This window comes from Xenia sp. Carnegie-2017, unplaced genomic scaffold (genome assembly GCF_021976095.1).
Source record: "Xenia sp. Carnegie-2017 unplaced genomic scaffold, XeniaSp_v1 HiC_scaffold_24, whole genome shotgun sequence".
NCBI lineage: Eukaryota > Metazoa > Cnidaria > Anthozoa > Malacalcyonacea > Xeniidae > Xenia > Xenia sp. Carnegie-2017.
Window position 1 is genome coordinate 13,260,398 of NW_025813487.1, and position 144,179 is coordinate 13,404,576.

At 33.6% G+C, this 144,179-nt stretch overlaps 7 protein-coding genes, 4 long non-coding RNA genes and 2 other non-coding genes across 19 annotated transcripts; 11 read left to right on the forward strand and 2 right to left on the reverse strand.

Annotated features, from left to right (window-relative positions):
• The first annotated feature begins 858 nt into the window (after window positions 1–858).
• Window positions 859–102,865, forward strand: LOC124451774 (receptor-type tyrosine-protein phosphatase delta-like). Of its 7 annotated transcripts, XM_047002368.1 has the most exons (31): window positions 859–1,127; window positions 3,613–4,089; window positions 5,721–6,023; window positions 6,180–6,464; window positions 8,146–8,435; window positions 9,280–9,418; window positions 9,781–9,870; window positions 9,994–10,095; window positions 10,331–10,624; window positions 10,692–10,767; window positions 11,023–11,320; window positions 11,400–11,463; window positions 12,714–12,804; window positions 13,432–13,643; window positions 14,150–14,253; window positions 14,553–14,640; window positions 14,865–14,932; window positions 15,823–15,856; window positions 16,787–16,884; window positions 17,250–17,366; window positions 17,867–18,015; window positions 19,103–19,244; window positions 20,200–20,346; window positions 20,897–20,996; window positions 21,251–21,327; window positions 21,502–21,636; window positions 21,768–21,896; window positions 22,302–22,459; window positions 22,614–22,749; window positions 23,432–23,510; window positions 23,648–24,069. In XM_047002368.1, exons 2-31 carry the CDS (start codon window positions 3,858–3,860, stop codon window positions 23,713–23,715), a joined length of 4,305 nt encoding a protein of 1,434 aa, XP_046858324.1. In that variant the 5' UTR covers window positions 859–1,127; window positions 3,613–3,857; the 3' UTR covers window positions 23,716–24,069. The 7 variants fall into 7 exon arrangements, with proteins under 7 accessions (XP_046858324.1, XP_046858320.1, XP_046858321.1 ...); XM_047002364.1 differs by having other exon boundaries at window positions 9,781–10,095; XM_047002365.1 differs by having other exon boundaries at window positions 9,781–10,095; window positions 17,265–17,366.
• On the reverse strand, window positions 24,594–47,983 carry LOC124451801. Its single transcript, XR_006950677.1, has 3 exons — window positions 47,899–47,983; window positions 31,367–31,371; window positions 24,594–24,603 (listed from the first exon to the last, which is right to left on the reverse strand). It is a non-coding gene; the product is annotated as an uncharacterized LOC124451801 (long non-coding RNA).
• On the forward strand, window positions 27,787–42,620 carry LOC124451777. The gene is made up of 14 exons (XM_047002381.1): window positions 27,787–28,327; window positions 31,062–31,326; window positions 31,812–32,063; window positions 33,468–33,830; window positions 34,036–34,341; window positions 37,890–38,186; window positions 38,930–39,219; window positions 39,689–39,827; window positions 40,124–40,438; window positions 40,680–40,970; window positions 41,039–41,114; window positions 41,383–41,662; window positions 41,742–41,805; window positions 42,167–42,620. Exons 2-14 carry the CDS (start codon window positions 31,092–31,094, stop codon window positions 42,283–42,285), a joined length of 3,027 nt encoding a protein of 1,008 aa, XP_046858337.1. The 5' UTR covers window positions 27,787–28,327; window positions 31,062–31,091; the 3' UTR covers window positions 42,286–42,620.
• LOC124451780 (receptor-type tyrosine-protein phosphatase delta-like) lies at window positions 60,158–79,974 on the forward strand. Its single transcript, XM_047002388.1, has 7 exons — window positions 60,158–60,348; window positions 60,427–60,490; window positions 78,050–78,340; window positions 78,409–78,484; window positions 78,754–79,033; window positions 79,113–79,176; window positions 79,550–79,974. Exons 1-7 carry the CDS (start codon window positions 60,181–60,183, stop codon window positions 79,666–79,668), a joined length of 1,062 nt encoding a protein of 353 aa, XP_046858344.1. The 5' UTR covers window positions 60,158–60,180; the 3' UTR covers window positions 79,669–79,974.
• LOC124451781 lies at window positions 60,750–75,189 on the forward strand. Its single transcript, XM_047002389.1, has 6 exons — window positions 60,750–60,760; window positions 71,583–71,719; window positions 72,233–72,497; window positions 72,982–73,275; window positions 74,542–74,896; window positions 75,098–75,189. The coding sequence occupies exons 3-6, from the start codon at window positions 72,263–72,265 to the stop codon at window positions 75,144–75,146; spliced, it is 933 nt and encodes a 310-aa protein (XP_046858345.1). The 5' UTR covers window positions 60,750–60,760; window positions 71,583–71,719; window positions 72,233–72,262; the 3' UTR covers window positions 75,147–75,189.
• LOC124451805 lies at window positions 83,718–91,079 on the forward strand. The gene is made up of 2 exons (XR_006950681.1): window positions 83,718–83,790; window positions 90,554–91,079. It is a non-coding gene; the product is annotated as an uncharacterized LOC124451805 (long non-coding RNA).
• LOC124451803 lies at window positions 86,657–89,787 on the forward strand. Its single transcript, XR_006950679.1, has 2 exons — window positions 86,657–88,013; window positions 89,474–89,787. It is a non-coding gene; the product is annotated as an uncharacterized LOC124451803 (long non-coding RNA).
• Window positions 91,586–96,846, forward strand: LOC124451782. Its single transcript, XM_047002390.1, has 4 exons — window positions 91,586–91,870; window positions 93,382–93,646; window positions 94,131–94,418; window positions 96,414–96,846. Exons 2-4 carry the CDS (start codon window positions 93,412–93,414, stop codon window positions 96,767–96,769), a joined length of 879 nt encoding a protein of 292 aa, XP_046858346.1. The 5' UTR covers window positions 91,586–91,870; window positions 93,382–93,411; the 3' UTR covers window positions 96,770–96,846.
• Window positions 99,475–100,958, forward strand: LOC124451791. The gene is made up of 4 exons (XR_006950666.1): window positions 99,475–99,519; window positions 99,975–100,113; window positions 100,388–100,572; window positions 100,943–100,958. It is a non-coding gene; the product is annotated as an uncharacterized LOC124451791 (long non-coding RNA).
• A 20,382-nt stretch (window positions 102,866–123,247) lies between the features above and the next one.
• Trnat-agu lies at window positions 123,248–123,319 on the reverse strand. The gene has a single exon. It is a non-coding gene; the product is annotated as a tRNA-Thr (tRNA).
• A 64-nt stretch (window positions 123,320–123,383) lies between these two features.
• Trnat-agu lies at window positions 123,384–123,455 on the forward strand. Its single transcript has one exon. It is a non-coding gene; the product is annotated as a tRNA-Thr (tRNA).
• A 709-nt stretch (window positions 123,456–124,164) lies between these two features.
• Window positions 124,165–127,708, forward strand: LOC124452190 (discoidin-1 subunit B/C-like). Its single transcript, XM_047002774.1, has 5 exons — window positions 124,165–124,330; window positions 124,932–125,236; window positions 125,343–125,481; window positions 126,720–127,034; window positions 127,683–127,708. Exons 1-5 carry the CDS (start codon window positions 124,165–124,167, stop codon window positions 127,706–127,708), a joined length of 951 nt encoding a protein of 316 aa, XP_046858730.1.
• Window positions 127,709–131,607: 3,899 nt separating this feature from the next.
• Window positions 131,608–139,611, forward strand: LOC124452191 (receptor-type tyrosine-protein phosphatase kappa-like). Its single transcript, XM_047002776.1, has 15 exons — window positions 131,608–131,705; window positions 132,185–132,272; window positions 132,803–132,870; window positions 133,196–133,229; window positions 133,388–133,485; window positions 134,449–134,597; window positions 134,954–135,095; window positions 135,283–135,429; window positions 135,732–135,831; window positions 135,982–136,055; window positions 136,267–136,365; window positions 136,770–136,898; window positions 137,981–138,138; window positions 138,491–138,626; window positions 139,171–139,611. Exons 1-15 carry the CDS (start codon window positions 131,679–131,681, stop codon window positions 139,258–139,260), a joined length of 1,539 nt encoding a protein of 512 aa, XP_046858732.1. The 5' UTR covers window positions 131,608–131,678; the 3' UTR covers window positions 139,261–139,611.
• The last annotated feature ends 4,568 nt before the right edge of the window (window positions 139,612–144,179 follow it).

A 144,179-nucleotide genomic window follows, 5' to 3' on the forward strand; every position in this document is an offset into this window, starting at 1 on the left:
AGGTGGTGTGTGAATTGTGATCTCATTAATTAATCATCTAGATGAGTACCTCATAATAATAATAATGAATGTCTGTATAATTTCGCACACCCATCATCTTTCCTTTGTTTTTGGAAGTCTTCTCTATGTATTCAGGTTCTTGTAAAACTGGTTGAGCTCATCAATGTTCAGTTGCCGTTCAAAACACGTATCGCTATTTCACAACAATTATCCAACACTTTTCCCAACACTTTTACACACATTTTGAGACAATTGTGTTTATTTAGCTGCGCCTTCGATATGTTTAAAAACTTTGTTGACATGATCAAGAGCCTCTCAAACAGGCTTTCACAGCTGTAAAATATCTTGTAAGAACATGTTCAAACAATTTGTCAAGCAGACTGAAGCAGTAAACATAAATGGTGGCAGCCTGAAGAACTCAGGCTTCTTAAACTTGCCCACACTTTCGACACCCTTGTGTTAATATCAAATACGTTGATCAAAAGGATATTCAATTCACACAGACTGATGTTTACTAATTTGAACTTGCAACTGCAAGATGGAATAAGTTTCAAAATGAACACAATCGTCACAAAATGACTACACCCACGTGATTTTCCCTACACTATGCTTGACACTGCTAGAACATAGCACTTGTAGAACACTTCTAAACTGAGTGGATACTCTCTATGAATTATGGTAAAAGTAGAAGACGATTTTAAATCTACTTTGTAAAGAGCAATGATATTTACTAATATTCATCTGTACCAATAATATTTAGATGTTTGTGTTCGCGATACCAACAGTGCGGCCATGGTTATCGTCTCCAATAGCTGCTAATATGGTAATTTATTCTTTTATAGACGTCACACTGATCATTGACCGTTTGACTTCACTTTAAAACATCCGCTTTTACAAGATATATGCATGGCCAGGAAGCTTGTATTTTCATTTTTTTCATGATGACTTCGACATTCTTTACTTCCGCGTATGAGTCAGCGTTCTTGTAAATGCAGAACATCGTCTGACGGCCTATTTTGGTTGATACATGTCCTGAAAGCTGAAATACTACACGGCCATGAAATTCAAAGGATTCTGGTTCTCGATGCTGGTATATAAGTAATATAACTTCGCTTTTCTCTTACAAGGTAAGAGCTTGCCATTGTTTGCTTTTGAAATCAAGGTATGCCCTTCGGGTTTTTAAATTTCATTGAAAATGAGATGGTTGTTTTTCTTGTATGTCAATAAATTTTCGAAAGACATTTCTCGCTGACCATGTTTTAATCTATAATTATCGAAATTTAATACGATGATGATAAAGAATGATAACATCGCTATGTGTTGATTTAATCTTTTATCGCTTTGTTTGGGTTTTTTGTTTACACTTTCATTACAATTGTGTTTACACAATGTGTGCATGTTTTGTAAGGAAGTCATACCTCCTGCCTTTTTCGTAAAACAAATCAGACACGCGCAGTCTGTGTAGGTATTGTATATTTTATAACTGGGTTTTGTGGGTTGCCATCTGTCGTAGTTTATGTATTCTTCTCAATTATACGACAATTACAATTTTACTGTGAAGTTTTGTATTAGAAAATTCGAAAAATTATTATAAATCTGTATATAAGTTTAAAGATTGGTAATCCAGGCATTACATTGTTTAAAATAAAAGTTTCTCGGATTTTATAAATAATTTTATTGAGCTTTGGACTTGGTGCTTCTAGCCTTCATCAGGTCAGCACCGAAGCACCTAGTCGAAAGCTCAATAAAAATTATAAAAAATCTGGAGAAACTTTTATTTTAAACAAATCTGTATATGTATAATTTCACGAACCTTTAGAAATTTAAATTAAGTATTGATAGCTTCATGTATACAAGTTTCACTATGGTTTTTGGCAAAGTTAGAACTTGGTAACAAGATGTGCGATACTAGTATGATACCATACTTCTTGTGTGAGTCTATGCATTATAGAAGAAAAATTTGCTCCAGATTATGTCACATCCTTTTGAACTGCTGCATAAATTATACTGCTTCATACAAAATCAGGGGCATCGGAAGGAACATAAAATGGGTGGGGGGGGGGGTTGACATTTCAGAAATTATGAGTACCAATGTCTGCAACATGTTGTCAAGTAGTCGCCATTTTTAATTTTAGCAATGCCTATTGTCTAATCACTAACATAATAAACTAATGAAAAAAAATTGCAAAAGACTCCTACATGATTCTTTAGTGTCCACTCACTGCTCTGTAGATATGTATGTTTTATAGTCAAAATAGACTATTACTAAACATTCTCTTTCATATTAATTTTGCTATTTCAATACAAAGGGGGGGGGGGCACTGTCTCCCTTCTGAGAAAAGTGCAGGGGCTTTACCCCCCTGGTGCCCCTATACAAAATTTAATTCACTTTTTGATTCAATTCACAAATATCTCATTCGAAATGCTATTGCAAAATGAGTTGTATAACTACAGCTTAGTCGCCTCAGTAGTGTATCTTTTGCATATTTTGCTTGTATTTTGGTGAAGTTCCTTCTAGCAAAAAGATTATGAATTTTATAAAAGGTAATTTTAGAACAGAGTTCTTGTCAGGTCAAATAATCAATATTGTCTTCACAGACGCATATTGCATAGACAAGTATTATGGTTTATATGACATAGGCCGTATAGTACCCATTACATCAAAGAATTGCAGAATGAAGGACTTGACAAGTAAACATCTTATCTTGAAAGAAGTCAACCATTGTGTATAAATATATATAATATATTAATCCTAACACAGTTTTAATAATCGTAAGACGGTTGTGTATAAATATGATTCAAATGTATCTGTACAGATTCCCTGACTTGTAGTGAGTATAATGGGCTGTAGAAAGTGTGGTAAAGAGGCTTCAACCCCACCCCCTCCAATAATTAGGATGGAGTGGCTTAGCCCCCTACTCCAATGTTCATTGCTACGAAGAGCTTTTCATTATTTTCCTTGAAATGAGTCACTGTTGAATTAAATTTTTCTAAAAGGTCAGAAGGCCACGCCCTGGTTCAACCTTTCAACTTACGTGCTCAACCACCCACCCCCTGAATACAAAGCACATACTTATTTTAGATTTTTTGAATTTATAGTTTTACATGTGCTTTGTTGTTGGCAAAATTTATTTGTTTATCTCTTGTTCATCTATGGCTTATTAAAGCACCTTACAGACGAACAAACTTTCTATGACAAATAGTTGCTATCCCGTGTCTACGGGCAACGAACTTTTACGTCAAATTTTAGGTGGCGAATTTTCTTTGATCGTCTGTACGTATCAACATATCAGATTTGGTTGATTTGTCATATTATCTTTGTAGACCTTACAGAGGAAGAAAATCAGTTATGTGGCAATTTTTACGACAAATGCATTTATTCAAAGCTGACACGCTAGCGTTTGAACAAATGCATTTGTCAAAGAAAACTTTGCTACAAAGTCCCATACAGACGGGAAAAAGACGTTTGCCACATATAAATTTGTCAAAAAAAGTTTTCTCGTCCGTAAGCGGCCGTTATTGATATTTGTAAACTATAACTTCTTGAAATAGTAGAATTTTTGAAAAAGTTTTGTCCAGTCATGTTCTATGTGGGGACTTCTTTTTTCTCAGGTATTGCTGGATTTTTCTTGAAACATGTTGAAACAGGAAAGTGTATTTATGATACAAAGATAGTACAGTCAAGATATCCACTACCAACTGGGGGAGAAAGGACACTTCACTTCTTGGAGCTTTCCGACAACTGTCTTCATCCAGCATCTCAGTTCAAATTTCTAAATAATGATGCCGTATTGAAGTTGAACGTAGCAGGTTGTCTTCAGGGAGTTTATAAGGCAGGAAATGGTTACTATCTTGATATGCTATATATCCACACTGATACACACAACATTAATGACGTTGCTTGTGTCAACAACAATGCTGTAACCCAAACCTCTTGGGGAGGTCTAGCAACGCGGTACGACCGCGCTGGATATCAATTTCGATGTTTAAGACCTCGTACTTCTAAAGAACTAAAAGACATTCAAGGAGTTGATCCTTATTTGAAAATGGCTAGTTGTAAATTTACACCTAAAAAGCAATTTCATTTCGGTAAGGGTTATTTGGTTCTTAATTCATATTTCGGTCCACCAAAATTTAAAACACATGAAAATATTTTAAATATTCACAAGTTATTAAAAAACATGGTAAATCAGCTACGGAAAACATGAGAAATCAGCTCAGCACACAAGAAACGGTCATATTGGTATTCAAAAAAAAGAAACTTCATTAAAAAAAATTTTTATTGGTACACCAACATGTCGGCCATGATGTCAGGTGACAATGTTCTATAGACTTGTTTTCTTGTGATTTAATTAATACAATAGAAGATTACGATCTTCTATAGTCTTTCTAATGCAGTTTCGATTGACTGGCGAAAACCAGTTTACTACGGGTGCTTTAGCATTACGGTACGAAAGGGCTGGAAGTAAATTGCGCTGTTTAAAACCTGCTAAACATAATTCACCGAGAATCCAACAAAGAATTGATCCATACCTTAAGAATGGCGTCTTGTCAAGATGAAAAAAACAAGAAAGTTCATTTTGGTAGGAAATATGTCAAAAATATTTCACTGTTTCTATTTTAAAATTTGAAGTGTTTGTGTACTGTTTATGGATTTAGGTTACTTTAACAGTTTGGACGATTTTAAACACTTTTGCAATATATTTTATAGTTAAAAAAATTCAGCTTTGCGGGTTTTCGGCACTCTTAGTTGGTGATTTTCAGTATTTTTAACGTTTGACCACAGTATGAGAAAACTGACATCAAATCGGGAACTCCATTGTAAAGGTTGCACTATATTTTATATAGGATCGTGTAGAAAACGGCCTATATAAGCAGATTTTTTTTGTAATATATTGTTTTATAATGTATAAGCAAATGAAAACAAAATACGATGTGAAATGACACAAGAAAGCTGTTATAGTGTTTTCTAAACGCGTGTTCCCGATTTGATGGCAGATCGGGACTCTCGTCATAATTTTTGTAGTCACAGCTAAGCAAAAAATTATCAACTTTCAGCAAGAAAAAATCCAGGCACATGAAATTTTTGACATATAAATTATGTTGCAAAAATGTTCAAAATCATCTGAACTATCTAAAAAGCCCGACTTGAAAAACAGGACATTGGCACTTTAAGCTAAGTATGATGCAGCGCTTATTAAACTTACTGTGATAAAGTGCACAGCTAGTTACCTTCTGACCACTCTTCTGAGAATTTTCGTGTGCCTGCCACTGTCCAATGGCACTGTCTAATTCAATTTGTACCATTATGCCACTGAGTGTAGCTATAAGTCCGCCTGTAATAGAGCCCACTTGCATGCAAGCCCATACACAAGCCCGAAGACCAGGGTCCTAACTAAGACTATTTTATTGTCGACATCAAGACTAGCACTGGGGGTGTGCACCCCAGTGCATGCTAAAGCGTTTTATATGGAGTGATGGGTTTTTATTATCACAACATTTATGACATGAAAACTACTGTGTAGATAACAACAGTATAATATAGTCCATACATCGTCCCCTCACGTGTTTAAGCGCTCAAGTGTATAAGCTCGTGAAAAAGGGCTTACTAACTTATTTAAGCCCTGTTTTTTGACCATTTATGACTTGTTAATGTAGTGTTGTAGACATGCCACTATTAAGTTAATTAACATTTTGTACATTTTTTGTGTTTTCAATAGGTTCCGTGACTTGCGCTCGACAAAAAATAATGTACGCCAGCTGTCGTAAAAGACAATATATGGTAGTAAAGACTGCAGAATATCGTGGATTGAACCAAGGAAATGTTTGTGGTTCAAGTTACTATTACAACTGTAGTGTTGATGTTACGTGTCGTCTAAAAAGACTTTGTGATGGCAAACGAGAATGTAATGTAACTGTCGATGATAATCTTTTCCCTTCAAAAAGTTGTCTTGGTTTGGACAAATATCTTTACTTTGAATATCAATGTACCTCTACCATGACGTCATTCAATGAAACTTGCAGTAAGTGATGTGGACATGTAAACGTGCTTTTGATTGATTTGATGAACTAAATATGTAGTTATACTTCAATGTCTGCCAGACTAAGATCACTAAGGAGAATATTCATGTTAATCAACTTGTTATCATCAACTAATGATCTTTTACGATTTTTTATAGTTGAAGATATTCAGTTATCACAGTCGACATTACCCAGCGAAGGTTTTATGAAACTTTTTACTAAAGATGACAGGGATTTCGCTGTCTGTAAAAGTTCCTTGGAAAATGTCAAAGATAATGTTTGTCGTTTTCTTGGCTACCCTAAAGCCGATCAAATAATGGGGAAGACTTCCCGTAGTTCAATGTCTAAAGCTGGAGAAGTAAACTGCAGAGCTACTGTGGCACCTTCATTTCTATGTACGGTTACACCAAGTAGTGGCTGTTCCGAGTATTCAATTTTAAAATGTAAGTTTCGGGAAAAAAATAAAGCTTGATATTTCAATATTTTTTTAGGATAAAATATACTCATTTAATAAAAACGACAAGATTTTTTAAAATAAACATGTTTCAACATCTCATGATGCCATCTTCAGTATAATAAGGAGTATTATGTATGTGATAAATGTATATGAGTAATATGATACTGTGATACAATTTATACACTTATGAATAGATTATTATATTACAATGAAATAGTGGTTAGAATTAATGATGAAAGTATTTACAGGCTGAATATAGTGTTAAAACGAAAACTTGAACGTTTAGATTATGGTTTGTGTTGTTAATGTGAAGTGCTTCTTTGATTTTGAGTGCGAATGCAGTATGTGCAGTGTCGATGATTTTAAAGCAAGAGGGTGAATAGTTAGTTTTGCATGAAGGTGATTTTAAAAGGTGTCGAAAGATATGTGAGTTTTTGTCAGTTGTGGTGTGATCCCTGATTCTGGAGGATAAATGACGGGAAGTTTCGCCAATATATCGGGAATTACATCCCACACAATCGAATTGGTATACCACCATAAATTTAATAGAATCAGGGATATGATCTTGGAATGAGAAGTAGTTTTTGATTTTGAAAGAAGTGAAAATTAGTCGGATTTTAATGTCAGTGCAGAAGCATTTGATGATGTTTGTAAGTCTGTGTTGTGTGAGTCGTGAATGATGTCCGATGTACGGTAGTTTAAAGTAAAGAGTTTTTATGGACTGTTCGATGTTGTTGGTCGTGATTGTTATGTCGGATGTTTTGGTGTTTGCTTTGCAGTTAGTATTAGTTTTTTCATGGAGATATCGTTTGATAGTTTTGTTGATGAAGTGTAGTGGCAAAGAGTTGCGTAATAAAATAGATGTGATGTTCTTAAGGTCTTGTAGAAAGTCATTGTCGGTGTTGTTAATTTTGTATGCTCTGTCTACAAGTGTGCGTATTAATCCAGTCTTGTATGAAAGTTGTGTGAAACTGAAGTAGTTCGTCAATAGTCACGTGTAGGTTGGTTTATGATACGTCGACGTTGTATAGGTGTCATGTGATTTTGTTAATGAAATGTCTAGAAAATGTAGTAGGTTTTGTTATTCAGTTTCGAAAGAAAATTTAATGTTCGTTTGTTGTTTGTTGATATAACTAGTTACAGTAGTTACTAGTTACACCAGAATCAAGGAACACACCACAACTGACAAAAAACTCACATATCTTTCGACACTTTTTTAAAATCACCTTCATGCAAAACTAACTATTCACCCTCTTGCTTTAAAATCATCGACACTGCAGATACTACATTCGCACTCAAAATCAAAGAAGCACTTCACATTAACAAAACTAACCCTAATCTCAACATTCAAGTTTTTCGTTTTAACACTGTATTCAGCCTGTAAATACTTTCATCATTAATTCTAACCACTATTTCATTGTAATATAATAATCTATTCATAAGTGTATAAATTGTGTCTCAGTATGGCATCACGAGATGTTGAAACATGTTTATTTTGATGAAGAGTCATTTTGACTCTGAAGATGACTACCGCTAAGGTTGTCGAAACGCCACTCAACAACAACAACTTTCTCAGGACTATACCAACCTGGACGATCTACATTACAAACATGTAACGATACTCCCGGGTTCAAACCATCTACTCAATAATTATTTTGTCACCTCAGGTCATGTTTGTGATGATCCGCTCTTACAAAACACACAGAAGTTCCCGGACTCTTTGTTTGCTGCCTCGACCCAGGACCATAGCGCAAAAGCTGCAAGAATATCCAGTGGCAGTTCGTGGTGTGCTCCTGCTGCTGATGGCAATCATTATCTTCAACTGAATTTCCCAAGTCTTTATACAGTTAACGCTATCGCAATCTTTGGAGACAGTTCAAGTTCAAGCTTTATAACTGAATATCATTTGCTTACAAACATTGACGGTGTTAATTGGAACTCTGAAAAATACCAAAAGGTAACAAAAAACTTTTCTAATTATATTTTGTTGAACCATACCAGTATTCTATAGCAAATGCTTTAATTTTACTGGCTAGTCTAGTCAAAAATAGTAAATATAGTAAAGCGATAGATAGCAAGTTGCGAAAAACATGGCTGCCTACATTGCCATCTCGCGTTTTACTTAGGTTTCTGACAATAAAGTTGATTGTTTATTTCAGAAAGCAATTCTAGAGAGGACTAAAGTTTCCACTCGATACAACATCAAGATTTTGTAGCGTAAAATTAACAAATTTAATTGAAATAAATAAACGTGCATTCAGGAAGAGTCGTTTACCTTTCAATGCGGACATTGAAAACTACAGCAAACGCAATAAAACTTTAAAAAATTAAGGAAAACTATTACAACCTTTTTCTTTATGAATACTAGTATGAAGTAAGTGGTTTTAACTCGGGAGTATTTCGATGTAGATCGTCCAGGTTAATAGAGTCCAGAGAAGGACTGTTGGTTTTATGTTGACTGACGTTATAACAACCTTAGCGGTAGTTATCTTCGATTTACTTTTATTCTTTTTTATAAGAATTCTGCTGTCTCCAAATTTCGTTTTGGTAACTTTACTAATTAATCGTCGGCTGAAACAAGATTGTAACTTTAACAATCAGTTTGTGGCAATATGAACCAACAGATTCTTTCCTCGCGTTTAACTCTTCAAGTTTAATTTGCAGTTTGTGGCTTTGAAAAGATATTCAGAAGATCCATTAGCCACTATCCCGTTTAGAGCGTCAAACAAACCCGACTTTTCTCTAACTTTCTCAACCTTTCCCTACCCAAATACGTAAGTCATTATTTTCTCTTGTTTCAGATTATACAACAAAATTGGAATGGTTACAATGATGTAGCTATAGAGAAATTTTCTCGTGGCATTAAAGCTAAAAGCTTGCGAATAGTTCCGGCGAAGTCTATTGGTAAACCGTGTTTACGAATTGAAGTTTGTGGGGGAGGTAAGGAGTGAAAATATGTCTGGTTTGCTTTGCTCTGTAAAGGAGGTATTAATATACTATATATAAACTTGCTCTTAAAATTAACTAAACACGTGAAATTTTCTTATTTGGGGCATTCTATGCATGTCCCATGGAAACAACGAATAAAGAAGGCAAATCTTAACATTGCGATCTCAGACTTCAGTGTTGCACTACATGTTTCGTTTTTCCACAATTTCCGAAGTTTTTACTTAGCATAATGACGTTCCACTTCTTTGAAATCAATGAAATTCAGACGAATTATTCTATTTTATCACATGATTTTATCCATCTCAAAATGCAATGATACCAAGTTTACCTTTTTTTTTTCTTTTATCATTCAGACATGCTACCACACAAACCAACACATCTTACTGTGAATGAAGTTGCATCAAGATACCTCAAGATAACCTGGAAAGATCCCGAAATCACTGGTATGAAACTTGGCACAAATATCTTGAATCCTCTGACCAAAGTTCGATTAATAGTGCTGAAGGATACTGTCGTTATTTTTAAAAAAACTTGGGAAGCAACTCTAATTAAACCTTACAAATTAGAGAATCTCATTCCTTACACAACGTATGTGATAAATGTAACCGCTGGCAACTCTGAAGGTTTTGGTGGATCAATTAAAGCTAGTTTTACCACTGCTGAAGATGGTGAGCTCATATTATTTGTGCATTCATTTTGGTTTTGTTTGCATTGATGGTTTTATTGTCGTGGACGAATTTTGAGAGCTAAAATCGTTTGCTGGTGGACTCTTGTGTCAATCATGATTTTCTTTTGTGTTTTATATAAGTTAGTAATGACAGTACACTGGTTGGGATTTCTTTTTAAAGTGTTTTTACTGTTTTAGATGAATCTTTAAAAGATGTGTTTTTCATTTTTGTTCAGTTCCCGAAGGTCTACCTTTAAATGTTAACATTTTCGCCATCAACAGTTCATCGTTATCAGTCACGTGGAAGCCACCTGATGTAATCAAAAGAAACGGAAAGATAGTCAGTTACACTGTTTGTATTACGCAATTGGAGAATGAAACGTGTTCAACGAACTATACCACCAAGGAACAGCATTTTCAAATAATTAATAATGTGAAGCCAGAGACAAAATATTATGTTCGCGTTTTAGCGTCTACGATAGTGGGATCTGGAATTTACAGCAATAGTACATGGGCATTTTCAAATGGAGGTAAGTTGTTTATCGTTGAAGTAAAGTTTTGATTAGGGTGATAAATTTATTCTACTTTCAATTTTAGTGGCACCTGTACTGCCCACGACGCAGATTGGAAATACATTGACTTATTTTTTGCAAAATCCAACTTTGGAATATCGGTTTGTAGCTACCTCAGGGTCAATTTTTACATGCTGTAAGGAACAAAGAACTATTTTTTGACTTTTTTTGAGTTTTTTTGGAAACTCTTTGCTCAAGTACATATAGGACAATAGTTTTAATGAGAGGATTGGGGAGGTCTAAACAGCTGCTCAGTTTTTTAGGGCAGTGCCTAGATGTACAACTTGTATTTGGACAATTGACGAAAGCAGAGGGTATGCGTGTATTTTTAAAAATGTTTTGCCTTCAATTTGCAGATATTTCGTCGTAGTAGTGATGGAATATGGCGAAGAAGAGAATCGTTTCACTTCTAACTTCAAAAACACAGACTTAATGACTTATTCTGAGGCCATTGCCGCCACGCAACCAACGCCGTATATTGCCGCCGTAATGTCTCGCGGAAATTTTAAGTCTGAGTTCACACTTGGGGATAGCGGAAACACAAGTCTTGCAGGGACAAGAAGACGGCGTTCTAATGGTAAAATTTATTATAATGGGCCGCTGAAGCCCGGCACTAACTACAGAATATTTCAACGCGTTTTCTTAAACGATCAGGTGCGATCTTTTCAATACCTTTTTCCCTGCATTAATAACAACATTTTTTATTCAGATATGAATGTTCACTTTGCTTCAGGGGGATTATTATTCTACGGACTGGAGTCCAGTGGTAGCAACTGCCCAAAAGCGGAAGTCATCAGGTTGGTGTTTGCTATCAATAGCTTATGTGAAATTTATGGATGTCTGAAGTGTAATGTTTCAAGATCGTTGCAAAGTTCGTTTTACCAAGTGTCTGAAAATTCTTGATAATGGATAGTGATTTTGTTTGATGATGCAGCAGAGGTTCAACAAGTAACTGAGGCAAGGATTTTGTACATCTGTATTCTAATTGCATTGCGTTCAAAAATAAACTACCGTACATAAGATATGGATGTTTAAGCCAGTTACTGCTTCAATTCATACTTTTTTGAAAGTTTCCAGGTCATTTGTATGAAATTTCATCCTTTTGGGAGAAGGAAAAGGAATTTATGACAGACATATGTAATGTGTTAGAAATTGCATGTTCTGTTTATAATCAATAACATGTACACGCAATGTGCAAAAAGCCGCAGGGGGTGCAAAAAGTGCCCACTCTCACCCCCACCCCCACCCATTGAAAAGGATTGTTTAAGAATTTTAACTTGTCAAATTTGAGACATGTGTAGAAATGAAAAAGATTGAAATTAAAAATTAACAAACTAAGATGTCAAGGATATATAACAATAACTTTGACAAAGCAATTAAAAAAAATAATGTTGCGCGCATATTTTTGGTATAGAACATCATGTCATGTTTTTGACTGGCTTCGTTGGTCATTCATTTAATCCATTTTGCAGCATTTAAAAAGCTCGACATCATTTGTTGTTTTCACTTAATTTTTATCGAACGATTTACTTCTGCTTGTAAGTTCTCCATAATGTTTAAAAGTGGCAAATGGTTTAGACTTTGTCCGTTGCATCACATGTACCTAGTTAGTTGTAAGATATTTTAATACAGCTCCACTTGCGCGTTTGTGATCATTGTGATGTTGGAACACACGCAAACGAATATAATGTACTGCAATATCAAGTTATCTATTCATACCTTTAGGTTGCCATGTTTTCTTTATAGTTGGTACCAGAGCCCTGTATTTGTAAGAGTTGTATTGCTCTCTGCATTTTGTATTATGATAAAGGTGATTGGGTAGAATGGGTCACATGGGCATCTTGCCGCCATTTTCGTTCCAAAAGCGCAAATTATAACCATTTTTTACTTAGGAGATAAATTATGAAAAAATGTTTACAACGATTTTATGATGCGTTACAATAGTGCCAATCAAAGCGATGTAGAATAGAAACATTTTTGTTCACCCCTTGTACACTTAATGTTTTTATTTGCGTTTTATTTTTTATCATTCATTTTCATCTTATAGACGGCGGAAATCCTGGAGCTATTGCAGGTGCAGTTGTGGCTGCTGTTTTGGTCATTGTTCTTATCGTATTGGTCATTCTGTTTGTGAGAAGGTATGATTATTACTTTGGGATTTTTTAACGTGCCAGTTTTCCAACATTAAATAATTACGTACCAGTTTTCCATCATTAAATAATTATGTACCAGTTTTCCAACATTAAATAATTACGTACCAGTTTTCAACATTAAATAATTACGTACCAGTTTTCCAACATTAAATAATTACGTACCAGTTTTCCAACATTAAATAACTACGTACCAGTTTTCCAACATTAAATAACTACGTACCAGTTTTCCAACATTAAATAATTACGTACCAGTTTTCCATCATTAAATAATTACGTACCAGTTTTCCATCATTAAATAATTACGTACCAGTTTTCCATCATTAAATAATTACGTACCAGTTTTCCATCATTAAATAACTACGTACCAGTTTTCCATCATTAAATAATTACGTACCAGTTTTCTATCATTAAATAATTACGTACCAGTTTTCCATCATTAAATAATTACGTACCAGTTTTCCAACATTAAATAACTACGTACCAGTTTTCCATCATTAAATAATTACGTACCAGTTTTCCAACATTAAATATCTACGTACCAGTTTTCCATCTTCCAGAATTAAAATTCAGCTTCCGTTTGGTGTCAACACCTTTTAAATTTCCCCCTCTTAGACGGCGTAATGGAAGGAAACGTTCTGGGTCCGTTAAAAAATCAAATGTAGAAAAGGTCAGAAATCACGGACCATCTGTAATGAATCAAGTATTTGTTGGAAGCCATAACATTGGAAATATCAACACTCCTGATAACATCAATAGCCCGATGAACAGACAGGATGAATCAGTTCTTCTCCTGAATGAAGAGAAAGTTTACGAGAACAATGCTGGTAATATTTATAAAATCGATTGGCAACATCAGTTTGTGTGTTGTCTATTTTAACACGTTTTTGTGGCTTTTTGTGATGACAAGTTTTTTGTCTGCAATAGCTTAGAGCTTTACTTCGTGTTACTTAGTTTCGTTTGTGTTGGTTAATTTCATGTGTCAATTTTCACACGTGTTACTTGATTTTGTGTGTATTACTTAGTTTCACGGTGTGTTAATATTTTCATGTATTTTACTTATAGTTTTATGTGCGTTGCTTAGTTTCATGTGTGTTTTTAGTTCCATGTGTGTGACTTAGATATTTTCATGTGTGTTACTTTGTTTCCTTTGTGTTAACTTAGTTTCACATTCTTTACGTCTTATACAAGCAAAATTATTTACATTTGTTACTGAAATAGAGTAAACCCTCTTCATTGCGCTTGTAAACTTTTTAAATGACGTTCTTTGTTTAAAGATAATAACATACTTATTTTCTCTCCTGTTGATGTTTTCCTTTGTGTACTCTTTAAGCTATTACCGCCAAGGATCGTCAACCAATTCCCATAGCAATGTTCGAGAGACACGTGAGGAAACTGAAGCATAACAACATGAAGGAACTAAAGTTAGAGTTCGAGGTAATGTTGCACCAGCTATCATTGAGTTAAGCGCATGCGCATTTAATTGAAAGGTTTTACTTAGGTTTTCGTTGTAAGAGACGAGAGCTTATCATTGAAAGCTCGTAGTAATTGTACAAACGATCTACTTACGTATATAAAAAGTACGTAAAACTGCAAGTTCTTATCTCATAATATAAGAAATTTTTCCGTTGTCACAGTTAATCGTCTGTCCAATCAAACTACCCAAACTTTCACACGTTTTTTTTGACACTGTCACACATTTGGTGTAACACTTAAATGATTTTGATTTTTTACAGGATTTACCAAATGGTCAAATGTCCAATTGGGATGTCGCGAAGAAACCTCACAATACTTCAAAAAACCGATATGGAAACGCTGTCACATGTAAGATTATTAGCCAAGAAACTTTCAATATTCCGAAACTTGTGTGAAAGCACAGTCATGTGTGAGATTATGGACGAAAAAACTATACCATAATGACGAAAACTGATTGAAACGCAGTCAGATGTAAGATTATTGACTAATAAATCTTACTACTAATATAAACGGAGCAATATTGATTATTAGTCTCAGAACCATGCATTACTAATGAAGGCCGTTTCATTTAGACGACCATTCTCGTGTGATACTCTCCGGAGATGAAAAAACTGACTATATTAATGCTTCATTTGTCGACGTAAGTGTTCTACAAAGCTTTTGTTCATTAATTTAACCATATACAGGGTGTCCCCCGAAAAACGGAACCCACACAAACTAATTTTATATGTGCCGAAGTTACTATGCACAATACTATCACAATAGCATTCACATGCTGTTGGATGAACTTGACAGTTCTGCACCTCTGGGATTTCATAGAGTTTGTACACAGTATTACTGAAGCAAGGTAAAGTACGTACTATCATACACGTACTTTCATCTCAATTTATAACGCAAAATCTTTGTAAAATCAAAGCGACATTAACAATGTTAAAACGGCCACAAAAACGTAATCGTACTTTCCGTGATTTACATTGAACATTGACAGACTAGCGTGTAAACAAATCAACCAGGCGGAACAAACAGCTGTTGCAGACTAAATTATTTTGTGCAGATTTCATTTTAATACATACATAATTATTTGTGTGGGCTCCGTTCTTTTGGCACATCCTGTATGTTGATTGTCGTTCGAATAATGTAAGTGAACGGTTGCTTACTGATATATGGGCTGATTACATAAGCCCGGGTTTATACGGGTTCAGTCAAGCGTTAAATGATTTTGGCAAATGGAAAAGATTCAATACTCTTCATCAGATAAATCTTCTCTGGCAATTTCACAATATTCTGGTTTAATAACTACACAAAACATTTAAAATTACAACAACCAATTTGGTTTAATTTGAGAACTACAACAGGAATGACTTGTGGTGCTTAAACAAACAGTTGTAATTTTTACGCTTGAAGTTTCGACTCCTTTCAATACCTCAAAATCATTTCACGCCTCGCTGAAACACGGCTTGCCGGGATCATGTAAACAGCCCTATAGACTCCATGCAATTGTTGTTTAACCTTTCTACGTTTAAATTTCAGAGCAAAACTGACAATTATTACATCGCGACCCAAGGTATGTAAAAAGGTACTATCGCACGTGCCTTTTCTAGTTCTAAAGGAGGTTTTGAATGCGAAATGATTGTTTATTCAATAATTTCAAGGTGTACCACATTAGTGTCAAAAGATATGCAGTTACTTATCATTGCGTTGTTAGAGATTATTTATAAGTAAAACCATGTTAGTGAGCTTACTTAGTCATCAAATGTACACAAAAGCCAAGGGAGGTTGAGTAAAACTTGCATTGTAATACTATGATTGCCAAAATGCTTTAGCCAGTGTTTCACATAATGTCAAGTATTGTGTAAATTAAATGTTTTTGTGTTTTTGGAATACTATGTGGTGATTTTTATTATTTCAAACCAACATTCGGGATTGTCTGTAATACCACAGAATGTGGAATCTACAGAAGGGTCACTCGTATCGGAGCCTTTGATATTTTTGTCCTCGCGCATGTTGTGCCGCGCATATAAAGCCATTATTCCAGCAAGATATTTAGGGCTTTTCACTTGTTCCCAACCACTAAAATGACCGAACGTCAATTCTTCTATTGAATTATTTTCAATTTCATTGTGAAGAAATGACGTCTTGTAATTGCAGCGGTTGGAAAAAAGTGAAAAACCGTAAGTATCTTGCTGGAATGATGGCGGCCGTAAGGATGCGGTGCACACCTGAGTGGCTCTTCTGTATAATTTTTATTCTGAGCTAATATTACCAGTACATGCGACTTGTAAAGACGTATTAATTGTAATACAACCTTTAAATTTGAATATTAAATTCTAATTAGGTAAATACGTACATTATTAATTCGTTAAACGAGAACGAAAGAACTTGAGGCGACCATGCATCATTATACTTTTTTCGATTTTTATCAAACTAAATTGACTTACATTTTATCGTTCATATGCTATAACGAAATTCCTTCTCTTTGTTCTCCTTCTTTCAGGACCCAAACCCAAAACAGTCAACGACTTTTGGAGGATGATATTCGAACACAAGTGTCCAACTATTGTGATGTTGACGACATTAAAAGAAATGGGAAAGGTTTGAACAGTGTGGCCATACATATGCTTTTTTTCAGTAGGTTTGGTCTGACGAGTTTAGACTCTTCCACCTGCTTTATTTAGCTTAAAAGTTTAGAACAGGGGGGGGGTGTTGTTTAAACTCATCCGTCCGAATCTGGTTAAAAACTTGCATACGTGGTTACACTTGGTGGGACCATTGTGTCGACATAAATTATTTAATTTACATTCCATAAAAGCGCCAACAGTTAGAGAATCAAACTGGCAAATAATAACTACCGTTTTAGAGAACTTTCATTTTATAGAATAAATATTTTCGTGTCATTTTGAATCGTGATAACGAATTAAATGATTCAAATTGTACATACATCGTGCTTTTCCTCTCAGGTGAAATGTGAAAAGTATTGGCCAGATGAATCCAAGATATACGGTACGATCCAGGTGACCATCACCAAGACTAAAGCTTTTGCTGATTACGTCTTGAGGTCTGCAGTAGTGAGTAAGGTAAGTCAGTCTTAGAGCAAACCTCCATGAGGCTGCATGTGTAAGAGGGAATTGTGGTCGGTCGTTTTTCTATATTATTGATTTACCTGTGTATGCACTAATTAATCAGAAATTTACAAAGACGTCTTTCTTGATACTACTGAAAGACTGCGAGATAAATCGTTATGAAAGAATTTTCCTCTATTTTTAACGGTTACCTTCATTTTGCCGTTGTCCACGTTATCTTTTACCTTGTTCTGCAACAGAAGTATGGTGTGTCCACCTCATTGCTGACAGACCCTTATGTCATAAGCTTGGAGTGAACCCTTAGGAATGTATCAATCACAATCTATGCCGTACTTTGTGAAATAATCTATTCTTTGTTTTCACTTTGAAATTATTGTTAAAGGAATAATGTCGTCGGTCGTTCCACGCGACGAAGGGACAAATCGGACGCTGATGTTTTTTTTTATCTTTTACCTTTAAGTGTTAGTACCTAGTGTTTGTTGTTATTGTTATAGGATGGTGAGCATCACAAAGTTCAGCAGTTTCATTACATTTCATGGCCGGACTATGGCGTGCCTCGTCATCCAACACAACTATTGACATTTAGGAAGCATTTCAAATCTTATCACAAGACAAAAGCCGGTTTTGCCGTCATCCATTGTAGGTTAGTGATAACATGTGCCAAAACTAGACGTTAATTGAGAGGGGGGGGGGTGAATATTCATATATTCGGTTCTGTCCTGCTGATTTCTTTTGAAAATAAAATCGCTAACCAAAAAAACCAGTTGGGCAGTGCTAAATATGAATATTCACCCCCCCACCCCAATTAGCGTTCTAGTTTCGGTCCTGCATGTGTAGTAAATCTTAAAATAATCCTTCACTGTAGGTTAGTGATGACATGTGTAGTAAATCTTAACATAATCATCCATTGTACATTAGTGATAACATGTGTAGTTATTCTTAATATAATCATGCATTGTTGGTTAGTGATAAGATGTGTAGTTTAAAGTACTAGCCTTTCTCCTCGCTGCAATAGTTTTGACTATGTTGCCAACAAGAATGAATGCAAGACGATTTTGTACCTGGGGATGCTCATGTTTGAATTGAATGTTGTTGCTGTTTACGGTTGTCTATTTGTCTTTGCCTTTTTTTGTCAGGAATTTTATATGCTTGGCAACCAGTGTAGGATTTAGTTGAGGGAGGACGGTTTGAAATGGTTCAAACCTCTTCTCTCTCTGGACTATTTATAGTATATTGAAATGCATGCATTAAAAGCTTGCACTAATAACATGCATGAACATAGTTTTATTGTTTACGTATTTGCTGACGTGTGAAGTCATAGTAAGCTACTATTGATAGTACACGAGATCTATTTGTCTGGGAAGTTAAGTGTCTTAGCAGTTCGGTGGTAGTTCAGTGTCGTAGCAGTTCAGTGGAAGTTTAGTGTCGTAGCAGAAGTGGAAGTTCAGTGTCGTAACAGAAGTGGAAGCTCAGTGTCGTAGCAGTTCAGTGTAATTTCAGTGTCGTAGCAGTTCAGTGGAAGTTCAGTGAAAGTTCAGTGTTGTAGCAGAAGTTGAAATTGCCAAAATTTCCCACTTGGTGTGCTTCTCCCAGTTTTATAAACACTTGATTTTGTGTTGGGACATGAGCTCGTTTTAGTGGATGGATAATACTTATTTTAGGTCATTGATACGTTACAGGTTGTATGTCTTTAATACTAGTAAATTTTTCCGTTTGCTTTCTTCCTATAGCGCTGGTGTTGGTCGTACTGGAGTATTTATTGCCATAGATAAAATTCTCGATGATCTTGATGATGAATATGAAACAAATATTGATGTATTTGGCTTTGTGAAAGAGATGAGATCGCGGCGAATAAACATGGTGCAAACAGCGGTATGTCAATGAATGTATAATAGGGACATCTCTACACATACAGTACTTCAGTGGGTATCATTGAGTGTGTGTGGAGAGTGCTTATGTATAAAGGTGCTGCAGACAGCATGTCCTAATTGTCCATAACAGTGACATCTCTACTTTGGATGTATTCAAGGGGGTGTTTTTCCATAGGAGAGCAGTAGCAAAACCAGAGGAGAGCATGTTTATTCATCCTATTTTGCCAAATTAAGTTCCCCTAAAATTTATTATGTTTAGACATAATAATTTGCATGAATGAATATTATCTTCCCCTCACACTCACAATTATCGAGGTGACGCAATGATTTTGAACGTGATCCTAGCTCTTTATGTCTATCTGCTGAGTCAAGGTGAGGCAAGGACGCCATCTTAAAAGGTGGCAAAAAGCAAAACTCAAAATGAAAGATAAGTTCAATGAAGGTTTAAAAAGCCAATCCTATCAAAAAATTTAAAAATTGAATCCAGACCAGCAACTTTCCAACTGTATATCAACTCTCGAAATGCAGATTTTAATCGTGAATAGCGTAAGTTTTCCAACTTTCAAGATGGCGGCTTGCCTTTCTCGTAAATATAGAATTTTTGCGGAGTCACATATCTAGTAGATTTGGTTCTATGTCATTGAGCTGTAGACGCCATTAGAGAAAGGGTGCTTTATTGTGATTGAAGAGTTAAAAGATATGCGCTTTAGTTTCCATGTCAATCTTGTAGGTATGATTTATTTCACATAGAATTAACTACCTCAAATTTACTGGTGGTGTGATCACTGTCCTTATTTGCAAATCTTTTTGACACAAAGATAATGAAGTTCTCAAGATGGCATCTGTATTTTGAGAAACATCAATTTTTCGCAAGTTACTTTGTTTGTTTTTAACTATTGCTAGTACCTCATAGTTTATCATTTTGAGTAGAAAGCCATATGTTCTAACCAATCTAGGATCAGTACATGTTTATTTATGACGCTATTATGGAGCATATCCAATGTGGAGTGAATGAAATTGAGGCTATGCAAATCAAGGCCGAGATCGTACATCTATCAAAACAGCTTGGGAATGGAAGAACTGGATTTGAAGAAATATTTAAAGTAAATAAAATGGCGATACATAGTTTAAGATTGTACAATAGATTGTTACCTTGCATTATTTTACACTGCTGTATTTTGTTCGGACTTCTTGTTTCAAAATCACATTCCCTCTAATAAGGACGTTGGAGTGGAGTATATAAGTTTCTCAAGAAGTCAAGTTCAACTTAAATCACTCATGATGAAGACCCTTGACTTAAGTATGAATTAAGGACTTAAATTTTAGCATTAGATCACTCCTTATGAAGACACTACACCGGAGTATATAAAGACTCGAGTTTCAACATCAGATCACTCGTAATGAAGACACTAGACTGTAGTATGTAATATAAGAACTCAAGTTTGATCTTCAGATCACTCCTGATGAAGACTGTAGACTGGAGTACATAAAAACTCACGCTTCAACATCAGATCATTCCTAATGAAAACACCAGACTGGAGTATATAAGTACTCTGCTTTTGGCGCTGGGTTATTTTTTTGAGGAAGACGCTAGACTTTTGTATTTTGAGGAGTTATGCTTCATCATTTCAAAGTTGATGATTTTCTTAACAGCGTTTACAATCAGTTACAACAGAACTACCTGAAGAAGTTTGTGAAGCTGCACTTTTGAATGACAACAAGAAAAAAAATCGCAATCCTAAAATATATCCAAGTATGTTAATATTTACATAAAACGTCTGACGGAGACAAAGTTAAACTTTCACTTGTACTCCGTATTGTATCTTCGTTGTTTTGTATCTTGTCGCTTAAAATGTATACGTCCACTTAAGGAACAGCGGTGGATTCATAAAATTGATGAAGAGGTGGCTTCTTTTAATAATATCCTTCCCCCCTTTTCCCCTAATTATCGATCTTTGATTGTCACTGTACCGTCAGCCAGTCCGTGAGAGTTTGTTTTCTTTTTAGGTGAATCTAATCGTCCACACCTTAGCCACCTGGATCAAATCGAGAATTCCGACTACATTAACGCGTGTTTTGTTGACGTAAGTAGCTTTACGGAACATCTGAGTGAATATTTTTACAGCATTTATTATTGTTCCTGGGATATTTTAAAGCCAGTAAGGGAAACTGCACGACCACACTGCAGAAAACTATATTCGTATGGTGTTTAACCTATAAAACTGATATCTTTATGAACATGTCGTGCGTTGATTTAGGGTTACCTTGGCAAGAATTATTTTATTGCCACCCAGACACCTTTAAAAGAAACCATTAACGACTTTTGGAGGATGGTTTGTCAATATAAGTCTTGCACCATCGTTATGCTGAATCAACTCAACGAAAACAACCAGGTCTGTGATGAATCGAAAGAAAAGGAATTTTGCATTGATTATATTGTGATTCATTAGGGTTGTAGCTTTCTCGATATACTGTCTCTAAATTTAATTTTTTGGATGACTTGATTTGCTTTGGTATTTATCAGCAATATCCAATGTTTTGGCCTACGCAACGAGCCAGAGCTCAATCGTTTGGTAAAAGTACCGTCTTGTTGGATTCAGTTGTAACAAAAGATGACATTACCGTGAGAAAGTTTATTGTTTCGCCTACGATGGTGAGTTTTTGAGTCAGCATTAAGTTGACAAGAATTTATTTTGGGTTGATTCTTTTAGTTAAAATGGTGTTACATGTATGCATAAGACATAAGTAGCTACATGATGATTGACTGTTTAAGCTTGTATTTCTGATAGAAAACAATATGGACTAGAGTATCTAAAGACCACACTAGTTTAAAAATAACATCACTCGTCGAGAAGACACCAGACTGGATTATTTAATGACACAGGTTTCAACATAAAATCACTACTAACAAAGGCACTAGAATGGAGTATATAAGAACTGAAGTTTTAACATCAGATCATTCTTGATTAAGACACTTGACTGGAGTGTAATAACTTTTAACATTTCCGATATTTTAAGACTAAATTATTTACTACATTTCCTATTTTTTGTTTCTTAGGACATTAAAAATGGTCGTATGGTCCGCATGATTCACTACGTATCGTGGCCGGATCATGACGTTCCTAAAGATGTTCACAGTATGGTGGAAATTTTATCTGAAGTTGAAGATTCACAAAGAGCTGCTGATGTAAAGGGACCTGTCATTGTTGTGTGCAGGTAAACACGTGTCACTGGAATATTAGCAGTTGATTAGCCCGGTTTCTTTGCTCTGTTTCGTTAAAATTCAGCGGTTTAAGTTGTGTGTGTAGATCTCTACAAGATATTTGCTACAAACCTATAAGTACCTATAATTTTATTTTTTCGCATCTAGTGATGGAGCAGGTCGATCTGGAACCTATATTGCTATCTCAAATCTTGTCGACCGAGTCAAAATTGTCCAAGCGATGGATGCCTTCCAATGTATCAAGCTGATCCGGAATAGACGCCCGCAGTTCGTCGAAACGGCGGTAAGCTTGTCTTTCTAATTCTCATGAAGCCCCAATTGCACCAACACCGAGTGCTATTCTCATTTATGAACTATGCAGCCTCTACTAAATAGATCATAAAAAATTTGTTGTTTTGACTTTAAATATATCAATACTTTGACACATTTACAATCATCATATGTTGTATGGATATTGTCGGATTTCAACTTTAGAGTTCGTGCTTGTATGCGAACTTTGCTCTCAGTATCGCAGCCTAACTGCATGTTTGGTCCTGCTATATAGGTCGTGCTTTGTAAATCATCAGCATTATTTCTTTCTTTAGAAATCTGTTGTGTAATAGTTAGTCAACATTATTTAGATATCAATACAAATTTGCCTGATGGCTACGCTAATGGCTGCTCGGCTGTTTTCGCTTCTGATTTTAGTTTGACTTTTGAGAGTGGAAGCTTTTAGTTTGATAATAAATTTATGCCTGGATGGATAGGTGCTGACCCCCCCTGATATTTATTTTACTGAAGGTCTTTATATATGAGTTTTAATAGTTTTATCACTGCCGGCGTCACTGTCTGATAACCGTTAACGTGGACAATAATTTCTAAACAGAATGTTTCTGGAAACTTACACATTGAATTTTGTTTAGCTCGACCAACCTTGGTGATGTACTTAGTTTTTTGATTATTTCTATAACATTTTTATTATTTAGGATCAATTCAAACTCTGCTACCATGCAGTGAACTGCGTATTGGAGTTGTTCGACGACTACTCAAATTTCTCGAAAATAGGTGGAAGTTGAATTTTTATACTGTACAAATTTCTGGAAAATTTTTTAGATGGTTGCTGAAATGTTACATGTTCTGCAATTTTGTCTTCCATGAAAAAATAGAAATCAACACAAAAAACATTTAAATATTTACTTTAGTTTTAACGAAGAGAGTCCAAGTCAAGAATTGTTATATGTTTGTAGATGTAGATCGTCCAGGTTGGTAAAATCCTGAAAAAGACTGTTGGTGTTGATGTTGACTGACGTTTCGACAAAGTTGACTCTAAAGATGACTGCCGCTAAGGTTATCGAAACCTAAGTTAAAATCAACAACCGTCCTTCTCACGACTCTACTAACCTGGACAATCTACATGTGTAAAGATGTAGAGTCCAGGTTGTTAGGAAACCTGATGAGAGTGAATAATTCTGATTAGGATTTAAAAACAATTTGAAACATAACATAAAATTATTAAGTTTAGCAGTGACGTAGCATGTTTGGTCGTGTTATATCAATTTTTTTGTGTTCACTTACTGTAAAAACAATAGATTTCTAAAGAAATGAATAATGTTAATGGTCTAAAATATACATAGCACGACCAAATTTGAGGGCTGACTACGAATTTTGTCAATATTTTAAATAGTACAGTATCAGATATATTTTTCAATTGAATATATTAAATTGAGTACTAAGAACAAAAGTAATAAACAAAAAGCAAATCGAAATTAATGGCGAGTTCGAAACAGAAAATCAATGGCGGCCGTTGCCTCAAATTTCCGCCTCTGAACGATAGTGTAAAAATTAAAACACTTCAAAGGACATTTCACAACAAAAATCCAAATTTTGAAATAAAAGAGAGATTTGATTACTACATGTCAGTATTTTCCATCTAAAGATGATATGGGATGACTTAAGATGGAAATACATGCTGTAACATATTCACACAGATTTCCTTTTATCTCACAAGGAACTTTTCTCTTTTCCAAGACTTCAATATACAAGTACTCCAGTTTACATCACAGTTTGGGTAATCCAGAATTATGGCAACCATATTTAAGGGAATCATGGTCGGGTAAAGCGGACCTTCAAACACTCGAAGATGTAAACAAGCAGTGTTCTAGCTTTGCTTCTTTTTCTTGATTTGAATATTTGTTCTAAAATGTCGTATAAAATGTTTGACTACGAAAATTACCCGTCAAAAACCAATCCATCCATGCTGACTGTATTCTTCTACCCGTTGCTCTGTTTTATAGTTAACCATTTATTTTTGGAAGTCGTAAAGAAAACACAAATTTCTTTAAAAAACGATATTTCATTTCTCCCTTAATGGTTAGTTTTTAGATTTTATTTATTGGGATTCACATTGCTCCAGATATAGACACTTCGAATTTTCGAGAAATACTTGCTGTAATAAGTTTTCTGTTTATCTTTCGGAAATATCCAATATTTGACCAATGCAAACAACCAAATGCAACAGATTTGGTAAACAGTGTTATTGGATTCAGTCGTGACAAAAAATGACATCGTTATCATGAATCCATTGTTTTGCTGTCTATTTTATGTAGATTTAAAATGTTGATGTAGAAAGCATTAAGTGGACAGGCAGACATGTATAGTAGATTTTTGTTCGTATTACTTCGTATTTTGTTTGTATTCTATCGAGTATTCACTCTATATGGATTATTTAAGGACTCAAGACTCTATATCAGACAGATTATAAAAACCTGATAATAAAATGTACAACGAGTGAAATAGTAATAGATGTTAATAATTAATAATACATATATGTTTATAATTTTTAAAGGACATCAATTAAAGTTGGATGATACGCGTAATCAACTACGCGTCACAGAAAATTATGGCCCCACCCGAAAAATAATCACGGTTTAGCAGAAATTTTACCTGAAGTGGAAGGTTCAAAAAGAACTGCTGAAGTCAAAGGAGCTGTCATTGTTGTGTGCAGGTCATGTATGTATAGGGAGTGCGCGTTCACTTAACATCTCATATAATCGCGCGGATATTGAAGCTCTCCTTTCTTCATATACGTGGGAGGGGAGGGTGAGAACTATGCAACAAACTTTAATCCTTATATTTTGAAAATCAATTTTAATTGAAACTGGCGTATTCTTAATTCGATCTATGTTATTATGATGGAAATTATGTTTTATTTCAGTGGTGGTTCTATTTGATATCTCTAATCTTGCAGATTTCGTTAATCTGTCCAATTGGTTGATGTATTCTAATGCATCTAATTGCTGCGTTGCTCTCTGGATCAGCGGTAAGTAATCTCGTTTATAGCAAAAGTATAAGCGACAATTTTTCTGCATGCAAGCGAGAATATGACTCTTTTCAATCACACGATTTTCCAAAATGTTGTACATAAAGATTGAAATTGTTAATCTACGTATGTAAACTACATACAATCTTTCATCAATGAGATCTCCAATTCAGCAACCCGTTTTCCAAACTTTGTCAATTCTTTCAGATGCAACAAATCACATTGAAATATCTCAAGCGTAACTTCCGGTGAAACAGCGCACTTTGATTGGTTCAGAAACATTTTTCCCTGTTCTTTACTTTTTCATAATGAGCCAGTAGTCCATTACATGCATATTTTCAAATAAATGTAAACAAACTTCGTGAAGCAAACAGCAAAACGCAAAAAAAAAGAAACAAAAGCCATATACGAATTGTTAGTGGAAGAAAGAGCACTTGTAAAGTGAGTTTTATTATCTTGACGACACACATTCAAACGATTTATTTTTTAAGATAGCGAGAGGCGTGTGCAGAGTAAATCGAATTTGGGTGATAAAAATTAATGCCCAACATAAGGATTTAAATTGAGGCAAAAGTATAGCAGATTCAAGAATGGAATTTATTGTAACGTTTTGTCTTTACTTAAGACATCTTTAGACATTATTGAATATTATTGCATTCTTATTAGGATATGCTAATTATACGTAAATAATCTTATTTACATAAGGTAATAGAATACAAAAGGAGACAGCGTAGAATACATTACATAAATTACGAAGTTAGGAAGCACAATAAATGGCAATTAAAAGGGATAGCGTGGAATAGAACTCTCTAGGACGTTAGGTGAAAGCTTGTGATTAGGATGCTCTCATGAATAGAGAGTTTGTATGGATCGTGAGAAGAGAAAATTATTTTAAAGTCGTCAATATGGTGGTGTTTCCACATGTGTTTTTGTGAGCAAAATTGCTCGATTACGTAGGGCGGGATATTGGTTAGCTGTGATGAGAGATATTCCCAAATGCTTCAAAAGTCTTGTGTCTAAATGACGTTTGCTTTGACACATACAATGCGTTTCAGCTGCCACACTTGAAAAAATACACAAATGTAAAACTCACCCCTTCCGTTAGCCGCAAACCTATACCTTCATTGACCTCTTCACTAACTTCCACAGCTTCATTACACTTAGTTACAAACGTTCACTATCTTCATGTGTACTTCATCAAATCTCTCTGGAAAATTTTTCCACATAGAACTCTAAAATACAGAAAAAAGTTACTCGCCAAAAGCGGTTTTCCTTCCCGCATATATGACCAAATGACACGTCGCTTTCTCATCAACGCCTTTGACCCAAAACCTCCAGTCATAACTGTGCACCTGTTCACTTCAGAATGGAGACATAAAGTCAACTTTTTAAAAATAATTAGCATATTTTAAAAAGTGTATAAAAGTTTGTCTTACACCAAAGTAAAGTGATGTCGAAATAAATGACAACAAAAGGTGATACAGTTTTAACTTTGATAGCAGACAATACTATATAGAACACTTTTAACTTTAAGATCAGTAACTTTCAAAACCATTTTATTTTTAATTCTTTAAAATACAATGCTGGACTCAATTGTGTATTGTTTCAATTACCAAAACGGCTAAGGCGAAGCATTATTTTTCTCGTCATTTCTCGTTATATTTGTGACGTGCGGCTGTCTTTGTGTCCATGGTGCAAACAAACACTTGAAGACAATAAGCAAACAGCTTGTAATATGTCGTAAATTTTTGTTCTTTTGCCTAAAATTTGAATATTTGTGACAGAAAATTTTGCTCGTGACTGCATGCCAGTATTATTTCATTCTAAGGATTGGTGTTATTTTAATTTTTTTTCATGTACAATTAGTCATTTTATCACTGCAAGTTTTTTATCTACTTCCATAATTTATTACACAAGTCAAGAAGCCTTTAAGTGCACAATTTTATCACATTATGATGCCTTAATAATACTAATGGACAGTATTGTTCATTGTAAGAGGAATGAATGTAGTATTGGTAAAATTCATAGTTAAAAACTTAAGATATATGCATGAACGATATAATTTTTCGTTTTTGAGCACATCAATCTGTTTTAGCGTGTTTACCCCTTAATATTTTTATGCATTAGTATTATTTACTTCGTATAAACATAATTCTCTAAATTGTTGAAAATTTTATTTTCTAACAAGGTTTGTTAATCAAATCACATCATCCTAATTTACTATCATACGTATAAAGCTAGGATGTTACTCTACATTCGTAAAGGATACGATTTGACGCGTAAAAACTCGTTGAACATCTGGGGAAGACGGCATGAGTGTTAATAAATACTCGATACAACTCTGCACACTGGAGGAAACAGCTTTGGTTAACAGCTACGAAAAAAACTTTGCGAAGGCCACGACTCTTGTTCGTCTTACTTGTATGTATCTTAATTTTTCTCTGTTGGTTTAAGTTGTATTTCTGCAGTCTTCTTGTCTTAACTGCAATATCTTAACTTTTTGTAATTGCCGTATTGTATACACGATATAATAAAAGACGTGAAGATCACAAAACAACGAAAGGTAAGACGTAAATTTCATTCTATATAGTTGATGATAAAACGGATGATTGTTTAACATCGATGCCTTTTCAACTTTTAATACAGCAAAGTTTTTCTTCCACTGAGTTTCGTTTCGTTTCGTTATTTTGTACTTTATTAAGTGTTAATAATAATAATATTACTCAAACCCTTTTTAATTTTATTTCTAAATCGCTATCTTTTGAAATTTTTAATTTTTTAAAATTTTTCAACTGTAACTTTTTGAATTTGTCAACTGAGCAATTTAGCTGTCTTATAGCTGCTTATAATTGTTTGATTAAATGAATTCAAAATTTGAATGAAAATTTTAAAACTGGTAGCTAAATTTGGCTGCAATACATGAAATTCTAACGTTTTGCTACAGCGTAAATCAAATTTAGGTGATAAAATTAATGCCAACATAAGGCTTTAAGTTAAGCCTAAAAGGTAGCCGTTTCAAATATGAAATTTATTGTAACGTTTTGTCTTTACTTAAGACATCTTCAGACAGTAATGAATATTGTTGCATTCTTAATAGGATATGTTACTTATATGTAAATAATCATATTTACATAAGGTGTTAGAATACAAAAGGAGACAGCGTCGAATACATTACATAAATTACGAAGTTAGGAAGCACAATAAGTTGCAATTAAAAGGGATAGCGTGGAATAGAACTCTCTAGGACGTTAGGTGAAGGCTTGTGATTAGGATGCTCTCATGAATGGAGAGTTTGTATGGATCGTGAGATAAGAAAATTATTTTAAAGTCACATTGAATTTACTGTTGGTGAAGTTGATAGTCAAAAACTTAAAATGCGTTTTATATTGCAACAATATAATTTTTCGTCATTAAGCACTTAAAGGTCATTAACCTGTTTTGCCGTGTTTGCCCACATTAGATGCATTATTTGTGCTTCGTTGCTTCGTAGCTATAAACAGAGGTAATTCTCTAAAATATCAAAAACTCTATCTTCTATAATATTGCTTTGTCAACCAACAACAGCATCCAAACTTATAAACATTTAAAGTATAATAGTAAATTCGTAAAGGATAGGATTTGACGCATAACAAATTCTATAAAATGTTGAATAACTAGGGCAGATGGCATGAGTGTTTGTATATACTCAATATGGCACTGTACATTTGAGGAAGCCGACAGCCTTGGCCAGCAGTTGCAAGTAAAACCTTGCGAAAGCCACAACTCTTTTGTTCGTCTGACTTGAACGTATCTTAATTTTTCTCTGCTTGTGTAAGGTGTATTTCTGCAGTCGCCTTATTGTGTCCGTTTTTCAATTAATAAAAGAATAAAGGTAAGATAGTAAAACGGAACTTTCTTTATCGTCGATGCCATAATAACATTTATTACTGCAAATTTTTTCTTCCACTGAGTTTCATTTACCACTATACCTCTATGCTTGATGTAGGATTCGTGACAGCTTATTACATTCATATTTTGAGTCATATATATTATTATATTTTTTCTAAAATCTCTCAACTAAATCAAAAACAAACCCTATTCTACTGTTCTGTAAATAATTTTGTTCTTCAGCGGCACTTGCAAAAAATATAAGTGAAATCCGCTTAAAATTTTCAATTATTATGAAGTATTCATTGTCAGTTAGTACTTCACGAATAACTGCAAACAAAGGAGTAACAACAACATTAAAAAAATGCAGAAAGTTGCAAAATATTTCTGTAAGTTTTTATAAAAGAATTTGAGCAATCGGAAGATAACGCTGAAACCCAAAACTACTTAGCTGCCCTTAATATCGACGTTCATTTATATCGCGAGCAATTCCTCCCCAATAGAAATAAAGCTCCTCTGTGCATATAATGTACATATCTAAAACTAGTTTCAACAATATTTTTTGTCATTATTTTATGAAATTTTTAATTTCTTTAGTTAATTTTTCAACTGTAACTTTATGAATTTTTCAACTGAGTAATTTAGCTGTTTTATAGCTCCTAATGTATTTAATTCAATAAACTATAACATTCGAATGAAAATGCAATACGGGTTTTGTTATAGAGACAATACGGGTTTTGTTATAAAGACAATACGGGTATAGCTATACAGCTATAGAGGCTGTGTTACAAGAAATTGTAAAGTACTTTATGATTTCATAGGTTTTTTACATGTATCATGACGTAACGGGAAATTGAAATGAAATTACTAATGGGAAGCTCTGCATATGGACAATTGTTATTTTCATATTCAGAGAAAGAATTTTAACATCGTCCGGTGTTCTTAATTTATTGTATCTAAAATAAATGATTTGCTTTGATTTTAATTTGATCTCGCTTTCTTCGTTCCTTAGCGCTATCCACTAAAAAGCATTTTTTTATCGTTCAATAAATCTCTTGAAAAAAAAAAAGGTGAAATTTAGATTCAACCGAGCAAAAAGAATAAAGCACAAATTGACAGATAAGCAAGTTTTACTATTTTAAAAAAATTATAACCACGTACATATATAATAGCTACCATGGCTACCATTGAGAGAGCCATCATGCAGCCATATGAGACTAACTCGATCTATTTCTGAACAGTTTCTCGCGCTGCACAGTTCTGCTAAAAAGAATTTTTTAGATAATGCTCATATATTGCTCAAAAATACGTTTTGATCGTTATCTGCTTGCATCACAGATGTAATTGTGACGTAGTCATTGTCGGTCTAAATATAAATTTAAAGTCTTCTTTGATAACGTACATGTATCCATTAATCAATTATAATTTAGAACTTTACTCTACATCCTTGGATCTATGCAATGATGAGTTTAGTGATATGGTGGTTATTGTGGCTGTTATTTGGTCATGGATTCACAATGAAAATGGGTTGGAATGAAGAGCTTGAGTTTTGTGAGGAAGAATGGAAGAAATTTGTCGAGGATATAATTGAAATCGATTCGAAATGCAACAATACTCCTACACGTTGTTGTGTTGAGGAGAAGAAATATCTTTTGGAGCGATTTAAAATGTTTAGTGAAATATGTCCACTTGAAGGTAAAGTAAACAACAGTTCAGTTTACAATAAGTACAGAACATCAACTGGCCATGTACTTGGCAAACAATCACAACACTCATTTTACTGAGGTACTGTTTAATTTAAATAACGCTAATTGAAACCGTGTTCTTAGAAAGTGCATTAAAGTAAGGTACATAAAGTAAATGGTTTAAACCCGTAAGGTACATGTTAAAATACTCAACTGATTTGGATACACTAGCTTCAGAGCATTGACGCAGCATAATATCTCGTTCATTGTTCCTCTGTCTAGTTACAAAAGCAAAGTAAAGTATGACAGTAGAGTCAAAAATAGTAAATTACTCAGTTATATTATATGGTCTGTATAGTTATTGTCTATTTGGGTTTAACAAAGACTTTCGATTTAATAAGGATAGTTTGTAACATTTTGTGGCCAAATTAGTGTCACTTTCTACTTGTTCTTTTTCTCTGGACAACCAGTTAAAGATAACTTAATTTTTTTTAGGGACATGTGGATGCAGCCCGATGATTTTGAACTTTACTACTAGGTCATACTACTATAGTGCACTCTCAGGATGGAAAGAACCTGAAAACTTCACGTGTTCACATAAGTACATAATTGAAACAATAGAAAAACCACCATGGTGGACAAAACCACTTGGAATCGGACAACACAAAATCCCTTACAAGTATGTTTTATACGGTGGAAAAAGTCACAACTGTTATGTTTTCATCAACGTGAATCTAAAACGACAAGGTACATACAAGGGCAATTCATTTTAAATTCTCCCGTCTCCGTTTAATTTATAGTGCACCATTGTGATTATAGTGCTTCATATTCAACTTTGGTCAAATCCATACGACAATTTGACCTATATTTATTTCATAATGTACATAAACTCTTATGTGAAATTTCTTCGCAATTGCAAAGCTAATAGAATACACGCCCGGAAAAGCCGAACATGTTTAACATCATGCTCAACTTCATCCAAAAATTGTTAAATAATTTTCACCGGAGAATGTTTACATTTCACTTCAGTAGAAACAAATTTCGTTGTTTATTAACCCTCTGTACAATATCTCTGTACATATTTGTATGCATCTCTTCTCTGCATGTATAAACCTGTATAAACCTGTAAAAAAAAGCCTCACAATTTTGTATAAGCCTTGGGCATGATATTTATTTAAAGTGTTTGTAATTTTAAATTGTGCAACTCTGGTATTTTTATAATCAAGAGCACTATTTCACAGCACAACCTAAATCAACTCCACCAAAAAAGAGTGTACAGCTTACAGAGTTCATAACTCAGTTTTACATTGAATTATATATTCCTTGTCTTCATGTTTGTATAATACTGACCTAAATCATCATTTTTTTTCTCGGCACAAATTTGTATTTAGTGTTCAGATAAACTTCCTTGTCATCAAAAACGAAAGACATGGTAGTTTATACAGTTTAAACTTCACGGATTAGTTGGCAAAGTTTAAAAACCAGCTTTCAGCCGACAATCTTAAAAAAATTCAAGAGAAACAGATTCCATAGGTGGCCCGATAAATCACTAAAAATGCGTAAACAAACCATAACTCTCCTATTTCCATCGTAACAGACCGTGCGCCGTAAAATTTGTATTAATTAATTTTTTACACTTTTCAACTTGTTTGTAAAAGTTTTCTGTCTCCATGCCATTGAACTAAAATACGTGGAACGCTACATCAGGCCAATAATTGAAGCCATATCTTACGCCACACACGCGAGATTTTACCCAAGACGCGCGCGTTTAGTGTTTCAAACTCTTTCGCGAAGTAATAAGTGATTGACTACACACTCATGTCTGGGAAAAGTCTCTGGTGTCTAGAGTAAAATAACGGCTTTAAGAATTGTTAGGGTTTTGTATTACAGGTAGCGCTCCATGTATTTTAGTTCAATGCTCCATGCTAAAAGCCTTAAATTATTTTATACGCCATAATTTTTAAAATGACCCTCAACAGCAATTTGTTTATTGAATTCTTTAGAAAGGTTGAATTACAAGATGGCTTTTTTTGGAGGGTTTTTTCCTCTATTGTTAGAATTCAGTATGCTAAGTTATTTTTGATAAAGTCATATTATTTTTATTTATATATTTTGTATGAAATTTTATCATGTATCATTGTCCTTTTTCAGATATGAATGGATTTTTCATCAAACATGTTCAGTCAGGAAAGTGTGTTCAAGATTTTTATGCAATTTTCTTGGAGCTTTCATGGAATTGTTTTGACATGAGAGCTAATTTTAAATTTTTACAATCTGGCTCAATCATGAAACTGAATACAAAAGATTGTCTTTCGAGTGGAGGCAACCGAATTTCTTTGTTGCGCTCTTATGTAAATTTAAATGAAGAATGCGGAGCCATCAATAGTATAACCCAAACATTTTGGGGTGGTCTATTCCTTTCACGCTTTAATAAATGTATAATAGCTTCAGAAGGATCTGACTTCTTGGAACATGTCAGTTGTAAAAATGAAGAAGATCAGCGATTCAATTTTGGTAAGTGAGAATATTCACCCAGTTAGCGTATATTTACTTAAACTCTGATTAAAAGCCACTGCAAGGCCACAGATATAGGAATGGCGCCAGTAAAGTCACTGCCATCACACACTTCATTTTTATCAAATCAACATTTATTTCACAAGAATTTAAAGATAAGCTTGTATAGATTGGAAATTACTTGTTTTTTGTGTTTCTTGAATAGGCTCAGTAACATGTGCTGGAAAAATTATATCGGACGTCAGTTGTTCTAATAATCAATATATGGTGATAAAAGTTGCAGAATATCGTGGATTGAGAAACAGGAGCATTTGTGGCTTAAGTTTTGATTATAATTGTAGTGTTGATGTAACCTGTGACCTTAAAAATTACTGTGATGGTGAAAGGGAATGTAATGTAACTGTTGATGATAATCACTTTCCTTCAAATATTTGTCCTGGTTTGGAGAAATATCTTTACTTTGAGTATCAATGTAACTACACAAGTATGCCATACAGAAAAATTTGCAATCGTAAGTATTATATAGGCAGATTATATTTTGCTTATGATATAAGTGCTTCGAGACAAGTTTTGACTATAATGCGCAATGGTATGGTGTTTATTTTTATACTATGTACGTTATCAATTTAGAAAAATTGAAACAAATTTGAATTTTCGTCGGGTGTCTTCACCAGGCTTGGTTTGTTTTTGAAGTTTTATCTCGTATGGTTTAATTTAGTGTCTTTATATAATATGACATTTAAACTTGTGTCCTCAATATTTTGCTTCAGTTTAAACGTTTGGTCAATTTTGTGTTTTTAGTTTGTTAATTAATGCAAACTTTGTTCACGGAAACATTTCATTTTCCAGTAACTTTGATTTATCAAATATCTTTCTTTTTTAAAATCTTTTGGCGATTCTATGTAGGCCAAAAACATTTACAATTGGATTTGTATTCATATTTTCATGAATTCATACCACAGAATTTTCATATACACTGCATTTATATACAAATATATATATATTACAATTCATATGAGTTGATATTTTTATCATATTTTTGAAATTTTTCAATATTTTTTAAAATTGACGTTTGAATGGAATTGTTTTGATGTGACAACTTATTTTAAAATTTTACTATCTGGCTCAATCATGAAGCTCATTACAAATAATTGTATTGTAAGACTGTTCAACGGAATTCGTTTGGGGTTATTTTATCGAAATTTTAATGGAGAATGCGGAGCCATCAATGCCATAACCCAAACATTTTGGGGTGGTCTATTCTTTTCACGCTATAATAATTGTATAGAAGGAAATCCTTGTTAGTTATAAAAATGAAGAAGATCAGCGATTCAATTTTGGCAAATGAGAATATTCATCCAGTTAACGTATATATACTTAGACTCTGATTAAAAGCCACTGCAAATCTACGATGATGCAATCTCGATTGCGATTAGCTAAGAGCCTTCAGATACTTGTCAATATATTATCACCTTTAAAACATTAAAAATTATCTGTAGGTGACGCAATTTTCTTTATGAGACAACTGTAAATAGAAAAAATATTTTGGGGGAATCTTCTTCGAGATTTTCAAGTGATTTACTCTGCTCAAATTATCGAGAATAAAGACGAAAAAACACCAAAAGAGTTAAACTGTCAGTCCAGAGAGTTTTCATTGCGTATTTACATGAAAAAGAAAAAAGCGTGCACCATAAAAATTGTATTAATTCATTTTTTACACTTTTCAAATTGTTTGTAAAATTTTTCTGTCTCCATGCCATTGAACGAAAATACATGGAACGCTACATCAAGCAAATAATTGAAGCCATATCGTACGCCACACACGCAAGATTTTACCCAAGACACGCGCGTTTAGTGTTTCGAGATTCTTTCGAGGAGTAATAAGTGATTCACTACACACTCGTGTCTGGGGAAAAGTCTCGCGTGTCTGGGGTAAAATCACCGCTTTAAAAAATTATTAGAGTTTTGTATTACAGGTAGCGTTTTATGTATTTTAGTTCAATGCTCCATGCTGAATGCCTTAAATTGTTTTATACGCCATTATTTTTTAAATGACCCTCAACAGCAATTGGTTTATTTAATTCTTTAGAAAGGTTGAATTTCAAGATGGCTTTTTTTTTGGAGGGTTTTTTCCTCTATTGTTAGAATTCAGTATGCTAAGTTATTTTTGATAAAGTCATATTTTATTTATATATTTTGTAGAGCGTGATATTTTCAATAAATTTTATCATGTATCATTGTCCTTTTTCAGATATGAATGGATTTTTCATCAAACATGTTCAGTCAGGAAAGTGTGTTTATAATTTTTTTGCAATTTTCTTGGAGCTTTCATGGAATTGTTTTGACATGAGAGCTAATTTTAAATTTTTACAATCTGGCTCAATCATGAAACTGAATACAACAAATTGTCTTGTGAGACAAGGCAACGGATTTGGTTTAAAGTTGCCTTATGGAAATTTTACTGGAGGATGCGTAGCCATCAATGCCATAACCCAAACATTTTGGGGTGGTCTATTCTATTCACGCTATAATAAATGTATGGCAGGAACTGGCGTTTTGAAACTTGTCAGTTGTAAAAATGAAGAAGATCAGCGATTCAATTTTGGTAAGTGAGAATATTCACCCAGTTAGCGTATATTTACTTAAACTCTGATTAAAAGCCACTGCAAGGCCACAGATATAGGAATGGCGCCAGTAAAGTCACTGCCATCACACACTTCATTTTTATCAAATAAACTTTTATTTTACAGGAATTCACAAATAAGTTTGTATAAATTGGAATGTACTTATTTTTGTGTGTCTTCTATAGGATCAGTGACAAGTGCTGGACAAAATATAACAAACGTTGGATGTCCTAATGATCAATATATGGTGATAAAAGTTGCAGAATATCGTGGACTGAGAAGAGGAAGCATTTGTGGCTACAGTTATAACCAAAGTTGGAGTGTCGATGTAACATGTGACCTTAAAAATTACTGTGATGGTGTAAGAAAATGTAATATAACTGTTGATGATAATCATTTTCCTTCAAATATTTGTCCTGGTTTTGAGAAATACCTTTACTTTGAATATCAATGTAACTACACAAGTATGCCATACAGAAAAATTTGCAATCGTAAGTATTATACAAGCAGATTATATTTTGCTTATGATATAAGTGCTTCGGGACAAGTTTTGACCTTAATGCGCAAAGGTATGGTGTTCATTTTTATAATATGTACGTTATCAATTTAGAAAAAGTGAAACAAATTTGAATTTTCGTCGGGTGTCTTCACCAGGCGTGGTTTGTTTATGCTGTTTTATCTCGTATGGTTTAATTTAGTGTCTTTATATAATGTGACATTTAAACTTGTGTCCTCAATATTTTGCTTCAGTTTAAAGGTTTGGTCAATTTTGTGTTTTTAGTTTGTTAATGCGAACTTTGTTCATGGAAACATCACTTATTCCAGTCATTTTGATTTACCAAATCGATTTCTTTTTTAAGATATTTTGGTCATTCTATGTAGGCCAAAAGTGACATTTACAATTGGATTTGTATTCGTATTTTCATGAATTCCCACTACAGAATTTTCATATATATTGCATATATATACAAAGACATATTCATTACAATTCATATGAATTGGGAAGCTAAACGCAGCACTCACCTGTAAAAAAACAGTATTTGTTCTGCTTTCATTAATGATTCACATACTCACTTGGACATACTTTATTGTAATTCGTGTTTAAATCACAAAAGTAAAGTTCTCTGTTATTTGTCTGCAGTTCATTTTCGACTTAAAAATTAAAATCAAAACAGTGCATACCAACTTTAACTGTAAATCTATAAGATACTGTGTCCATCAGAATGTGTGAAACATTTCTGGTTAAGTGCTTTCTGTTTATAAAGTTATTTTCACCTTCTGTGTTTTTCTGATATTCTAACTCCGTGTATATATTTTATTCATTGACGGGATTTGACATATTTGTGTTCATAAAACCATTTCTATAAACACAGATTTCATTTTAAGATATGCGCCATGATCATTTTAAAGGAAAAAATATTTTTGATTTGTGTAGTTATGGATGTACGCCTGTCTCACTCGAATCTTCCCAGTGAAGGTGTCGTGAATGTTATTACCAAGTTTCGAAACTTCACCATATGCAACAACAGTCTTTTGCATAAAATGAAGACCATTATCTGTAAACATCTTGGTTATCCTACCGCAGCATCTTGGAAAGGCTCAATGTCACTATCATCTTTGTTGCATCAATCGTTTATACCTGGAAATGTCAAATGTGATGGTCGAGTGAATGATTTATCTCAATGTGCTATCATTCAAAATGATGATTGCTCTCAATATTCGTACATTACATGTAAGCATTCTTGTTCAATTTTTTGAATGTGTTAACGTACTGTTGGACACATTTGCATGACGGTAGAAAAAGGTTTGAGCAAAGAGTTTAAGGAATAAATGTGTTACTTTTGTGTTCTCAACTTACATCTGTCTTTTGTTAAGCATCATGACTTACCTTTATCATCAATACTTACATCTGTCATCGTGGTGTCACTGTATTTTACGCTAACTTGGAGAATTTCACAATTCTTCTTTTACAAATGAGCTATAAGTATCAAAAAGCTATAGAATCACAAAATATATACGATTGCTACTCTTGGATAAAGAATAAATAAAACAGGATTGCTGCGAATACAGAGGATTAAATTAATTTTACCCTTGCTAGTTCATTTCGTGCTTCAAAAAATGTCCAATTGTCATTGATCTGCACGATGATTGACGTTCACTCTTTAATGGAATTTAAATCGCCACGGTATTGTTGTTATTAGAGAAGATACTTACGGTTTCTTGTCATAGCTGGCTTGATTCCAACTGGAATTTAACCTTATTTAATAAAAGCATGCAAAATCAGTTCTATTCCTCAAATACTTCTTTTGCTCTCTCTCTCTCTCTCTCTCTTTCTCTTTATTCAGACAACAATTTTTAATTTTTGCCATTTTTTCGTGAATAGAGAACAATATGGTATTGCATCATTGCTCTCTATCGAATCAAACCAGTTCTAATGTTGTAATGAATTTCAATAAAATCCCTTTTCTATTTAAGGTCATGTTTGTGGTAATCCTCTATTAAAAAACGCAGAAATATTCCCAGATTCTTGGTTTACTGCCTTCCCAAAGAGTCGTAATGCTTCTAAAGCAAGAATATCCAGTGGTAGTTCATGGTGTGCTCCTGCTGCAGATGGCAATTATTATTTTCAACTGAATTTCCCAAGTCTTTATACAGTTAACGTTATCGCAATCTTTGGTGACAGTTCAAGTTCAAGGTTTGTAACTGAATATCACTTGCAGACAAACATTGATGGTGTGAACTGGAAAACTGAAAAATCCCAGAAGGTAAGGTTAGAATTTTCGAATTTGTATAGTATAAATTTAATGGGAAATTTAAAAAAGGAATGAAGTTATTAACTAAGTAAACTTTTAAATTGCTATTAAGAAGCTGTTGATTCAGTGGTATAGCCGGCACGCAAAATTGCTGGTTCTATGTAAATTTCAGATCATTATCATTATTCATTTCTTTAGAGATCAATAGTTTTTACAGTAAGTGAGCACTGAAAAATTTACATATAGCACAACCAAATTTGTGGGCTAGCTACATCACTGTGTTGATTCTCTTAGTTACTCCATCACTACGGAAGAATCTTGAATTTGATTATAAAGTTTAAATTGTAGCTATGTGCATGATTTGAAGAGATACATAGACAATGCATAAACTACTCTCCTCTAGACTGCGTTAAACAAACCTGGCTTTTCTCTAACCTTACGCTGCAAATACACGAAAATTTTTTTTTTTGTTTTATTCCAGATTTATCTAGGAAACAAAAATGGTTACAATGATGCGGCTATTGAAAAGATTTCTGGTGGCCTTAAATCAAAAGCTTTGCGAATCTTTCCTTTGAAATTTGTTGGTGCACCGTGTTTACGAATTGAAATTTGTGGAGGAGGTAAGAGGTGAAAAAAATTTACCACATTTACTTTGCACTGTAAGCACTTAATTACTCAATACATAAAGTTTTTTACTCTGAGATTTAATTAAATAAGTGTTAATTGACAAAAGTGAACAATTTTCCATGAAGGCTGAAATGTTAAATTTTTTTCTCTAATGAAATAAACTTATTAAAACGAGCCTTTTCAACATGCAGTTAAGTTTAACACGTGTTATTGAAGAAAAAGCAGAAAGACTGATTTTATTTAAGGGCTACACATTACTCAATTTGTAGATTTTTCTTTTATCGTGCAGACTTACTCCCAGACAAGCCAACAGATCTTATTGCAACCAAATCTGCATCGACGTACCTCGAGATATCATGGAAACATCCCCAAAAAACTGGTGTAAAACTTGGTACAAATATCTCGAATCCTCTCACAAGATATCTATTGATTTTGCTGAAAGATACTATGATTGTTTTCAATAAAACTTTGGAGGTAACTGACAAAAAACCGTACAACATTACGAATATTGTTCCTTACGCAACGTATACAGTTAATGTAACCGCTGGCAATTCTGAAGGCTTTGGTAGATCAACTACAGCTACTTTTAGAACTGCTGAAGATGGTGAGTTCATATCAGTTTTTGTGTATACATATCGTCTGTTATTGCATTGATGATTTTATTGTCGTGGACGACTTTCGAAAGCTCAAATCTTTTCTGCTCGACATCTATTTCAAACATGTTTTTCTTATACTGTATTATATTTAAGTTAACAATGACAGTGTACACTTGTTAAGACTTCTTTCTAAAGTGTTTTTAATGTTTTACATAAATCTTAAAAACAGATGTTTTTATTTTTGTTTAGTTCCCGAAGGTCCACCTTTAAATGTTCAAATTGTCGCCTTAAGCAGTTCATCGTTATCAGTTACGTGGGAGCCACCAGACAAGAACAAAACAAATGGAAAGATAGTCAGTTACACTGTTTGTATTACACATTTGGAGAATGAAACCTGTTCAATAAAGTATATGATCGAGGAACAGCATTTGGTCATAAATAATCTGAAACCAGTGACAAAATATTATGTTCGTGTTTTAGCTTCTACAATAGTGGGATCTGGATGTTACAGCAATGGTAAATGGGTATTTACAAATAGATGTAAGTTGTCTATGGTTTATGCACAGGTTTGCTTAAGTGGACAAATTTATTCAAGTTTATTTATTTAGTGGCACCTGCACTGTCCACCAAGCAGATTGGAAATACGTTGACTTATTTGTTGCAAAATCCAAACTTGGAATACCGGTAACTATGTATTTTACTAGAGCAAATTATTGTAAAAAAACTTAAAGGAACTTAAAAATATTTTTTGAGTTTTTCGTATTCATGGCTAAGTATAGGACAGTTGGTTTCATGTGGGATTGAGGTAGTCTAAATATCTCTCTGGGAAAAGCTTTGATGACTCGTCGCTTTTCTTTGGCATTGCGTATGCATGCATAACACATATTTTAACGATTAATAAAAGCAGAGGTTATGCATGTATTTTAAAAAATGTTTTGCCTTATATTTGCAGATATTTCTATGTAGTTGCGATGAAAAATGTCACAGAAGACAGTCGACTGCCTTCCAACTTTAAAAACACAGACTTAGTGACTTATTCTAAGGCCATATCTTCCACACAACCAATGCCGTATATTGCTGCTGTAGTCTCTCGCAGAGACTTTAAGCCTAATTTTACACTTGGTCATGGTGATAACACAACACGGCGTGCCAATGGGGAAAATTATTTTAATGGCCCGCTAAAACCTGGCACTAGCTACAAAATATTTCAGCGCGTTTTCATAAATGATCAGGTGCGACCTTTTATTTACGTTTTCATCAGCATTGATTGCTGCAATTTTTATTCAAATATAAATGTTCACTTCGTTTCAGGGTGATTATTATTCCACTGACTGGAGTCCAGTGGCAGCAACTGCCCAAAAGCACAAGTCTTCAGGTTTGTGTTTGCTTTCAATAGCATAAGGAAGTTTATCGATGTCTAAAGTGCAATGATTCAAGATCTTTGCAAATTTCAGTATAGTGAAATGCCTGAAAATTTTTAACGATGAATATACATATCGTTTGATGATACAGCCGAATCAATTCCAACAAATAACTGCCTTACTGATTTTGTGTACCTCTTCTCTAATTTCATTGCGTTCAAAACCTAATTTATATAATAAATAAATCATGAATAGTTAACAGGGATGAATACATGAGGTGTGAGAGCGGTTACAGCCTCAGCTTTACACAAATGATCGCTGAAAGACAAAATTTTTTGGTAATGTTATGATTTGTCATACAATTTTATCTTGTAGACGGTGGAAACATTGGAGCTATTGCTGGTGCAGTTGTAGCTGCTGTTTTGGTCATTATTCTTGTCATATTGGTCATTCTTTTTGTTAGGATCAATTCAAATTCTGCTACAGTGCAGTGAACTGCGTATTGTAGTCATTGAACGGATACTAAAAGTTCTCAAAAATTTGGGAAGTTGAATTTTTTTGCAAAATTATTTGACGTTTTTTTGAAATTTAGCGTACTATGAAAGAATATAATTAAACATAAAATTTTTATTTCCTTTTTAACTATAAGAGTGAACGAGAGTGAATGATTCTGAACAGTATTTGAAAACAAATTGGAACATAACATCAAATTTTTAGGCTAAGGATGTAGTCAATATTTAAATAGAATTATAGTTGTAATACATTTTATAGTTGTAATACATTTTATCTAAGTACATTAAATAAGAAATAAAGTTAAATTACAAACAAACAGTGGCGTAGCATGCTCAGTACTTTCTTTAAATAAGTTAGGGGGAACGGGATTTTCATTCATTCATAATTTTGGAGTCAATGGAATATATATGAATATGTACACACTGCCATCTCATTAATTTACTTGACGTAAGATACAGGAAGTTTTAGTGGATGGAGTTTACTTTGTTACCAACTATATGAGTGTTAGTAAAATGTTGCTGTTCTTGTCCTTTCGTGTCTTCGCTTATTATCCCCATTATAATATTCATTTTAAACTCATCCAAAGTTATCGAGTTAATTGAATTTTCTGATAATTTGATTGCTAGAGTGCTAGGAGCATTGTGTTTGGCCGTAGACAAACGATCAACGAAAAAAAAAGAAATGGGTTTGAAGCTACCAGACAATATTTTACAAAACAAGAAAAATGCATATGATCGCCCAACACGTCCTTCTCTCCTATAGTTTTTTGTCAACCCCTCTCCTTGTTTTTCAACACTGGCGGAACACCCACCGAAAGAATGATCTAGGTAGTCGCTACTAAACTTCCGCAACATTAAACGCGGTTAAAATTTATATTTGCGTTCGAATTATGATTGAATTATGAGTAAAATATCAACTTGTTACAAATACAGAAGTACAGAATATCATTCAGAGACTCTCGACTCTAGATATGAAAAATATAGCCAACCCTATCACGAGTTTCTCCGATTCATTTGTTTTTATTAGTTGGAACACACACCAACGATTATGATGTATGAGCTTTCACTTCATAAGAATATGAGCAGACGAGCCCCAAGAAAAACAGTTTCTTCTCGTCATGTAATATAGAGTAGTCTATTGATATTTTCAAGTAATCACTTGTTATTTATAGTTCAGTTGCTTTTTTTGTCCGTCTCCTGCTCACTTAATGTTTATTAAGCTCATCTTTGTCATTCATTTTTATTCTATAAACGGTAGAAATTATGGTGCTCTTACTGGTGAAGTTGTAGCTCCTGGTTGCTTTCTATTCTTGTCGTATTCGCTGTTCGTTAGGACCAATTTAAACTCTTGTACTCGAACGTGCAGTAAAATGCGTATTGAAGCTATTGGACATCTACTGACAACATTTGACGAGAGTGAATTCTTCACTTGCAATTCAGCTATGTTGGCGGTTTGATAGAAATGAATATTTTATTAGTGTTATTGTTGGCACTAGCCGACGTAGGTGAGCAACATTGTTTGGTAAATCTCAAGAGAATGGTTGCAAGTCAGGAATAGTTCTGAATTCAAATTTAAATTATCAAATGCTCAAATCAAACACTCTGCGGCGACTGCTCACTTTCATGTCTTAATCCATAGGTTAGTTTAACAACCGTTTGCTTTGTTCATCAAAATTATTTAAGAATGATTGTAATTTGTATAGAAGTAATAAAGAACTTACCTTTTAGAAAGGAAAATTACAACTCAACTTCATGTTACAATATGTTTACTCAGTCTGTCCTCTTGGTTATTAGCAATGGGTATCACAATGTAAGCCTCCTGTGTATACGTAGGAACTGGATGTACGATTTGGCATTGTGGAAGAGGATTGTAGTTTGAAATCATCAGAATGTTCTAACCCCTATGAGAAAACTCAAGTACTACGGTAGTTCTTACCAAGTGTCTGTTTAGTTAGCTAAAGTAGCTGATATAATAACTAAAATTTTCTACCCCACAAATCTTTCGATAATATTTCTCGTGATATAGTCGTTCATCACATGAATTTACCTAACGTGAGAAACAAGGAGTTTTAGTGGATGGAGTTGATTTGATAGTGTTAATAAGATGGTGCTGTTCTTGTCCTTTCCTGTCTTGCTTCTTATCGTCATGATAATAATCATTTTAAACATTCAAAATATCGAGTTAGTTAAATTTCCTTAATGATTTGACTACAAATGCTAGTTAACGTTGTGCTTCGTCTTAGATTGGTGATTAACGGAAAAGAAGACATTGCTGAGAAGCAATGACACAAAATTTTACAAGATGTACAAATCATGAAGCGCAATTGCCTAACTGGTTTCAATTTGTGCCTTATGCTTTCATTCCAGTTATTTAAATATTGAGTTCACAATGTTTTGAGACGAAGCCGAATAACAAAGACTCAGCAGACGGCAAAATATTCTCCTTGCGTATATTTATGTGCTATTCTTATTCTTTCTTTTATTTTTTGCTTTTGCGGCATCAAATTAAATTGGAATTACACGTTGTAGTTTCTCCAAATTACAATTATACGAATAAATTCAAAAACCAAGAATCACAGGCAATTTGATATGTAGATCAAAGAGTTTTTCGTATCATCTGTGGTTTTATATTTGATGTCTTCAAGAAGTGAATCTTAGAATTGAATTTCAGATATCAAAATTATGAGTCGACTTTATCTGATATAATCAATGTAAAAAGTTTTGATATATTTTTGTCTGGTGATTAGTGTCCTTTAAAAAGTGATCTGATGTTGAAACTTAAGTCATTATGTGTTCAAGTCTTTGTGTAGAGTGATTTTTTGTATAATTACAATGGTTGTATAGCTGTATATAAAAATTAAAGTCACAAGTAATCCACTCCAGTGTCTTCATTCCATACTATTCGCTTTTATAAATGTGTGAGGATAGTATTTTTAGCAACTGGTCTTTTGATACTTCTTTGTTATGCTTTTACACCATTTGCACATCATTAAAGAAGATTGAACATTCAATTACAAGCTTCGACATACCTGCAATAAAACAATAAAATATTCATTATCTTTGTAGAAAAATCAGAAACACGTGTTTACAATCAATAGGTTTCTATAAGAGAAAAGTCGGAATCATTCGGATAAAAAGAAATTTGTATAAACATATGTAAATCTCTGTTTTAGATAATTTGTTGAAAATAAACCACTACACTTCTCTTTCATACAAAGTTCATATGTATATGTTTATTCAGTAGCGTAGCCAGCTCGACTTTACTCTCGCTATGCAAATATTTTTCGCATTTAATAAATACGACGAGTTTTTATTAAAATAAATGTGTTTCAACATCTCATGATGACATCTTCAGTATAATAAGAATATTATGTATATGCATGATAATTTTATATAAGAGTAATGTAATGCAGTTATACAATTATCATTAGATTGTAAATATTACAATGAAATACTGGTTGGAACTAATTTATGAGTGTATTTACAGGCTGAATATAGTGTTAAAATGAAAAACGTGAACGTTGAGATTAGGATTAGTTTTTTTAGTGTGAAATGCTTCTTTTAAAAAAACTCGTCGTATTTATTAAATGCGCAATATAAAAAGTGTTTTTACGCAGTTGCGGAAAATATTTTTGTGTTTACTGACCGTAAGAACAACAGATTTCTAAAGAATGTCTTTATGATTAAATGATTTGTTACATTTATTCTTTTTTTGCTTCTTAGGATATTAAAAAAGGTCGTATGGTCCGTGATTCATGACATATCGTGGCCGGTTCATGATGTTTCTAAAGATGTTCACAGTATGGTGGAAATTTTATCTAAAGTTGATGATTGACAAAGAGCTGCTGATGTAAATGGACCTGTCATTGTTATGTACAAGTAAAACACGTGTGATTCAACTATTAGCAATTGATCAAACCCGTCGCTATCGTGGTTATAATTTGGCTGTTTAAGGTCTGAGTGAAGATCTCTACAAGAATTTTGCAACAAACACGAAAATTTTTTTAATCCAGTGACGGAACATGTCACTCTGGTACCTATATTGCTATATCAAATCTTGTGGACCTATTCAAAACTGTCCAAGCGATTAATGCGTTCCAATGCATCAAGCAGATCCAGAATAGACGCCGCAGTTCGTTGAAAAAGCGGTACACATGTCTTTATTATTCTCCTGAAGCCCCAACTGCACCAGCAACCAGCGTTATTTTCATTAATGGACTTTGCAGCCTCTACAAAATAGACCATAAAAAATTTTGCAGTTATTGACTTCATGTTTGAAAAGGTATTGTGATGTTTACCAACACTTTGACACATTTATGATTTGGTCGAGTGATTTTTCGATAAATTGATTTATCGAAGCTATTGTCATGCTTGATGACTATCATATTTCTTTGCCTTTATGTACATTTAGCTTTATAGAACCTAGATGATTCTTTTTATTTCCGGAAAACGTAGCTCAAACATAATACGATATAGTAAAGTACAAAAGCTAGACTAAATCACTGATATTTATGCATTGATCCGCTAAACAATGAAATTGCATGCTTTGCTTGCGCTGTGTGTCCGCTGCATTTGTGTCATCCGGTAACTGTTATTGAATATTAAGTAACTATCATAAAACTTTAATTACTTTGTTGTTTATGTTTAGTTCAATTATTGATCAAAATTTAAAAATAATGTGGTGCATTTTGTTATCGTATTTATCGCGATATTATCGAATATCGTGATAATTTCCTAAAAAATCATGAGCTGATTTTTTGATAATCGTCCAACGCTATTTATGATCATCCTATGTTGTATGGAAGTTACCGAATTTCTACTTTAAATATCGTGCTTGTATTCGAACTTTGCTCTCAGTAACGTATCATACCCTCATATTTGGTTTTGCTTTGTAAATCATCTGCATTGTTTATTTCTTTAGGAATCTGTTGTTTTAATACAATTAGTAAAGATTATTTACATAGAAAGACAAATTTGCAGGCTGTCTATGCTAATTGGTGCTCGGTTGTTTTCGTGACTGCTCGGTCGTTTCCGTTGCAGGGCTTGACATTTGGTTACCTGCAAGGGAAAATATTCCCAAATGCTTCGAAAATCTGGTCTGTAAGGACGTGTGGCTTAACCCACGTACGAGGCATTGCAGCTGCGTTCCGTTTATGGCAAACGTTCACTAGCCTCACGTGTGTATATTTCATCAAATCTTTGTTTTCGAAAATCTTTTTCAAATCTTTGACAGTTTTTTACAAATCTTTAAAACCTTTAGAATGTTTTACAAAGTTTTGTTTTGCCTTTGAAAATTTTTGTTTTACTCGAATCTACGAGATAGTTAGTCATCAAAAACGGCTTTTCTTCCCTCGTATTTGACAAAATAACACGTCGCTTCCTCGACAACACCTTTAACCCAAAACCTCCCGTCATGAATGCTCACAAAAAATCCATCTACTTCTGTCTTTTTTTCTCAGGTATGCACTCTCTTCAAATACACACACAAAAAATCGCCTTAGTGCTGCCGCCTTACCGCATGTACTAATTAAATTTGTTTTCCACCTTTCTTAACGTATATTTTCTTTCTTCCCCTTTTAGGAAAAAATCTCAAACCTCAGAGATTGGATGTTGTGTGTTCATTAAAGTGTTGTAGCTGTACGTATTGTATATGGGTCAAATCACACATCATTTACACATCGGATTTTCGTAGCATATGAGAATATCTCTATTTGAAGGTAACCAAACGTCACGCCTTGCGTCATCGAGCATTTTTGCTAACATAAGCATATTTGGAGATACCACCAACATGGACGACTTTGAAAGAATTTCCTCTTCTCACGATTCATACAAACTCTCCCTTAACGAGAGCCTCATAATCAATAGCTACAAGTCTTCACTTATCTACAGTATAGTAAAAATACAGTAGAGCAAGTCCATTGAATTTTTTGTGCCACGTATATCTCATTGTGCATATGATTACTATATTGGCATCGAGTAAAATGCTTTTTTTGAGTAATAGGAGTGCTGAGCTGGCAAACGGCAGCCTGTTATCTAATTATATGTACAGCAGCGAGTTTTTCAGCAAATTGGACCTTCGGTATGTTTCCTTTACTATGACTTAACATCCGTCCAAGGCAGTTCTATTCAACTCTTTTCATTTCACTATATTTTGCTTCCTAACTTCGTAATTTATGTAATCTATTTGAAACCGTCTCCTTTTGTATTCTAACACCTTATGTAAATATGATTATTTCTTATAACATCCTATTAACCATGCATTGCTACCTGACCTTCCGATTTGTTAAATACGGCCCTATAATGGAGCGAATGTTGAGTTTTATTTTATGTTTTTCTACGTGTTTTCTATGCACCTGTTCACTTCAGAATTGTTTTATTATTGATGAGGAATATTTAGTCTAAACGTCCCTAATGAATATTATGATGAGGAAATACGTCAGTAAACGTCCTTGTGATAGAAGGAGGCCACCATGTTTTTACACAGTTAAATGCTGTTAATGACTTAATGTTGACAATGACCATATACAGTCTCTTAGATCTATATCAATTCAAACCGGCGTTTCATTACAGGTAATTTTACAAATAAATGGAAAAAAATTTCTTAAAGCAAATAACAAGAGTTTTGAAAACAAGAAGTAAACTAAAGTGAATGCCAACTTTTCCAAAACAGCGAGGACAAAAAAGTAAAGAAAGCTTTGTGTCAGTTTAAATAGTGCTTAATAATAAACACTTTCTTAACTTTGCTTACTCGCTCTCCAGCCTGCGCGGTCTGTACATAAACAAACATCTAATCCGATATTTCTCTTTAAAGAATTCGCGATTGCTTAGTAAGGGACTTATTATACAACTAACTTTAATACGGTTTTTCGAAATTTATATGTTTCTACATGCTTTTCCTTTCACCTGTTCACATTAAAACGTAGACTTAACAACAACACTTTACAGCTAATTAACATGGTTAATGAAGAATGTTATAATAACATAGCTAAGTTACGAAGAAAATTGTGAAAATTGCCTAAATTGAATCGATCCTTGCTCGTTGTGATATACTTTGATAATATCCCACAAATTTGCTGTCCAATGCATAAACTAGAAGTTTGTTGTATACCAAATTAAAATTAATATTGAAATATTGTTGCTCTTATTTCTTTACCGCTGAACCCTATCACTTAAACCATTCTTTATTCATAAGTCATTATTCTTGGATGCATTTTTTTTTTGCCATTTCTCATTGTATTTGTGCTGCTGTCGTCTTGTGAACAGACACTTGTAAGCAATAAAAAAAAGCTGGTGTCGCCAAAGTTGATATTTAAGAACTTAAAATACGCTATGGGAACAATATAATTTTTTGTCATTTAGCACTTGAAGTCATTAACCTGTTTTGCCGTGTTCACAAACTTTAGATGCATTAATTTTGTTTCGGCACTTTGTCTAAACAGAGGCAAAATATAAAAAACTTATCTTCTATAGCATTGCGTCGTCAACCAATGTATGTATCTTAATTTTTCTCTGTTTCCAAATTTTCTAACACAATTAAAGTATTATTGACGATTCGTAAAGGGCAGGATTTGACGCAAAAAAATTCTGTAAAATGTTAAATAATTGTGGCATGAGTGTTTGTATATACTGAATATGGCACTGTACATTTGAGGACGCCGACAGCCTTGGCCAGCAGTTGCAATTAAAACCTTGCGAAAGCCACAGCTCTATTGTTCGTCTGACTTGTATGTATCTTAATTTTTCTCAGCTTGTGTAAGGTGTATTTCTGCAGTCGCCTTATTGTGTCCTTTTTTAATTAATAAAAGAACAAAGGTAATACGTGATGTACTTGATAGTAAAACGGAAGTTTCTTTATCGTCGATGCTATGTTAACATTTATAACTGCAAATTTTTTTTTAACTGAGTTTGGCAAACAAGTGTTAATACAAACACCGCACAACTTACGCCCCCAATGATTTGATTCTTATAGTAAATGTAGAGATTATCTCATTTACCACAATACCTCCATGCTTGAAGTAAGATTGGGGACAGGTTATCACATTAATATCTTGATTCATATATTATCTTATTTTTCGCTCAAATCTCTCAACTACATCAAAAACAAACCCCATTCCACTGTTCTGTAAATAATTTTGTTCTTCAGCGGAACCTGCGAAAAATTAAAATACAATAAGCTTGAGATTTTCAATTCTTATGGAGCATTCATTGTCAGCAAGTACTCCACGAATAACTGCAAACAAAGGAATAACGACAAGCTTGAAAAAATGTAAAAAGTTGCAAAATATTTCCACGAATTTCTGTGATATTTCTGTGAATTTTTATAAAAGAATTTAAGCAATCTCAAGATAACGATGAAAGTCAAAATTTTTTGCTGCCCTTAATGTCGACGCTCGTTTCTTTCGTGAGCTCTTCCTTCCAATAGAAAAACAGCCCCGCGGTGCATGTAATGTAAAGATCTAACACCCTTTTCAACATTATTTTTTGGTCATTATCTTTTGAAATTTTTAATTTATTTAGTTAATTTTTTAACTGTAACTTTTTGAATTATTCAACTGAGCAATTCAGCTGTTTCATTGCTGCTAATGTATTTAATTTGATGAATGAAAAATTCGAATGAAAATCCAATACGGGTATAGACAATACAGGTATAGCTATACAGCTATAGAGGCTAGGTTACAGGAAATTGTAAAGTACTTCATGATTTCATAGGTTTTTTACATGTATCATGACATAACGGGAAATTGAAATGAAATACCTAATGGGAAGGTCTACATGCACAATTGTTATTTTCATATTCAGAGGAAGAATTTTAACATCGTCCGGTGTTCTTAATCTATTGTATCTAAAATAAATGATCAGCATTGATTTTAATTTGATCTCGCTTTTTTCGCTTCCTTTAGCGCTATCCACTAAAAAGCATTATTTTTATCGTTCAATAAATCTCTTGAAACACAAGAAGTCCAAATTTAGACTGACCCGAGTAAGAAGAATAAAGCATAAATTGAAAGATAATCAAGTTTCATTATTTTAAAAAAACTATAACCACGTAGCTATATAATAGCTACAGTGGCTACCATGTGATATTTCGTGCATCACAGATGTAATTGTGACTTAGCCGCTGTCGATCTAAATATAAATTTAAAGTCTGTGATAACGCACATACATCCAACAATCAATTATAATTTAGAACTTTACTGTATATCCTTGGATCTAAACAATGACAACTTTAATGATATGGTGGTTATTGTGGCTGTCATTCCGTCAAGGATTCACAATGAAAATGGGTTGGAATGAAGAACTTGAGTTTTGTGAGGAAGAATGGAAGAAATTTGTCGCGGACAAAATTGAAATCGATTCGAAATGCAACAATAATCGAACACGTGGTTGTTTTGAGGAGAAGAAATATCTTTTGGAGCGATTTAAAATGTTTAGTGAAATATGTCCTCTCGAAGGTAAAGTAAACAACAGTTTAGTTTACAGTAAGTACAGAACATCAACTGGAAATGTACTTGGCAAACAATCACAACACTTATATTACTGAGGTACTGTTTAATTTAAATAACGCTAATTGAAACCGTGTTCTTAGAAAGTGCATTAAAGTAAGGTACATAAAGGAAATGGTTTGAACCCGTAAGGTACATGTCAAAGTACTAAACAGGTTTGGATACACTAGCTTCACAGCATTTACGCAGCATACTCTCTCGTTCATTGTTCATCTCTCTAGTTGCAAAGCAAAGAAATATGACAGTAGAGTCAAAAATAGTAAGGTGTGCAGTTATATGATATAGTCTGTACAGTTATTGTCTATTTGAGTTTAACGAAGACTTTAGATTCGAAGTGAATAGTTTGTAACATTTTGTGGCCAAATCAGTGTCACTTTCTTCTTGTTCTTTTTCTCTGGACAACCAGTTAAAGACAGCTTAATTTTTTAGGGACATGTGGATGCAGCCCGATTATTTTGAACTTTACTGCTGGGATGTTCATAGATTATAATTATTATGCAGACCCAAGATGGAAAGAACCAGAAGACTTCACGTGTTCACATAAGTACATAAATGAAACAATAGAAAAACTGTATGAAAGACCTTTGAATTGGCTTAAAATCGGACAACACAAAATCCCTTATAAGTATGTTCTATACGGTGGAAAAAATCACACTTGTTATGTTGTCATCAACATAAACGATATACAACGTGATAAAGGTACGTGCAAGGGCAGTTTATTTTAGTTTCTCCTGTGTCAGTTTAATTTATAGTGCACCATTGTGATTATAGTGCTTCATATTCAACTTTGGTCGAATCCATACGACACTTTCACCAATATTTAATTCATCATGTACATATACTTTTATGTAAAATTTCTTTGCAATTGCAAAACTAATAGAATACACCCCGGAACAACCGAACATGTTTAATTCGTCTTACATTTATTATAATGTAAACCTGTAAAAGAGTAAAAGCTCTATTCAAGAGCGTGTCTTGGTTATTTTTGGGTTTATTGATTTTGTTCAGTAACGATCACGTTGGGAGATTTTTGTTGTTTGTTAAGGGGTGTGAGGGTTAGGGTTAAGGTGTTCATATATTGATTTATGCTAGTTAAGCTTTATTATTATAATACAACGTTGATGCAATCTCGATTGTGATTGGCTGAGAGCTATCAGATACTTGTCAATAAATTATCACCTTCAAAACATTGAAAATTATCTGTAGGTGACGTAATTTTCTTTATGAGACAACTGTAAATACAAGAAATATTTTGGTGGAATCTTCGTCGAGACTTTCAAGTGTTTTACTCTTCTCAAATTATCGAGAATAAAGACGAAAAAACACCGAAATGGTTGAACTGTCTGTCCAGAGAGTTTTCATCGCGTATTTACAGGAAAAAGACGAAAGCGAACCGCAAAAATATTTTAATCAGACGGTAGTCAGCGCTATCCCCCTCAGCTTTGCTTCGGTAGATATCCAATTGACCTCAGTCTGAATATTGTTTAATATCATGCTCAACTTCATTCAAAAATTGTTAGATATTTTTCACAGGAGAATAATTACATGTCACTTCAGTAGAAATAAATTTCCTTGTATACTAACTCTCTGTATAACATCCCTGTGTATATTTGTATGCATCTCTCCTCTGCATGTATAAACCTGTATAAACCCGTAAAAAAAGCCTCACGATTTTGTATAAGCCCTGGGCATGATATTTATTTAAAGTGTTTGGAAGGCTAAATTGTGCAACTCTGGTATTCTTATCATCAAGAGCACTATTTTACAGCACAACTTAAATTAACTCCACCAGAAAAGAGTGCTTACAGAGATCACAATTCAGTTTTACATTGAATTATATATTCCTTGTCTTCATGTTTGTATAATACTAACCTAAATCATCAACTTTTTCTGGGCACAAATTTGTGTAAGTGTTTAGATAAACTTCCTTTCCATCAAAAACGAAAGTCATGGGAGTTTATACAGTTGAAAAACCAGGTTCAGCCAACAATCTTAAAAAGTTTAAAAAGAAGCAGATTCCACAGGTGGCCCAATAATCACTAAAATTGCGTAAACAAACCGTAACCCTTCCCCTTCCATCGTAACAGACCGTGCGCCGTAAAATTTGTATTAATTGATTTTTTACACTTTTCAACTTGTTTGTAAAATTTTTTAGTCTCCATGCCATTGAACTAAAATACATGGAACGCTACATCAAGCAAATAATTGAAGCCATATTTTACGCCACACACGCGACATTTTACCCAAGACACGCGCGTTTAGTGTATCGAGATTCTTTCACGGAATAACAATTGATTGACTACACACGCGTGTCTGGGGTAAAATCACGGCATAAAAAATTATTAGGGTTTTGTATTACAGGTAGCGTTCTATGTATTTTAGTTCAATGCTCCATGCTGGATGCCTTAAATTGTTTCATATGCCATTATTTTTAAAATGACTCTCAACAGCAATTGGTTTATTTAATTGTTTAGAAAAGTTGAATTTCAAGATGCCTTTTTTTTGGAGTGTTTTTTCCTATATTGATAGAATTCATTATGCTAAATTATTTTTGATAAGGTCCTATTATTTTTATATATATATTTTATGATATTTTCAATCATTTTTATCATGTATCATTGTTCTTTTTCAGGTACGAATGGATTTTTCATCAAAAACGTTCAGTCAGGAATGTGTCTTAATGATATTTCATCATACTCTCATGGAGGCTTTGCATTGGGGTTTACATCGAATTGTTTTAACGTGAGAGCTAATTTTAAATTTTTACAATCTGGCTCAATCATGAAGCTGAATACAAAACGTTGTCTTGTGGGACCCGACCACAGTGCTCATTGGGGAATGGGTTATCAAAAGTTTGATGGAGAATGCAGTGCAATCAATGCCATAAACCAAACATTTTGGGGTGGTCTATTCTTTTCACGCTAAAATCAATGTATGTATGCAGGACTTCCCTTCTTGGAACTTTTCAGTTGTAAAAATGAAGAAGATCGGCGATTTAATTTTGGCAAGTAAAAATATTCATCCAGTTAGCGTATATATACTTAAACTCTGATTAAAAGCCACTGCAAGGCTACAGATATAGGAATGGCGCCAGTGAAGTCACTGCCATCACACACTTTATTTTTATCAAATCAACTTTTATTTCACAGGAATTCACAAATAAGCTTGTATAGATTGGTATTTACTTGTTTTTTGTGTGTCTTCTATAGGATCAGTGACATGTGCTGGAAAAACTATATCGGACGTTAGTTGTTCTAATAATCAATATATGGTGATAAAAGTTGCAGAATATCGTGGATTGCGAAAAGGAAGCGTTTGTGGCTCCCGTTATAATCACAATTGTAGTGTCGATGTGACATGTGACCTTAAAAATTACTGTGATGGTGAAAGAAAATGTAATATAACTGTTGATGATAATCATTTCCCTTCAAATATTTGTCCTGGTTTGGAGAAATATCTTTACTTTGAATATCAATGTAACGACACAAGTATGCCATACAGAAAAATTTGCAATTGTAAGCATTATATAGGCAGATTATATTTTGCTTACGATTAAAGTGCTCCGGGACAAGTTTTGACCTTAATGCACAATGCTATGGAGTTTATTTGTATACTATGTACGTTATCAATTTAGAAAAATTGAAACAAATTTGAATTTTTGTCGGGGGGCTTCACCAGGCGTGGTTGTTTATGCTGTTTTATCTTGTATGGTTTAATTTAGTGTCTTTATATATTGTGACATTTAAATTGTGTCCTCAATATTTTGCTTAAGTTTAAAGGTTTGGACAATTTCTTGTTTTTAGTTTGTTAATGCAAATATTGTTCGCAGAAACATCACTTATTCCAGTCAATTTGATTTATCAAATCTATTTTTTTTAAATCGTTTGGCATTTCTATGTAGGCCAAAAGTGACATTTACAATTGCATTTGTATTCATACTTTCAGGAATTCACACTGCAGAATTTTCATATATACTGCATAAATATACAAAGATATATTCACCACAATTCATATGAATTGGGAAGCTAAACGCAGCGCTCACCTGTAAAAAACGGTATTTGTTCTGGTTTCATTAATGATTCACATAATCACTTAGACAAATTTTGTTGTGATTCGTGTTTACAACACACAAGTAAAGTTCTCAGTTCAACTTATTTGCCTGCAGTTCATTGCCGACCTAAAAATTAAAATCAAAACAATGCATGCCAACTTTAACTGTGTCCATCACAATGTGTAAAACATTTCTGGTTAAGTGCTTTCAAACTATAATTTTTTTTAAATTATTGTCACCTTCTGTGTTGTTCTGATATTCAAACTCCTTTTATATATCTTAATCACGGAGGGGATTTGACATATTTATGTTCATAAAACCATTTCTAAAAACACAGATTTCACTTTAAGATATGCGCCATGATTATAATTAAAGGAAAAAATAATTTCGATTTGTGTAGTTATGGATGTACGACTGTCTAAGTCGAATCTTCCGAACGAAGGTGTCGTGAATGTTATTACCAAGTTTAGAAACTTCACCATTTGCAACAAAGGTCTTTTGCACAAAATAAAGACGATTATTTGTAAACAACTTGGTTATCCTACCGCAACATCTGTGGAAGGCACAATGTCACTATCATCTTTGATGCATCAATTGTTTATACCTCGAATTGTCAAATGTGATGCTGGAGTGAACGATTTATCTCAATGTGCAATCACTCAAAATAATGATTGCTCTCACTACTCGTACGTTACATGTAAGCATACTTGTTCAATTTTTTGACTGTATTAACGTATTGCAGGACACATTTGTATGACGTTAGAAAAAGTTTTGAGCGAAGAATTTAAGGAATGAATGTGTTACTTTTGTGTTCTCAACTTACATCTGTCTTTTGTTAAGCATCATGATTTGCCTCTATCATCAAGACTTACATCTGTCATCTTAGTGTCAGTGTATTTTACGCTGACTTGGAGAATTTCACAATTCTTCTTTTACATAACAAAAGAAATATAGCATCACAAAATATAAACGATTGCTACACTTAAATAATAAATAATTCAAACAGGATTGCTGCGAATACAGAGGATTAAATTAATTTTACTCTTGCTAGTTCATTTCGTGCTTCAAAAAATGTCCAATTATCATTGCTCTGCACGATGATTGACGTTCGCTCTTTAATGGATTTAGATCGCCACGGTATTGTTGTTATTAGAGAAGATACTTATGGTTTCTTGTCATAGCTGGCTTGATTCCAGCTGGAATTTAACCTTATTCAATAAAAGCATGCAAAATCAGTCGTATTCGTCCAATACTTCTTGTGCTGTTTTTCTTTCTTCAGAAAACAGTTTTTAATTTTTCCGATTTTTCGTGAATATGGAACAATATGAGAGTGCACCATTGCTCTTTATCAAAACAAACCAGTTCTGTTGTAATGCATTTTAACAAAATCCTTTTCTATTTAAGGTCATGTTTGTGATAATCCTCTATTAAAAAAAGCTGAAAAATTCCCAGATTCTTTGTTTACTGCCTTCCCAAAGAGTCGTAATGCTTCTAAAGCAAGAATATCCAGTGGCAGTTCATGGTGTGCTTCTGCTGCAGATGGCAATCATTATCTTCAACTGAATTTTCCGAGTCTTTATACAGTTAACGTTATCACTATCTTTAGAGACAGTTCAAGTTCAAAATTTGTAAATAAATATCACTTGCACACAACCATTGATGGTGTGAACTGGAAATCTGAAAAATCCCAGAAGGTAACGTTAGAATTTTCGAATTTGTATATTGTAAATTTCATGAGAAATTTAAAAAAGGAATGAAGTTATGTACTAAGTAAACTTTTAAATTGCTATTTATATACAACCTTGTGTGCATATGTTGATTGAGTGGTGTAGCCGGCACGCAAAATTTCTGGTTCTATCTAAATTTCAGATTGTTATCATTATTCATTTCTTTCGAGATCTATTGTTTTTACAGTGAGTGAGCTCTGAGACATTTACATATAGCACAACCAAATTGTGGGCTAGCTACGTCACTGTGTTGATTCCCCTGGTTAATCCTGCACTACGATGGACTCTTTAATTTGATTATAAAGTTTAAATTGTAGCTATGTGCATGATTTGAAGAGATACATAGACAATACATAAACTACTCTCTTCTGGAATGTGTTAAACAAACCTGGCTTTTCTCTAACCTTCTCTGCAAATACACGAAAATAATTTTTTTGTTTTATTCCAGATTGATCTAGGAAACAAAAATGGTTACAATGATGCAGCTATAGAAAAGTTTTCTGGCGGCCTTAAATCCAAAGCTTTGCGAATCTTTCCATTGAAATTTGTTGGTGCACCGTGTTTACGAATTGAAGTTTGTGGTGGAGGTAAGAGATGGAAAAATATACCAGGTTTATTTTCCACATTAAGCACTTAATTAATCAATATATAAAGTTTGTTTCTATGAAAATTAATTAAACATGTGTTAGTTGACAAAACTGAACAATTTTCCATGAAAGCTGAAGTGTTAGTTTCTTTCTCTGTTGAAATAAACTTATTGAAACAAGCCTTTTCAACATGCAGTTAAGTTTAACACGTGTTATTAAAGAAAAAGGTTCAATTTGTAAATTTTCTTTTATCGTGCAGACTTACTTCCAGACAAACCAACAGATCTCATTGCAACCAAATCTGCATCGAGGTACCTTGAGATATCATGGAAACATCCCAAAAAAACTAGTGTAAAACTTGGTACAAATATCTCGAATTCTCTTACAAGATATCTATTGATTTTGCTGAAGGATACTATGATTGTTTTTGATAAAACTTTGGAGGTAACTGACAAAAAACCGTACAACATTACGAATCTTATGAATGTTTTTATGCAGTGCGGTGTTTTTGAAATTAAATGAGATATGATCTTCGCACTTAGCTGGACAATTTAAGCAATCGTCTCAGGACCTGAAAAAATCAGGTGACTCTACGGGATTCGAACCCATGACCTCTGCGGTGCCGGTGCAGTGCTCTGACCACTGAGCTATGAAGTCACACAGTTTTTAAAAACATTCATATGACATTCATTTCACGAGAAAACATGAGCCCAACAATATTGACCTGCTCACCACTGTGTGACTTCATAGCTCAGTGGTCAGAGCACTGCACCGGCACCGCAGAGGTCATGGGTTCGAATCCCGTAGAGTCACCTGATTTTTTCAGGTCCTGAGACGATTGCTTAAATTGTCCAGCTAAGTGCGAAGATCATATCTCATTTAATTACGAATCTTGTTCCTTACGCAACGTATAAAGTTAATGTGACCGCTGGCAACTCTGAAGGCTTTGGTAGATCAACTACAGCTACTTTTAGAACTGCTGAAGATGGTGAGTTCATATCAGTTTTTGTGTATACATATCGGCTGTTATTGCATTTATGGTGTTATTGCCATAAACGACTTTTGAAAGCTCAAATCTTTTCTGGTCGACATTTATTTCAATCATGTTTTTCTTATACTGTATTATATTTAAGTTAACGACAGTGTACACTTGTTAGGACTTCTTTCTAAAGTGTTTTTAATGTTTTACATGAATCTTTAAAACATATGTTTTTATTTTTGTTTAGTTCCCGAAGGTCCACCTTTAAATGTTAAAATTGTCAACGTAAGCAGTTCATCGTTATCAGTTACGTGGGAGCCACCAGATAAGAACAAAACAAATGGAAAGGTAGTCAGTTACACTGTTTGTATTACACATTTGGAGAATGAAACCTGTTCAATGAAGTATATGATCGAGGAACAGCGTTTGGATATAAATTATTTGAAACCAGGGACAAAATATTATGTAGTGTTTCAGCGTCTACAATAGTGGGATCTGGATGTTACAGCAATGATACAAGGGTATTTACAAATGGATGTAAGTTGTCTATAATTTATGCACAGGTTTGTTTAAGATGATAAATTTATTCAAGTATATTAATTTAGTGTTACCTGAATTGTCCACCAAGCAGATTGGAAATGCGTTGACTTATTTGTTGCAAAATCCAAATTTGGAATACCGGTAACTATGTATTTTACTAAATTTTTTATAAATGAGCTTAAAGGAACTTAAAAGTATTTTTTGAGTTTTTCGGATTCATGTGGGATCGAGGTGGTCTAAATATCTCTCTGGGAAAAGCTTTGATGACTCGTCGCTTTTCTCTGGTTGTGCGGATACTTGTATAACATATATTTTAACGATTAACAAAAGCAGAGATTATGCATAATTTTCAAAAAATATTTTGCTTTTAATTTGCAGATATTTCTATGTAGTCGCAATGGAAGATGGCAAAGAAGAGAGTCGATTGCCTTCTAGCTTTAAAAACACAGACTTAGGAACATATTTTGAGGCCATATCTTCCGCAAAACCAATGCCGTATATTGCTGCTGTAGTCTCTCGCAGAGACTTTAAGCCTAATTTTACACTTGGTGATGGTGAAAACACAACACAGCGTTCCAATGGTGAAAATTATTATAATGGCCCGCTGAAGCTTGGCACTAACTACAAAATATTTCAGCGCATTTTCATTAATGATCAGGTGCGACCTTTTATTTACGTTTTAACTTCATTGATTGCTGCAATTTTTATTCAAATATAAATGTTCACTTCGTTTCAGGGTGATTATTATTCCACTGACTGGAGTCCAGTGGCAGCAACTGCCCAAAAGCACAAGTCTTCAGGTTTGTGTTTGCTTTCAATAGCTTAAGGGAAGTGTATCGATGTCTAAAGTGCAATGATTCAAGATCTTTGTAAATCTCAGTACAGACAAGTGTCAGAAATTTGGCAGTAAAAAAGATGAGTAGAGATATTATTTGATGATACAGCTGATTTAATTGCAACAAATAACTTTCTTAGTGATTTTGCGTACTTCTTCTCTAATTTCATTGCGTTCCAAACTTAACTTATACCAAAAATAAATCATGAATAGTTAACAGGGATGAATACATGGGGTGTGAGAGCGGTTACACCCTCAGCTTTAGAAAAATGATGGCTGAAAAACAACATTTGTTGGTAATGTTATGATTTGTCATTCATTTTTATCTTGTAGACGGTGGAAACACTGGTGTTATTGCTGGTGCAGTTGTAGCGGCAATTTTGCTCATTATTCTTGCCATATTCGTCATTCTTTTTGTTAGGATCAATTCAAACTCTGCTACCGTTCAGTGAACTGCGTATTATCGTCATTCGATTGCTACTAAAATTTCTCAAAAGTGGGGGAAGTTGAATTGAATTTTTTTCGACGTTTTCTGAAATTTAGCGTACTATAAAAGAATATAATTAAACATGAAATTTTATTTCCTTTTTAACTATAAGAGTAAACGAGAGTGAATGATTCTAAACAGTATTTGAAAACAATATGGAACATAGCATCAAATTTTTAGAATAAGGATATAGTCAATATTTGAAATAGGTAAACGGCTGTAATACTTTTTATCTAAATACATTAAAAAAGAAATAAAGTTAAATTACAAACAAACATTGGCGTAGCATGCTCAGTAATTTATGTTAATAAGAGGGGGGTAGGGATTTTCATACAATCATGTATTTTGGAGTTAGTTGAATATGTATGAATATGTGCGCACTTTCTTTTCATTAATTTACCTGACGTAGGAAACACGGACTTTTAGTGGATTGAGTTTACTCTGTTACCAACTTCGTTAGTGTTAAAAAAATGGTACTTTAAAGCATGTTCTTGTCCTTTCTTGTTTTCTCTTCTTATCGTCATGATGATATTCATAAAAAATATCCAAAATTAACGAAATAATTGAATTTCCTGATGATTTGATTGCGAGAGGGCTAGGAACGTTGTACTTCGGCTGTGGATTAGTGATTAATGAGGAAGAAGAAAAGGGTTGGAAGCAACGACTCGAGATTTTAAAAAACATTAAAAATGTATGTTTCAGAAAGCTTGATTGCAAAACACATCCTTTGGTTGAATACTAAGGAAGGAGCCGAGTGGTTTCAAGTTAATTGGTGACAATTAAATCGTTAATAAATAGTTTGTTGTTAACCCCTCTCCTCGTTTTTCTACACCGGCCTGAACACCACCGAAATAGTGATCTCTGTTTGAACGCGGCCATAACTTACATTTGCTTTCAAATTATGCTTTATTTACGGAAAGTATCAACTTGCTACAAATACAGAAATACAGAGCGATTACAATGAAACATAAAGGTATCTTTATGAGGGTATTTAAGACTTGTGCGAATCAACGAATCAGGCTATAGTCACGGAAAACATAGCCGATCCTCTCCCGAGTATCTCCGGTTTATACGTCACGTTTACAGATGACCGGAAGTGCCCGGTGTTTCAACTTTCAAGAGTTCACTGATGTCATGTAAAATGGCGGATTGTAAAAATTTGGATAGTGTTGTGGTTACGGACGAAATTTTGTCCTCAAAAAGGTATTGATTTCCTTTTCAATATCAATTGTCAGTTCTTAAATATTTCATTACATTTTTGTTCACTTTGTACTGCGTTGGCGTTAAGTTGACCTTTTAAATTGACAATCATTAGTCACCCCAAACAGGTGATTTTCATCTTGATCAATTAGCTGGGAAAATGTAATAGTCAGTGGCGAAGCAAACGTGTTAATTAAGGGATGGGGAGGGGTGGGTAGATAACAAATTAATATATGCACGTCTTTATGCATGGAACACAATGGAACTCAATTCGGCAGGACATGCATATGTGGAATATATGGATGTGTGCTCACCCCCCTCCTGTTCATTATGCATATTGCTTTAAAATTACTCGTTGTTACTGGTCGTGTATGAACTTTTTGAGTTGCGTATTGCTGTTGTTTTATTGTACTTTCAATGTTTGTCATGTCGTTTTCGAAGAAACTTTCATCATTATTTTTGTAGCAGTTATTTCGCAATGGCGAGTCCGAATGTGGTCGCGTAAGTTATGAAGTGAACGGAGTAAGTACTGTTTGAACTTCTTCCATTTTTTATGCATCTTCACGTTGCTAACTTTTATACCTAAGTCATTTTTTTTTTTTGGGGGGGGGGGTTGAGATACAGAATTAATGTAAAAATGTAAAATATAAAGTATCAAACTTTTTACTCAACATCTTGTATTGAGCATTTATTGATTGGGCAATAAATACAGAACACACCAGTGGGCAAAATAGTTGCTTTGGGCAAAAATCCCAAAATTGAAACAGGCAAGAAAGTTAGTGACGTGACGATAAGGGAAAGTGTAGACTACTGCCTGCAAATTATTGACATTTCCTTCATTTTTTTGAAACAGGTTTTGGCCCTTATTTTCTATTTGGTTTTGATCGTTCCCTCCGCACCATAGAAAGCTTGCTATGCATATTTTGCCATATTAAATTAGTTTTTTAGGCTTTTTGACATGCGTACCTACATAAACATTGACCACCCTCCCCACCCCCACAATTATCGAGGCTATTATAGCGCCACTGTATTCTCGCCTTTGATAAGTTAACATTATACTGCAATATGGGATTGCATAATACAGGTTTGCACATTCGGGGGTGGAGTTTAAAATGAATATATAATACAGGCTTGCACGGTCAGGGGGGTGGTGTTTGAAATCATTGCATGATAAATGTCTGCATGATCAGGGGTTGGAGTTTAAGTTCATTACATAATACAGGTCTGCACGGTCAGGGGGGTGGAGTTTAAGATCATTGCATAATACAGGTCTGCACGGTCAGGGAGAGGATCTTTATGATTCGAACCTTTGCTCTTTTTTTCAGGAATTATTTTTCCTACCGTATCATCAAGCTGATGTTTTATCAAAGTCTCACATCTACAAAGGTGATACTGTGTCTTTTTACATCCTGGAAAACAAAAGGTAAATTATATTCTTTGCTATAGCGTCGAAAGCTTGTACTGTTTCTCTAGATTGTATCACGTGCTTCATCACGTGCATTACATTACGTGGTTAAGCAATGAATGCGCAGTCTTAAGAATGTTCTTTCTATTTTGGTGAAGTCTTTCTCCTTATTTCTACGCTTTGATATGCTACCCTACCCAGGAAAACACTTTGATTAAGGCTTATAACATGAACGTTAGTTTATTATTTACACGAACCACATCCAATTTACGAGCCATGTCCAAATTGTTGTTTGTTTGATGCACTGCTACAGTTGATAAATCTCTATAGAAATGGACAATGCTGTGCCGTGGAGTTGTTGCTGCTCGAAGCTTCGCCTCCTGTTGACGTTCAAGGAATTGTCTGCTCGCTCAAGGAATCGTTTGGTTTCATCGACAGAGCTGACAAAGTGAACGAGGTTTGTGTTTGGGCCGTTGCATTTGCTAACTGTAGATCAATATTGATAATTTATTGTTCAATACAAAATGAGTTCTATCAATTATTTCACTTATGAATACGATTTGATCATTTGTAATTTATTTTACACACGATGACTTCTGATAGGCATTTGACGTAGGATTGGAAATTTTCGGTCTGCAAACTACTCAAGTGACTTAACTGACGTATTTTTGTGATAGCTGACGACAGCAACAAGTTTATGTTTTGAAATTCGTAAAGTTTGTTTGTAAAAACTTGGCCAATTATTATGACGCTACATCTACGTATGCACAAACATGTAACATTCGTAAAGTTTGTTTGTAAAAACTTGGCCAATTATTATGACGCTACATCTACGTATACACAAGCATGTAATAATGCTCCCGGGCTTAAACCTTTCGCTTGATCAAGGTGAAAATTAAAGACTTGCATTTTCCTCTTTGTGAAGTCTCGCATTTTACTCAGATAAATCGAGAAAGGTTCACCTTTAGAGAAAGAAAATATTTCTGTATATCTTAATGCAATTCGCGCAAAAAAATCTACTGAAGTTATATACTATATTTTTCTTTTAGATATTTTTCCACTACAGTGAATTTCTTGGGGATATTGGTGATTTGTTGATAGGAGATGATGTCCAGTTTGTTGTACAAAATAGATATGTACGTTAGTTATGTATTATGTAGCCATTACTCAAAGTCGGACATTCTCTACCCCCGTATGTACTTATGTCAAGCAATTACTCACAGGGTAAGGAAGTTGCAGTCTCAGTGGAGCGTCTACCACAAGGTACAGTGACGTTTGATGATGTTAGCAAAGGCACATTTCAAGGCACCATCGAGAAAGTACATTGTTGGACAAAAAGACAGGAACCGTTAAATGGTGTGATATTGTACAAAAGAAGCGATGGTAGTTCACAGCTGCCATATTGGGAGTAAGATATCTTGGGGGAGTTCACCGTCTTGACTGGGGATGTTGTTGGTTTTAAAATTGTTACAGGTAAATATGGTTTGTTGTAACTGTTGGTATTATTTCAACATGTGCAAGATCAATGAGAGATGATTTTGTTGATCTAGTGGAAGAACAGTTTAAAACTGATCGAGATATCTGTTATATATAGATAAAGTTACCATCGATAAACCAGGCAGGAATCGTACTTAAAATGTAAATATTAAATTACTAGGTTAGTTTAGTTTAGGTTTCCTTCTGTAGTAACACTGAATCAATAAGAGCTTATCTTTACTGGATCTTTAGGAAGAAGAGTTTAGAACTGATAGAGATATCTAACATAAATAAAATTGGTTTAGTTTAGGTTTGTTTCTGTGGTAACACTGGATCAACAAGATATGATCTTAACAGGATCATAAGAAAGAAATGTTTAGGACTGATAGAGATATTTAGTAAAAAAAAAAGTTAATTTAGTTTAGGTTTCCTTTAGTAGTAACACTGGATAATAAGATATGATCTTTACTGGATCATTAGAAAGAAAAGTTTAGAACCGATAGAGATATTTAGTATAAATAAAGTTAGTTTAGTTTAGGTCTCTTTCTGTAGTAACACTGGATCAAAAAGAGATGATCTTTACAGTAAGAACTGTTCAGAACTGTTAGAGATAACTAGTATGAATAAAGTTAGATCAGTGTAAGTTTCTTTCTGAAATGTTAGTCTAATTGGTTGTGAAAATATAGGCTCTCATATGCGGAGTTTTACTTTACTCCCTACTTCAGCCTCATATCTAATCTTAGTTAAAAATATTATCGTTAGTGTAACAATGGTTGAGGCTTCCTCCATCAACATAATTCTTTAAAACTTCAACTAGTCTTTCTTTGCTTAGGCATTACCATGTTTAGACGTAACATATTGTTTTAGATTAATTCGTTGTCTTCCTTATTGTTGATTGAATGTTTTGGTGTCTGGTTTAACGTGGATGTCTGAACATTTGAAGAAAATACCAAACGTGTTTGTACCTTACAGAATAACCAAGCTTCCAAACTATAGTTTTCCTTTGAAGATCTACAAATCGATATGGCAACATGTCCATACAATGAAAGACATTAACTAATTTTCCCCATGATATCGGGAATATAAATTACACTTCCATCTTTTAGCCTCTCAGTCAAGCGATACATCTCTTTTCTTTTCGTGCAGATCGGCGTGGTTCTTTAAGAAGAGCAACGGAAATTCATCTCATCAAGGAAGTGGAAAGCAGCAATGGATGCAATGTCAGAGAAAGAGTAAGTTTTTAATTCTCACTTACATGTGCTAGTGTTTAGACTGCGTCATGAGGAAGCCATTTCTCCAAATTTTGCGCGAAATTGTTTACCTTTATCACTGTAATGCCAAATGTTAATTGCTTGGAGTTTTGGTTTGAACTTTACCCCTTCCCGTCTATGAGTATTTTACCCCCCCCCCGTCAAAAAAATTAACTCCCCCTCAAATTGTACCTCCCTAAAAACCTTTACTTGCTCTCGAAGCATTCAAAATTTCACAATATATCGTTGAAAGTAAAGGTTTATCCAAAATATTTTACTGTCTTCAATCTCTCATATTTTGTTGGGAGATCTTTTATTTTCGACAACGCTAACATTGTGCTCCATGGTCATTGCCATTGGGCATTTTTATTTTATGAATGTCGATTTGTAACTATAGTGCACAGAATCGACTTAAATTCGTTTCCTTCTTAAAGATCTATGTAAAAATTGTTGTTGGTGTAATATGATTAAATGCATGATTTTTTGTTCTTTGTTAGGGATTTGTTTCGGCTTTGAAAGACGGCTATGGCTTCATTCAGTGTTGCGATAGGGATAAAAGATTATTTTTTCATTTCAGCGAGTTAATTGATGCGGTGAGTTTTTTTATTATGGCAATCGTAAGCAAAAAACCTTTCAAATCAACCTCTTCCAACCACGTTAGAACAGAGTTTGCTACGTAAAGCTCGATATGTGCCAGTGAAAGTATGTCAAGATAAATCGATGGAGAAAGTAGCTTTGCTGATTTTACTTTAAAGTATCGTTAAATGTTTGTAGATGAAGATCGTCTAGGTTTGTGAATTTCTGGGAAGTTCGGTTGGTGTTGGTGTTGACTGTCAGCCGCATAACCAGAGTATTGACAACCTTCGCTGTAGGCTTCACTCTGAAGATGACTAACACTTAGGTTGTCGAAACGTCAGTCAACATCAACAACAACAATCCTTCTCAGGATTTCTCGAACGTGGACGATCTACTTTAAAGCCTTAGTTATTGTATGATCGTCTCACAATTATTGTCGTGATGCAGTTGCTGTTTTATTTTCCATAGGAACAAGAAATCAACTTTTCCGATGAAGTGGAGTTCAGTGTCGTTGAGGTTCGTGAAAAAAGATGCATTTTGAGATTTTTTTGTCGACTGACTGATTTCTACAGCTTTAAAACGCGTTTACAGGATCACGTGTCCGGAAGGCTGAATGCGATTCGTGTGAGAATCTTACCACCGGGTAACATAACTCTCCAGGTATAGTCACCATAGTGTATCAACCAATCACATAGTCAACATAGAGTATCAACCAATCATATAGTCACCATAGTGTATCAACCAATCATTTAGTCACCATAGTGTATCAATTAATCATATAATCACCCTAGTGTATTAACCAATCATATAGTCACCATAGTGTATCAACCAATCATATAGTCGCCATAGTGTATCAACCAATCATATAATCACCCTTGTGTATCAACCAATCATATAGTCACCATAGTGTATCAACCGTATAACCAGAGTATTGACAACCTTCGCTGTAGGCTTCACTATAATCATTTGACGGCTACTAAAATTTTTAAAAAAATGAGGGGAGTTGAATTTTTTTGGAGAAATTATTAGACGTTTTAGCGTCTAGAAATTTAGCGTATTATAAAAGAATGTAATTTAACATAAAATTTTATTTCCTTTCTAACTATAAGAGTGAACGAGAGTGAATGATTCTAAACAGTATTTGAAAACACTTTGGAACATAACATCAAATTTTTAGAATAAGGATGAAGTCAATATTTGAAATAGGATAACGGCTGTTATACTTTTTATCTAAATACATTAAATAAGAAATAAAGTAAAATTACAGATAAACAGTGGCGAAGCAAGCTCAGTATTTTTTTCTTCTTGAGGGGAGGGACTTTTCATACATTCATGTATTTTGGAGTCAGTGAAGTATGTATGAATATGTGCGCACAGTCATCTCGTTAATTTACTTGACGTAAGAAACAGGAAGTTTTAGTAGATGGAGTTTACTTTGTTACCAACTATGTTAGTGTTAGTATAATGTTGCTGTTCTTGTCCTTTCCTGTTTTGGCTTATTATCCCCATAATAATATTCATTTTAAACTCATCCAAAATTATCGAATTTATTGAATTTTCTGATGATTTTATTGCAAGTTTGCTACGAGCATTGTGTTTGGCTGTAGATTAGAGATCAACAAAAAAGAAGAAATGGGTTGGAAGCAACGACACAAGTCTTTACAAAACAAGAAAAATTCATGTGATGAAAAAACATATCCTCTCCTATAGTTTGTTGTCAACCCCTCTCCTTGTTTTTCAACACTGGCCGCAACACCAACCGAAAGATTGATCTAGGTAGTCGGTACCAAAATTTCGTAACATTAAACGCGGTTAAAATTTACATTTGCGTTTAAATTATGATCGAATTAAGAGTAAGATATCAACTTGTTACAAATACAGAAGTACAGAATATCATTCAGAGAATCTCGACTCTAGATATGAAAATATAGCCAACCCTATCACGAGTTTCTCCGATTCATTAGTTTTTATTAGTTGGAACACACACCAACGATTATGATGTATGAGCTTTCACTTCCTAAGAATATGATCAGACGAACCCCAAGTAAAACAGTTTCTTCTCGTCATGTAATATCAAGTAGTCTATTGATATCTTCAAGTAATCACGTGTTATTTATAGTTCAGTTGCTTTTTTTGTCCGCCTCCTGCTCACTCAATGTTTATTAAATTCATCTTTGTCATTCATTTATATCCTATAAACGGTAGAAATTATGCTGCTTTTACTAGTGAAGTTGTAGCTCCTGGTTGGTTTCTATTCTTGTCGTATTTGCTGTTCGTTAGGATTAATCTAAACTCTTGTACTCGAACGTGCAGTAAAATGCGTGTTGAAGTTATTCGACATCTACTGACAACATTGATAAGAGTGAATTCTTGACTTGCAATTCAGCCATGTTGGCGGTATGATAGAAATGAATATTTTATCAGTGTTATCGTTGGCACCAGCCGACTTGGATGAGCAACATTGTTTGGTAAATCTCAAGAGAATGGTTGCAAGTCAAAAATAGTTCTGAATTTAAATTTAAATTTAAATTAATCACATACTTAAAGCAAACACTATACGGTGACTGCTTTCTTTCATCTCTCAATCTATAGGTTAGCTTAACAATCGTTTGATTTGTTCATCGAACCTATTTATAAATGATTGTAATTTATAGAGAAATAACAAAAAACTTAGCTTTATGAGAGGAAAATCAAAACTCAACTTCATGTAAAAATATGTTTACTCAGTCTGTCCTCTTGGTTATTACCAATGGCTATCATTATATTAGACTCCTCTGTATACGTAGGCACTGGATGTACGATTTGGCATTGTGGAAGAGGTTTGTATTTTGGAATCATTAGAATATTCCTACCCACTATGAGAAAACTCAAGTACTACAGTAGCTCTCAGCAATGGTCTGTTTAGGTAGCTAAATTAACGAAGTAACAACAGTCGAGCGAAAGGACTTTCAACTTAGTGAACTTGCACTGGAAGTATTGTGTTTTAAAGGACATGCTGAAGATATCAAACTGTTAACCTTTTTCATTGAGCAGAATTGAAAATGATCAACTTGTGGAAAAATGAAGATGCAATCTGAAGCAAATTCTACATGACGTAAATGGAATTTGAAAATAATATAGGTGGATTGCGTGTTACGTCACGCCACCATATTTCTGGTCAAATACAAAAGAATATCTTATCAAAGCCATTGTTGACACCACCCGACGTGGGTGGGACACATTGTTTCATAATTTCTTGAAGATTGGATGCAATCCAAGAATTCGCGTTTTGTTTTACTATTCATACATTCGGGATATTTAGTCTAAACGTCCCTAATGAATATTATGATGAGGAAATACGTCAGTAAACGTCTATGTGATAACAAAAGATCTCGAGGCAACCATGTTATTACATATGCTGTTAATGACTTAATGTGGGCAATGACCATATATAGTCTCTGATTAATAACTATTCATGTCGGCGGCCATTACAGGTAATTTTACCAATGTAAACAAATTTCGAAAAGCAAATAGCAAAAATTTTGAAAACAAAAATAAAACAGGTATGAATGCCAACTTTTACAAAACAGCGAGGACAAAAAAGTAAAGAAAACTTCGTTTCAGTTAAAATAATCCTTTATAACAAACCTTTTATTATATTACCTATTTCGTTTATTCGCTCTTCGAGCCTGCGATCTGCTCATAAATAATTAAATGATCCGATATTTCTCTTTAAGACTTCACAATTACTAAAGGCCTTATAATACAGCTAATTTTAATGTGATATTTCGAAATTTATCCGTTTCTACATGTTTTCGGTGCACCTCTTCACATCAGAACGCATACTTAAGGACAACACTTAAGAACTAATTAAAAAAGCTATACTACGAAAAAAATTGTAAAAATTGCCTAAATTAAAATCATCATATCTAGTTTTAATTAAGTTCGTTATAATATCCCACAAAGTGGCCGTCCAATGCATAAACTAAAAGTTTCTCATATATCAAATTAAAATTGATATCGAAATGATGTTGTTTTTGATTCTTTATGCTAAACACAATCGCTTGAACATAATTTAATAAAGAAGTCATTATTCCTTGAAGCGTTGTTTTTCTTCTCATTTCTCACTGTATTTGCGCCGCTGTCGTATTGTGTCCATCGTTTAAACAAACACCAGTAGGCAATAAAGGTACAGCTGGTATTACGTAGTAAATTTTAATGTATAGTTCGATCAGACACAATTTGTTGTATTTAGGGCCTAAAATTTTGCTAATGACTGTCAGCAAAATTGAATTTACTGTTGGTAAAGTTGATAGTCAAAAACTTAAAATACGTTTTATATTGTAACAATATAATTTTTCGTCATTAAGCACTAGAAGTCATTAACTTGTTTTGCCGTGTTTGCCCACATTAGATGCATTATTTGTGCTTCGTTGCTTCGTAGCTATAAACAGAGGTAATTCTCTAAAATATCAAAAACTCTATCTTGTATAACATTGCTTTGTCAACCAACAACAGCATCCAAATTTATAAACATTTTAAGTATAATAGTAAATTTGTAAAGGATAGGATTTGACGCAAAACAAATTCTATAAAATGTTGAATAATTGGGGCAGATGGCATGAGTGTTTGTATATACTCAATATGGCACTATACATTTGAGGAAGCCGACAGCCTTTGCCAGCAGTTGCAAGTAAAACCTTGCGAAAGCCACAACTCTTTTGTTCGTCTGACTTGAACGTATCTTAATTTTTCTCTGCTTGTGTAAGGTGTATTTCTTCAGTCGCCTTATTGTGTCCGTTTTTCAATTAAAGAACAAAGGTAAGATGTGATGTAGTTGATAGTGAAAAGGAAGTTTCTTTATCGTCGATGCTATGTTAATATTTAATACTGCAAATTTTTTCTTTCACTGAGTTTCATTTACCACAATACCTCCATGCTTAATGTAAGATTTGGGACAGGTTATTACATTCATATTTTGATTCATATATATTATTATATTTTTCGCTCAAATCTCTCAACTACATCAAAAACAAACCTTATTCCACTGTTCTGTAAATAATTTTGTATAATAGCTACCATGGCTACCATTGAGAGAGTCATCATGCAGCCATAAGAAACTAACTCGATCTATTTCTGAACAGTTTTTCTCGCTGCACAATTTTGCTGAAATGAATTTTTTAGATAATGTTCATATATTGCTCAAAAATACGTTTTGATCGTGATCTGCTTGCATCACAGATGTAATTGTGACGTAGTCATTGTCGGTCTAAATTATAAATTTAAAGTCATCTGTGATAACGTACATACATCCAACAATCAAATATAATTTAGAACTTTACTCTACATCCTTGGATCTATGCAATGATGAGTTTAATGATATGGTGGTTATTGTGGCTGTTATTTGGTCATGGATTCACAATGAAAATGGGTTGGAATGAAGAACTCGAGTTTTGTGAGGAAGAATGGAAGAAATTTGTGGCGGACAAAATTGAAATCGATTCGAAATGCAACAATACTCGTACACGTTGTTGTGTTGAGGAGAAGAAATATCTTTTAGAGCGATTTAAAATGTTTAGTGAAATATGTCCACTTGAAGGTAAAGTAAACAACAGTTCAGTTTACAATAATTACAGAACATTAACTGGCTATGTACTTGGCAAACAATCACAACACTTATATTACTGAGGTACTGTTTAATTTAAATAACGCTGTATGAAGCCGTGTTCTTAGAAAGTGCATTAAAGTAAGGTACATAAAGTAAATGGTTTAAGCCCGTAAGGTACATGTTAAAGTACTCAACTGATTTGGATACACTAGCTTCAGAGCATTGACGCAGCATAATCTCTCGTTCATTATTAATATGTCTAGTTATAAAAGCAAAGTAAAATATGACAGTAGAGTCAAAAATAGTATTTTATGCAGTTATATTATATAGACTGTATAGTTATTGTTTATTTGGGTTTAACAAAGACTTTCGATTCAATGTGAATAGTTTGTAACATTTTGTAGCCAAAGAGTGTCACTTTGCACTTGTTCTTTTTCTTTGGACAACCAGTAAAACATATTTTAATTTTTGTTAGGGACATGTGGATGCAGCCCGATTATTTTGAACGTTACTGCTGGGTCATTGTCCGGATATCGTTATTATCGTTATTATAGTTATTCTCGTTATTCTCCATTCGCAAAAGGGAAAGATCCAGAAAACTTCACGTGTTCACATAAGTTCATAAATGAAAGAATAGAAAAGAAGTTATATTTTATATCTTTGGGTATATTTTGGGTCGGACAACACAAAATCCCTTACAAGTATGTTTTATACGGTGGAAAAAATCACACTTGTTATGTTGTCCTCAACGTGAACGTAAAACGACAAGGTACATGCAAGGGCAGTTCATTTTAGTTACTCCTGTGTCAGTTTAATTTATAGTGCACCAATGTGATTATAGTGCTTCATATTCAACTTTGCTCAAATCCATACGGCACTTTGACCTATATTCAATTCATCATGTACATAAACTCTTATGTGAAATCTCTTTGCAAGTGCAAAACTAGTAGAATACACGCCCGGAAAAGCCGAGCATGTTTAATTCGTAATGCATTTATTATAATGTAAACCTGTTAAAGAGCAAAAGCTTAATTCAAGAGCGTGTCTTGGTTATTTTTTTGTTTATTGATTTTATTCAGTAACGATCACGTTAGAAGATTTTGGTTGTTTGCTGAGGGTGTGAGGGTTAGGGTTAAGGTGTTCATATTTTGATCTGTGCTAGTTATTTTTATTATTATAATACAACGGTGATGAAATATCGATTGTTATTGGCTAAGAGCCTTCAGATACTTGTCAATATATTGTCATCTTTAAAACATTAAAAATTATCTGTAGATGACGCAATTTTCTTTATGAGACAACTCTAAATACAAGAAATATTTTGATGGAATCTTCGTCGAGACTTCCAAGTGCTTTACTTTGCTCAACGGGATTCGAACCCATGAATCAACGGGATTCGAACTCATGGGTTCGAGTCCCGTTGAGTCACCTGAATTTTTCAGTTTCATGAGACAATTGCTTAAATTGTCCAACAAAGTGCGAAGATCATATCTACATTTAACTTTTCTACTTGTTTGTAAAAATTTTCTGTCTCCATGCCATTAAACTAAAATACATGGAACGCTACCTCGGGCAAATAATTAAAGCCATATCTTACGCCACAGGCGCGAGATTTTACTCAAAACACGCGCGTTTAGTGTTTCGAGATTATTTCGAGGAGTAATAAGTGATTCACTACACACTCGTTTCTGGAGAAAAGTCTCGCGTGTCTGGGGTAAAATCACGGCTTTAAAAAATGATTAGGGTTTTGTATTACAGGTAGCGTTCCATGTATTTTAGTTCAATGCTCCATGCTGAATGCCTTAAAGTGCTGCATACGCCATTATTTTTTAAATGACCCTCAACAGTAATTGGTTTATTTAATTCTTTAGAAAGGTTGAATTTCAAGATGGCTTTTTTTTGGAGTGTTTTTTCCTCTATTGTTAGAATTCCGTATGCTAAATTATTTTTGATAAAGTCATATTATTTTTATATATATCTTTGTAGTGTGTGATATTTTCAATCATTTTTATCATGTATCATTGTCCTTTTTCAGATACGAAGGGGTTTTTCATAAAAGATGTTCAGTCAGGAAAGTGTGTTAATGATGTTTCTTGGTTTTTCTTGGAGCTTTCATGGAATTGTTTTGACATGAGAGCTAATTTTAAATTTTTACAATCTGGCTCAATCATGACGCTTAATACAAAACGTTGTCCTGTGAGAGGATACGGAATTCGTTTGTCGTTATTTTATGGAAATTTTGATGGGCAATGCAGAGCCATGAATAACATAACCCAAACATTTTGGGGTGGTCTATTGTTTTCACGCTATAATAAATGTATAGCAGGAAATACCTCATTGGAACTTGTCAGTTGTAAAAATGAAGAAGATCAGCGATTCAATTTTGGCAAGTGAGAATATTCATCCAGTTAGCGTATATATACTTAAACTCTGATTAAAAGACACTGCGAGGCCGCAGATATAGGAATTGCGCCAGTGAAGTCACTGCCATCACACACTCCATTTTTATCAAATCAAGTTTTATTTTACTGGAATTCACAAATAAGCTTGTATAGATTGGAATTGACTTATTTTTTGCGTGTCTTTTATAGGATCAGTGACATGTGCTGGACAAAATATAACAAATGTCAGATGTCCTAATGACCAATATATGGTGATAAAAGTTGCAGAATATCGTGGATTGAGAAACGGAAGTATTTGTGGCTCAAGTTTTGATTACAATTGTAGTGTCGATGTGACATGTGACCTTAAAAATTACTGTGATGGTGAAAAGGAATGTAATATAACTGTTGATGATAACCATTTTACTTCGAATATTTGTCCTGGTTTGGAGAAATATCTTTACTTTGAATATCAATGTAACGACACAAGTATGCCATACAGAAAAATTTGCAATCGTAAGTATTATATAGGCAGATTCTATATTGCTTATAATAAAAGTGTTTCGGGACAAGTTTTAAACCTTAATGCGTAATGGTATGGTGTTCCTTTTTATAAAATGTACGTTATCAATTTAGAAATATTGAAACAAATTTGAATTTTTGTCGCGTGTCTTCACCAGACGTGGTTTGTTTATGCAGTTTTATCTCGTATAGTTTAATTTAGTGTCTTTATATAACGTAACATTTAAATTGTGTTCTCAATATTTTGCTTAAGTTAAAGGTTTGGACAATTTTGTATTTTTAGTTTGTTAATGCAAATATTTTTCATAGAAACATTATTTATTTTAGTCATTTTGATTTATCAAATCTATTTTTATTTAAAATCTTTTGGCCATTCTATGTAGGCAAAAAGTAACATTTACAATTGCATTTGTATTCATACTTTCATGAATTCACACTACAGAATTTTCATATATACTGCATATATATACAAAGACATATTCACTACAATTCATATGAATTGGGAATCTAAACGCAGCGCTCACCTGTAAAAAAACGGTATTTGTTCTGGTTTCATTAATGATTCACATAATCACTTAGACACATTTTGTTGTCATTCGTGTTTACAACACAAAAGTAAAATTCTCAGTTCAACTTATTTGCCTGTAGTTAATTGTCAACTTAAAAATTAAGATCAAAACAGTGCTTACCAACTTTAAGTGTAAATCTATAAGATACTGTGTCCATCAGAATTTGGAAAATATTTCTGGCTAAGTTCTTTTAAACTATATTTTTTTTTAAGTTATTGTCACCTTCTGTGTTCTTCTGAAATTCAAACTCCGTGTATATATTTTATTCATGGACGGGATTTTTCATATTTATGTTCATAAAACCACTTCTAAAAACACATATTTCACTTTAAGATATGCGCCATAATCATAATTGAAAGAAAAAATAATTTTGATTTGTGTAGTTATGGATGTACGACTGTCTAAGTCGAATCTTCCGAACGAAGGTGTCGTAAATGTTATTGTGTATGTAAATGTGCTCTTTTTCTTTCTTCAGAAAACAGTTTTTAATTTTTCCAATTTTTCGTGAATGGAGAACAATATGAGAGTGCACCATTGCTCTCCATCAAATCAAACAAGTTCTAATTGCGTAATGCATTTCAACAAAATCCTTTTCTATTTAAGGTCATGTTTGTGATAATCCTCTATTAAAAAACGAAGAAAAATTCCCAGATTCTTGGTTTACTGCCTTCCCAAAAAGTCGTAATGCTTCTAAAGCAAGAGTATCTAGTGGTAGTTCATGGTGTGCTTCTGCTGCAGATGGAAATCATTATCTTCAACTGAATTTTCCGAGTCTTTATACAGTTAACGCTATCGCTATCTTTGGAGACAGTTCAAGTTCAAGCTTTGTAACTAAATATCACTTGCAGACAAACATTGATGGTGTGAGCTGGAAATCTGAAAAATCCCAAACGAAAACGGTAGAATTTTCGAATTTGTATATTATAAATTTAATGGGAAATATAAAAAAGGAATGAAGTTATCAACTAAGTAAAATTTAAATTGCTGTTTATATACAAGCAAGTGTGCAGATGTTGATTGAGTGGTGTAGCCTGCAAGCAAAATTGCTGGTTCTATGTAAATTTTGTATCATTATAATTCTTCATTTCTTTAGGGATCTATTGATTTTACAGTAAGTAAGCACTGAAAAATTTACTTATAGCACAAACAAATTTGTGGGCTAGCTACGTCACTGTGTTAATTGTCTTGGTTACTCCAGCCTTACGAAAGAATCTTGAATTTGATTATTAAGTTTAAATTGTAGCTATGTGCATGATTTGAAGAGATACATAGACAATGCATAAATTACTCTCCTCTGGATTGCGTTAAACAAACCTGGCTTTTCTCTAACCTTGCTCTGCAAATACACGAAAATCTTTTTTTTTTGTTTTATTCCAGATTTATCTAGGAAACAAAAATGGTAACAATGATGCGGCTATAGAAAAGTTTTCTGGTGGCCTTAAATCCAAAGCTTTGCGAATCTTTCCATTGAAATATGTTGGTGCACCGTGTTTACGAATTGAAATTTGTGGTGGAGGTAAGAGGTGGAAAAAATATACCAGGTTTACTTTGCACTGTAAGCACTTAATTACTCAATATATAAATTTTTTTTCTCTGAGTATTAATTAAACTTATGTTAGTTGACAAAACGGAACAATTTTCCATGAAGGCTGAAGTGTTAGTTTCTTTCTCTGTTGAAATAAACTTATTGAAACAAGCCTTTTCAACATGCAGTTAAGTTTTTCGTTTATTGAAGAAAATCAGAACACTGATCGACGTACCAGATATCATTCAATGGTCTTGGTATCGAATCCTCTTACTCAAGAAGGACAGATTGAATAATTTGCATCTGAACGTACCGAATCGTTCCTTATCATGGAAACATCGGCTGCTGGTGCAATTTGGTCAGGCTGGACATTGATTATTGTCAAAGCTCAAATCTTTTCTGGTCGATATTTATTTCAATCATGTTTTTCTTATACTGTATTATATTTAAGTTGACAATGACAGTGTATACTTGTTAGGACTTCTTTCTAAAGTGTTTTTAATGTTTTACATAACTATTTAAAACGTATGTTTTTATTTTGTTTAGTTCCCGAAGGTCCACCTTTAAATGTTCAAATTGTGGCCTTAAGAAGTTCATCATTATCAGTTACGTGGGAGCCACCAGACAAGAACAAAGCGAATGGAAAGATAGTCAGTTACACTGTTTGTATTACACATTTGGAGAATGAAACCTGTTCAATGGACTATATGATAGAGGAACAGCGTTTGGACATAAATAATGTGAAACCAGGGACAAAATATTATGTTCGTGTTTTAGCTTCTACAATAGTGGGATCTGGATGTTACAGCAATGGTACATGGGTATTTACAAATGGATGTAAGTTTTCTATGTTTTATGCACAGGTTTGATTAAGCTGATAAATTTATTCAAGTTTATTTATTTAGTGGCACCTGAACTGTCCACCAAGCAGATTGGGAGTACGTTGACTTATATGTTGCGAAATCCAAATTGGGAATATCGGTAACTGTGTATTTTACTAGAGCAAATTAATGTAATGGAGCTTAAAGGAACTTAAAAGTATTTTTTGAATTTTTCGGATTCATGGCTAAGTATAGGACAGTTGGTTTCATGTGGGATCGAGTTAGTCTAAATATCTCTCTGGGAAAAGGTTTGATGACTCGTCGCTTTTCTCTGGCAATGCGGATGCATGCATAACATATATTTTAATGATTAACAAAAGCAGAGGTTATGTATGTACTTTCAAAAAATGTTTTGCCTTAAATTTGCAGATATTTCTATGTAGTCGCGATGAAAAATGGCATAGAAGAGAGTCAATTGCCTTCTAACTTTAAAAACACAGACTTAGTGACTTATTCTAAGGCCATATCTTCCACACAACCAATGCCGTATATTGCTGCTGTAGTCTCTCGCAGAGACTTTAAGCCTGATTTTACACTTGGTGATGGTGAAAACACAACACGGCGTTCCAATGGTGAAAATTATTATAATGGCCCGCTAAAGCCTGGTACTAGCTACAAAATATTTCAGCGCGTTTTCATAAATGATCAGGTGCGACCTTTTATTTACGTTTTCATCAGCATTGACTGCTGTAATTCTTATTCAAATATAAATGTTCACTTCGTTTCAGGGTGCTTATTATTCCACTGACTGGAGTCCAGTGGCAGCAACTGCCCAAAAGCACAAGTCTTCGGGTTTGTGTTTGCTTTCAATAGCATTAGGAAGTTTATCGATGTCTAAAGTGTAATGATTTAAGATCATTGCAAATTTCAGTATAGTGAAATACCTGAAAATTTTTAACGATGAAATTAAATTTTGTTTGATGATACAGCCGAACTAATTCCACTAAATAACTGTATTATTGATTTTGTGTACCTCTTCTCTAATTTCACTGCGTTCCAAACCGAATTTATACCATAAATAAATCATGAATAGTTAACAGGGGTGAATACATGGGTGAATACATGAGGTGTGACAGCGGTTACACCCTCAGTTTTACAAAAATGGTCGCTGAAAGACAACATTTGTTGGTAATTTTATGATTTGTCATTCAATTTTATCTTGTAGACGGTGGAAACATTGGAGCTGTTGCTGGTGCAGTTGTAGCTGCTGTTTTGGTTATTTTTCTTGTCATATTGGTCATTGCTTTTGTTAGGATCAATTCAAACTCTGCTACAGTGCAGTGAACTGCGTATTGTAGTCATTCGACGGCTACTAAAAGTTCTCAAAAATGGGGGAAGTTGAACTTTTTCGCGAAATTGTTAGAAGTTTTCTGAAATTTGGCGTATTATAAAAGAATATATTTAAACATAAAACCTTTATTTCCTTTTAAACTATAAGAGTGAACGAGAGTGAATGATTCTGAACAGTATTTGAAAACAATTTGGAACATAACATCAAATTTTTAGGCTAACGATATAGTCAATACTTGAAATAGGATAATAGTTGTAATACTTTTTATCTAAGTACATTAAATAAGAAATAAAGTTAAAGTGCTTATCTCACAATTTTTTTTTCGAATTTTCTGATTGAGGTAAAAAATCATTGTAAAAGTTATTTTACAATTTTCTGATTGATGGCTTCGTTTATGAGATAAATGCGTTTCTTTTCTCAAAATGGGCAATAATGGAGAAAATTGCTGCGCGTTCAATTTGCTTGATGAGAGCCTGAATCGAGAAGTATGTGACGTAACATAAGGACAGGAAGTTTTTCTGAAGTTTGATTTTGCTATAATTTCCACTGTATCTACTACGGCTCTTCATCAAAATGCCTGAGAGATGTGCAGTTTTCGGCTGATCAAACCGAGCACACTCTGCGGAAGGAATTTCTCTTCACCGTATACCATTTTACGGTGATGAGCGTCCTGAAGCGAAGCGAAGACGTAAAATCTGGGTGAATTTTGTTGCAAGAAAACGCGCTAGATAGACACCGACTAAGTATTCGGCTGTTTATTATGGTGATGGCAAAGTAATTTGGGCAAAGTTCAAATCTTTCCTGAGTCACATAGTAGACAAGCACACCAATTTGGATGATCCACTGTTTTCAAGTTGTTTTCATGGCCCTGATATTCAACCAAGGGACTATTTGTTAGAAGGTTTGTGAAGGCATTATTTAAAGATAACTTCCCTAACAGTTTATCATCATTCTTTGTTGTAATGTTTAGGGTTCAGTTCCTCATGAAAAGCTTTGTGCTAAATTGTTAAACCCACAGCTGATAAAGTCAATTCACCTGGCTTCACCAGTTGCTCAAACCAGTTGTTTGGAAGGATTCCATTCTGTCATGAATCATTTTGCTCCAAAAATGATTCATTATTCCTATGTTGGAATGTATTGCAGGTGAGCGAAAATTTCCTATATGACAATGTTAGTTGTTTTGCAACTTCCACAAGTCTTTATTGTTTTAGACACATTTTGGCGTCCATCCACTTCAACAACAACTTAAGGCGTGATGTAAAGATGAAGAATGATGGCACTTTCCAAATAAATGTGGTGTATCCAAAGTTTAAAAATGGTGAAGGAACTGTGAGGGATGCCAGAGTTAAACCCAAATTTGGTAAGTTGTTGCTAAATGTGTTGCTTTGCATCATGTCATAGTATTGAATATGACAATAATTTCTTTTTAGAGTATGTGGATGAATTATTTGAGAGTGTGATGCTGTCGTCAATAAAAGACAAAGACGCATTATCAAATTCACAAAATCTTTTGAAAGAAATGTCCCCACCACCAATGAATGTCATGCTGCAAAAGCAACCCAGATCTGAGGTGCTACTAAAACAGGTCCGTCGAAAATGCATTGTGGTCAATGATGTCCCCCCCTCAATTCCAGGTAATTAATAATAATTATATAACATGTTGTAGCTAAACATGGTTTGAAAATCATTTTAAATAATAAAAATGTTTTTGTTTCATGCCAGCAGCTACCAGTGTGCCATTCAGCTGTCAGTCAAAAGTGGCAGTTTCAAAAGAAAAAAGTCAAACAAAATGTTTGACATGCAAGAAGCCAATGAAAGGTCACAAACATGTGGCAGATTGTCCAAAAAATAGGAAAACTTAATGTTCTCATCACTCTTTTATTTCATTTTCTTCGTACCCTCTAAATTCCAACTTTTTATCATTAAATTTTGATCTTATTTCAAGGTATGCACATGCTGGTAATGGTCTTCTTTCTTCTCCTAAGGAATCCATAAATCATAGATGTGAATTCTCTGTATGCAACACATCATAAAAACCTGAATATAAAGCCAAATCGTTACTAATGTGTCATAACACTAAAATATACTTAAATACTGGGAAATAACATAATGGTTTTAATTCGGCGGTTTAAAGTCTGAGTGAAGATCTCTACAAAAATTTTGCAACAAACACGAAAATATTTTTTTAATCCAGTTACGGAGCACGTCACTCAGGTACCTATATTGCTATATCAAATCTTGTCGACCAAGTCAAAACTGTCCAAGCGATTAATGCGTTCCAATGCATCAAGCAGATCCAGAATAGACGCCGCAGTTCGTTGAAACAGCGGTACACATGTCTTTATTACTCTCTTGAAGCCCCAACTGCACCAGCAACTAGCGTTATTTTCATTAATGGACTATGCAGCCTCTTCAAAATAGACCATATAAAATTTTGCTGTTATTGACTTCATGTTTGAAAAGGTATTGTGATATTTACCAACACTTTGACACATTTATGATTAGGTCGAGTGAATTTTCGATAAATTGATTTATCAAAGTTATTGTCATGCTTGATGACTATCATGATATTGTTTTGCCTGTATGTACATTTAGCTTTATAGAACCCGGATGATTCTTTTTATTTCCGGAAAACGTAGCTCAAACATAAATTTACCGAATTAATACGATATAGTAAATTACAAAAGCTAGACTAAATCACTGTTATTTATGCATTGATCCACTAAACAATGAAATTGCATGCTTTGCTTGCGCTGTGTGTCCGCAGCATTTGTGTCATCCGGTGACTGTTATTCAATATTGAGTATCTATCATAAAACTTTAGTTACTTTGTTGTTTATGTTTAGTTCATTTTGTTGATCAATATTTTAAAATATTGTGGTGCATTTTGTTATTGTATTTACAACGATATTATCAAATATCGTGATAATTTCCTAAAAAATAATCATGAGCTGATTTTTTGATAATCTCCTAATCCTATTTATGATCATCATATGTTGTATGGAAGTTGATGAAATTCTACTTTAAAATTCGTGTTGTATTCGAACTTTGCTCTCAGTAACGTATCATACCATCTTATTTGGTTGTGGTTTGTAAATCATCTGTATGGTTTATTTTTTTAGGAATCCGTTGTTTTAATACAGTTAGTAAAGATTATTTTCATAGAAAGACAAATTTGCAGGCTGTCTATGCTAATGAGTGCTCGGTTGTTTTTGTGGCTGCTCGGTTGTTTTCGTTACAGGGCTGGACACAGGGAAGAATATTCCCAAATGCTTCGAAAATCTGGTCTGTAAGGACGTGTGGCTTAACTCACATACGATGCATTTCAGCTGCATTCCGTTTACCGCAAACGTTCACTAACCTCACGTGAGCATATTTCATCAAATCTTTGTTCTCGAAAATCTTTTTCAAACCTTTGAAATTTTTTAACAAATCTTTAAGACCTTTAAATCATTTTACAAACTTTTGTTTTCCCTTTGAAAACATTAAAATATAATTGATAAAAATGGTACAACTTTTATAAATACAGCATAAAAATATAAAAATTTTAACTAAAATCTATGTTGAAAATATCCATGGTAGATTTCAAATTACTAGCTTGGAAAGGAAAAAGAAAGAAAGAAAAAAAAAGAAAAGGGAAAGTCATATGCAAAGACAACTTTTCCAATAACATTTTCAATTACCTTTGAAAATGTTTGTTTTACTTTAATCTACGAGATAGTTACTCATCAAAAACGATTTTTCTTCCAGTGTATTTGACCAAATAGCACGTCGCCTCCTCGACAATACCTTTAACCCAAAACCTCCCGTCAGGACTGGTCGCAAAAAATCCATCTACTTCTGTCTTTTTTTCACAGGTATGTACTCTTCAAATACACACAAAAATAAATTACCTTAGTGATGCCGTTTTTCTGCATGTACTAATTAAATTTGCTTTCCACCTTTCTTAACGTATATTTTCTTTCTTCCACTTTAAAGAAATAGTTTTCAAACCTGAGAGGTTGGATGTTACGTATTCATTAAAGTGTTGTAGCTGTACGTATTGTATGTGGGTCAGACCACACGTCATTTACACATCGGATTTTCGGAGCATATGAGAATATCTCCATTTGAAGGTAATTAAACGTCACGCATTGCGTTATCGAGCATTTTTGCTAGTATAAACACATCTGGAGATACCCCCAACATGGACGACTTTGAAAGAATTTCCTCTTCTCATGATTCTCCCTTAATGAGAGCCTCATAATCAATAGCCTCATAATCAATAGCCACAAGCTTTCCCTTATAGACAGTGTAGTAAAAATACAGAAGAGCAAGTCCATTGAATTGCTTGCGCCACCTATATCTAATTGCGCATATGATTACTATATTGGCATCTAGTAAAATGCTTTTTTTGAGTAATAGGATGCTGAGCTGGCTAACGGCAGCCTGTTATCTAATTATATGTACAATAGCAAGTTTCTCAGCAAAGTGGACCTTTGGTATGTTTCTTTTACTATGACTTAACATCTGTCCAAGGCAGTTCTATTCAACTCTTTTAATTTCACTGTATTTCTCTTCCTAACTTTGTAATTTATGTAATCTATTTGACACCGTCTCCTTTTGTATTCTAACACCTTATGTAAAAATGATTATTTCTTATAACATGATAATAACCATGCAATGCTACCCGACCTTCCGATTTGTTAAATAAAGCCCTATAATGCCGCGGAAGTTGAGTTTTATTTTACGTTTTTCTACGTGTTTTCTGTGCACCTGTTCACTTCAGAATGGAGTCACTTCAAAAGTTAATTAACATAATTTACAAACCATAGAAATTACCAGCCGAAAGAATGAACTAAAAGTTTGTCTTACACCAAATTAAAAGTGATGTCATAATAATGGACATAACAAGGTTATACAGTTTTAACTTTGATAGCAGACAATACAGAACATTATGACTTTTGCGACCATTTTATTTTTAATTCTTTAAAAGACAATGCTGAGCTCTATTGCTTATTGCTTCAATTACCAAAACCGTTAAGGCGAAGCATTATTTTTCTCTCCATTTCTGGTTGTTTTTGTGCGGCTGTCTTGTTGTATCCATGGTCTCAATAAACACTTGTAGACAGTAAATGAACATTAGGTAATATGTCGTAAATTTTTGTTGTTTTGACGAAAATTGGTATATTTTTGACAGAAATTATTGCTCATGACTACATGCCAGCACAAACTGGTTTTTTTTTGTATGTGTTTGTGTTATTTTAATTGTTTTTAGTTAATGACACAATTTTTCAGTGCAAATTTTTCAATTACTTCAAGAATTTATTTCACAAGTCAAGTGTACAATTTTTTATGCATCTCTCCTCTAGACGTTTACACCCAAAAAAAGCCTTACGAATTTGTATAAGCCTTAGGCCTATATATACCAAAGTGTTTGACGATGAATTTTAAAGTATCTGGAATTTTAAATTGAACAACTCTGGTAATTTTATCATCAAGATAACTATTTTCTTGGGCGTAAGGCATGGGAGGGCACAGGGGAAATGAGCCCTCCCCCAAAGCTTAACCATTCGGGCGTTTAGGCTTAACACCATTTTTGTTGTGGCAATTAATAAAAGGCTTAACAACGTTAATTGAATCAAGTTATTGATATATTGATATGTTATCAAGTCATTGATATATAGAAATGACATTACAGGATATAACATTAGTGTATATAGGAGACAGTATAGGACCCAAAACTGATCACTGTGGGACACCATTTGTAATTGTAATTTTTTCAGATTCTGTGCCGTTATACTTAACCAGCTGCTTTCTATTACATAAATAATTTTCAAACCATTTTTTAGCTGTTCCTCGAATGGAATAATTCTCTAATTTTCTCATCCGAGTCCTGTGATTAGTCATGTCAAAAGCTTGTGACAAATCAAGGAAAATACCTAAAGAGAAATTTCCTTGATCAATTGCTCTGGTGACTTTATCAACAAAAGCAGCTATAGCATGTTCTGTTGATATGTTTTTTCTAAAACCATACTGGTGTTTTGATATTATTTTGTTTTTGTTTATGAATTTTGTCAGTAATCACGGTTTGGCAGAGGTTTTATCTCTACTGGAAGGTTTAAAAACAACTGCTGAAGTCAAAGGACCTGTCATTGTTGTATGCAGGTCATGTATACATCAATTGTACCTTCACTTAACAACTCTATAGTCCCAAAAATATTAATCAAAGCTCTCCTATCTTCATGCACGGTTGAGAAAAAGGCGGGAACTATACAACAAACTTTATTCCTTATGTTTCGAAAGTCAATTTTTATTTAAACTGACGTGTTGTTAATTCGATCTAAATGATTATGACGGAAATTTTCTCTTTTTAATGTCGTATGGTTTTGATCGATGTGGCACATTTTCCATCTCTTGGATTGCGTTAACATTATCCATGTCGTTGATCTATTTTAATGCATTAAACTGCAGTCAGTTCTCCGGATCAGTGGTAAGTAATCTCCTTTATAGAAAAAGAACATGCGTAAACTTTTCACCATAGTTTGGCATAACTTGCTGTCTAAAAGCCAGCAAGCTTACTAAAATGTTCAAATTTCCAAATTCCTTTTACTGTAAAACTGGTGACTGAGATTTGTTTTAAGATTTACATCTTTTTATTTAATTGTGGCCGCTTCTGCAAGAAAACTTTTAATATTTTTTTAGCATTTTAAATATATCTTGCTGCTAAAAATATATAACACCAGTTATGACATTTGTCAACATATGTAGGATCATGTGACGTTATATATCGTCAGACTCATAAATTAGCTTTAGCTATATCATGCTGACTCATTGTTATTATACAGTTACATTCTAATTTTAGTTACATTACGTCATATATTGTAAGTAGCAGTTATGCCATATTTATAAAAAGGACGTTACCTTATACTCTATAAATAGCTTCCAGACAATATATAAGAAGAGGACAGCTAGAAAGAGAAAGATGATTATTGAAGAACATTGTGTAATACGAAAGATGCGAAACGGCATTGATATTTGGCCAATTGTTGTTGGGCGTATGGTCGTAAGGATTTTTGGACGGAGAAGAGTTGAAGATTTTGTCTGAGAAGCAAGGGCTGCTTATTGTTGTCGTAGGCAGATAAGTTTATACTATCCTGTTATTCTATTTCTTATTCTTGGATTGCAAGTTACGTCCTAGTCGCCATGTTGGATGATTTTAACAAAGATTTCCCTTATTTACAATGCAAATTTAATCCAACATGGGGGTATTCCATAGTTCTCATACTCCCAGGGGGGTGGTTGCAACCCTCCAAAAGCTCTCTTTGATTTAATAATAATATGAAAATAGTTAAAGTCTTTCTATTCTGAAATCTTTCTTGTTAATGTGAACGTAACAGATCAGTTCAAACACTAAGACATATTAATTTTATATTGTTTGTATTTCATTCTTTTTATGATACGTTAACTCTTGCTTTAAGAGATATTAGTGATTAAATGTGTTGCAAGTCGAGGCGAAAAGTTCGGCGCAATCCGACGGACTTTTAATACATCTCCCGAGGCTTAAGAACATTTAATCATTAATATCCCTGAAAGCATGCGTTTACTTTTTAATAACATGGTTTCAGAAGGAATAATCAATGCACGAAACTCTTCAGTTTGACAATAATGAATTCAATTTTGAGCTCACTTAGAGGCTGATTACATGAGCTCGGGTAGCCGGGATTCAGCGAAGCAATAAGTGATTTTGCCAAATTCAAACGATTCAATACTTATCATCAGATAAATCTTCTCGAGCAATTTCACAATATTATGGTTTGATAACTAAAAATAACATTTAAAATTACAGTAACCAATTTGGCCTAATTTGACAATTACAACAGGAATGACTTGTTGTGCTATATAAACAGTTGTAATTTTTACGCTTGACGTTTCGACTCCTTTCAATGCGTCGAAATCATTTCACGCCTCACTGAATCCCGGTTACCCGGGATCATGTAAACAGCCTTTTACTTTAATATTGACAACCATCGATGGTGTTTGAAGCGCACATTGTTCATGGTCAGTTGTGGAATAAACAAATTCATCTAGCTATTGAATTGTGAATTCTGTTTTTAAATTGGTTTAGTGAAGCTATGTATTATTTGCTCTGCAAATACATATACTGTACTTTGATTATGGTTGAAGTTATTGATGGTGGATCACTGGTTTCCCCAAGTTGGCATGTAACAAGAAATTTTCTGACTCGAGGAAAAGACGATTTCTGTTACCTTTCAACGACATAAATTGTGAGGCAATAAGCTTATAATAACGCAAGTTTGGTGATTTTCAGCGTTCAAACAAGAGGACTTTCGATTTGGTAAGCTTGCCCTCGAAGTATTGTGGTTTCAAAGGCTAAAGACATCAACTATTAAACGTTTTCATAGAGCAAAATTGAGAATGATTAAGCCGTGGGTAAAATGAAGATGCAAGCTGAAGCAATTTTTACATGACGAAATCAAAATTTGAAAATAATAAAAGGTGCATGACCTGCATGTTTACGTCACGTCCGCCATGTTCATGGCCAAATACAAAAAATATTTTATCAAAGCCATTGTTTGCACAGGCCAATAAGGCGGGTCAATTTTTTTTCATAAATCCGTGGAAATTGGCTGCAATCCAGGAATAGGCGTATTGTTTTATTGTTGATAAGGGATATTTAGTCTAAACGTCCCTATTGAACGTACTGATGAGGAATATTTAGTCTGAGCGTCCCTATTGAATATTATGATAAAAAATACGTCAGTAAACGTCCCTGTGATAGCAAGAGGCCACCATGTTATTACATAGTAAATGCTGTTAATGACTTAATGTTGACAATGACCATATACAGACTCTCAGATCTATACCAATTCAAACCGGTGGTTCATTACAGGCAATTTTACAAATAAATGGAAACAAATTTCTTAAAGCAAATAACAAGAGTTTTGAAAACAAGAAGTAAACAGAAGTGAATACCAACTTTTCCAAAACAGCAGGGACAAAAAGTAAAGAAAGCTTTGTCTCAGCTTAAATAATGCTTCATAATAAACATTTTCTTAACTTTGCTTGCTCGCTCTCCAGCCTGCGCGGTCTGTACATAAAGTAATATCTAATCCAATATTTCTCATTAAAGAATTCGCGATTGCTTAGTAAGGGCCTTGTAATACAAAAAACTTTAATACGGTTTTTCAAAATTTATCTGTTTCTACATGCTTTTCCTTCCACCTGTTCACATAAGAACGTAGACTTAAGAACAACACTTTACAGCAAATTAACATAGCTAAGTTACGAAGAAAATTGTGAAAGTTGCCTAAATTAAAATGATTCTTGCTCGTTGTAGTATATTTTGATAATATCCCACAAAGTAGCTGTCCAATACATCAACTGGAAGTCTGCAATATACCAAATTAAAATTAATATCGAAATGTTAAATTGTTGTTCTTAATTCTTTACCGCTGAACCAACATTCTTCAATCATATGTCATTAATCTTGCATGCATTATTTTTTTGCCATTTTGTCATTGTATTTGTGCAGCTGTCTTAGTGTGTCACTGGTTTGAACAGACACTTGTAAGCAATAAAAAAAAGCTGGTTTCATGCTGTAAATTTTACTGTATAGTTTGGTTCGACACAAATTGATGTATTTGGGGTTACAATTTTTTACCAATGACTGTTAGCAAAAATTAAGTTTACTGTTTCCAAAGTTGATATTTAAGGACTTAAAATAGGCTATGGGAACAATATCATTTTTTGTCATTAGCACTTGAAGTCATTAACCTGTTTTCCGTGTTTACCCAGTTTAGATGCATTAATTTTGCTTCGGCGCTTTGTCTAAACAGAGGTAAAATATCAAAGACTTATCTTCTATAACATTGCTTCGTCAACCAATGTATGTATCTTAATTTTTCTCTGTTTCCAAATTTTTTAACACATTTAAAGTATTATTGTTGATTCGTAAAGGTTATGATTTGAGGCAAAACAAAATTCAATAAAATGTTAAATATTAGTGGCAGTCGGCATAAGTGCATGTTTATATATTCTCAACACACGCTACTCCACACTGGACGAAACAGCTTTGGCCAGCACTTACAAATAAAACTTTACGAAAACCACAACTCTATTGTTTACCATACTTGTACGAATCTTCATTTTCTCTGTTTGTGTAAGGTGTATTTCTGCAGTTGCCTTATTAAGTGCGTTTTTCAAACAAAGACGTGAAGACAATAAAAGAACAAAAGGTAAGATGTAATAAATTTCGTTGGCTACAGTTGATGGTAAAACGAATGTTTGTTTATCCTCGTTGCTTCGTTAGCATTTAATATACAGCAAATTTTTTGTTTGACCGAGTTTTGCAGTTTACATGATGCCGGCTTGCCCTCGAAGTATTTTGGTTTAAAAGGTTGAAGACATCAACTATTAAACTTTTTCATCGAGAAGAATTGAGAATGATTAAGCCGTGGATAAAATGAAGATGCAAACTGAAGCAATTTTTACATGACGAAATCAAAATTTGAAAATAATAAAAGGTGCATGGGCTGCATGTTTACGTCACGGTCGCCATGTTCATGGTCAAATACAAAAAAATTATTTTATCAAAGCCATTGTTTGCACAGGCCGATAAGGCGGGTCAATTTTTTTCATAATTCCGTGAAAATTGGTTGCACTCCAGGAATAGGGTATTGTTTTATTATTGATGAGGATATTTAATCTAAAGTCCCTATTGAATATTATGATGAGAAAATACGTCAGTAAACGTCCCTGTGATAGCAAGAGGCCACCATGTTATTACATAGTAAATGCTGTTAATGACTTAATGTTGACAATGACCATATACAGACTCTCAGATCTATACCAATTCAAACCGGTGGTTCATTACAGGTAATTTTACAAATAAATGGAAACAAATTTCTTAAAACAAATAACAAGAGTTTTGAAAACAAGAAGTAAACAGAAGTGAATGCCAACTTTTCCAAAACATTAAGGACAAAAAATAAAGAAAGCTTCGTTTCACTTTAAATAATCCTTTATAATAAACCTTTTATTAACTTCGTTTATTCGCTCTTTGAGCCTGCGAGGTCTGCACATAAAGAATTAAATGATCCGACATTTCTCTTTAAAGACTTCCCAATTAGTAAAGGCCTTATAATACAACTAATTTTAATGTGGTATTTCGAAATGTATGTGTTTCTACAAGTTTTCTGTCCACCTCTTCACATCAAAACGTAGACTTATGGACAGCACTTAAGAGCTAATTAACAAAGATATATTACGAAAAAAATTATAAAAATTGCCTAAATTAAAATCATCCTATCTAGTTTTAATTTAGTTTGATATAATATTTTACAAAGTGGCCGTCCAATGCATAAACTAAAAGTTTGTCATATACCAAATTAAAATTGATATCGAATTGATGTTGTTTTTGATTCTTTATGCTGAATTAAATCGCTTGAACATTATTCAATAATTAAGTCATTATTCCTTGAAGCGTTGTTTTTCTTGTCATTTCTCACTTTATTTGCGCCGCTGTCGTATTGTTTCCATCGTTTAAACAAACACCTGTAGGCAATGAATGTACAGGTGATATTACGTAGTAAATTTTACTGTATAGTTCAGTCCGGCACAATTTGTTGTATTTAGGGGCTAAAATTTTGCTAATGGCTATCAGCAAAATTGAATTTACTGTTGGAATTTACTGTTGGTAGTGAAAAACCTAAAATACGTTATGGGAACAATATAATTTTTCGTCATTGAGCACTTAAAGTCAATAACCTGTTTTTCCGTGTTTGCCCACATTAGATGTATTATTTGTGCTTCGTTGCTTCGTAGCTATAAACAGAGATAATTCTCTAAAATGTCAAAAACTTTATCTTCTATAACATTGCTTCGTCAACCAACCACAGCATCCAAATTTCCAAACATTTAAAGTATTATTGTTGATTTGTAAAGGATAGGATTTGACGCAAAACAAATTCCATAAAATGTTGAATAACTGGGGCAGATGGCATGAGTGTTTTTATATACTCAATAAGGCACAGCACACTCGAGGAAACAGCCTTGGCCAGCAGTTCTAAGTAAAACGTTGCGAAAGCCACAACTCGTCTGACTTGTATGTATCTTAATTTTTCCCTGTTTGTTTAAGGTGTAATTCTTCAGTCGCCTCATTGTGTCCGTTTTTCAAATAGTAAAAGAACAAAGGTAAGATGTGATGTAGTTGATAGTAAAATGGAACTTTCTTTATCTTCGATGCCCTGTTAACATTTAATACTGCAAAATTTTTCTTTGACTTAGTTTGGCAAATAAGTGTTAATACATACACTGCACAACTTCCGCCCCCCCCAATGATTAGATTCTTATAGTAAATGGAGAGATTTTTTCATTTACCACAATACCTCCATGCTTCATGTACGATTGGGGACAGGTTTCACATTAATATTTTGATTCGTATATTTATATATTGTCACATTTTTCTCTTAAATCTCTCAACTACGTCAAAAACAAACCCTATTCCACTGTTCTGTAAATATATTCGTTCTTCAGCGGAGCCTGCGAAAAATTAAAAAGAAATCCGCTTGAGATTTTCAATTCTTATGGAGTATTCATTGTCAGTTAGTACTCCACGAATAACTGCAAACAAAGGAGTAACGACAAGCTTGGAAAAATTTAAAAAGTTGCAAAATATTTCCAAGATTTTCTGTGATATTTCTGTAAATTTTTATAAAATAATTTGAGCAATCTCAAGATAACGCTGAAACCCAAAGCTACTTAGCAGCTCTTAATATCGACGTTCGCTTATTTCGTGAGCTCTTCCTCCTCAATAGAAAAAAAGCTCCGCAGTGCATGTAATGTAAATATCTAACATCCTTTCAACATTATTTTTTGGTCATTATCTTTTGAAATTTATAATTTATTTAGTTAATTTTTCAACTGTAACTTTTTGAATTTGTCAACTGAGCAATTTAGCAGTTTTATACCTGCTAATGTGTTGAATTCGATGAATTAAAAATTCGAATGAAAAACCAATACGGGTATAAGTATAAAGACAATATAGAGGCTGCGTTAGAAGAAATTGTAAAGTACTTTATGATTTCATAGGTTTTTTACATGTATCATGACATAACAGGAAATTGCAATGAAATAGTTAATGGGAAGCTCTGCATGCACAATTGTTATTTTTACATTCAGATAAAGAATTTTAACATCGTCGTGGGTTTTTAATCTATTGTACCTAAAATAAATGATTTGCTTTCACTTTAATTTGATCTCGCTTTCTTCGCTTCCTTAGCGCTATCCACAAAAAAGCATTTTTTCATCGTTCAATAAATCTCTTGAAACACAAAAAGTTGAAATTTGTATTGAACCGAGTAAGAATAATAAAGCATAAATTTAAAGATAACCAAGTTTCGTTATTTCAAAAAAATTATAACCACGTACGTATATAATAGCTACAGTGGCTACCATTAAGAAAGCCATCATGCAGCCATATGAGACTAACTCGATCTATTTCTATTTCTGAACAGTTTTTCTCGCTACACAATTTTGCTGAACTGAATTTTTTAGATAATGCTCATATATTGCTCAAAAATACGTTTTGATCGTAATCTGCTTGCATCACAGATGTAATTGTGACGTAGTCATTGCTCATCTAAATATAAATTTAAAGTCCTCTGTGATAACGTACCTACATCCAATAATCAATTATAATTTAGAGCTTTACTGTATTTCCTTGGATCTATGCAATGATGAGTTTAATGATATGGTGTTTATTGTGGCTGTTATTTGGTCATGGATTCACAATGAAAATGGGTTGGAATGAAGAGCTTGAGTTTTGTGAGGAAGAATGGAAGAAATTTGTGGCCGACAAAATTGAAATCGATTCGAAATGCTACAATACTCGTACACGTTGTTGTGTTGAGGAGAAGAAATATCTTTTGGAGCGATTTAAAATGTTTAGTGAAATATGTCCACTTGAAGGTAAAATAAACAATAGTTCAGTTTACAGTAAGTACAGAACATCAACTGGAAATGTACTTGGCAAAAAATCACAACACTTATATTAATGAGGTACTGTTTAATTTAAATAACAGTAATTGAAACCGTGTTCTTAGAAAGTGCAATAAAGTAAGGTACCTAAAGTAAATGGTTTCAACCCGTAAGGTACATGTTAAATTACTCAACTGATTTGGATACACTAGCTTCACAGCATTGACGCAGCATAATATCTCGTTCATTGTTCCTCTGTCTAGTTACAAAAACAAAGTAATGTGACAGTAGAGTCAAAAATAGTAATATATGCAGTTATATGATAAAGTCTGTATAGTTATTGCCTATTTGGGTTTAAGGAAGACATTCGATTCAATGTGAATAGTTTGTAACATTTTGTGGCCAAATGAGTGTCACTTTCTACTTGTTCTTTTTCTCTGGACAACCAGTTAAGGATAACTTAATTTTTTTTTAGGGACATGTGGATGCAGTCCGATTATTTTGAACGTTGCTCCTGGGCCATTCTACGGATATCGTTATTATCCTTATTATCCTTATTATAGTGATATTCCATCCGCAAAATGGAAAGAACCAGAAAACTTCACGTGTTCACATAAGTACATAAATGAAAAAGTAGAAAAGACATATCTTACAAGTTCTGATAGCTTTGAAATCGGACAACACAAAATCCCTTACAAGTATGTTTTATACGGTGGAAAAAGTCACACTTGTTATGTTGTCATCAACGTGAACCTAAAACGAGGTACATGCAAGGGCAGTTCATTTTAGTTTCTCCTGTGTCAGTTTAATTTATAGTGCACCAATGTGATTATAGTGCTTCATGTTCAACTTTGCTCAAATCCATACGGCACTTTGACCTATATTCAATTCATCATGTACGTATACTCTTATGTAAAATTGTTTTGCAGTTGCAAACCTAATAGAATACACCCTGGAACAGCCAAACATGTTTAATTCGTCATACATATATTATAATGTAAACCTGTAAAAGAGTAAAAGCTCAATTCATGAGCGAGTCTTGGCTATTTTCGCGTTTATTGATTTTATTCATTAACGATCATGTTGGAAGATTTTGGTTGTCTGTTAAGGGGTGTGAGGGTTAGGGTTAAGGTGTTCATATATTGATCTGTGCTAGTTAAGCTTTATTATTGTAAAACAACGGTGATGCAATGTCAATTGTCATTGCCTAAGAGCTATCAGATAATTGTAATAAATTATCACCTTCAAAACATTGAAAATTATCTGTAGATGACGTAATTTTCTTTATGAGACAACTGTAAATACAACAAATATATTGGTGGAATCTTCGTCGAGACTTTCAAGTGTTTATTTCTTCTCAAATGATCGAGAATAAAGACGAAAAAAACACCGAAGGGTTAAACTGTCTGTCCAGTTAGTTTTCATCGCGTATTTATAGGAAAAAGACGAAAACAAACAGCAAAATTTTTTTAATCAGACTGCAGTTATTGCTATCCCCCTCAGCTTTGCTTCGGTAGATATCCAATTGACCTCGGTCTGAATATTGTTTAATATCATGCTCAAGTTTATCCAAAAATTGTTAAATATTTTTCAAAGGAGAATGTTTACATTTCACTTCAGTAGAAACAAATTTTGTTGTTTTATTAACCCTCTGTACAATATCTCTGTACATATTTGTATGCCTCTCTCCTCTGCATGTATAAACTTGTATAAACTAGTAAAAAGCCTCACGATTTTGTATAAGCCCTGGGCATGATATTTATCTAAAGTGTTTGGAATTTTAAATTGTGCAAATCTGGTATTTTTATTATCAAGAGCACTATTTCACAGCACAACTTAAATGAACTCCACCAAAAAAAGTGTACAGTTTACAGAGTTCACAATTCAGTTTTACATTGAATTACGTATTCCTTGTCTTCATGTTTGCACAATTCTGATCTAAATCATCAACTGTTCCTGGGGCACAAATTTGTATTCAGTGTTCAGATAAACTTCTTTTTCATCAAAAATGAAAGACATGGGAGTTTATGCAGTTTAAGATTCACAGATGAATTGGCAAAGTTGAAAAACCAGCTTTCAGCCAATAGTCTTAAAAAATTTCCAAAGAAACAAATTCCATAAGTGGCCCGATAGATCACTAAAATTGCGTGAACAAACCATAACTCTCCCTTTTCCATCGTAACAGACCGTGCGCCGTAAAATTTGTATTGATGAATATTTTACACTTTTCAAATTGCTTGTAAAAATTTTCAGTCTCCATGCCATTGAACTAAAATACATGGAACGCTAGCTTAAGCAAATAATTGAAGCCATATCTTACGCCACACACGCGAGATTTTACCCCAGACACGCGCGTTTAGTGTTTCGAAATTCTCTCGCGGAGTAATAATTGATTGACTACACACTCGTGTCTGGGGTAAAGTCTTGCGTGTCTGGGTGAAATCACGGCTTTAAAAAATTATTAGGGTTTTGTATTACAGGTAGCGTTCCATGTATTTTAGTTCATTGCTCCATGCTGGATGCCTTAAATTGTTGCATACGCCATTATTTTTAAAATGACTCTAGACAGCAATTGGCTTATTTAATTCTTAAGAAAGTTTGAATTTCAAGATGTCTTTTTTTTGGAGTGTTTTTTCCTATATTGATAGAATTCAGTATGCTAAATTATTTTTGATAAAGTCCTATTTTTTATATACATACAGTTTATAGAGTGTGATGTTTTCAATCATTTTTATTATATATCATTGTCCTTTTTCAGATACGAATGGATTTTTCATCAAACATGTTCAGTCAGGATTGTGTGTTTATGATTATTCAGGACGTTCATTAAAGTTTTCATGGGATTGTTTTGACATGAGAGCTCAATTTAAATTTTTACAATCTGGCTCAATCTTGAAGCTGGATTCAAAAAGTTGTATTTCATGGACGGGAGTCATCAGCGAACTGTTGCTCTCAAATTGGTATGAAGGATGCGGAGCCATTTATGCAATAACCCAAACATATTGGGGTGGTCTATTCTTTTCACGAGATAAAAAATGTATAGCAGAACATACCGTATTGAAACTTGTCAGTTGTAAAAATGAAGAAAATCAGCGATTCAATTTTGGCAAGTGAGAATATTCATCCAGTTAGCGTAGATATACTTAAACTCTAATTAAAAGCCACTGCAAGGCCACAGATATAGGAATGGCGCCAGTTAAATCACTGCCATCACACACTACATTTTTATCAAATCAACTTTTATTTTGCAGGAATTCACAAATAAGCTTGTATAGATTTTAATTTACTTATTTTTTGTGTGTCTTTAATAGGATCAGTGACATGTGCTGGACAAAATATAACAAACGTTGGATGTCCTAATGATCAATATATGGTGATAAAAGTTGCAGAATATCGTGGATTGAGAAACGGAAGCATTTGTGGCTCAAGTTTTGATTACAATTGTAGTGTCGATGTAACCTGTGACCTTAAAAATTACTGTGATGGTGAAAGGGAATGTAATGTAACTGTTGATGATAATCACTTTCCTTCAAATATTTGTCCTGGCTTGAATAAATATCTTTACTTTGAATATCAATGTAACTACACAAGTATGCCATACAGAAAAATTTGCAATCGTAAGTATTATATTGGCAAATTATATTTTGTTTATGATATAAGCACTTCGGGACAAGTTTTGACCTTAATACACAATGGTATGGTGTTTATTTTTATACTATGTACGTTATCAATTTAGAAAAATTAAAACAAATTTGAAGTTTTGTCGGGTGTCTTCACCAGGCGTGGTTTGTTTATGCAGTTTTATCTCGTATGGTTTAATTTAGTGTCTTTATATAATGTGACATTTAAACTTGTGTCCTCAATAGTTTGCTTAAGTTTAAAGGTTTGGACAATTTTGTCTTTTTAGTTTGTCAATGCAAATATTGTTCCTAGAAACATCATTTATTCCAGTCAATTTGATTTATCAAATCTATTTTTTTAAAGTCTCTTTGCAATTCTATGTAGGCCAAAAGTGACATTTACAATTGCATTTGTATTCATACTTTCATGAATTCACACAACAGAATTTTCATATTTACTGCATATATATACAAAAATAAATTCATAACAATTCATATGAATTGGAAGCTAAACGTAGCGCTCACCTGTAAAAAAACGGTATTTGTTCTGGTTTCATTAATGATTCACATAATCACTTAGACACATTTTGTTGTGATTCGTGTTTACAACACAAAAGTAAAGTTCTCAGTTCAAATTATTTGCCTGTAGTTCATTGTCAACTTAAAAATTAAAATGAAAACTGTGCTTACAAACTTTAAGTGTAAATGTATAAGATTCTGTGTCCATCAGAATGTGGAAAAGATTTCTGGTTAAGTGCTTTCAGACTATAATTTTTTTAAAGTTATTGTCACCTGTGTTAATCTGATATTCAAACTCCGTGTATATGTTTTATTCATGAACAGGATTTGTCATATTCATGTTCATAAAACCACTTCTAAAAACACAGATTTCACTTTACGATATGCGCCATAATCATAATTAAAGGAAAAAATAATTTTGATTGTGTAGTTATAGATGTACGCCTGTCTAAGTCGAATCTTCCGAACGAAGGTGTCGTGAACGTTATTACCAAGCTTAGAAACTTCACCATTTGCAACAAAGGTCTTTTGCACAAAATAAATACGATTATCTGTAAACAACTTGGTTATCCTACAGCAGCATCTGTGGAAGGCTCAATGTCACTATCATCTTTGATGGATCAATCGTTTATACCTGGAATTGTCAAATGTGATGCTCGAGTGAACGATTTATCTCAATGTGCTATCACTCAAAATAAGGATTGCTCTCAATACTCGTACGTTACATGTAAGCATTCTCAATTAATTTTTGAATGTATTAACGTATTGCAGGACACGTTTGTATGACGTTAGAAAAAGATTTTTGTCGAAGAATTTAAGGAATGAATGTGTTACTTTTGTGTTCTCAACTTACATCTGTCCTTTGTTAAGCATCATGACTTACCTCTATCATCAAGTCTTACATCTGACATCGTAGTGTCACTGTATTTTACGCTGATTTGGAGAATTTAACTATTCTTCTTTTACATAACAAAAGAAATATAGCATCACAAAATATAAACGATTGCTACTCTTAAATAAAAAATAATTAAAACAGGATTGCTGCGAATACTGAGGATTAAATTAATTTTACTCTTGCTACTTCATTTCGTGCTTCAAAAAATGTCCAATTGTCATTGCTCTGCGCGATGATTGACGTTTACTCTTTAATGGAATTCAAATCATTACCGTATTGTTGTTGTTAGAGAAGATACTTACGGTTTCTTGTCATAGCTGGCTTGATTCCAACTGGAATTTAACCTTATTTATTAAATGCATGCAAAATCAGTCGTATTCCTCCAATATTTCTTGTGCTCTTTTTTTTCTTCAGAAAGCAGTTTTTAATTTTTCCAATTTTTTGTGAATGGAAAAATATGACAGTGCACCATTGCTCTCTATCAAATCAAACCAGTTCAAGTTGCGTGATGCATTTCAACAAAATCTTTTTCTATTTAAGGTCATGTTTGTGATAATCCTCTATTAAAAAACGCAGAAAAATTCCCAGATTCTTGGTTTACTGCCTTCCCAAATAGTCGTAGTGCTTCTAAAGCAAGAATATCCAGTGGCAGTTCATGGTGTGCTTCTGCTGCAGATGGCAATCATTATCTTCAACTGAATTTTCCGAGTCTTTATACAGTTAACGTTATCACTATCTTTGGAGACAGTTCAAGTTCAAACTTTGTAAATAAATATCACTTGCACACAACCATTGATGGTGTGAACTGGAAATCTGAAAAATCCCAGAAGGTAACGGTAGAATTTTCATTTTGTATATTATAAATTTAATAAACTAAGTAAACTTTTAAATGGCTATTTATATACAAGCTTATGTGCAGATGTGGATTCAGTGGTGTAACCGGCACGCAAAATTTCTGGTTCTATGTAAATTTCAGATCGTTATCATTATTCATTTCTTTAGAGATCTTTAGTTTTTACAGTAAGTGAGCACTGAAAAATTTACATATAGTACGACCAAATTTGTGGGCTAGCTACGTCACTGTGTTGATTGTCTTGGTTACTCCAGCACTACGAAGGACTCTTGAATTTGATTATAAAGTTTAAATTGTTGCTATGTGCATGATTTGAAGAGATAAAAAGACAATGCATAAACTACTCTCCACTGGACTGCGTTAAACAAACCTGGCTTTTCTGTAACCTTGCTCTGCAAATACACGAAAATCATTATTTTTGTTTTATTCCAGATTTATCTAGGAAACAAAAATGGTTACAATGATGCGGCTATAGAAAAGTTTTCTGGTGGCCTTAAATCCAAAGCTTTGCGAATTGTTCCATTGAAATTTGTTGGTGCACCGTGTTTACGAATTGAAATTTGTGGTGGAGGTAAGAGATAGAAAAAATATACCAGATTTACTTTGCACTGTAAGCACTTAATTACTCAATATATAAAGTTTTTTCTCTGTTAGTTGACAAAACAGAACAATTTTCCATGAAAGCTGAAGTGTTAGTTTCTTTCTCTGTTGAAATAAACCTATTGAAACGAGCCTTTTAAACATGCAGTTAAGTTTAACACATGTTATTGGAGAAAAAGAAGAACACTGATTTCATTTATGGGCTACACATGGTTCAATTTGTAGATTTTTCTTTTATCGTACAGACTTACTCCCAGACAAACCAACAGATCTCATTGCAACCAAATCTGCATCGACATACCTTGAGATTTCATGGAAACATCCCAAAAAAACTGGTGTAAAACTTGGTACAAATATCTCGAGTCCTCTTACAAGATATCTATTGATTTTGCTGAAGGATACTATGATTGTTTTTGATAAAACTTTGGAGGTAACTGACAAAAAACCGTACAACATTACGAATCTTGTTCCTTACGCAGCGTATAAAGTTAATGTAACCGCTGGCAATTCTGAAGGCTTTGGTATATCAACTACAGCTACTTTTAAAACTGCTGAAGATGGTGAGCTCATATCAGTTTTTGTGTATACATATCGGCTGTTATTGCATTGATGGTGTTATTGTCGTGGACGAGTTTTGAAAGCTCAAATCTTTTCTGGTCGACATTTATTTCAATCATGTTTTTCTTATAATGTATTATATTTAAGTTAACAATAACAGTGTACACTTGTTAGGACTTCTTTCTAAAGTGTTTTAATGTTTTACATAAATCTTTAAAACGTATGTTTTTATTTTTGTTTAGTTCCCGAAGGTCCACCATTAAATGTTCAAATTGTCGCTTTAAGCAGTTCATCTTTATCAGTTACGTGGGAACCACCAGACAAGAACAAAACAAATGGAAAGATAGTCAATTACACAGTTTGTATTACACATTTGGAGAATGAAACCTGTTCAATGAAGTATATGATCGAGGAAGAGCGTTTGGACATAAATAATGTGAAACCAGGGACAAAATATTATGTTCGTGTTTTAGCTTCTACAATAGTTGGAGCTGGATGTTACAGCAATGGTATATGGGTATTTACAAATGGATGTAAGTTATCAATGGTTTATGTACAGGTTTGTTTAAGATGATAAATTTATTCAAGTTTATTTATTTAGTGGCACCTGAACTGTCCACCAAGCAGATTGGAAATACGTTGACTTATTTGTTACGAAATCCAAATTTGGAATATCGGTAACTATGTATTTTACTAGAGCAAATTATTGTAAAAAAACCTAAAGGAACTTAAAAGCATTTTTCGAGTTTTTCGGATTAATGGCTATGTGTAGGACAGTTGGTTTCATGTCGGAACGAGGTAGTCTAAATATCTCTCTGGGAAAAGTTTTGATGACTCGTCGCGTTTCTCTGGCAGTGCGGATACATGCATAACATATATTTTAACGATTAACAAAAGCAGAGGTTATGCATGTACTTTTAAAAAATATTTTGCTTTTAATTTGCAGATATTTCTACGTAGTGGCAATGGAAGATGGTGAAGAAGAGAGTCGATTGCCTTCTACCTTTAAAAACACAGACTTAGGAACTTATTTTGAGGCCATATCTTCCGCACAACCAATGCCGTATATTGCTGCTGTAGTATCTCGCAGAGACTCTAAGCATGATTTTACACTTGGTGATGGTGAAAACACAACACGGCGTTCCAATGGTGAAAATTATTATAATGGCCCGCTAAAGCCCGGCACTCACTACAGAATATTTCAGCGCATTTTCATTAATGATCAGGTGCAAAGTTTTATTTACGTTTTTACTTCATTGATTGCTGCAATTTTTATTCAAATATAAATGTTCACTTCCTTTCAGGGTGCTTATTATTCCACTGACTGGAGTCGAGTGGCGGCAACTGCCCAAAAGCAGGTGTCTTCAGGTTTGTGTTTGTTTTCAATAGCATAAGGGAAGTTTATCGATGTCTAAAGTGCAATGATTCAAGATCTTTGAAAATTTCAGTTTAGTAAAATGCCTGAAAATTTTTAACGATGAATATAGATTTTGTTTGATGATACAGCCGATTTAATTCCAACAACTAACTGCCTTATTGATTTTGTGTACATCTTCTCTAATTTCATTGCGTTGCAAACCTAATTTATACCATAATTAAATCAAGAATAGTTAACAGGGATGAATACATGGGGTGTGAGAGCGGTTACACTTTCAACTTTCGAAAAATGATCGCTGAAAGACAATATTAGTTGGTAATCTTATTATTTGTCATTCATTTTTATCTTTCAGACGGTGGAAACACTGGAGCTATTGCTTATGCAGTTGTAGCTGCTGTTTTGGTCATTATTATTGTCATATTGGTCATTCTTTTTGTTAGGATCAATTCAAACTCTGCTACCGTGCAGTGAACTGCGTATTGTACTCATTCGACGGCTACTAAAAGTTCTCAAAAGGGGGGAAAGTTGAATTTTTTTCTTGAAGTTATTAGACGTTTTCTGAAATTTAGCGTACTATAAAAGAATATAATTAAACATAAATTTTATTGCCTTTTTAACTATAAGAGTGAACGGGAGTGAATGTTTCAGAACAGTATTTGAAAGCAATTTGGAACATAACATCAAATTTTTAGACTAAAGATGTAGTCAATATTTTAAATAGGATAACGGCTGTAATACTTTTTATCTAAATACATTAAATAAGAAATAAAGTTAAATTAGAAACAAACAGTGGCGTAGCATGCTCTGTAATTTATTTTAATGAGAGGAGGGGATTTTCATACATTCATGTATTTTGGAGTTAGTGGAATATGTATGAAATGTGCGCACTGTCATCTCATTAATTTACCTGATGTAGGAAACAGGAAGTTTTAGAGGATGGAGTTTACTTTGTTACCAACTTTGTCAGTGTTAAAAAATGGTACTTTAAAGCATGTTCTTGTCATTTCTTGTTTTCTCTTCTTATCGTCATGATGATATTAATAAAAAATATCTAAAATTATCGAGTTAATTGAATTTCCTGATGATTTAAATGCGAGAGTGCTAGGAACGTTGTACTTCGGCTGTAGATTAGTGATTAACGAAGAAGAAGTAATGGGTTGGAAGCATCGACTCGAGATTTTAAAAAACATGAAAAATGTATGTGTCAGAAAGCTCGATTGAAAACACGTCCTTTGGTTGAATACTATGGAAGGAGCCGAGTGGTTTCAAGTTAATTGGTGACAATCAAATCGTTAATGAATAGTCTGTTGTTAACCCCTCTCCTCGTGTTTCTACACCGGCCTGAACACCACCGAAAGATTATTCTCTGTTTAAACGCGGCCATATTTACATTTGCTTTCGAATTATGCTTTAATTTCGGAAAATATCAACTTGTTACAAATGTAGAAATACAGAGCAATTACAATGAAACATGAAGATATCTTTATGAGGGTATTGAAGACTTGTGCGAAACAGCGAATCAGGCTATAGTCACGGAAAACATATCCGACCCTCTCACGAGTATGTCCGGTTTATACGTCACATTTACACATAACCGGAAGTACCCTGTGTTTCAACTTTCAAGAGTTTACTGATGTCATGTAATATGGCGGATTGTAAAAAGTTGGATAGTGTTGTGGTTACGGGCGAAATTTTGTCCTCAAAAAGGTATTGATTTCCTTTTCAATATCAATTGTGAGCTCTTAAATATTTCATTATATTTTTTTTCACTTTGTACTTCGTTGGCGTTAAGTTGACCTTTTGAAATTGACAATCATTAGTTACCATGATTTGAGACATGTTTTCTCGTGATCATATCTCATGATTTGAGACAATGGCGAATAACAAAGACTCAGCAGACGGCAAAATATTCTCCTTGCCTGTATTTGTGTGCTATTCGTATTCTTTCTTTTATTTTTTCCTAATGTGGCATCGAATTAAATTAGAATTATACGTTGTACTTTCTCCAAATTACAATTATACAAATAAATTCAAAAACCAAGAATCACAGGCAATTTGATATGTAGATCAAAAAGTTTTTCGTATGATCTGTGGTTTTATATTTGATGTCTTCAAGAAGTGAATCTTAGAATTGAATTCCAGGTATCAAAATTGTGAGTCGCCTTATCTGATATGATCAATGTAAAAAGTTTTAACATATTTTTGTCTTGTGATTAGTGTCCTTTAAAAAGTGATCTGATGTTGAAACTTAAGACATTATGTGTTCCAGTATTTGTGTAGAGTGATTTTTTGTATAATTACAATGGTTGTATAGCTGTATATAAAAATTAAAGTCAAAGTAATCCAGTCCAGTATCTTCATTCCATACTATTTACTTTTATAATTGTGTAAAGATATGATTTTTAGCAACTGGTCTTTTGATACTTCTTTGTTGTGCTTTTACACCATTTGCTCATCATTAAAGAAAATTGAACATTCAATTACTGGCTTAGACATACCTGAAATAAAACAATAAAATATTCATTATCTTAAAGGAAAAATCAGAAACACGTGCCTACAATCAATACGTTTCTATAAGAGAAAAGTCAGAATCATTCGGATAAAAAGAAATTTTTATAAACATATTTATATCTCTGCTTTAGATAATTGGTTGCAAATAAATCACTACATTTCTCTTTCGTACAAAGTTCATACGTATATGTTTATTCAGTAGCGTAGCCAGCCCGACTTTACTCTTGCTATGCAAATATTTTTCGCATTTAATAAATACGACGAGTTTCTTTAAATAAATGTGTTTCAACATCTCATGATGGCATCTTCAGTATAATAAGAATATTATGTATATGCATGATAATTTTATATAAGAGTAATGTAATGCAGTTATACAATTATCATTAGATTGTAAATATTACAATGAAATACTGGTTGGAACTAATTTATGAGTGTATTTACAGGCTGAATATAGTGTTAAACGAAAAACGCGAACGTTGAGATTACGATTAGTTTTTTTAATGCGAAATGCTTCTTTAAAAAAACCCGTCGTATTTATTAAATGTGCAATAGTAATGGTGGGTTTACCCAGTTGCAGCAAATATTTTTGTGTTTACTAACCGTAAGAACAATAGATTTCTAAAAAATACTTCTTGTGTATTAACTTTTAATTAGACAAACTAAAAGTTAATTTGTGATTACCAAATTTATGATCGCTAGTCCTTCAAAATTTACAAAGCGGAGTAAACCTGCAGACTGGTTACGCTACTGGGTTTATTTAAATGTTTGCTTTATCTTAATTAATGTTCCTTCCTTATATTCCTTATTGTTTTGCAGAATAAATAAGTGGATTTCTCCTCTTGATTATTCCTTCGTGTTTTTATGATTAAATAATTTGCTACATTTATTTATTTTTTGCTTCTTAGGATATAAAAAAGATCGTATGCTCCGTGATTCATGAAATATCGTGGCCGGTTCATGATGTTCTTAAATATGTTCACAGTATGGTGGAAATTTTATCTGAAGTTGAAGATTTACAGAGAGCTGCTAATGTAAATGGACCTGTCATTGAAGTGTGCAGGTAAACACGTGTCACTGGATATTAGCAGGTGATTAACACCGTCACTCTCGTGGTTATAATTCAGTGTTTTAAGGTCTGCGTGGAGATCTCTACAAGAATTTTGCTACAAACACAAAAATATTTATTTTCTTAATCCAGTGACGGAGCAAGTCACTCTGGTACCTATATTGCTATCTCAAATCTTGTCGACCGAGTCAAAATTGTCCAAGCGATGGATGCCTTCCAATGTATCAAGCTGATACGGAAAGACACCTGCAGTTCGTCGAAACGGCGGTAAGCTTGTCTTTCTAATTCTCATGAAGTCCCAATTTCACCAACACCGAGCGCTATTCTCATTTATGAAATTTGCAGCCTCTACTAAATAGATCATAAAAAAATTGTTGTTTTGACTTTATATATATCAACACTTTGACACATTTGCGATCATTATATGTTGTATGGATATTGCCGAATTTCAACTTTATAATTCGTGCTTGTATACTAAATTTTCTCCGACCTACGGAGGTGTCCCCCCCCCCTCTCATAAAAAATAGGTTTCTGCCAGCGTCACTGTCTAATGGCTGTTTGTCAAACATCAACAATAATTTCCAAACAGAATGTTTCTGGAAACTTACACATTGAATTTTATTTAGTTCGACTAACCTTGGTGATGTACTTAGTTTTTTGATTATTTCTATAACATTTTTATCATTTAGGATCAATTCAAACTCTGCTCCCGTGCAGTGAACTTCGTATTGGAGTTCTTCGACGAATACTCAAATTTCTCGGAAATAGGTGGAAGTTGAATTTTTATACTGTACAAATTTCTGAAAAATGTTTTTAGATGTTTGCTGGAATGTTTCATGTTCTGCAATTTTGTCTTCCATGAAAGAATAGAATTCAACATAAAAACATTTAAATATTTACTTTAGTTTTAACGAGGAGAGTCCAGGTTAAGTATCGTTATATGTTTGTAGATGTAGATCGTCCAGGTTGGTGAAATCTAGTGATGGGCAATTACCGATTACTTGGTATCGATACCGCCCGATACCGATCCTAATCCGGAAGTAGTCGATACTGCGTGGTATCGAAAAAGGACTTCGATCACTTTTAAAATTTCATTATTATGAAAGTTTGTCTTCCTTTTCATTATTGGTTTTGACAAACATGTTGTTTTTTTCCTGTTTTACATTTTTAACATTTTATTCACTTTTACTTATTAATACACTTCGAGATCTTGCCTTCAGAATAATAATATGTAACCAATTTTTTTAATTAGAATTTATACAGCTTCTGAAAATTTATCGTTACTCCTAAGAATGTTATGACAGTTTTTAATTTAAGATAAGAAAAATAAAAATTTCGTCGTATTGTTAAAGTATATAAGGCCACACTTTATCAATTCCATCATCAGATTTTTATCAAGCGACTCAGACGTTTATTTTCGAAATTGGAGAAAGTAATCGCTTTAGTAATCGATACCTCGATACTTTTAAGAAAAAGTAATCGGTATCGTATCGAATCGATACGAGCGGTATCGCCCATCACTAGTAAAATCTTGAGAAAGACTGCTGGTGTTGATGTTGACTTAGGTTTCGACAACGTTGACTCTAAAGATGACTACCGCTAAGGTTGTCGAAACGTAAGTTAAATTCAACATCAACAGTCCTTCTCAGGACTCTACTAATCTGGATAATTTACATGTGTAAACATGTAGATTGTCCAGAATGTTAAGAAACCTGATGAGAGTAAATAATTCTGATTAGGATTTAAAAACAATTTGAAACATAACATAAAATTCTTAGGTTTAGCAGTGACGTAGCTTGCCAGCAAGTTTGGTCGTGCTATGTAAATTTTTCTGTGTTCACTTACAGTAAAAACAATGGATTTCTAAAGAAATGAATAATGATAATGTTCTAAAGTTTAAATAGCACGACCAAATATGAGGGCTGACTACGAATTTTGTTAATATTTTAAATAGTACAACATCAGTATAAATTTTAATAAATTTTATTTGAATATATTATATTGAGTACTAAGAACAAAAGTAATGAACAAAAAGCAAATCGAAATTAATTGCGAGTTCGAAACAAACAATCCATGGCGGCCGTTGCCTGAAATTTTCGCCTCTGAACGATAATATAAAGAGTAAAACACTTCAAAGGACATTTTACAACAAAAATCCAAATTTTGAAATGAAAGCGAGATTTGACAACTACATGTCAGTATTTTCTATCTAAAGATGATATGGTATGACTTAAGGGGGAAATACATGCTGTAACATATTCACACAGATTTCTTTTTACCTCACAAGTAACTTTTCTCTTTTCCAACACTTCAATATACAAGTATTCCAGTTTACATCACAGTTAGGGGAATCCAGGATTATGGCAACCACAATTAAGCGAATCCATGGTTGGATAAAGCGGACCTGCAAACACTCGAAGATGTAAACGAGCAATGCTCAAGCTTTGCTTCGCTTTCATGATTTGAATGTTCGTTCTAAAGTGTCGTATGAAATGTTTGACGACGAAATTCACCCGTCAAAAACCACCCTTTGAAATCTACCCATGCTGACTGTATTTGTCTACCCGTTGCTCTGTTCTATAGTTAACCATTTATTTTTGGAAGTCGTAAAGAAAACACAATTTTTTTTAAAAAACGATAGTTCGTTTCCCCCTGAATGATTAGTTTTTAGATTCTATTTATTGGGATTCGCATTGCTCCAGATATAGACACTTCGAATTTTAGAGAAATACTTGCTGTAATACGTTTTCTGTTTATCTTTTGGAAATATCCAATATTTGACCAATGTAAACAACCAAAAGCAAAAGGTTCGTTAAACAGGTCTATTGGATTCAGTCGTGACAAAAAATGACATCGTTATCATAAAATTCATTTTTTTGCTGTCTAGTTCATGTAGAGTAAAAATGTTGATGTAGAAAACATGAAGTGGACAGGCTGACATGTATAGTAGATTTTTGTTCGTATTCGTATTTTGTTTGTATTATATCGAGTGATATTACTCTAAATGGATTAGTTAAGGACTCAAGAATCTATATAATGACAGATTATAAAAACCTGATAATAATATGTACAACGAATAAATAGTAAGAAATATTAATAATTAATAATACATATATGTTTGTGATTATTTAAGGACATCAATTGAAATTAAATGATACGCGTCACAGAAAATTATGACGCCCACCCGAAAAATAATCACGGTTTGGCAGAAATTTTACCTGAAGTGGAAGGTTTAAAAAGAACTGCTGAAGTCAAATGAGCTGTCATTGTTGTGTGCAGGTCATGTATGTATATGGAGTGCGCGTTCATTTAACTTCCCACATAATCGCACGGATATTGAAGCTCTCCTTTCTTCATATACGTGGAGGGGAGGGTGGGAACTGTGCAACAAACTTTAATCCTTATATTTTGAAAGTCAATTTTAATTGAAACTGGCGTATTCTTAATTCGATCTATGTTATTATGATGGAATTTTTTTTTTATTTCAGTGGTGTTTCTATTTGATATCTCTAATCTTGCAGATCGCGTTAATCTGTCCATGTGGTTGATGTATTTCAATGCATCTAATTGCTGCGTTGCTCTCTGGATCAGAGGTAAGTAATCTCGTTTATAGCAAAAGTATAAGCGTAAATATTCCTGCATGCAAGCAAGAATATGACTTTTTACAATCACACGATTTTCCAAAATGTTGTACATAAAGATTGAACTTGTTAGTCTACGTATGTGAACTACATACAATCTTTCATCAATGAGATCTCCAATTCACCAACCCGTTTTTCAAACTTTGTCAATTCTTTCAGATGCAACAATGCATATTGAATTATCGCAAGCGTAATTTCCGGTGAAACAGCGCACTTTGATTGGTTTAGAAACATTTTTCCCTGTTCTTTCCTTTTTCATAATGGACCAGTAGTCCATTACATGTATTTTTTCAAATAAACGTAAACAAACTTCGTGAAGCAAATATCAAAACGCAAAAAAAAAAACAAAAACCATATAAGAATGTGAGTCGAAGAAAGAACACTTGTAAAGTGAGTTTTATTATCTGGACGACACAATTACAAACGATTTATTTCTTAAGATAGTAGAGAGAGTCGTGCTGCAGCGTAAATCAAATTTGGGTGATAAAAATTAATGCCCAAAATGAGGCTTTAAGTTGAGCCAAAAGTATAGCAGCTTCAAAAATGGTATTTATTGTAACGTTTTTAGACGTCTTTAGACAGTAATGAATATTATTCCATTCTTAAAGGATATGCTACTTATATGTAAATAATCATAATTACATAAGGTGTTAGAATACAAAAGAAGACAGTGTCGAATACATTACATAAATTTCGAAGTTAGCAAGCAAATTAAATTGCAATTAAAAGGGATAGCGTGGAATAGAACTTTCTAGGACGTTAGGTGCAGTCTTGTGATTAGGATGTTTTCATGAATGGAGAGTTTGTATGGATCGTGAGAAGAGAAAATTATTTTAAAGTCGTCAATATGGTGGTGTTTCCACATGTGTTTATATGAGCAAAATTGCTCGATTACGTGGAGCGGGATATGGGTCACCTGTGAGGAGAGATATTGTTAAATGCTTCAAAAATCTTGTGTAAATGACGTTTGCTTTGCGGTAAACGGAAGGGGTGATGTTTCCATTTGTGTATTTATTTAAGTGTGGCAGCTGTAACGCATCGTATATGTCAAACCTATACCCTCACTAACCTCTTCACTAACTTCCACAGCTTCGTTCTACTTAGTTAAAAATGTTCACTAGCCTCCTGTGTATTTCATCAAATCTCTCTCGAAAATTTTTCCACATAGAACTCTAATTCGCAAAAAAAAATTAATCGTCAAAAGCGGTTTCTTTCCGCATATATGACCAAATGACACGTCACTCTCTCATCAACACATCAATTCTAATAGAATACACTCCACGAACAGCCGAACATGTTTAATTTGTCATACATTTATTATACTGTAAACCTGTAAAAGAAAAAAGCTCAATTCAAGAGCGTGTCTTGGTTATTTTGGCGTTTATTAATTTTATTCAGTAACGATCACGTTGGAAGATTTTGGTTTTTTGTTAAGGGGTGTGAGGGTTAGGGTTAAGGTGTTCATATATTGATCTATGGTAGTTAAGCTTTATTATTATAATAGTAAATAGTTAATTTTACGTTATAGTTCGGTCCGACACAATTTGTTGTATTCAGGGCCTAAAATTTTGCTAATGACTGTCAGCAAAATTGAATTTACTGTTGGTGAAGTTGATAATCAAAAACTTAAAATACGTTATGGGAGCAATATCATTTTTCGTCATTGAGCACTTGAAGTCATTAACCTGTCTTGCCATGTTTGCCCACATTAGATGCATTATTCGTGCTTCGTTGCTTCGTAGCTATAAACAAAGGTAATTCTTTAAAATATCAAAAACTTTATCTTCTATAACATTGCTTCGTCAACCAATCCACGGCATCCAAATTTCCTAACACATTTAAAGTATTATTGTTGATTCGTAAAGGATAGGATTTGACGCAAAACAAATTCTATAAAATGTTGAATAACTGGGGCAGATGGCATGAGTGTTTGTATAATATTCAATAATGGCACTGCACATTTGAGGAAGCCGACAGCCTTGGCCAGCAGTTGCAAGTAAAACCTTGCAAAAGCCACAACTCTTTTGTTCGTCTGACTTGTATGTATCTTAATTTTTCTCTGTTTGTTTAAGGTGTATTTCTGCAGCCGCCTTATTTTGTCAGTTTTTCAATTAATAAAAGAACAAAGGTAAGAGGTGATGTAGTTCATAGTAAAACGGAAGTTTCTTTGTCTTCAATGCTATGTTAACATTTAATACTGCAAATTATTTCTTTGACTGAGTTTGGCAAATAAGTGTTAATACAAACACCGCACAACTTCCGCCAACAACGATTTGATTCTTATAGTAAATGGAGAGATTTTTTCATTTACTACAATACCTCCATGCTTGATGTAGGATTCGGGACAGGTTATCACATTCATATTTTGATTCATATATTATCATATTTTTCGTCAAATCTCTCAACTACATCAAAAACAAACCCTATTCCAGTGTTCTGTAAATAATTCTGTCCTGCAGCAGCACCTGCGAAACATTAAAAATAAATCCGCTTGAGATTTTCAATTCTTATGGAGTATTCATTGTCATCAAGTACTCTACCATTAACTGCAAACAAAGGAGTAACGCCAAGCTTTAAAAATGTAAAAAGCTGCAAAATATTTCTACGATTTTCTGTGATATTTCTGTAAATTTTTATAAAAGAATTTAAGCAATCTCAAGATAACGTTGAAACCCAAAACTACTTAGCTGCCCTTAATATCGATGTTCATTTATTTCATGAGCTCTTCCTCATCTAACACCCATTTTTGGTCATTATCTTTTAAAGTTTTTAATTTATTTAGTTAATTTTTCAACTGTAAATTTTTGAATTTGTAACCTGCGCAAGTTAGCTGTTTTATAGCTGCTAATGATTTTAATTCGATGAATTAAAAATTCGAATGAAAATCCAATACGGGCATAGCTATAGAGACAACATGGGTATAGCTATACAGCTATAGAGGCTGCGTTACAAGAAATTGTGAAGTACTTTATGATTTTATAGGTTTTTTACAGGTATCATGACAAAACGGGAAATTGAAATGAAATAGCTAATGGGAAGCTCTGCAAGCACAAATGTTATTTTTATATTCAGAGAAAGAATTTTAACATCGTCCTGGGTTTTTAATCTATTGTATCTAAAATAAATGATTTGCTTTCACTTTAATTTGATCTCGCTTTCTTCGCTTCCTTAGCGCTATCCACTAAAAAGCATTTTTTCATCTTTCAATAAATCTCTTAAAACACAAGTTGAAATTTAGACTGAACCGAGTAAGAAGAATAGAGCAAAAATTGAAAGAAAACCAAGTTTTATTATTTTAAAAAAATTAAAACCACGCATATATATAAATGCTACAGTCGCTACCTTTAATGATCGTTCGAAATATATACTCACAAATCTTTGGACGGAATAAACAAGATGTCTTCGCCTTCGATATGTATATTTTACTGAAGTATGATTGACATGTTTTTCTTTTCTATTGTGCATTTATAATTATTAGTCTAATCTTTCTTACACTCCCAGGGTTGACATAATAAAATGTTGTCAACAAACAAAACAAAAAACAAAACTATTTTTAGCTAAGAATGTACAGTTATTTAGAACTTGTTTGTATTCTGCAATCTTCGCAACTGTCCTGTTATTCCCGCGCTGCGTTGTGGTCGATCAGTTGGACGAAGCACTTGTTCTTCTACGCCGTTCTTATCGCTCTCTACTCTTTCGTTACTGTCTTCTTCCTGATGAACCTCAATTGGAATAAGTTGCTTGATAAAAGGTCGCAACAAGTGTGAATGACTAGAGTCTCCACGAAGGACTCTGACTTGTGCAGCTCGTGTAATTCCATCGTCACCTTGTAACAGTTGTTCAACTTTCGCCACCTTCCAAAAGATACGTTTTGTTTGATCGTTGCGAATAATGACGATATCTCCAACTGCTATTTCGGGATTTTGATTACCTCTTGACTTTGAAGTGTATTGCTCTCGTAAGGCTAAAAGATACTCGTTTCTCCATTGAAGAGTAAAACGTTGCAGCAAATTTTTTTGATGTTTCGCCTTTCTCGTCAAAGATTGATAGGTGCTCTGAATTTCAAAGTGCTCACTGTTTGGCATGGTCATTATTCGTCTTCCATACACCAAGTGCGACTGGCCTAGCGGAAGAGATACAGCTTCTTCATCGTCATACACGTAGGTTAGGGGTCGTGCATTTATTACGCCTTCGATTTCAACAACAATAGTATGCAACTCGTCGTAGGTTAGATTGGTTCTACCAACTAGCTTTCGCAACGTACGTTTCACGCTTCGAATCAAACGTTCCCAGAATCCTCCCCTCGAAGGGACCTTTTCGACGATAAATTGCCATGTAATCTGATGGTTTGCAAAATAGCATAACACTTCCTCAGAACGACATAACTTGCGAATTTCTAAGCATGCAGCTCAAAAATTCTTAGCATTATCGGATATAAGAAGAGCTGGCAGTGCTCGTCAACTAGCGTATCTGCGGAACGCGCGGAGAAAGGCTGGAACGCTTAAGAAAGGAGTGAGATCCAGATGAATGGCTCTAGTAGATGTACACGTAAACAATAGAATATACACCTTTGTTGGATTATCCAACAAATTATTCCTTTCGCAACTCTCTCGTACGAACAACGGTCCTGCAAAGTCCAAACTTACGTTTGTGAAAGGGGGATCATCCGACACTCTGCTAACAGGAAGATCTGGAGGAAGCGTTCCCCCATAAGGAAGACCTTCGGCTTTACGACAAACGACACATTTCCTGACGATTTTCTTTACTTCTTCTCGACCACGGATTATCCAAAAATGCTCTCTAATGGTTGTTAATGTATCACGAATCCCGCTGTGCTTCACATTGTGGTGAACCTCGCATATTAATAACTCCACAAATCTTGATTCCTTTGGAAGAAATACAGGATTTTTGCTCTACAGATTCAGTGATGAATTCTTCAGTCTTCCATGGCACCACAGCACGTGATCACCGTCGAGAAATAACCCAAATTGCTTAACATAAATAGGTATTGAAGAATTCGCATTCTTTGACAGAAGGAATAATATTTGTTTTTCAAAGGATAGTTGTTGAATAGACCTTATCCATAGCAGCTGCGCCTTCCTTATTTCGTATGAGCTTAGTTCTTCTGACGTTTTGAGTTTGTTTGTTGTTTGCTCGCACCGTGGCATCATCTTTAACATGTTGATGAATCTCGTTACATAAGCAGTTATTCGAAGAAGTTTCTTCATAGAGCTATAACGAGTAATGTAGAATGCTTTGTTAAGATCTGGCATGGCTCGTTGTTCGATTTCATTCTAAACTAGTGATCTCACGACATTCGGATGCTCTTTCACAATTTCCCTCAGAGCTTCGTCACTTTGTGAGAGGTTGCCAACTGGACGTTTTGGCCACTCCTCTTCGCCCCTTGCCAAGAATTTGGGTCCATTGAACCATAAGGAAGAATTCGAGAGTAGTTGCCCAGAAATACCTCGTGAGGGTAAATCTGCAGGTTTAAGTGATCCAGGACAAAAGTTCCAAGATTCCGTCAACGAAATACTTCGAATCTTGTTCACTCGATGCTGCACGAATGGTTTCCATGCTCGATCGTTTCGTATCCAGTGAAGTGCTGTCATCGAGTCAACCCAATAAAAAACTTCCAGACTCAACTTGAGTGCCTTTAACAAAGAATCTACTAACTTCGCTAGTACAGTCGCTACCACCAGCTCTAATCGGGGAATCGTTTGCTTTTTCACTGGTGCGACCTTTGCCTTTGAAGCGATTAATTTCACGTCGATGGTACCATTCTCATAGACTTTTTATACATAGACAACAGCACCAATTGCACTTTCAGATGCATCACTGAATCCATGAACTTGTGTAGTAAAGTATTTCGGTTGGGGTAGATAATAGCACCTCGGTACACGAACATCATTTAGAAACCTTAACTCTGACAATAAAACGTTTTACTGTTCACGTAGATTGCCATGCAGTTCACAGTCCCACCCCAGTCTATCCAAGCACATGATTTGAAACAGAATCTTCAGCCTTATCGTAAAAGGAGACAAGAATCCAAGGGGATCGAAGATATTAGATGACCATTTCAACAACGATCGCTTTGTGACAGGTAATGAATTGGCGTACTCGATTATTTCAGTCAATTTGAATAGAAATGTGTCTTCCATCGTATCCCACACCATTTCTGGTACTTTGACCTGAGTGGGTTCCGTGAGCAGTTACTCTTTTGCAATTGTCGACTTTGTAAAGGACTGATCATCTTGAGTAACGCTTGACTTGTCACTAATCAAGCTCAAATTCTTGTTACCTTCTAACACTTCGACAGACTTCACTTTGTTACTGGAATTCGAGTTCCATTTTTGCAAGTTGAATCCACCCTTGGCCAACAACTGCTTTGTTCCCTTGTATATTTGCAAAGCGGTTTCATCGGTTTCTGCACCGGACACAAAATCATCGATATACAGAGAATTTTTCAAGTGTTCAACAGTTTCTGGCTCCTGTTTCTCGTGTGTCTTCAAATGATGGTTGATAGTAGCTCCAAGAATTGCTGTCGAAGGTCGTAGACCAAAAACCAATCGACAAAACCTTAGCTTTAATACTTCTGAATGAGGATCCCTAGCATCCCTTAGCCACAAAAAACGAAGCATGTCTCTATCTTCTTTGTCAATTCCAATCATTAAGAATGCTTTCTCAATGTCAGCAACTAGCCCAATCTTGTTTTGTCGAAATTTGACGAGCAAATCAAAGAATTGTGGAATGAGGTTCCACCCGGTCAGTAAGCAATCGTTTAGTGAAAAGTTACGCAAGTTCGTCGTAGCAGATCCATCATATACAACGCGTAGCTTTGTAGTAACCTTATCCTTTCGAATAACACAATGATGTGGAAGATAGTGAATTTTACCACGATCCTTATCAGATGCCGGAACCCTTTCGACTATTCCTGCTGCCAATTGTTCAGTAATACCATTATTATATTCTTCAAGATTTGGTGGATCCTTTAGCAGTTTTCTATGCAATGATCTCAATCCATTATGAAAGAGTTCGTAATCATCATCAATTTGCACATGATCATTCTTCCACGGCAGACCAACTTCGTAGCGTGTTCCAGTGAATCGAATATTACGCACAAAATCTTGTTCCTCGGGTGAGTTTGCTGAGTCAAAGGAGTCAATGCCAACGCTCTCAGTTTCCCCAAAACGCTTCATTGATATTGTTAACTCATCCCTATCGGTTACGACAGTAGAATTATCAAGGTAGTCGGCTGCTAAAATGAGGCTGTTCAGAGTATGTCCGTCTGATTTTTGTGATGACCATCCAGACAAAAGCCATCCCAATTTGCTGCTCATCGCTGTTTGACCATTTTTTCCTCGTACGACATCACCTGTGACTACGTCCAATAATGATCAGCTCCTATCAAGATGTCGATTGAATCACAGCTACCATTGTTATCGGAAGAATCAAAGTCTGCAAGTTCTAAACCATGGAGATGTGGATATTCGTCTATATTTATCCTTGTAGGAAGTGGTGCCCATATTGTTGGAAATGCGATTGCTTTAATCTCTATTGCCTCACCTCCACTCTTGCTTGCAATGCTCACCTTGAACACTTCGCAGCTTTCTTGTTTACTCTTTCTTTGGCCAAAGGTATTTAATTGAAGTGTCTCCTACCAATTTAATTTAACCTTAACCGATGATCTTTCGAAATATATACTCACAAATCTTTGGACGGAATAAACAAGATGTCTTCGCCTTCGATATGTATATTTTACTGAAGTATGATTGACATGTTTTTCTTTTCTAATGTGGATTTATAATTATTAGTCTAATCTTTCTTACACTACCATTGAGAGAGCCAACATACAGCCATATGAGACTAACTCAATCAATTTCTGAACAGTTTTTCTAGCTACACAATTTTACTGAAATGAGTTTTTTAGATAATGCTCATATATTGCTCAAAAATACGTTTTGATCGTGATCTGCTTGCGTCATAGATGTAATTGTGACGTAGTCATTGTCGATCTAAATATAAATATATGTACATCCAACAATCAATTATAATTTAGAACATTACTGTACAGAGCTTAACGTACTTCAAGGATTTGACTGGACTTCGTCAAGTCTTTTGACATTACGGAAAATTGAAATGAAAGAATGGAAAACAGTGCACGATTGTTATTTTAAGACTCAGAGATAGAATTATTATTACTGTAATATAGTCTAATGTCCCTAATCCATTATATCTAAAATAAATGATATTCATTTAATTTATCATGATATGTAGTAATATTTTATATTTTGCTTTAATGTAGAATATTTGATTATTTTTTAATGTATTGCTGAACAGTAAGAATGATAAAGCATTAATTGAATGATAACCAAGTTTCATTATTTAAAAAAATATTACCACGTTACCTTATAATAGCTACAGTGACTTTGAAAGAGCAACAATATCATTGACAGAGCCATCCATTAGCGGATCCAGCGTTACTTAAAATAAATTATAGCTGCTAAATTTTAATTTCACAGTTTTTTGAGAAAAATGCTATTAGATTCAAAATTTTAAAGAATATAATTTTAGGAACGGACTTGTCTATACTGAAGGTGCTTATAGAAATGTAAATATATTCCAAATTGTGCTGTGTAATTAATTTTGACTTACCCTAGATCCGACACTGGAGCCATCTGATACACACTTTCGCTAGACTGGATTTTTTAGATAATGTACATATGCTGCCCAAAAACATGTTTTTATCGCTGTCTGCTTGCATTACAGATGTAATTGTAATGTAGTCATTGTCGATCTAAATATAAATTCATTGTTTTCTGTAATACATTCAGTAATCGATTACAATTTAGATCTTTACTGTTTATCCTTGGATCTAAGCAATGATGAGTTTAATGATATTGTGGTTATTGTGGCTGTCATTTGGTCAAGGATTCACAATGAAAATGGGTTGGCATGAAGAACTTGAGTTTTGTGAGGAAGAATGGAAAAAATTTTTTGCGGACAAAATTGGAATCGATTTGAAATGCAACAATACTCGTACACGTTGTTGTGTCGAAGAGAAGAAATATCTTTTGGAGCGATTTAAAATGTTAAGTGAAATATGCCCACTTGAAGGTAAAATAACAACAGTTTTTCCATGAAGAACATTAACTTATGTACTTAGCAAACATGGACTTAGCAAATAATCACAGCACTTATATTACAGAGGTACTGCTTCATTTAAAAAACAGTAATTGGCACCGTGTTCTTTGAAAGTGCATCAAAGTGAGGTATAATCCCCTGAAAATGTTAAAGTACTTAACTGATTTTCTTACACTAGCCTTACAGCATGAACGAAGCATAATCTCTCGCTCATTGTTGATATGTTTAGTTACAACAACAAAACAATATGACAGTACAGCCAAAATACATGCAGTTATATAATATCGTCTGTAGTTATTGTCTATTGAGTTTTACGGATGACTGTCGATTTAATGCGAATTGTTAACAATATTTTGTTGCGAAATGAGGCTGATTTTCTACTTGTTCTTTTTCTTTGGACAAAAAGTTAAAGACAACTTAATTTTATTTAGGGACATGTGGATGCATTCCGATTGTTATGAACGTTACCACCATGGAACGACGATCTTTTAATTTTTATAATTCCGTAAATTGGAAAGAACCAGAAAGCTTCACATGTTCACATGAGTACATAAATGAAACAATAGAAAAGTCATATCTTAAACCTTCTGCTAGCTTTGGAATCGGACAACACAAAATCCCTTACAAGTATATTTTATACGGTGGAAAAAATCACACTTGTTATGTTGTCATCAACGCGAACGAAAGACAACGTTATCAAGGTACATGCAAGAGCAGTTCATTATAGTTTCTTCTGTGTCAGTTTAATTTATAGTGCATCATTGTGAGTATAGTGTTTCGTATTTAACTTTGGTCAAATCCATACGGCACTTTGACCTTTATTTAATTCATCTTCTCATGGAAATTTTTTTTGCCATTGCAAAACTAATTGAATACACTCCCGGAACAGCCGAACATGTTTAATTCGTCATACATTTATTATAATAGATAGATAATTTTATTTTAACACGCTTACCATTGTCAACATACAAGTTGATTTCCACATGGGGCGTGTGCAAAAATGAAAATTACAATAGAATAGTAAACTACTTACATTTACGATACACAAGACACTAAAATGTATATTGAATGAAGTATAGCTAGGTTAGAAAGCTATTTACAATTAGTTGAGTACATATTTGTTTTGGGAAAGTGGGAAGCGATTTTTCTTTGAAAGGTCGCTAGAGAACTAATTTCTTTAAGTTCATTTGGCAATGAGTTCCAGACTTGAGGCTTTTTTTCATGCTATTGGTTCGTGGCTGAGGTAAGCATAGTGTTTTTTTAAAACCACGAAGTTGATAATCTGTTGATTCGCTTTTGAAACTAAATAAACTAGTAAGTGACTTTGGACCCGTGTTGTTAAGGAATTTGAACATGAGCTTTGCTTTACTTTTTTGCCTTTGAATATCAAGAGACTCCCAATCTAAAGCTCTCAAAGCAATTTCGTGATCAACAACATTACTCATGTTTGCGATGATTCTAGCAGCTCGATTTTGAAGTTTTTGTTAAATTTTTTTCCGGGGGGTGAAGTAAAACATGTCACTTACGTGATTTGCGTACTGTGTAATGCTATTGATATTTTTTAAGTATGTACATGAAGAATTCATTGTGAGCATAGATATGTATAATAAAGCCAAAGTAATCAGGTGCCCATATTGTTATCACCCAATTACTAGGTCCCTTTTGAGGAACGAAAACAAACTTTAATTTACGAGAGAGCTTTAATAACGACGTATTTCTGTTATTTTTTGGAACTTAAAGCCATGTGTAATGCATAAAATATGCTGAAAATATTTTAACTTGGATAGAAGCGGTAGATTTTTGTCTTTCACGCTTATAAAGTCTATGATTTTTGCATTTTTACTTACATTTTTACTTAAGCTCATTTTATACACAAAACACATTTTTGAAAATGCTGTTAGTTAAAAATTTCTAAACAATATTTAAGACTAAAATTCTCGCAGTAGGATGTGGTTAAAGTATTTTAAAATGGAAATATATTTTAGTGATGCATTCTGACCTACCCTAGATCCGCTACCTGTCCTCCGTCCATCTAGGATCGGAAGCTCTAGAAATTTTTTTAAGGGGGACTCAAAAATGTCACTTGCATATTGTACGTACTGTGTAATGCTACTGAAATTTTTCAAGTTATGTGCACAAAGAATTCATTGTGGGCGTTGGCGTCAATTCTGCGATAATTGGTATTCATATATTCTGTTATGCCTGGTTGATTTCTTTTGAAAGTGAAATTGTTTTGAAGAGAAATTACCCAGGCATAGCAAAATATATGAATATGGTCCCCCCTATTAACACAAGATTGACGCCAACGTCTCCCACAGAGATGTTGCGGAGACGACTCACCCCTTGTTTCCCTCCTTGGTGCCCACACTATGTATAGGATATACCTGATGTCTATTTGTTGTTACTTGTTTGTACATGTCATTAGACAAAATAAAACGTCTATCTTCATATTTATGGAATGTCATAATTAATCAACGAATCCTGGCACGTACAAAAATGTTTGGTAATTTCTGTCTTATATACATCCAAGTGCATATAGCACTTTAATTTACATGCGTAAGATATTTATTTATTGACCGTTATTCTGGAATATTGTCAGAAGTAATTCACTTCGCTTTAAGAAGTCTCTATTTTCAAAAGTTAATCTCACATTTTTCATATATTGTACTGCATAAAGTATTGTCTTAAGTGACATATTGTCTCATTTTCATTTCTATCTTTTGATTTGGATTTGCGAACAAGGGCACTTCTATGTTTGTATAAATGTTGTAAAATGTCGCGTTTGGGTTAGTATTGCAGGCATGAAAGGTTCTATAACCTTTAAAATCTACGACTTTTGTATTGTATAGGCTCAGTGACGTGCTTTGGTGAAAAAATAACAAACGCTAGCTGTCCTAACAATCAATACATGGTCATAAAAAAGGCAGAATATCGTGGATTGAGTGAAGGAAATGTTTGTGGTTCAAGTTACAATTACAGTTGTAGCTTCGATGTTACGTGCCATTTAAAAAAGACGCTGTGATGGTCAACGGGTGTGTAATATAAATGTTGATGATAATCTCTTACCTTCCAATATTTGTGTTGGCCTGAACAAGTATCTTTACTTTGAATATCAATGTAAAGACACCATGACGTCATTGGATGATATCTGCTACGGTAAATACATTATGCGTATTCATGCATGGACAGATGAAATGACACGCAACAAATTAAAGCCTTGTTTTTTCTTTCTAGATACGACTGGATTTTTCTTGAAACATGTCGAAACTGGAAAGTGTATTTATGATACAGAAAAATACAGTCATCACTAGGAGCAAGAACTCTTCGATTTTTGGAACTTTCCCACAACTGTCTTCATCCTGCATCTCAGTTTAAATTCTTAGATAACAGCGCCATATTGAAGTTGAACGTACCAGGTTGTCTTCAAGGAGTTCATAAATGGGTAAATGGTTATCGTCTTGATATGTTGTATATCCACACTGATACGCGCAACATTAATGACGCTGCTTGTGTCAACAACAATGCTGTAAAACAAACCTCTTGGGGAGGTCTACAAATACGGTACGACAAAGCTGGATATCAATTTCGATGTTTAAGACCTTGGACTTCTAAAGAACTACAAGACAATCAAGGAGTTGATCCTTATTTGAAAATGGTTAATTGTAAGTCTGCACCAAAAAAGCAATTTCATTTCGGTAAGGGTTATTTTGTTGTTAATTCATATTTCGGTCCACCAAAATTCAAAACACATCAAAATATTTTAAATGATCACAAGTTATTCAAAAACACGGTACGTCAGCTACGAAAACATGAGAAATCAGCTCAGCACACAAGAAACAGTCATATTGGTATTCAAAAAGAAGGAACTTCATTAAATAAAAATAATTTTTATTGGTACACCAACATGTCGGCCATGATGTCAGGTGGCAATGTTCTTTAGACTTGTTTTTTCTTGTGATTTAATTAATACAATAGAAGAATCCGATCTAATATAGTCTTTTTAATGCAATTCCGATTTTGGGGTTTTGTATTTTTACTTGAAATCGCTGTGGCAATTTAGGGAGCTAGTGGCTTTCGCACAAACGTCCGTTATTTTCTCATTTTCTGCGCGTCAGTATCAATACGCTTACAGTGATAAACTTTAAATAAAACGAAATTTTACATACGCAAGTGTTACTTATCTTTGTAGATTGAATTTCTCGAACATTTGCTGTTTTTTTTCATTAATTAACACCTTTTAGAAATAATGTCCCACAGTTACTTAAATTTTTTTTTTCTTGCAGGTTCAATAGCGTCTTTTCGACAAAAGATGACGGACGTCAGCTGTCCCAAAAGTCAATACATGACCATCAAAAGTGCATCATACCGCGAATTGACTGGAAGTAATATTTGTGGGTCAAGTTATGATTACAGTTGTAGTGTCGATGTCACGTGTCATCTGAAGAGACACTGTGATGGCAAACGAGAGTGTATTGTCATTGTTAATGATAATCTTTTCCTTTAAACATTTGTCCTGGTTTGAATAAGTATCTTTGTTTTGAATATCAATGCAGCACCACATCGTTTGTTGAAATTTGTTACCGTAAGTTTACTTACATCAATTTTCATTTTTACAATTTGTTAAAAATTTGATGTTGATAAATACTTTAATTAATTTAATTATACAATAATTTCTAGCTAAATTATGTTAGAATAAATCATGTATTTCAGAAACAGCTTTCTCAAATTCAATTTAATTCCAAAGGCAGCATCAGAGAATATATATAATATATTAATCCTAACACGGTTTAATATGCATGAAAACATGTGACTTGGACGAGATTTGAACTCGCACCTTCGGGATACTAGTCCGCCGCTCTACCTGTTGAGCTACCAAGCCCACAGGGTGTGGATACGAGTCAAATCTCTTTAAACTGCGTATTGACTCGTCTCCGATCCCTGTGGGCTTGGTAGCTCAACAGGTAGAGCGGCGGACTAGTATCCCGAAGGTGCGAGTTCAAATCTCGTCCAAGTCACATGTTTTCATGTGCATATTAAATCGTGTTAGGATTAATATATTATAAATACAATTTAAGATAAAAGCGTTGAACTTTCGACTCAGAGCAAATTTTCATTTGTTTGCAAAATTGAAAAGATTGTCGTTACAGATAATGCTGTTTCTCCCTTCTCAAAAACATTGAAAAGACAACGTTTATAAAAGTATGTTTCATGCAGTGCGGTGTTTGAAATTAAATGTAGATATGATTTTCGCACTTTGTTGGACAATTTAAGCAATTGTCTCATGAACCTGAAAAATTCAGGTGACTCAACGGGATTCGAACCCATGACCTCTGCAGTGCCGGTTCAGTGCTTTGACCAACTGAGCAGGTCAATTTTGTTGGGCTGGTGTTTTTCTCGTGAAAGGAATGTCATATGAAAGAATGTTTCGTGCAGTGTGGTGTTTGAAATTAAATGAAGATATGATCTTCGTACTTTGTTGAATTTTTTTTTGTCGAATTTTTTAGGTTCATGAGACAATTGCTTAAATTGTCCAACAAAGTGCGAAGATCATATCTACATTTAGTTTATAAAAGTGTTTGTTCTCTAATTTTTTTAGTTGAAACGGCATACCTGTCAAATTCAATATTCCCAAACCAAGGAGTTGTAAATGTTATCACGAAGTATGATGGTAACTTTACAATCTGTAAATAAAGTTCCTTAGATAAAGTAAAAGACGAGATTTGCATGCAATTTGGTTACGCTGCAGCTGACTCTATCAAAATATGGACATCAAGCAAAGGCGATCAAATTTTTTTATATGGAGAGTTATCTTGTAACAACCAAGCAAAAAATCTTTCTCAATGCGTTATCACAACGAAAGAGAAATGTTCCCATCATTCATTATTAAAATGTAAGTATAGACTTACTTTTATCATCATGATTTACATCTATCATCATGACTTACCTCTATCATCATTACTTACATCTATCATCATTACTTACCTATATCATCATGACTTACCTATATCATCATGACTTACCTCTATCATCATGACTTACCTCTATCATCATTACTTACATCTATCATCATTACTTACCTATATCATCATGACTTACCTCTATCATTGTGACTTGCCTCTATCATCATTACTTACATCTATCATCATTACTTACCTATATCATCATTACTTACATCTATCATCATTACTTACCTATATCACCATGACTTACCTATATCACCATGACTTACCTATATCATCATTACTTACCTATCACACCTATATCATGACTTACCTATATCACATCTATATCATCATTTACATATATCATCTACACCTATATCACCATGACTTACCTATATCATCATGACTTGCCTCTATCATCATTACTTACATCTATCATCATTACTTACCTATATCACCATGACTTACCTATATTCATATGACTTACCTCTTCCATCCTGACTTACCTCTATCATCATGGCTTATCTCTATGTGAATGTTTTTTCATAGGTCATATCTGTGCCAGGCCGTTGTTAAACGACACAAAAAAATTCCCTGACTCATTGTTTTCCGCTTCAAAGGCAATAAATTTGCACAATGCCGCCAATGCAAGAATATCCAGTGGCAGATCGTGGTGTGCTCCTACTGCTGATGGAAATCACTATCTTCAAATAAGCTTTGAAAAACTTTATGCTATTAACTCCGTTGCAATTTTTGGAGACACAACAACCTTAAGTTGGGTGACAAAATATCACATTAACACCACTTCTGATTTAATAAACTGGGAGTCAGTATCTAATCAGAATTCACAAAAAGTAAAGTGGATTTAGAGTATTTTTGAAACTGAATTTTGCAATGTTATGATAAACTTTTTCACATGCTAGTGCGACTGCTGAATTGTAGGATTTAACGATTTTTCAGGTTTTCAAAGGAAACAAAAACGCTTACAAAGACGCTGCTATATCAAACATCAAAGGAGGTACAAGGACGAGAGCTTTACGACTTATTCCAGTGACCTACAACAATCGACCCTGCATAAGGGTAGAACTTTACGGTGGAGGTAAGAACTTTATTAAAATTGAGAACAGTGGCGTGGCCCGGGAAAGGAACTGGAGGAGCTTGTCTCCCCCCAGTTATTTTAATGACCAATTTTGTAATTGAAGGATGAAATGAAATAGATTTCGAACAGCAATAAAAAGATTTGCTTCCTGTTAACAGGTACATAGCAAAGTATAATAAACAGCAGTCGTCAAGTATTGTTATTTGTAAAATGGACTTGAATACACTCAATAGCACATCTAACGAAATGCCGCCATTCTAAAAACGTGTGGCTTTTAGATTGTTATAAATCCTGTCTGTGAGAAATAGCGTTTTAGACAACATAAAGTCAAACATTTCTTTAAGAGAGCATGCCTCTGAGCCCCCATTGAAGTCTCACACATCTGACGTTTTCATTGTCCCTCCTAGTCTAAACAACCTGGCGGCGCCACTGATTAAGAACTATGTTATACTGCAAAGCTAGTAGTGTAAGCTAACTTCTTTTGATCATCCACCAATAAATACAACAAAGAATTATCCTTTCATATTTAATTTTCTTCTAAATTGTAAAGTTTTCATCTGCAAGTTATAGTTCGTAACGTTTTAGAGCTTTTAAGTCGTTTTGGACTCTTGCAAAGTATTTTTTCCCCAATTTCTTTGCTTTTGATTAGCCCAAAGTGCCGGCAAATTAGAATTTTTTTTTAAATTTCCTCCATCCTCCCATGTACTTCTTAGATATTTGCGAATGTGTATGTGCTTATTTGTTTATGAATATGTGTTTATTGCAAAAATTGAAAGTTACATAATTGTTCACAAAGCAGAGGTGGAACCAGAACGTTAGTTTAGATCATGTTAACTCTCTCTTAAGATTCTACCTTTCTTTTAAGATTAGTACTGAAATAAATAATGGAATGGATTGTTAAAATCTTGAGAATGATAATTTTCATTACAGCAGAACGTTATATAGTAAAATCATTGTTTACGCTTTATTTACATTTAATTAGTGCACTTGAAAAGCAAATAGAAAAGGGTGTTTCAAAAAAGAAGACCTTTTGAAATTAACGAATTGTAATAATTTCAATGTATATCACGTACATTGCCAATATCATGGGTACATTCTAGCAGCAAAACATGCACAAGTATGCACCAGTATGATTTGCATAGTCCTTAGGCACTGAAATTTTACAATAGGTTAATTTTAAAGATCTTCTTTTGTTATACATCCTATATATCAAAATAGATCTTTCTCTCTTGTTGTAGAATTGCTTCCGAGCAGCCCAACAGGTCTCAATATCACTTACAGCGCGTCAAGATACGTTATAATATCGTGGATGGATCCCCAAAACATTGCAGTGACTCCCGGCACAGATGATGTAAATCCTTTGATAAAGTTTAGGTTCATATTGAGGAAGCAAATGAAGGTCATTTTAAACAAAACTGAGCCATCTAACGTCGCTAAGCCTTACATGTTGAGCAATCTTATTCCTAACACAATGTACACAGTAGTTGTAACTGCTGGAAATTCTGAAGGTTTTGGTGATGCAGCGAGTGTTTCTTTTAAGACGAAAGAAGATGGTAAGATTTTATTTCATCCTATTGTGTTCTTCCTTTTTATATGTGTGCATCATTTCAAACATAGCTAGGAGAGAAAGCAATCATATGCTACTTAAATCTTAAAAATAAAGACGTTTTTACTCGTTAAAATTTCATTGTGTAAGTGAACGTGGAATATTTTCCCTGATTATTATTTGTGGATTCTGGCCATGACTAACTCGACGAAGCAAACTGCCCCATTCCGTTTCTTATAATTCATAAGTTATAAAAAGTATGAAACTTTTCGTGCAAGCAAGCCACGTTCATGTTCAACGTGATTGCGAACCTTTTTTCTACAATTATTCAGTTCTTTTTTTCTACAGTACTGTGCAGAAGTTTGAGGTTTTAAAGTTATATATTAATTTAGTGAAATTGTTTCATCTTAGAGCAACGTGTCTTTGTATTTATTATTACCACCACGAGCAGCGAGCTACCAAACGACAAATCCTCCTTCTAACCATCATATGTTTTTATGGCCATCAATGCCATTCCAATTTTCAAAGATGGCTGTTAGCTCTTTATTGGCAAGGATTATTTTCTGACATTTTCTTTCTTCTTCATCAAAAATGCTCAATGGGAAGTAAAATACTCTCGATAACAGTGTTTCTATAACAAATATTCTTCTTGTAGGGATCGGATTGAAAATTTTTACCTGAAAACACCATATCTGCTCAGTGCTTCAATGACCAGACACTTTGCTCGCAATACCTATCGTAACCAGTCCATGTGTTTGGAGTTACTTTTTTTCTCTTGACATCTTTCAACTCTTGTTCTTCAGTATTTGATCATGATCTGGGAATATTGTTCATTTCTTTTGAAACTGAACAACAAGATCAACTGCCATTTCTTGACATTTTACTAACAAAATCTCACGACAGCTGTACAACATCTACATACCACAAACCAACGTACACAGGACTTCTGACGAACTATTTTAGTTTCACACCACTTCATACAAACCGGACTTATACGCACTAATCGACAGAGCAACAAACTTCAATACGAACAATGGCTTTCAACGAGACATAAAAACATCACATCCACTCTCACGAAACTCTTTCCTTTTATTAACAAAACGATATCTCGACAACAAACATAGCAAAACCTCAACCTAGACACCGAAACTTGACACGATCACAACACAAATGAAAATTCCAAAATAACAATCTATACTTCAAACTACATACATGGACATTACTGACAACGCAGACTTACAAACATTATGAAACGCTTCTGTACAGATATTGACATTCGACTAATTTTCACATCATTCAAAATCAAAACCTTTTTCATTTAAAGACCGATCCTGATTCAATTAAATCTATGGTATATGAATTCAATTGCGATGTAATTCGATACATTGAAACTTCGCGCCATTTATCCACCAGAATCAGGAACATACCACAACAGACAAAACTCTCATCTACCGACACCTTCTTCTCATTCATGCAAAACTATTCTCCTCTTGTTTCAAAATCATCGACATGCCGACAGTTCATCTTAAATCAAAGTCACATTAACAAAACTAACCTGATCAATGTTCAAGTTTTAAATACGATATTTGTTTATAATACACTGACGCTCCTCATTAAATTATCTTATTTCTTTTTATTGTTCTAATGTATCATAAACTTTTATATAACCGTATCACCTATTATTTCATTCATACTGAAGATGGCATCATGAGATGTCGAAACATGTCTATTTTCAAAAGTTGTCGTGTATAAAAATGTGATCTGGGAAAATTATCATTGGTCTTTATAAGTTTTATCATATCTACCTTCCTCATTTTATTCAAATGGCACGCAGACGTTTCTTCTATTTCATTGTGATGGTGTAACAGTAAAACTTCTGTGCTTCTTTCGAGTTTGGTTCTTTTCACATTCAAACTTGTTTTCTCTTTCAGAATGTTTTCATTTACAAAACAAAACGACGCAGTAAAACAATGTATTTCACCTGTCGGACGTATGTGTAACTATTTGCACATATAGACAATTTTACTTACAATTTAAATTTGTTAAACATGGAATGGTAGAAAACCATGTTAAAATATCAGATACGACCTTAGTTCACAGTATTATTTACCAGCCTAAAAACACTTCAGGTTCAAAATAAACGTTTGACTCAATGTTTTTCTTGAATACGACTAATAACAGAAATTTTAACTGTCTTAACTCTTTGTTCATGAATATTTAAATATAAAATCTCTGTATCATTGTTCATGGTTATCATCTTGACTCTGATAAAAGAAGAAAACGAAAATACCTGCTGCTATACCATATTTTATTTTTCTTATTCTGCAAATGGATCGATGGTGCAATATATAGCAATTCCTGGTTGTCCTCACTACTTAGCCATATTAACCTTGGCTGTTAGGATAGTCCGTCAACTTTGTTCATGATCTTTTTTTAAATTTAAAAAATAAATTTTAAACTCAAATGCTATTGTTGTTTTGAACCATTGATCTTTTTGGTGTCTTTTTTTGCAATACGCTTCCCATGGAAAATATGTATATTTTTTTTATTTCAGGTACTTATTCGTAATTGCCATGCAAGGTGACAGACAGAATCTTCCATCGCCTTTTACATTAAATGTTGAAGACTTAGAAACATATTCGACTCCTTCACCACCAAACCTTTACGTTTCTGCGGTACTTAAGCCAAGTGGTGATGGTATTTTCGTGTTTATACTTGGTGATGGCTCAAATTCAAGTATTTCGGGAAAACGAGGTCGTCGTTCTCCCGAAACAGTTTATTATAACGCTCCTCTAAAACCCAATACTACTTATCGAATTTTCCAGCGTGTGGTGATAAATGATCAGGTAATTGCTTGAATTTTTTTTTAATCACTTCTTTTTGTTTTTTTTTATCAAAATTTAATGCACTTCTTATCAGGGTGATTATTATTCTACTGAATGGAGTCCTTCAGCAAGAACTGCTTCAGAGCTACTTCCGCTTCCAGGTGATTTTAAGAGTATGGCTTTATTAATAGTCGAAGCATAACTTTAAACGAAATCGCGGAGAAAAAATACCAAATGGACAGTGGAAATTTTTTTTCAATTTTTTCCAATAAAATAACTGTTTTTATATAAATGAATTTGCTGGATTCAGAAGCGTTCTTTCTACGATGTGCAAATTTGAAGTTCGATATGGAAAAATCTGAACACTGCTTCTTTTCAATCGTGTGGTGATAGTGCATGCAATATTGAAGGGCATGTGTCTTTCTCCCTTTTTTTTTCTCTCTTAGGCGATATTAAAGATGATGATAACAATGACAACTACGTAACTGCAATTGCTGCAGCTTCTGCAGCTGCTGTTGTTTTCACTAATGTCTTTGTGGTCCTAATAATTCTTTGGAGAAGGTAGGAGGTGTTTAAAATGAACAGTAAAGTCGACTGACAGCATTAGTGTAAGAGGTGAATGTTTGACACTTTCACATGCAATTTTTCACTTCTTGCAATTGATCTTACGTGCTCATATAACTAGCTTAGAAACACTGCAAATGCTTTTTTTATCTTACATATCAGACTCTTCTTCACAATTGCGCATCATATATTGTCCCATCTTTCTCAGAGTAACAAGAGAAATTATCAAATACAATTGAGCATTAAATATGTTTGCAAGATTTTACCAAACTTCCTTTTAAGGGATTTAGAAACCTGCAGAATATATGCACAAACAAATGACAACTCTTAATTTTTTACACTATTTGACAATGTCTGAGGATATTGTTTTGGTTGTAATAAAAGAGAACGCATGAAGCATTTTCTGTTTTAAAAAATGGCAAGCACTGTTTTGTAAGATAAAAAGGAGCATGATACGCTTAAGAAGATTTTGTACTAAGAAGTACAAGCAGGCCAAACTTTGCGTACAAAGAACGACGAACAATCAACTCGTGGGTACTCTACTACTACTGCCTTCTGCAAATGATGGTATATTTTTCTAGAAGACGTGCTGTTGTTAAAGAGCCTAAATCGCATTTGCAATCAGAACATGAGGATAGGAATGGACAAGAGCTGTCCGTTAGAAACGACGCGTTCATCGTTAATGACATTGCGGATCCTGTTGTACGACCAAATGAAGAAAATATTTATGCAAACAAGTCAATTTCCGAAGAAGAAATGTATGGAAACAAAGAAAGTAAGTAATTTTGGAAAATGTCGTTTTTTTTATGACGTTGGTAGTTTTTCTTGATTACATTGCTTAATATATGAGACATGTTTTATTGAAACGCTCGGTCAGTCGACAAAAAGTAGAAGTTTTTTCCATTTATGTAGTTGATGACAATAATAATGTGGTTTAATTTGAATTTAATTGGAGTTCCAGGTAGCTCTGTGTAATAAATCTGATTTCAATATAATTGATTATATTTACAACATTGCCTACTATGAAAATGATTGACAATACGCTTGCCGTAACGTTAAGCATGAAAAGCAAAACAGCTTGATGATAAAGCTATCTTGACATAGTAAATTGTTGTATATTAGTACATAGCCATTGTGTAGCTATGTCCTTTATCTGACAATATTTTTCACATTGTTATTTTTCAGCTATCAAGACCCGTAATCGGTTACCAATTCCACTCGCAAATTTTACTGAGCACGTAAAAAAACTGAGAAGAAAAAACATGGAGGAATTGAGGCTCGAATTTGAGGTAATGTGTTTTATGTGCTCTTTTCTACAGATTTGAAATCCTTAGCGGACTATAAATTCAGTCAAATTTCTCATATTATATGTGCTGTTATGAGTAGTTTAGCATCTTCGGCTCAATCCAACATTAAAAATAAGCAGAAAATTTACGAAGGGTGGAAGCTGGAATGAGGTGATAAAAATGAAATTTGTTGTCATGAAATGAAAGTTTGAGTATTGGCTTGCAAAGTGCGGAGATTTTAAAAAAGAGTACGTCCGCCGCACTGATAGGTAAACTTAGGTGGTTTTCTTTTTAACTCGTGCACGGCTCTTTCATGCACAACCGAAAACAATTATATACGAGATTAGATTGTGTATTCATATCTATGCTTGAACATTACAGGGTAAACTACGCAACCCAAATGTATGAGGATTCACGTTTCAGTAGCTATGAGTTTAACACACTTGTTCAGTTTTGTATTTGCTTACTATTAAAATTTGCAGGACTTACCAAATGGTCAGAAATGCAACTGGGTTATTGCCAAAAGTCCTATGAATTCTGCCAAAAATCGATATGGAAACGCAGTCACGTGTAAGGCTATATTTACTCGAAAACCATGCAATTACTGACAAAGTTGTTATGGAAATACTGTCATGTGTCAGATTATTGACACAGATACCTTACAATACACACAATAATGCTTTTAAAACACCGTCACATGGAAAAATGTTTGGCCTAGATACCTTTCAAAAGTAGGAAAGACAGCTAGCCCGGCTATGTAAATTTCAGATCATCATCATTATATTTATTTCTTTAGAATTTTATTGCTTTCGAATTAAAGATGAACGTAAAAAAATTTACAAAGCCGGACTAAATAATCGTGCTGGCTCACCCCTCCTTATAATCACTAAATGCAGTGGCATGATAGAGATTTTTCCGTGGAAAAATTTTAACACTAACAAAACCTGATGGGGAAACAAAATCCCAATTTACGTTGCAAACCACTGAACATAATGATATCAATTAAAAAGTGATATGTGGGAGTGTAATTGTTATGTAAAAGAAAGGAAAATGTCAAAAACGAAAATTGTGTGTTCGAAACGTTATTTTGTCTCTTCTAGACGACCATTCTCGTGTGATACTCTCTGGTGATGAAAAATCTGACTATATCAACGCTTCTTTTGTCGACGTAAGTTTCATTGAAAACAGTTTTTTGCTCGCAACATCGTCGACAGTTTACGTTAAAGATTCGCTCTTTTTTTCAATTTATACATCCTTGAACATGTTTGGATGTAGAGTGTCCAGTTTAGTAGAGTCCTGAGAACGACTTGTGTTGTTGATGTTGATTCGTTGACTCTGAAGATGACTACCTCTAAGGTTGTCAAACGTCAGTCAACATCAACAATAACAGTCCTTCTCAGGACTACACTAACCTGGAAGATCTGCATCCACAAACATGTTACGATACTCCTGTTCAAACCATTTACTTTATAAATCCTTTATTAACTTTGTAGGGGAAATGTGAGAAGTACTACATTGCGACCCAAGGTATTTTATTAGTTTAAAATTTCATCAATATGTTGCCGTCAACGAATTTTCAACGTGATTGGATTGATGGCGCGTGATGCAACTCCCGATGTTTGAGTTGCAGCTTACTTTTGTTAATTGAAACTTGCGGGAAACACTTTTTCTTTTTCTTTTTGTAGGTCCCAAACCTAAAACTGTAAACGATTTCTGGAGGATGATTTTTGAGCAAAAGTGTCCAACAATTGTAATGTTGACGACTTTGAAAGAAATGGGAAAAGTATGAAAATGTTATTTTGGATGGTTTTACATCGAAGATCTTTTATCTTTTGTGCTTTCTTCTTAAAGGTGAAATGCGAAAAGTAATGGCCAGATGAATCTAATGTATACGGTAAAATTCAAGTGACCATCACTGAGACAAAAACATTCGCTGATTATGTCACTCGCATTATGGTTGTTAAAAAGGTAACTTTTTTGTTTCCAGTCTTTCTTTCTGTTGCTGCTTGTATGTTTATTTTCTCTTGAATAAGATACAAGGCAGACCTGAGCCAATTCTTTTTGTTAAACAAATTGGGTTTTTTTGTTGTTTTTTTAAACCTGACCCAGAATTGTCACATAATCATATAGTTTTTTTTTATGTTCATTTATGTCTGCGTTCATTTTACGAACGAAACAGGTTATTCCATGTATTTGTACATCTTCGAGGCTAGTCTAGCTCTTATCACAACTGTAGCTGCTGTTGGTGTTGACTAAAATGTTGGACATGTTTAGAGGTTGCCATTATCCGAGTGAAGTCTGCCGTATTTAAATACCAACACCAACAATTCCTGACACGAAAAATACGACTTACCGGATTTAACTTCTCACCTGACTGATAATCACCACCACTAAGCAAATGATGCCGAAATGCCAACATGAACAGAAGTATCTCAGAAGTGCACATAATGGGGAAGAGATGGGAGGGATAGTTATCAATATATATAACACTTCCATAAGAGGATGTCAAACTTCAATGAAAGTTTGAAGATTTATGTATAGAATGAAAAACGTCAGTGACGCTTTTGAGACGTAAGCGAGGAATCAAAGGCTTCGTGAAAAAGTGTTCATCAATTGTTCACCTCATGTTATCATTTTTTTGTGGGACAATAACAAATATAGCTAAAGTATAAATTTTCTTCAGCCTCCTTTTTTTATTTTCAATTTTTCCTCGGAAAAGGATGAGCAGTATCATTTACTTTTATAGAACGGCGAACATCACGAAGTCGAGCAGTTTCACTACAAATCATGGCCAGACTATGGAGTACCTCGTTATCGAACACAACTCTTGACATTCAGGAACTATTTCAAGCTATCGCACAAGACGAAATCCGGTCCTGTCGTCGTTCACTGTAGGTTAGTTGGTCTATTGCAACTGCGTCGTTACATTATTTAGAAATATACCTGAAATACTCATCAATATTTTTATGATAGATTCATTTTTTAAGAACATTTTTTTATATGCAATTTTTTTTTCATGGTAAAAGGACCTTCTTTCCAAACTTTTTCGTGACTTTATCCATTGTCATTATTAAAGAATTAGTAAACTGTTAAACAAAATCACATGCTTCCGATCGGGGTATCTCCCAACAAAATGTTTTGCAAATATTATCTTAGTTTTACGCATGATTTACAATGAATGGAATTGTTTGTTAACATATTCTAAGAAGGTAGCTAAACAAACATTAAACTGATCTTGCTTCTCTATTCAGTGCTGGTGTTGGTCGTACTGGAGTATTTATTGCGTTGGATAAGATCCTTGATGATCTTGATGATGAATATGAAACAAACATTGATGTATTTGGCTTTGTGGAAGAGATGAGATCGCGGCGCATAAACATGGTTCAGACATCGGTAGGTCACTTAAGAACATCTGGACAAACAGCATTGATGGAGTATATTTAGTTTAATTGATTTGTGGGTAAACTAACTCAAATCTTAAAAGCATATTTGAAAGCACATCAGATCAAACTTTTTTCCAAAACAAGGATTCCAGGTTTGCGAGAAATCTTATACATTTATTATTTTCTTATCAACCAAGGATCAATACATGTTCATTCATGACGCCATTATCGATCACATCCAATGTGGAGCGAATGAAGTTGCTGCTGTTCATATCAAGATCGAGATTGCACAGCTCTCTAAGAAAAGTAGGAACGGAAAAACTGGATTTGAAGAAAAATTTGAGGTTTGTACTATTTTTTTGTGATGATCATTTCTTATGCTGATGCCCATCTAATGTATGTGAAGACTTAAGTTTCAACTTAAAATCATTCCCTATAAAAAAAAGTTAGATAGGAGTGCAGATGAACTCGTACTCAGGTCGTCGTCAGGTCATTAATCAAAAAGCCAAGAAGTATATTAACAAGATTCAACATTACATCAGTCCTGATGAAGACACTAGACTAAACTAACTAAAGACTCAAGATTCAACGTTAGATTTCTCTAAATGAAGACAAAAGTTTGAAGGAATTAAATTTTTCTTGACAGCGTTTACAATCAATCACACCAGAACATCCTGAAGAACTTTGTGAGGCAGCACTTTCGGATGAGAACAAGAAGAAAAATCGTTATCCTAGAATATATCCAAGTACGTTATTTATACAAATTGAGATAGATATCAAGTTAGTCACTGACATTTATGCAAAGTGAAGTACCCGCCTTTGTTAATGGGGGGAATAGGTATTGTTTTGTGGCAGGAACACGAGCTGTCAATTTTTTAAACTTTGCTTCTTTTTAGAAACTAATCGTCCTATTCTTCGGCGTGTTGAAAACTTAGAAACTTCCGATTACATAAACGCATGTCTTGTTGATGTAAGTTGAGACATTTTCTGAATAATATAGTTTGCACGTGATTATTAATTTCTTATGTAATAGAAGCATTTCGGGTATTGAACACGATATCTGATAATGACTACCGTTATACAAAAAGGTCTTCGTTTCCTGGTGATTGCAAAAAATGCCTAAAGACTTTGTCAATGATTTTTGGGGTTATCTTGGCAAGAATTACTTCATTGCAACCCAGATGCCTTTGAAGGTAACCATCAACGACTTTTGGAGGATGGTCACTCCATATAAATGTACGACCATCGTTTTGCTGGATCAGCTAACTGATGATAACAAGGTTTGTGACGTTTTCATAAGAGCGGGAACAATTTATATACTTAATGTAAGCATTGTGGTGTTTAGTGTGGACTTCAAACAAAATCGGTTGAACAGGATGGGGAGAGAGGATCAAAAGTAACAACTTGCACTCATTTTGCCTCATCTTTGCACTTAACTTTTTGTTGTTTATTTGTTTGTGTTTCATCGAAATACTCTTTGGCTCAGTCGTAATAACATTGTTCTTATGATTTTTATTTACTCATTTGGTGTAAAATACGTATGGGCAGCGTTATGTTATTTCAATATTATAACCAACATCGTAATTTTACAACCAGCATTCCTTTTTATCAATCATGCTTTTAATGTGTATAGTTTTTTGCACACGAATGAAAGGCTTCAGTTATTCACTTCTGGTCTAATTAGGAATATCCAATGTTTTGGCCCACGAAGAGAGCAACAAGTCGACCTTATGGAACATGTACTGTTTTGTTTGATTCAGTCGTAAAGAAAGAAGACATTGTTGTCAGAAAGCTCATTGCCTCTCCAACTTTGGTTAGTAGTTTAGTATTCTTATTGTTGCGAAGTATTGGACAAATCTTTTTTATCATTGTTTTAAATTGAGCTTGCAGGATGATTTTATTGTGTCATAAACTGCAAACCTTCCATGACAATATTTTTACTTCTTATTTGTCGTTCGTCATTGTAATGTATCTGACACCAAAAGCAAAAAAGCCTTATAATCTATCCTGTCATTGCGAGCTTGGGACTTTTCTAAAAAGTTAGCTTTTGTTGGAAGCCGGAAACGTAAGCAATCGGGCTTTATATTACTTTTACCATCAATACCGATGTGACGTCTTGTGATCAACATAACATGTTTCCTTTTGCCGCAGTAAAAAGTTGCCCTTTACCAATGTAAAACTAACTTTTTCTAATTCGTTACGAAATGAACTAATATTTATTTTTGGCATTGTTATATTTTATCCCATTTGTTGGTCGTGCTGTTTTAAACAAATATTGGGCAACTTTGAGTCGGTTTCTCATTTTGCAGCGTAAGCTTATTATCGTCAAGTGTTTAATAAACGAAGTTTTGTCATCCAGTTTTGTGATTGTTTTTTGGTTATTTGAAAGTATTTACTGACTTCATGAATAGATTTGATGTATATTTTTTGCAAATAACATCACTTTGACATCACAGCTTATAATAACCATTATGTAATAAGCATCATAATTTTGCTTTGTGTAGCATTTTATTTTCAATCAGCTACAATAGATTGATTAATATTGGAAAGTAGATATTTTTATTTAATGACATGTCGACAAAAACTGCTATTTTTCTATCTAATTTTGTGTTGTGATGCCACATTGATTTTGCAAGTTGAATTAACTTAAACATCTTTTGAAAGATGTAAAATAACGTAGTTCTACTGAGAAAGTTATTAAGTAGTTTAAATGATTTTTATAATGCAATCATGAAGCTATGTGGTAAAATTTAATTTCATTATCACTTTAAGCACAAGCTTTTCAATTATTGCATTTTATAAGAATATCTTGACGTACGACTGAAGTTGATTCCATACATTGATATGTTAAGCTTATAGAAACTCAACATATCATGCGAAAAATTTCTTCTGTAGGACATCAAAGAAGGTCATATGGTTCATATAATTCAGTATTTATCATGGCCAAATCATGGCGTACCTAAAGATGTTCGCAGTTTGTTGCATGTCCTTTCAGAAGTCGAAGAAGCCCAAAGATCCGTGGAGGTTGAAGGACCTGTTGTTGTTGTCTGCAGGTATTGCAGTAGAAGTTTGCTACTCAAAGACATGTTTCCTGTAGTCAAATTCGTTGCAATGAATGATAATCTTAAAATAGTTTGAGGAATTTGTGTGTGATAATTTTTTTGCGATTTCCTTTTGTCAACTACTTTTATGTGTGATCAAGCTTTTGAAATATCCCCCCGTCAAAATTAATGGATTGAATGTACTGCATTTAAATTTACTCGGACGTTTTTCAATATTTTTTCGTTTGTTCATTGAACTATTTACGTAGTTTTATGTTATAAATTCACCATTCTTATGTTACCGCGACTACAAGTGAGCCCTTAAAACGTTGACTCAATTTAGAAATATCAATTTTTCAATTAGTGATGGAGCAGGTAGATCAGGTACCTATATCACCATTTCTAATCTTGTGGATCGAGTTAAAATCGTCCAAGTCATCGATGTGTTTCAGTGCATAAAGTTGATCCGAAGTAGACGCCCACAGTTTGTTGAGACAGCGGTACGTGGTGTGGCCATCTTTACAATAGTATCACGTAGAATTTCAATAGAGTGTTTGCATTGTACTCCATTTTGGGGGAGTACATCAAAGTGCCGATGCTCAGAGAGCATGAAATTTACATAATTTCTTTTCACTATGTGCGATTTTCCCCAACATGGCGACTGATGAAAACACTCTATTATGTCATTTTTTTCATGTAATGATCGTTTTTATTCATCAAATGAAATATTTCATTTGTGAAATGTGACTTCCACCAGTGAAAGTGAATCTCATATACAAAGTTTTGGTTTGTTTTGATTTTAAATTGTTGTTTCATTGGAACTGTTTGACATTAATTATGTTTGAGTTATTCATACTTACTTAAAGTTATTTACATATGCATTTTATGTTGCATTTATTTTATATTACATCTTATATTACATGCATTAAATTTTATATTAGGTATTATATTTTATATTAGATTTGATTATGTTTACGTAATTTATATGTCATTTTTTGTCTGTGTTTGGATATTTCTAATGATTTCTTCTTGATGTTTATGTAGGAGCAATTCAAATTTTGTTACAGTGCAGTGTCAGGCGTGTTGGAGTCCTTTGACGAGTATTCAAATTTCACAGAATTAGCAACGATTTGAGAACGTTAAACTTTAGTTTATACTCGTAGTTAAATGTCGGTATGTAATATCTATAGTGGTATGTAATAGATGAGTCAATTAGATTTCCTCAATGTTGCTTTGTTAACCTAGAGCGAAAACCATTCGTACAAATAATGTATTAACTAGTGATTGTAGAAAATATGATTTAATTTTAAGTATTTTATAAGTTTTTAACTACAACGTATACGACGAGGCTTTATTGTATGCGGTGGAAGATCCACGAAAAAGAAATAATTGTATGTATTTTAAAAACAGCGGTATGATATCGTCTTAACGACAACGACTTCTTTACACTGAATTTATGTGATTATTTTGAACTTTTTTACGACCAACATGAATATTTTTTTTTAATATTTGCCGTCCCATCTCAATGAAATGTTCTAACTATAGCCTTTAGAAAATAATCATTTGTACCAATAATAACAATGCGTGACAGAAAGAGTACAAGCTGGTTTGATTCCATTTAAATTTAATTCTAATCATAGATGAATTACATCATTGAATACTTTTCAGTTATCGTTATTTAAAACGCCAATCTTACCCTTTCTTCAACTTTAGTATATTGTTTATTTGTCAGGCACGTAAAATTAATATAGTACCTACCTGTACCAGGTACTATATCCTTCTCAGGACTATACCAACCTGGACGATCTACATTTACAAACATGTAACGATACTCCCGGGTTCAAACCATTTACTTTATAGTACCTGCCTCTTTGGTATGCTTAAACATGTCACGATTAGAAACATATGTTAATAATGTTGAACTGTAATTTTCAAAACAAACTGAAATGACCATACTGCTTGTCTCAAGAAAAAAGGTCATCTTGAAAATCATCCAGCATTAAGAATATGCATGATTAAACTGTAATTTTCCCAAGAAAGTGTTTTTTTGGCAGAGTTTCTTGTCTGGGATTTAAAATGTGCTGAAATATATACGCATGTGTTAAGCCTGGTTCACACGAGTAAAATAAACATAAAAGTCGAGACTTTTTTCCTATTGCTCTAGAGGTGTATAAAGGCAAAGACTTTGGGATTTTCTTTAAAGCTTCTTTTTGTTCTTCTCTTAGCTTGAAATTTTTCCCTATGCTTGCGCTTATGTCGATTATGCCACATGCTTTGTTGATTATCTTTGTTTTATCTTTTGTCTACGCTTGTTCTTGTCCTTACTTCAATTGTGTGAACTAGGCTTTATTGTATTCTATAGTGTTTACGGCTCCTTGGCTCAATTAATCTGAATCATTCAAATTTTAGTGTCGGCTGATTGCAGGAGGAAAAATTCTTGATACACTTGAATTGAGCATCTTGTCAAATCTTGTCAATATTGTTTAATATATTTTTTTTTGAAATTTGTAGTGATTCAGTAATATTTTCATTATTTGTAATTGTTAAAGCTGAGCTGTTAAAATAAGCAACATTTATTAAAACATTAGCATTACCATTATATTTTATTTGAATTTTTTCAAATGTTACCTTAAGCGTTTCAACAAATTTTAATCCATTCATTGTTGTTAATATTTCTTTAATATAATATGTAAGATACTTTCTAGTGTTCTGTAATTGTTTTAATGGATCTTTATTGTTAATAATACTTATTTCATATGACTTTGTATAACCTTTAAGAGCATTGTTTGTTTCTCTTATTTTAACTCTTTGTGTTGGTATTGGTTTTTTATTTTTATCTGATAGCATCTGTGTATTGTTCTCATACTCTTTAACCATCTCTTTAACACTCTTTCTTGGTTTTGGGACGGGTGTTAATACTTTGATTAATTCGTTTTTTCTAAGTTTATAATAACCTTTAACCTTTTTTTCTTTAGCAATAACTTTTAACTGAGATACAGTCATTTGTTTGATATTTGATTGTGATAGTACTTTTTGTACTGGTTTGGAAATTGAAGTATTATTAACTTCAACCTTAGGCTTTTGATTTAATATTATATTGATTAAATCGTCTTTAGTCAAATTTGAAGTTCATCTTTATTCATATTAGGCATACTATATAAAATACTCATGTCTTTAAGTACTTTATGTTTTGTTTTATCTTTATTCATCTTATGCATATTATATAATATAGGTTTGTCTTTAAGTACCTTTCGATTTAAATAATCTCTATTCATATATATACTATATATTTTATTTTATTTTATTTTAAACGCACTAATTTTAATTATAGAAATAAATCTATATTTAAAACTTTTTATAAAAACTATATTATTTTTTATTTTTTTGAATTCGAACATGTTTTTTTGTCCGAAGATGTAAAGTTTTATATGCTAAACTATATGTTTTATTACATGAATCACAATGCCATGATTTTGAGAGCATATATGATGTCCTATGTTGTTTGATTTGTTCTTTAGTATAAATTTTTGGTCTTCCTCGTATTGGTTTATCTGAACACATATATACTAATACTATATATTTTATTTTTTAAATAGTTATTTAATGCGTTTAAGATAGATTCTAATAATACCAGAAGCAGCTATATGAGGACAATATTCATATAAATCAAATTTTATAACATGAATATCTTTATCTATATTGTTTATATCATACTTAAAATAACAATCTCTCCATCCATGATATTTATTAAACAGAGCATTAGTTATTTCGTTAAAACGTGGTAAATAATTATAACCACTATCTATTAAACTTGGTTTAAATGTATTCAATATAACAGGTTCGTGTTCTATATTTATTGAACATATGATATATAAAATTTTTTTAATATTTTCTATATTATATTTATCTTTTGAAAAAGATAACCAGTCTTTTGTATGTAATTCATATGAATCATTACATATATTATTATATTTATTATTATCTTTATAAGAAAGCTCATAAGATAATGATTTAATATACATGTTTTTTTCTTTCATTATTTCATCTAATAAATCTAAACAAACTTCATGTCCTTTAAATTTATATACATCTTTGTTTTTTATAAATTCAACCATTATATATAATTACTATATATATTATTTTTTTAAGGTGCGTTTAAATTATCCTTTGTTTTATACAATGTTTTTTCAAAATCCTTCAAAACACCTTCTATATTATAACTAGTTTTTTTACAACATAGAATAAAATCTCTAATCTTTTTTAATAGGTCTTTAAGATTCATATATAATCAAATATATAATAGTAAATGTTTTATTTCTTTGAATTTAACCAGGTGTTATAATAAGTGCAGTTGATGTTTTTATCCCACTCAAGGATTTTATATACTTCACCAAATAATCTATTATCAAAGATCCTTTTTGTCTTACTATTTTTCATATCTCTAACAGGGCGTTTTAATGGTATACCCCTCAAGCTGGCTAAACGTATTATATAATAGTTATACATACTAATATTCTTTTTCTGAATCAACTTATGTTTAATCATAGTACTGACAACCTTTATAAAATCATTTGTCAATTTCTCAACATATTCAAAAGTTACACACAATCTAATTTTATTAAAAAACCATTTTTTCCTTGAATGAACTGATCTTTGACACTTCCAAATTTCTGGTATCCATTCATTAACTATTTTATATGAGTGAACAGAACCGCAGTTTTTACAAACCATTTTATTGTTATCTGAAATAATTTCTTGATTTTCACAACATAAGTATGTCTTATCATATCTATTAATATAACTATCACATATCTTTTTATCACAAAAGCAACAATTTACGTAACCAAAAAACTCTTCTAACTCTTTATGAATCAATTCATTACAGTACATATAATATAATATAATATTATATCTTTAAGTAATTTTATATAATAAATAACCAGATATACCACCAATCAAAACCATTGTAATAGATTGATAATTTTTCATATTCTTAGATGGTTTGTAAAAGTCATTTAGTTGAGGTTCTCTATGAAATGTTAACCCATTATAATGTATAGTTTTTACTTTTCTAAGCGCATCTAGAGCTTTGTTTGTCAATTCTATATCATCATCAGCATATTGAAGTTCTTGTCTTAGCTGTTGAATTTTATCATGCTGCTTGACTTCATTTTCATAGAATGCCTCTTTAGCCTTAGATAGGTCCTCTAGAGCCTTGTTGTGTCTTTTAATTTCCACAGCGTAACCGTTTTTATCAAGTTTATGAAATAGAAAGCTGGCCAGAGAGAAACCTAAGCCATTTACAATAGATCCAAAAACTGTTCCAACCCCACTAGTAATAACACTTGTCATATATATTTATACAGATTTAACTGGATTTTCAGGAATCCATTTTTTATCCTGAGCATATTTAACTAGCATTGTTGATGTTGTAATAGCAATAGCTAATTTAGCAAAATCTTTGATACTGTTTGTGTCTGTTAATTTTTGACCTAGTAGTTTTTTAGAAGCCATAGAAAAACCTACAGCAGTTGTTGTCACAAGCACTGCATCAAAAGCTTCATTCATAAATTGTTTCTTAGTCATAGTATTACTCATATATAATAGGAAATATTTTATTCAAATGAGTCTAAATTATATTTTTTATTTTTTTGTATCAAAACATGTTTTTCACTAGTTGTTTCTTCTCTTGCTTTATCGTTTGTTAATTTTTCCTGCCTCTTATCATCTTTCCGTGTATAATAGAGGCTAGCAATAGCGGTTATCATTCCAACTACTCCAAATAAAAAGCCGTAATTAATATTAATATTCCAGCTATTGTCCTCAATTTTCTTTTTATTTTCTAATTCAATCCTATCTCGCATCTTTTTTTCTTTAGAAGCTTTCGATATAGCAGCCAAGCGTTTCCCAGCTTCGACTCTAATAGGGTCTTTCTCTTTCTTAACTGTAGTTATCTTTAGATTTTCTTCAGACATGTTATATAATACTGTAGATTTTGTTCACAGATAACTCAAAGATAACTCATAGATAATCTTATAGATAACTTACAGATA

Bases quoted from the DNA above. Each gene is read 5' to 3' on its own strand.
- LOC124451774 (XM_047002364.1), top strand. From the start codon at position 3,858: ATGCTATATATCCACACTGATACACACAACATTAATGACGTTGCTTGT. The intron at 6,024-6,179 runs GTAAGTGATGTG...GATTTTTTATAG, and splicing joins GTCATTCAATGAAACTTGCA to TTGAAGATATTCAGTTATCA. The intron at 6,465-8,145 runs GTAAGTTTCGGG...TTGTCACCTCAG, and splicing joins CGAGTATTCAATTTTAAAAT to GTCATGTTTGTGATGATCCG.
- LOC124452191 (XM_047002776.1), top strand. From the start codon at position 131,679: ATGGAGGAATTGAGGCTCGAATTTGAG. The intron at 132,871-133,195 runs GTAAGTTTCATT...TTAACTTTGTAG, and splicing joins TCAACGCTTCTTTTGTCGAC to GGGAAATGTGAGAAGTACTA. The intron at 135,096-135,282 runs GTAGGTCACTTA...TTATCAACCAAG, and splicing joins TAAACATGGTTCAGACATCG to GATCAATACATGTTCATTCA.
- LOC124451780 (XM_047002388.1), top strand. From the start codon at position 60,181: ATGCCGTATATTGCTGCTGTAGTCTCTCGCAGAGACTTTAAGCCTAAT. The intron at 78,341-78,408 runs GTAAGTTTTCTA...TTATTTATTTAG, and splicing joins ATGGGTATTTACAAATGGAT to TGGCACCTGAACTGTCCACC. The intron at 79,177-79,549 runs GTTTGTGTTTGC...TTTATCTTGTAG, and splicing joins CCAAAAGCACAAGTCTTCGG to ACGGTGGAAACATTGGAGCT.
- LOC124451777 (XM_047002381.1), top strand. From the start codon at position 31,092: ATGATGAGTTTAGTGATATGGTGGTTATTGTGGCTGTTATTTGGTCAT. The intron at 32,064-33,467 runs GTACATACAAGG...GTCCTTTTTCAG, and splicing joins CGTGAATCTAAAACGACAAG to ATATGAATGGATTTTTCATC. The intron at 41,806-42,166 runs GTTTGTGTTTGC...TTTATCTTGTAG, and splicing joins CCAAAAGCACAAGTCTTCAG to ACGGTGGAAACATTGGAGCT.
- LOC124451781 (XM_047002389.1), top strand. From the start codon at position 72,263: ATGATGAGTTTAATGATATGGTGGTTATTGTGGCTGTTATTTGGTCAT. The intron at 72,498-72,981 runs GTAAAGTAAACA...AATTTTTGTTAG, and splicing joins TGAAATATGTCCACTTGAAG to GGACATGTGGATGCAGCCCG. The intron at 73,276-74,541 runs GTACATGCAAGG...GTCCTTTTTCAG, and splicing joins CGTGAACGTAAAACGACAAG to ATACGAAGGGGTTTTTCATA.
- LOC124451782 (XM_047002390.1), top strand. From the start codon at position 93,412: ATGATGAGTTTAATGATATGGTGTTTATTGTGGCTGTTATTTGGTCAT. The intron at 93,647-94,130 runs GTAAAATAAACA...ATTTTTTTTTAG, and splicing joins TGAAATATGTCCACTTGAAG to GGACATGTGGATGCAGTCCG. The intron at 94,419-96,413 runs GTACATGCAAGG...GTCCTTTTTCAG, and splicing joins CAACGTGAACCTAAAACGAG to ATACGAATGGATTTTTCATC.
- LOC124452190 (XM_047002774.1), top strand. From the start codon at position 124,165: ATGCAATTTGGTTACGCTGCAGCTGACTCTATCAAAATATGGACATCA. The intron at 124,331-124,931 runs GTAAGTATAGAC...GTTTTTTCATAG, and splicing joins CCATCATTCATTATTAAAAT to GTCATATCTGTGCCAGGCCG. The intron at 127,035-127,682 runs GTAAGATTTTAT...TTCTTCTTGTAG, and splicing joins TTTTAAGACGAAAGAAGATG to GGATCGGATTGAAAATTTTT.